Genomic DNA, 135,085 nt, shown 5'->3' with positions numbered 1-135,085 from the left:
ATGCACACAGACGTGTACATTGACAGGCACATAGACCCACGCACGCACACGCATGCATCCCTTGCCTGCTTCTTGGGAGCCCCCATCTTTCCTCACCTGGGACACAGGGGTGCGCCCACATTCCCTGGATCCCAGCCCCAGCACTGATCAAATCTGGGTTAGTTTTTCCAGCAGGCACCAGTTCCCCAGGAGCTGCCCTGGATCTGGAGGACTCCAGGGAGTCAATAGAGAGGGCCGTCCCCATCCCCGTCCCCATCTCCGTCGTCGTCCTCGTAGGGCCCAGACTCCTCTCCAGGACTGGGCTCCCTGAGCCCACCTGCACCGCTCAGCCCCTCCACCGGGCGCCTCTTTCCGACCTTCTGCAGGGGAAGAGGGCCCAGGGCTCCAGGAGGGGTCAGGACTCTGTGTTTGCTTGCCCTAGGGCTGAGAGCATACACTACCTGGAACAACGGTCAGCAGCTCTGGGAACAGCACAGGCAATGGGAAGACCTGGAGTAACCCTGAAGGCTTCTGGGAGGAGGCACCCACGGGGGCAAGTGCCAGGTGGGGCAGGGCCTGAGGGGCGTGTGTCTGGGGAGGGGCATGGAGGTACAGGAGGCGGGGACAGAGGGAGGAGGAGGGGCCACCTCCCCACCAGGCTTCAGGTTCCAAGGTAAAGCCAGCCTCTCAGCCTTACACCCAGAGTGGATCCAGGAAGCAGCTGGATGGGGGCTGGCCTGCCCAGTACTCACCCCAGGCGTCCAGTGTGCCCGCCCTGTGGCCATCCTTGCTTCCTCCCCAGACAGACTCCCCACCCAGGCGGGAGGCAGGGGGTGGACAGAGATGGGGCTAGTCCTCCAGCAGCCCTGGGCAGTGTGTGCTGGCCACACGCCCCACGTTCTTGTCTGTCGCCCTCCACTAGATCCACCAGGCACCCGCCTGTGTTGACCTCAGCTGCTGGAGGGGAGGGCCCCACCGGCCCGTGTGTGGAGTAGCCGGGAGCACATGGCCCCTGGCCGGCCTGCCCAGCCTTGTGCCCTGGCTAGGGGTCTGCAGGATGGACTGGGGTCACCAAGCCTGGTCCCCACTGCTGGGACGTAGGCTGAGGGGGTGGGCAAGGTGTTCAGGGCAGACACCGGCAGGGTTTCAGGGCACCCTGGCATGGGAAGCAGGAGGAGCTGGATGCCAACCAGTTTGAGGTTCCAGACATCCCCCTCCCCCAGGGCCTGTGCCTACTTCTGGCCTGGCCCAACGGCCTTCTGGCTTGATGCTTACCACTGTTCAGGGCCTGATTCACCCCCAGGCACTGGCAGGGATGGGGGCTCATGGCTTGGGTTTAGCTCGGAGACCCCCAGGCAGTGCTGCTCTGCTGGATCATAGCCACAGGAGGTCCCACCAAATGCTCTTAGGGAGGGCGTGAGGGCTCCTGGGCTGTGGCTGGGCCCCCCACAGCTGGACTTGGGTTTGGGGCCAGGTCCCAGATGCCCTGGAGCCCTCTCGGCCCTTCAGAGGGTTCTGGAAAAGCACAGTGGAGACCGTTCTGCTTTCTGTCTTCTTTTCTGTTTTCTCTATCACGTCTTCATTCTTAGCCCACGGAGGGAGGCTGCACAGATGCAATCTGTTCCATTCATTCAGCAAATACTTCTCAGCCAGCCCTGGGAGGTGCACACTGCGCGCCAGCAACAGTCTGGTTCCCACGGAGGGACTTTCTGGGGAGGCAGGAGCTCCTTTCCTCAGGCAAAGATTTTTCATTCCTCCAGTTTCTCCGGCAGCCTCGGCACTCACCGGGCTATTGACCCTCGAATCAGACCTGGGTCCTCAAGACCTCTTGCAGGCACCACCTCCTCCAGGGAGCCCTCCTAGGATCACCCCTTCTTTCGTGCTTGATGTCTCCACCAGGCACCATCCTTAGGAGGCAAGAGTGCTGGGTCAGGCTCCATTCAGTTCTTCACTCTCCCTGCCCCAACCTCTGCCCTCGGACCCATGCTCCAGGGCTCAGCAGGCCCCCGGGCTCAGCAGGAAGAGCTGTGGTGTAATTGGAGCTTGGTTTTCTGGGGGCCGTTGTCCTGGCCTGTGGTGTGGGTGTGACCTTGCCTCTTTCTTTATTTTTTGTAGAGACGGGGTCTCTCTACGTTGCCCAGGCTGGTCTTGGGCTCCTGGCTTCAAGCGATCCTCCTGCCTTGGCCTCCCGAAGTGTTGGGATTATAGGCATGAGCCTCCACGCCCAGCCTGCGACCTTGTCCCTTAAGCTGGCTGTATCAGCCCTGGGTGAGCAGGGAGCAGACCCCGAGGGGCCTGCAGGCTTCCTTCCTACGGATGGACCACGGGTGGCTCTACAGCCATCCTGCCTGGGCCCCTTGAGATCTGCCAAGCTGCCGTCACCCATCACTGCCCCTCTGCCTGCTTTCTCAACCTCACTTCTCACAGGAGCCAGGCAGCAAGAGACACAGATGCCCTGAGAGAAGGTCATCTCTGCAGTCACACTTTCCCCACCACCCCCACCACGGCCAGGCTCTCTGTGCCCAGGCCCCCTGTCCCAGCAGGATGGCACTTGGACCCCTGAGGCATTACTAGGGGATTAAGCAGGGGCTCCTTGCAGGGACCCCAAGGCAGCTGCAGGGATGACCACCACTACTCCCCCTCCACTTCTCATGCATCCTCAGCCAGGGTTTGACTCCTCTGTTGTGAGCTCAGGCATCACGATTGCCTGAGTCAGGCCAATGCCAGGCCAAAGTGGCTGATCCTGGGGTTCTGTTAGCTGAAAGGCAGCCTCCTTTCCTGCCTGGGGATGGAGGAGGGGACAGGGGAGTCACTTGGAGCTGCAGGGAGAGACCTCAGGAAGATACTCCCTGCCTGAGGTTGAAGCGCACACAGGGTAAGACGAGATGGAGGGAGCAGCTGTACTTGAGCCAGGATGCAGCTGTGCCTGAAACTCACTGCCCTGGACTTCGTGGGCACCGGAAACAGCACATGCTCCTTGTCCTGAGTTGGGCTCTGTCACTTTCAACCAAACTGTAGCAACTAATACCTGGCTCTCCCGTCCTCTCTGTCCTTCCCGCCACCGAAGCCTTGGGCCCAATTCTATCTGCTCTGCAAAAGCAGGTAAACCAGACTCAACTTTTTATTCCAAGTCGGTGGCCTCCGACGCCATTCTTGTCACACCCAGGCCCTGAGCTCGTCAGGATGCACCCGGAGCTGGCTCAGAATGTCACGGGGGAAAAAAAGGCATGGAACAAAAAAAGAAAAATTTACATTCCCAAATTCAAATGAGCTCCTGCAGACAGAGAGAAAGCAAATATGGGTTCCTTGGAAGAGGCAGCACAGCGCTGGCCCCAGACCCCCGCAGGTGCCTTGGCTGTAACCAGCAGGACAATTGTCCTGCACTGGCCCTGGCGGCCCTGCGCCTCACCCCCATATTACTCACCAGCAGCTGTGTCCCCATGCAGCAGAGACAGAGCACTGCAGGGACAGCACCTGGGCACACCACCGGCTCCAAAGAGAAAGGTCTTTTCTGGGCACCAGAGATGCTGGTGGCAGAGCTGCTCTTCCGATGGCACAGGGTGATGGGACAGCATCCTGCTGTCCGCTGCTGTGACACCAGCATGGCCACCAGCCCAGAGCTCCTCTCCTCCCAGTCCCTGACTGCCCATTTGACCAGTCTCATCTCTTGAACATCCACTTGGCAGCTCAACCTCGACACCCTCAACAGGGCACCTCTTCGTCCCCCAAACCTCTCCCTCTGGTTCATTGTCAGCACTGCCTTTGAGGCGTTTGAGCTCAAATCATGGAGTTGGGCTGGGCCCCTCGCCTCCTCTGCCCTCTCATGCCAACCTCACCTGCCAACCCATGTCAGAATCTGCCCAGGTCTGCCTGCCCCCCACTGCCACCACCACCATCGCCTCCCCTCTGGTCTCTCTGCCCTCATCCACCTAGAGACCACTCTCCAGTGCAGTCAGGGGATCCCGTAAAAGTGTTCCCCAGGCCCTCCTGGAGCACCTGTCCAAGAAAACACCAGCATCCTTGCAGCAGCTCAAGGCGCTACAAGACCTGCCCCTGGAATGCATTTCCCATGCCCCTGCCTGAGCTCCAGCCGCATGAGCTTCCTCTTTGTCCCTGGAACACGAACGTGGTCCACCCCTTGCCCTTCACTCCCGCTGTTCCCCTTCCTGGAACTCTGCTCCCTCCAATATCCACCTCCCTCTCTTCCCACTTTGCTCATGTGTCTCCTCAGTGGAAGCTCCCTGACCATCCTTTCAAAATTGGAACCTGGGCTGTGTCAAGGTGGGTCCTCCAGGAAGCAGATGCTGAGACAGCTCGGGAGGTAGAGGGATGTGTTGGGGTGAGGCCTGTGAAGGATCGGGGGTCAGGGCACAGGGGCAGCTGAACTGGGGCCCCACCTGGCATGCATTCCCTCCCTCCTGCACTCTCCCACCTCGGCTGTGGCCACTGCTGGTCCTGGAGGCTCACGCTCCTTCCCTGCACCCTGGCCACTGGACTTTCTCAGGCTGGGGTGGCCGCACTTGTCCATGCACAGAAACGATCGGGCCAAGGGGTGCCATGGCGCCCAAGAGGGCCCTAAGTCTCACACTCAGCCCCTCCCACCCCTCCTCTTCTGAAAACAGTAGCCCCACCTCCTCCTGCTGATCAGGGTCACTCACCCTGACAGAAAGGTGGCTCCTTGTCTTGTCTGCTGGAGCTCAGGAGCTCAAAATGCCTGGGAGCCATCCACAACTGTATCCCCAGTGAGCAGGTCCATCCCCAGTGAGCCATCCCCAGTGTGTCCCCAGTGAGCAGGTCCATCACCAGTGAGCCATCCCCAGTGTGTCCCCAGTGTCCCTCAGAGATGAGAAGCTTGAGCCCTGCAGAGCCCAGAGTTTGGAAAGCACGGATTCCCCTGATGGATGCCAGGCGGGCCCCTCCTGCTCCTTCCCTGATCCTGAAGGTCTATAGTCTTCTTGTTGGCAGACGTGGCGCCATGGAAAGGTCTCTGCTCTGTCATCCTTGTCTGCAGGGCAGCACCAGCCTCAAAGGTGAGTGTCCCAGGCTGGTGTGCCTCCGGAGGCTGCTCCTGGGTGGTGTGGCAGGCCAGACCCTGGTGGGCCCATGGCCAGGGGGGCCATGCCGGCTCCGACTTCATGGGAAGAGGATCCCCTGGCCAGATGCCACACTGTAGGAGTCTCTGCCTGTGGATCTGGAGTCCATAGGCCCCTGGATTACAGTGTAGGCTCAACAGGCAAGAGAGGCCGACCGACACCCAGAGCAGGTCTGTGGCCCATGAGGACTGGGGAAGAGGACCCATGGAGCCAGCTCGCCAGCAGCTATTGCTGTCCTCAGAGAGTGTCCCCTACTTGGGGCTGGGTATTGAACACTTGTTGGCGGTCAGACATTCAGAGGCAGCAGCAGCAGATGGGCCTTGGGAGGTGGGGGTCGGTGCCCTTGGGCCCACGCGTAGCCTCCAGGGTGGCCACTGCACTCAATGGGGCCTCACTGCACTCACTCACCTTGAACATCCCAGTTCGAGGGTGGCCAATAACAGCGGCTTGCTAATGTCATGTCTTCAGGGCGGCTGGCCTCTGGTGGGTGTTTGCTTGTGATACGAAACCAACAAGCTAGGCCCATAGTCACTTGGCCATCCACATGGCTCTGACCCAGAGCTCCTGTCTCCATCTCTAGTCCTCTTTCTCCCCTGCCCGGACCAGCCTGCCGGGACATTGGCCTCTACCCGTGAATCCAGGGATGGTCTCCCCTGGCCACTTTCTTTTTTCATCACAAGGTACACAACATAGCCACTCCCTGGGACAGAGCCTCCCAGGGCTAGACAGGCTACACAGGGACCAGCCCCATGCACTCTGCATTGTCGTGGCCGCATCAGGCTCCAGGCCAGAGGACACTGGCCTCCTGTTTGGGCAAGGACATGGGCCTCTCGCATGGCTGCTGGTCACCCTCGTGCGCTTGCTGACCTCAGGTTGGGCTGGACATGTGGCCATGGAGGGGGTAGGCCTGTGTGACCTCGGGCAGGGGGCTCACCAGTGCTACAGGGTGGCAAGTCCTGCCCAACTTTATGGCCTTGCAGGGGCTGGTGAGGTCAGGTACCAAGCACTCCCACCGAGTCTGGTCGATAGGGGGCGTTCACGGCTGCCAGCCCCGGTCATTATCAGACCTCGGGGCCAAGCCAGGCCCTCTCCTCTCCAGGCAGCCTCCATTTACAGCAGCTCAGAGAAGTTTGGTAACTCACCCGGGGTCACACAGCTGGGTCCCCACTGACGGGAGTTGAACCCCGGGGCCTCCTTCTGACTTCCCGCGAGGGTGCCCTGAGGTGACCGACAGGCATGTGATGGATATGTGTCACCACTGTGGTGAGGGGCTGCAGAAATGGGTCCCCTGGCCGATGCCATGCTGTGTGGGATTCCCCGCCTGTGGGTCCAGATTCCATGGCCCCTGGGTCTTGGTGCAAGCTCCGCGGGGGTTTCAGAACAGCTGTGGGGCAGGTGTGGGCTGAGCTGTTCCCCCTGAGGCTGTGTGGCAGACAAAACACCATGAAAGCCCCTTCTGTCTGGGTCGTCTGGCCCAGGCCGGCACTGCCCAGGCTCTCCAGGGCTAGTCAGTTCACGGGGAAGCCTGGGCAGCTGTGGATGACAGGGGAGGAGGGGTGGGGAGGGAGACTGACTGGGCCAGCCTCCAGACCCCTTCATCCTTGGTTGTTTGGGGCTCCAATTTATATTCCCCATTCCAAGATGGGGACACTGAGGCTTCAGCCAGTGAGGGAGAGAGCCAGGGCCCCCTCTTAACCCCCACCCAATGCCATCTCCTGCAGCCTCAGTGGGTACTTGTGGAGGAGAAGGGCTTGGGGAGGAGTTCACTTAACAAGAAGTTGCTGGTTTGGGTGGGGACAGTGAGTCAAGGGCTGCAGCGGGGCTGGGTGGCAACTCTGGTGGCCCCACAGCCCCTTGCTGCCCGGTTCCATGAATTTTTCCCCTTGAAAACTTTTCCCTGGTCCAGGCACAGCCCCTCCTCACTGGGTGAGTTAGGGTGGGGTGCAGGGAACCTGGGGGAGCCAGTATGAGGAGTAGGGCTTGCAGGTGGAGTGGGATGAGTACAATCGGGTAGTCAGAGAGGGAAGCCGAACCCCTCCCGTCAGAGCAGACTCCTAGAAGCCATGGCATAGTGGGCTGGCTGGGGCCCCTGGTCTGGGGCTCCTCTCTGCAGTCAGCCCTGAGGTGGCAACAGAGGAATCCCAGCCCCTCTCTCCCCAAAGTTTGTGAAGCACCACTTGGGGTGAGGGGAAGGAGTAGGTCCCCACAGGATGGGGAAGCTGCTATAAGTAGGGGAGTGACGGTGCATGTCAGTGCCTGGGGTCCCCCCGCAGCCCCTCCCCCAGACACGCGCACTCTGCCCTCTTTGAGGCACCAGGGATGCCTTCAGCTGGCAACAGAGCAGAGTTGCTGCTTCCCTCTCCTGGGGCGCAGCTCCCTCCCTGCCTGCTGTCTGATGTGTGTCTCACTGTTGGTGGGTCCCCAGCCTGGCTCTGGAGGCTGCTTCCCTGGCCTGTGGGTGTCTGTGTATCTGAGTGTGGGCATGTCTGTCTGTCTGCCCTGAGTGTTTCAGGCGGAATCTGTCCTTGACCCGGTGTATCTGAGCGCATGTGTCTGGTAGTGGGGGCGCTCCCTCCTGCCACCTCTCCTCTCCTCCCCCATCCCTCCCCTCAGGCGCTGACACAGCCACCACCTGCGCCCTGAGCGCAGTGACCTCGTCTGTCCGCTGCAGTGGCGACTGCCCCGCTGTCCACGGGGGTCCGTGGCTGGGCTCCAAGCGGCTTGCTGCTCCCTCCTCAGCCTGAGGCCGCCGGAACCCGGGCTAGACGCGCTCCTCTCCGGCTGGGTCCGCCCGGCGCCTCATTTTCCCTTATGTAACTCCACATCTGCCTGCGCCTTGCAGGTCACTCTGGACCCTGCACTGGGCCCTGTCCACAGGGAGGCTGGCACCCAGGGTCCGTGCAAACGGGAGGTGGAGCGGACCCCTGGTCTGGGCACCGGCTTTCCAAGACCCCCTCCTCCCCATCCCTTCTCCTCCAGACGTTCCTTCCCGGGGAGACCCACATTCCCAAAACATGCACCGAGGAAATGCCCCGCAGGGCAAGTTCCCCGGAGCGCGGGTGCAGGCGTTTCCCCCACCCCCACCCCGGGTCCCCACAGGCGCCAGGGCTCCCCATGATGACTGGGTAGGGGTCCCCAGGGCCGAGGGCACGGGAAAGGCCGAGCAACTCAGACCACGGCTCCGAGTGCGCGGGCTGGCTGACCGCAGGCGAGCCCCCAGACCCGGTCAAGTCCCGGCCGGGCTCCCAGCCAGCTGCGGTGAGCGCAGGGGCTGGGCTCCAGCCTGCCTGGCGGGCACGCGGCGCTGTCCGTGGTGCTGCCGGCGCCGGGCGGGGCGGGGGCGGGGCGGGGGCGGGGCGAGGGCGGCAGCCAATGGCGGGGGTGCTGCGCGGGGCGCGCGGGGCGGTGGGCTGGGCGCGGGGCGCACTCGGCTGCGCGTTGCGCTCCGGGTGCACGGTCGCGCCGGCAGCGGCTCAGGCTCCGGCTCCTCTCCCGCTGCAGCAGCAGCGCTGCTGGCCCCACTGGGCTCGGATCCGGCCCCGGCCCCCTCGGCACCGCTCGCCCTGGCCCCGGCCCCAGCCCCCCGGACCATGCGCTGGGCGCCCACCGGGGAACCCCACCCGGCCAAGGGCCCGCAAAGACGAGGCTCCCGGGCCGGGGACCCTCCGGCCTCCCAGCTCTCCGCTGGCGCCCTGCCCCGCGTCCCGGAGCCGCGTGAGCCTGCGGGGCCATGGAGCGCGCGCCGCCCGACGGGCCGCTGAACGCTTCGGGGGCGCTGGCGGGCGAGGCGGCGGCGGCGGGCGGGGCGCGCGGCTTCTCGGCAGCCTGGACCGCGGTGCTGGCCGCGCTCATGGCGCTGCTCATCGTGGCCACGGTGCTGGGCAACGCGCTGGTCATGCTCGCCTTCGTGGCCGACTCGAGCCTCCGCACTCAGAACAACTTCTTCCTGCTCAACCTCGCCATCTCCGACTTCCTCGTGGGTAAATCCCCAGCCCCCGGCCGCCGTGGGACCCAGGGGCGCCCAGCGTGGCCGGGCCAGCGGGGACTGGAGCACGGACCTGGGTGGCTCCCGCAGGCACACGCCCCACCAGGGGACCCGGCCTGGGAAGGGGGCGTCCGGAGCCCATGGTGTGGGGGGCACAGGCGAAGTTCCTTGCCACTCAGGCCTCGGGACAAGGGCTAGAGAGAGGTGTCCCCGGGAAGGGACACGGGCACTGGGCGAGGCGCAAGGCGCAAAGGCAGCGGGTGCAGCCCTGGTTCCTGCGCTATAGCCAAACAAAGGCTGCTACGGACTTAGGACGCGCGGAGGGCGCAGTGGGGCGGTTTAGAGAAGATCTGGGGGAGGGGACATGGAAGGGGGATTTTTAGAGCTGTGTTGGGGGAGGGGACCGTGGGGAAGGTGGGGGTTGGGGGAGACGCTGGAAGGAGCGCGCTCTCACGTGTCCAGGCTCTGCTGCCGGCTGGGGGGGCGGGGCACGCGGAGGGGGCTGGAGTGCCAGACACCTGTTGGGGCTGCGAGGTGCGTCTCCCAGACTCTCCAAGCCTGCTTGGCAGTAGTAGTAGCGGCTGGCGGCTGCAACCAAGTGCCCTTTCAGCCGGGGGAAAGGCTTTCTTGTTGTCTAAGCTGAGAGGGAGGGCTGTCCAACGCCAGGGTAGGGGCTGGAGTCCAGCGGGGGGAGGGGAGAAGGAAATTGTCTTCTTTCCTCCTTTGAGGGCTGGGAGGGCTGGACAGAAATCCAGGGAGTCCGACTCCAGGCTCTTGGGGTCTTGTGGTGGCCAGAGTTCCCCATGCCTGGATCGTCTCTCCTGCTCCCAGGCCCAGGGGACACCGGTGGTGCTGGGAGCTATGTGGGGGTGAAGGCTGGTGGCAGGGCAGAGTTTGTGGCTGACACCAGGTGGAGGGGGCGGTAAGATGAGGATGGCTGGTCCCAGAAAAGCAGCCTAGGTTCCGCGGTGTCTGTGCTTAGGTCGGTCTGCCTCCCGTCCCCTGGCTGCATGGTCCCACTGTGGCCCTACTCCCCACAGGCGCCTTCTGCATCCCACTGTATCCGCACAGGTGCCTTCTGCATCCCACTGTATGTGCCCTATGTGTTGACGGGCCGCTGGACCTTCGGTCGGGGCCTCTGCAAGCTGTGGCTGGTGGTGGACTACCTGCTGTGCACCTCCTCCGCCTTCAACATCGTGCTCATCAGCTACGACCGCTTCCTGTCGGTCACCCGAGCCGTGAGTCCCAGGCTGCGGAGCCCCTGCTCACTCCTGCAGGGACAGTCGGGACGCCCATGGGAGGCATCGGGGTGGGGACGGCCGCTTCTGAGTTGTGGGCAGAAGTGGGCTTGGTCCCACTGATTTTGCTGCTGACACATGAGCCACTCGATGGCCAGCTGCCCACTCTGGGCCATGGATGCAGCCAGACTGTCCTGGCCCAGGCAGGAGGCAGGGAATCCGGATGCAGATGTTCCTGAAGGCAGGGCTGTCACTGCAGCCCCCGCCCTGGGGCAGGTCCGCAGTCCCCAGAGTTAAGGGAGGATCTGGGGCCAGAGGCCCTGGGTGACATCCCTCACACATGCGTGTGCAAGCGTGCACACACACACAGGCCCTGGGAAGGCAAGCGGCAGATCCTGACTCCACAGATTTCCCTTTGTGGGAGCAGCCACCTGGGTCAGGGACTCTGCCCCACCCGGGCTCCTGCCTCAGGGCCATGCAGCCCATGGAGCCGCTGCTGAAGTCACTCCTTCCCCTTCTCATCTCCTTGGCAGCTCACCTCCACAGGGCTTTATGGGGGCCTCTGCAGGACTGAGGGCAGGCTGTTTCGTTCTAGCCTAGAAAGGCCAAGAGACAGGGTGCAAAGAGCATGGGTTTGGGGTCCTCTTGAGCCCATCCCCCTGTGGTCTCTCCCTCCTTTCCTGGAGCCACCAGGCATGGGGCACAAGGAGAGCTGCCACGAACGGTAAAGCGACCAAGCAGAGAGCCTGGCATGGGGGTGCTCTGCCCACCTCTCATTACAATAGCTGTGAATATTGCTCCCGCTCTCACCAAGGTAAACGCCATCAGGCTTGTGGGGGAGGTTGGCAGGGGCTCTCAGGTCCTCCTCCTCCAGCTGTCCTACCTAGGACCCCTCAGTGGGATCCCTTGGCCCTCCCGCCCCCTGCCCCCACCAGCTGATTGCTCTCTGCCCTGGGGAGGGCCCTGCCGTCCCTCCCTGTTCTTCCCCAGAGGCCCTGATGTCGACCTGGGATGCTTTGTTCTGTGGCAGGGCGGGGGATGTCTCCCAGCAGTGGGCCAGCTTGTGGCTTCATTCCTGCACTTCCAGCTCCCAGGGGTGCAAGCACCTGCACGGGAGTGGGGCTGGACCTCCCACCCCAACCTCTGGAGATGGCTCAGGCCTTTGCAGGATCAGGATGCATCATGTCAGAAACAGCTGTGTGCGCGCGTGGTCTGGGGCCTATGCTGAGTCTGGTCCCAGGGGTGCAGGGGCCAAGGACAGGACCCCCAGGGAGCTCACAGCTGGTAGGGGGTGGTTCTGGGTTGGTCCCAGGGAGCTTCTGAGGCTCTCACTGAGTGTGGCAGGGACCCCGGTGGGGAGGGAGGGGACAGGGCACTAGCCTGGGACCCCGGTGGGGAGGGTTCGGGGAAGGGAGGGGAAAGAGGGAGGGAGGGAGGACAGGAGGGGAAGGGAGGAGCATCCTGCTGAGGGAATGGCCCACACAGGGTCCCACAGGCTGCAGGGGCACACCCAGTCCAATATTCCTTCCGCCCCGCCCCTGACCAGCCTGCCTGTCTGTAGGTCTCATACCGGGCCCAGCAGGGCAACACGCGGCGAGCGGTGCGGAAGATGCTGCTGGTGTGGGTGCTGGCCTTCCTGCTGTACGGGCCGGCCATCCTGAGCTGGGAGTACCTGTCCGGGGGCAGTTCCATCCCCGAGGGCCACTGCTACGCTGAGTTCTTCTACAACTGGTACTTCCTCATCACGGCCTCCACCCTGGAGTTCTTCACGCCCTTCCTCAGCGTCACCTTCTTTAATCTCAGCATCTACCTGAACATCCAGAGGCGCACCCGCCTCCGGCTGGATGGGGCTCGAGAGGCAGGTGGCCCCGAGCCCCCGCCTGAGGCCCAGCCCTCGCCACCCCCACCGCCTGGCTGCTGGGGCTGCTGGCAGAAGGGGCATGGGGAGGCCATGCCGCTGCATCGGTACGGGGTGGGTGAGGCGGCCACGGCCGCTGAGGCTGGGGAGGCAGCCCTCGGGGGTGGCGGTGGGGGCGGCTCCGCGGCCTCACCCACCTCCAGCTCTGGCAGCTCCTCGAGGGGCACTGAGAGGCCGCGCTCACTCAAGAGGGGCTCCAAGCCGTCGGCATCCTCGGCCTCGCTGGAGAAGCGCATGAAGATGGTCTCCCAGAGCTTCACCCAGCGCTTCCGGCTGTCTCGAGACAGGAAAGTGGCCAAGTCGCTGGCCGTCATCGTGAGCATCTTCGGGCTCTGCTGGGCCCCGTACACGCTGCTGATGATCATCCGGGCCGCCTGCCATGGCCACTGCGTCCCTGACTACTGGTACGAAACATCCTTCTGGCTCCTGTGGGCCAACTCGGCAGTCAACCCTGTCCTCTACCCGCTGTGCCATCACAGCTTCCGCCGAGCCTTCACCAAGCTGCTCTGCCCCCAGAAGCTCAAAATCCAGCCCCACAGCTCCCTGGAGCAGTGCTGGAAGTGAGCGGCCTGCCAGAGCCTCCCTCAGCCACGCCCCTCTCAGCCCAGGTCTCCTGGGCAGCTGGCCCCGCTGCCCCCCACCTGGCTCGTTCCCCCAGGGGTGAGCCCCGCCGTGTCTGTGGCCCTCTCTTAATGCCACGGCAGCCTCTCTTAGGCCACCCGCCCCGCTATGGAAGCACCTTCCTGGATTGGCCAGAGGGCCCCTCACTGGCTGGACTGGAGGCTGGGTGGCCGGCCCTGCCCCCAACACTCTGGCTCCACCGGGAGGGACAGTCTGGAGGTCTCAGACATGCTGCCCACCCCCCGCCGGTGTCCACCCTTCACAGTTACTGGTGTTCTTCCCAAAGCAAGCGCCTGGGTGTGCTCCAGGCCTCCTGCCCTAGCAGTTTGCTCTGCACGTGCACACACCTGCACACACCTGCACACCCCTGCACACTGTCCCTCTCCCCGGACAAGCCCAGGACACTGCCTTTGCTGCCTTCTGTCTCCTGCATAAGCCTCGGGCCTGGCCCTTTCACCTGTCTTCCCACCAACTCTCTCTGCCCCCAAAAGTGTCAAGGGGCCCTAGGAACCTCGAAGCTGTTCTCTGCTTTTCCATTCTGGGTGTTTTCAGAAAGATGAAGAAGAAAACATGTCTGTGAACTTGATGTTCCTGGGATGTTTAATCAAGAGAGACAAAATTGCTGAGGAGCTCAGGGCTGGATTGGCAGGTGTGGGCTCCCACGCCCTCCTCCCTCTGCTAAGGCTTCCGGCTGAGCTGTGCCAGCTGCTTCTGCCCACCCCGCCTTTGGGCTCATGCTGGCCCTGGCGGCCAAGCCTGCCCTGGCCACTCTGTTTGCTCGGCCAGGACCTCTGGGGGTTGTTGGGAGGAGGGGGCCTGGCCGGGCCTGAGGGTCCCAAGGCATGCAGGGGTGGTCCAGAGGAGGTGCCCAGGCAGGGGCCGCTTCGCCATGTCCTGTGCACCCGTGCCACGCGCTCTGCATGCTCCTCTGCCTGTGCCTGCTGCGCTGCCCTGCAAACTGTGAGGTCACAATAAAGTGTATTTTTTTATTGGTGCTGATTCCTGAGGACTTTGTGGGGTGATCAGAGCCTTCATGCTTTGAGGAGAGACTCCAGGGAGATAAGAAACCACTGAGAGACATGCGTGAGGCTGAGGTCTCTGTGTTTTCTTCTAAGTGTGGGGGGCTGCAGTGGGGATGAAAGACCAGCCTGCTACACCAGGGTATAATCCCAACAAGGACTTCATATGCCCTACTGCCAGACCCCTGCACTTCTCAAGACCTGGCTGGCGGGTGAGGAGATGCAGCCCACGCCCTGCTCAGGAGGGGCCTGCTCTGGTGCTGAACACACAGACATGCAGCCCCTGCCCTGTGCAGCCTTCCTGCCCCCAGGACAGGTGCCTCATCTTTCTTGGTCAGGAGCAGGGTTGCACCCCAGCAAGACTCGGAGCCCAGGGAGGATCATGGCCATGCCCAACGTGTACAGGGGCTGGGTGGCAGAGGGACTGCAGTGACCAGAGGGGAGGGTCTGGGCCTGCCCGCTGGAGCTAGGCTGGAGGGGTTGCTAGAAGGGATAAGCCCCAGAGCGGAGGCATCTTTGGGAGAGGAGCTGTCCTGGGCAAAGGCCTGGAGGTGGTACTGAAGGTACAGGATGGGGACACTTGGGGGAAGACGGAGGGAGGGAATGTGGTGCCCTCGGCTGCGGCTTGTGAGCCTCAATCCCGAAGGCAGCTGCACCTGCTCCACGGGCCCCAGGAGAGGGAGGCAGACACCGGACCACACCAGGTACTCAGAGGCCACTTGGAAACCAGAAAAGCCCAACCTAGGTGAGATGCAAACTGCGTGGGCCAGGAACCACCTTCCCCAACATCCCTCCCCCAGCTCCAGCCTCCAGGGCCCTGACATCTGTGAGCCCACTGTATTTCCAATAGTGCAGCCTGGCTGGGCGTGCTTCCACTCACATTGTTCCTTCCTACCGCAGGGAGAGAATCTTGCCATTTTCTGGCTACTCTCACAGCCGGTGCTGGGGGTGGGGTGGGGGGTCCACCTGGGCAGGGAGACCTGCATCTCCCCCTCAAAGCACTGCTTCCCAGCCACTCCAGTTCTCAGTACTGCAGAGGGGAAACTAACAGCAAAATGCCTCACCTCCAGACTTTTTCTCATGCCCCGAAGCTGGAAGCAGACCTGCACTTTTGTTTTCCAAACTCCCTGGAAACTTCCCCCAGAATCTGAACCTCCACAACCCCTCCTCCCCCGCCCCACTCTCCTTCCCCCTATCCCCGCTCTCCTTACCCCCATCTCCGCTCTCCTTCCCCTCCTCCCACTCTCCTCCCCCCCCCCCGCCGTCCCCGCTCTCCTCCCCACCATCCCCGCTCTCCTCCCCCCATCCCCCCTCTCTTCCCCCCATCCCTGCTCTCCTTCTCCCACCATCCCCACTCTCTTTCCCGCTCACGGACCTCTGACTCTGCCTCCCAGACACCAAAGTGATCCCTCTGAGCAGGCTCCTCTTCCTGGGCAGAAGCCGCACAAGACCCCTCTTAGTGACAGAGGGAGAGACAAGACTGGGGACACCTGGGCCTTCCTTCATAATTCTTGTCCCAGCCCGTGTGCACCTCTGCCCCGGGACTGGGCACAGTCCCAAGTGGAGCTGGAACCATGATGGCAGATGTCACTTTCAGAGTGGGGTGCCCCTCCTGCCTCTGGGAGGCCCTGAGGCTCCTCCAGCAGACTGGCCGTTGGCCTCCCCTGCGGGACCCCACCACCCAGCCTGGCCCCGCAGGGGGTGTTGGTCCCATAGACGAGAGCTGTCTGGGAAAGGACAAAAAACCATTCTCTGCAATGATGGGCGCTTCTGTGCCGACAGCCCAGCAGAGCCCTGGCTGCCCCTCCACCCGGCCCTGCTAAATGGCTACAAATTGGAGGATAAAAGCACAGGCTTTCAAGCAATTTTGCCTTCAATCTCTGGAAACTGCTGCTCCCTGGAGCTCCTGTGCGGGATGGAGGAGGAGACAAGAAAGACACTGAGTCTATTGGGCCCGAGTTCTGCAACAAACAAACACACAGGGGGCCTCTCTCCGTGAGTGAGCATCTGGGAGGGGTACAGAGCCTGCTGGCCCCGAGCTGGAGCTGCCACCTGGGTGTCTGCCCACCCAGGCCACTGCTGTTTACTGAGCACCTACTGTATGCCAGGCATGGTGTTGGGGAGTGGGCTGCACAGGGCAAGCACACACGTGGTCCCTGAGCTTCTGTGAACTGGACCAACAGCCAGCCTTGGTCCCCGAGGAACAGGGCGTGCTGGGGACACAGGGGGATGCCCTGGTGCATGTGGGCGGCCTAGCCACCTAGCGGGGACACCCTTGGCCCATCTGTTGCAGAAGACAGGGCTGCAGCCAGGCCCTGAGTGGTCCTCAGGAAATAGGGGCTCAGGCCAGCAGGGTCTCCCCAGCCCAGGCCCTCAGAGGCTGCCACTGGCTGTGTGTCTGGCCACCTCACCTGCCTCGTGCTGGCTCTGGGGTGTCCCTGGGACAGGTTCTGGGCACATGCTGGGTTAGGATCCTTCCCAGCTTGGGATGAAGCCCCTGAGCTCTCAGGGTGCCCAGCAGGCAACCCCACTTCCGTCCTGTAGGAAAGTCCCAGTTACTGGTGAGCCAGCGCCACGGCAAGGGAGAACGGGGGCCCCAGGCAAGGCTTCTGGAGCCCTGACCTGGGGGACACATGGCTGCCTGGCCCTGTTTCTCTGGGCCCCTAGCCCAACCAGTGCTTATAGCTGGGCCTGGAGGTGTGAAGAGCCTTTCGTCCAACATTTACTGGCACTCCCTTGGGTGCCAGGTCCAGGTGGGGAACCCTATGCCCTTGAAGCCACCTTGGGAGGCACAGATGCTCTTCGTTCTACAGATGTGAGCACCAGGGTTTGGGGGGCTGGTGACACCTCTGTCCCACGCCACACTTGGCAGTCAGGGGTGCAGCCAGGACTGGACGCCAGGTGTGACTCTGAAGCCCATGCTCTTTTGGCTCCATCACGCTGTCCCTGAGTGCCTGCTGTGTTCTGGGCACCACGGTGTGGCAGGTGTAAGCAGCTCCCCTGCTCCCGTGGACTGTGCCCTCTTGGGGGACACGGTTTGTGGTTGCTGGTGGGGGTACCCCCGGGATGGAGAGCAGAGTGGGGCATCCAGGAAGCCTCTGTGGGCCTCAGAACCGTACCTCAGCTCTGCCGATCTTCACAGGAAGCATCCATGGAGTGCCACTGGGGTCCCTCCATTGTGCCGGGCAGAAGACCCCACTCAGCCGAGCTGGGGCAGGTATTGGGGGAAAGAAAAGGGAGAAGCAAGGGGTAGGCTGTGGAGCCCGAGGTCCCAGTTGCCCGTCAGGCAGAAAGCGTGTCTGGAGGGGAAATTGAGGCCTGGAGGACGGGGACTGCCCCAGCCCACCCAGCAGGTCTGCATTAAAGCTGGGACTAGAATCCAGACTTCCTGGGAGGATGCCAGCCCTGTCCCTTCCCATCCCTGTCCATCTAAGAGGCCAGGCCGGGGCTCCCTGGGCCTCAGCTTTTTCCCCTGCGGAATGGTTGGCCATGCTCGGGGGCGGATGGGGCAGCGGTTGCTGAGTAGCCTCCGCCTGGCCCTCCGAATCCAGTTGGCACCACTGTCCCTGCCTGGCTGCAGCTCAGCAGGCCCCTCGCCCTCGCGGGCAGGAAGCGGCTCTGGCGCCCGCTGCAGGCCTCCCCATCATTACCGAAAATTGCTCCATTGTTGGTGATGCACACACCTGCGCGCAGTGGATAGTGCCGTGCTAACGTCATTAAGCGTTGGGCCTCTTGGCGGGCAGGGCTGGAGGTGGCCGGCTGGAGGAGGCTGGGGGAGGTCGCCAAGGTCCCTGGAGGGTCACCTTCTCCCCACCCCCCCTCTCCTTCCTTTCTCACGGGCTGGAAATGAGCACGGGGTCTGGAGTCGGCTGAACTGGAAGGTCGGTCTGACTGGGGCCACTTCTCAGTGGTGTGACCTCAGACAGGTCCCTCAGCCCCTGTGGACCAAACAGCCCCCCACCCCCACCCCATTGAAGTCTGGTAAGGATGGAGGGATGTCTTGCTCCCAATGCCCTCAGGGGCCAAAGCCCTCCCTGGACCTGATGGCACATCCAGGGTCTTCGGATCCTAGAACAGGAGGCAGGGTCAAGGATCAAGCTCCAGAGGGGCCTCAGTTTCCCTTTGAGGGCACACAGGGGTCCGCTGCAGGGTAGAAGCCCAGCAGGGCTGGAGCAGGGAGGGGCAGGGCCAAGGTTCAGGGGTCCCTTTCTGGCGTCCGCCTGGGAGGAATCATCTTGCTGCCAGGCACATGTGACGCGCTCAGACCATAGTAACAAGAACGGCTCCCGGCCCACAGCACTACCGCTCTGAGCCCTTTCCTCAGCTAAACCCATCTCGTTGGTTGACTGGCCTGGTTAACATCATGCAGATAACCTGGGACCATTTTCCCAACCCCTCAGCTCTCAGGGATGCCTCAGGCACCTGCTCAGGAGATGCAGTTTTCCCTGGGGGAACCACCGCCCCCCCCCCCCCTACTCTGGTGGGCTCGGTAGGGCCAACTCCACCGCTGGGCTCCAGGGTTCATGTGAGTCTCAGGCATGGCTCAGCACCATTACCACAATGGGTCTGGGGTGACACACATCACATCCCCAGCCCCGCCAGTGGGTGGCAGTCCTGGGACTCTGGCTGGGAACCTGGGAAGGAGGTGCCCTCTCCAGCTGGAACAGCCACCCTGGCTGCCTTCAAGGCTACCCTCGCCGAGGCTGCCTGGTGGAGGGAGCCTGCTTGGAGCAGACAACACAGAGGAAAACCAAGCTGAGAGCTGGGGCAGGCGGATTCCCCATGCTGTCGTCTGAGCACCTGGATCCAGCCCTGCCTGAAGCTAGCCCTGGGGCTTAATGTTTTACAAGTTACTAAGTCCACCTTCTTTCCTAAAGCCCATACAAGACGCGTTTTTATAGTTGGAGTGGGAAAAATCCTGCCGGGTGAGACTCTGTCCAGGTTGGCATCCTGGTGAGACTCTGTCCAGGCTGGCATCCTCTATCTCATGGGAGAACAGGTCACTCCTACCCACGAGAGGTCTGTGGCTCTGATTAATGAAAAGTGGGGAAGTTAGATTATTTTTTGATAGATACTAACGTGTTGTTTGTTATGGTCGCCAGCAGGAAAGGCATCTTCCAACACAGCAGGCTCTGGAGAGAGAAGGGCGCCATCCTTTCTGTCCACAAGAGGCATCCACGAGAGGTCTCACCTAGGTGGCCTGCCTTGAGAGGCCCCAGCAGGGAGACCCTTCGGCCCCTGCCCACAGCCCCTCCAGACCACTCCCTCAGGGGCTGGAAGAAGGCAGGGGAGGCTTCAGGGAAGGGTGTACCTTGTTCCCCCAAACCCCTGGCCATCCTCTCCCCCAGGTGTCCCCATCTCCCGGCACTGCCCCCTCGGCAGGCACCACTAAGGAAAATCAATGTCAAAGCCACTCTCCCTGTCACCACCTCCTCCTCGCTTGGGTCACCACCTCCTTTCCTTATGGTCACCAGATAAGATGCGGGACCCTGAACTTCACTGTCAGGACGAATAATGTTTCAGTACGCACCTCCCATGCAGTGCACTCTTCATTGTAAATCCCAAATTCCACTCCAGCAGCGTGGGCTGTGCCTGCCTGAGCAAACCTGCCCACTCCCTTTTCTCTCCCTCCAAGGCCCTCCCTCCACTGACAGGGACACTGCGGGCGGGGTGGGGCGCTCAGTTTGTTTTTTTTTTTTGAGACGGAATCTCGCTCTGTCGCCCAGGCTGGAATGCAGTGGCACAATTTCAGCTCACTGCAAGCTCCGCCTCCCGGGTTCACGCCATCCTCCTGCCTCAGCCTCCCGAATAGCTGGGACTACAGGTGACCCACCACGCCCGGCTAATTTTTTTGTATTTTTAGTAGAGACGGGGTTTCACCGTGTTAGCCAGGATGGTCTCGATCTCCTGACCTTGTGATCCGCCCGCCTCGGCCTCCCAAAGTGCAGGGATTACAGGCGTGAGCCACCGCGCCCGGCCGGGGCACTCAGTTTTAAGGAGCCACGAAGTTCTTTGGCAAGGAAGAGAAAGCACCAGGACTGGGGTTGGGTGGGGAACTGAGGGAGTGGCTTCCTGGGACCTGGACCCTGGGGCCCGGTAGGGGGTGGCAGGCTGGGCATTGGGGGCGTGGCTTGCCCAGCACACGGTGGGTGGGGGGCCTAGCCACCAGACCCATGAGGCTCTGTTCCACCCTTGGCTGGGGATCCCAGGTGACACCCAGGGCCCCTGTAAGCCCAGAGTATCCTGAACAGGGAAGGTGCCCATCTGTGCCCAGGCAGGGTGAAGGGAGCCTGCTCCAAGCCCAGGAGGGGAAGGCATGGCCTTGGCTCATTCACTGGGTCTTGTTATCTCCACTGGACTGAGAAGGGAACACGGTAGAGGGAGTGAGACACTTGGTCCCCACCCTGAACACCCAGCCGGGCCACGGCCAGGCCTGTCCCCTGGAGGCCATGGCAGAACGATTTCCTGGCTCTGGGGAACATCATGGATCCACTGGGACCTACTGATTTTTTGCGAAGAAGCCATTTTTTTTTCTAAGGAACCAGACGATTACAAGAAAGAAAAAACGATCAGGTAGCCCTGTCTCTCCCGAGCCCTGTGTCCAGCACCCACTCCTGGGGAGGGGTGGTGGTTCCCACGCAGGCCTGCCTCGCCCCTCACAGGTTCATCAGGTCATTAAGGCCACATCCAGGGACTCCGCCTCTGTCTTGCCTGTGTGGCTACCCCCACGTCACATGCAGGAGCCTAGGGTCCTCTCTGACTGGCTCCTTTCAGAAGTGGAGACCCTGGCCTGGGGGTGGGGCTGTCCTGGCGGTAAGAATATGAACTATTTGAATAGCAGGCAAGGTTGGGCCTGCTGTGTGCCCTCCGCATGGCCTCTGCCTGGTGGTGCTGCTGGAGATGTCCCCAGATCCAGGACCCTCGGCAGTGGCAAAGCCCAAGAGGGATGTTTCCTGCAGAAGCCTAATGCCAACGGGTGTGCAGACTGCGGAAAAGTTTGCTTTTGTGTTCAGCTGACCTCACGCTGCCTTCTTCCAGCACAGACCGAGCAAGAGCACCAGGGGGGCAGTCCCAGGAGGGCTGGGGAGGATGCAGCCCAAACATTCCACGGAGCCTCCAGGGGCTCGCCAGAGGGCAGTGGGCTCCCGACGTCTTGACTTTCCTCTTTCGGGTTGTCGTAGATTCCAGGCCGTTGGATGCAACACTACAGAGACCCCATGTGCCCTTTATCGGCTTCCCCCACAGGGGAGCTTGGGTGAGCCACCCTCCAAGACCACAGCACACGCGCCATAGCCGCATGCGGGCTCCCGCTCTCCTGAGACCACAGCACACACGCCATAGCCGCATGCGGGCTCCCGCTCCCCTGCACTCGTGCGTGCTGTGTATGTTTCGTTTTATGTCATTTTTTTTTTTTTTTGAGACGGAGTCTCGCTCTATCGCCCAGGCTGGAGTGCAGTGGCCGGATCTCAGCTCACTGCAAGCTCCGCCTCCCGGGTTCACGCCATTCTCCTGCCTCAGCCTCTGGAGTAGCTGGGACTACAGGCGCCCGCCACCTTGCCCGGCTAGTTTTTTGTATTTTATAGTAGAGACGGAGTTTCGCCATGTTAGCCAGGATGGTCTCGATCTCCAGACCTCGTGATCCACCCGTCTCAGCCTCCCAAAGTGCTGGGATGACAGGCTTGAGCCACCGCGCCCGGCCTTATGTCATATTTTTTATCGTGGTGATAAACATGAAGTTGACCACTTGAGCTACCTGAAGTGTGTGGTTCAGTGGCTCTCCCCCTGCCGCGTGCCCATCACCACTCTCCACCTCCAGAGCTGGTCATCCTCCCAGCCTCAAACACTAAGCCAATAGGATTCTTTCCCATGTGCAGACTCGTGGCCCCACCACCACACACAGTCGGAGGACTCTGGCGCGGCCCTTTTCTGTCCATGGCTACCTCCACCCTGCCACCCTCCTCAGCCCCTGAGGACCACCAATCCATTCTCCTCGTTGTTGTTTCTGGAACACTCTGTAGAGGGAACCATCATGTGTGACCTCCCAGCACTGGCTCTCCCTGGCCTGACACCTGCGGTCCCCAGGCGGATGCCATGCTTGCAGAGCTGCCCCCGCCCCCGCCAAGTGCTGCTGCACCCCACGGCTCTGCCGCCTTTTTAGTGGCACCAGGACAGGTTCCTGGCCCGTGCGTTCACTGACGAGAAACTCCAGTTGCCTCAGCATGTCTGCCCTTCAGGGCTCCCTACTGGGGCCAGCGCCAACCTGGGCACTGGGCACAAACAAGTTCTCTGTTCTCCAGGAGCTCAGGACGGGCGGGAGGGTGGGGGATGGTGGCTAACACGAATAGCGTGGAAAGTGCGCATACAGAGGGTGGTGGGCCCAGCTGTGCAGAGCGGGTGTGGCTGCCTTTGGCTTTTTGATTAGAGGACATTTCACGGGATGTCTGGGCAGGGAACAGGGTCACAGGGATCAGCAACACTGGGGAGCAGCCTCAGCGTGGCCGAGACACAGGAAGGGCGGGTGGGGCTAGTGCTGTGGGCACCAGGGACTCCCAGTGAGGGGCCTGGCTCCGTGGCACAGCCACGTGGGAAGACTGAGGGGCCCGGGCACCAAGTAGGGGAGCCGTTAGCAGGCCACTGCCATTGTCCAGGGCAGGGGTGGAGGTGACAGGCATGGCGGGACCTGGGGTGGAGCCGAGGGCAGAGCCGCCGCACTGGCGAGGTGAGGAGGCCGAGGCCCTGCGGGAGACTGAACTCAGGATAGCATGTGCGCCGGGAAACACACACGACAGCAAGATGGAAAGGGGGGCCGGGCATGGAGGCTCACACCTGCAATCCCAGCACTGTGGGAGGCCGAGGCGGGCGAATCATCTGAGCTCAGGAGCTCGAGACCAGCCTGGCCAACATGGTGAAACCCTGTCTCTACTAAAAATACAAAAACTAGCCGGGTGTGGTGCTACGTGCCTGTAATCCCAGCTACTCAGGAGGCTGAGGCAGGAGAATTGCTTGAACCTGGGAGGTGGAGGTTGCAGTGAGTCAAAATTGCGTCACTGCACTCCAGCCTGTGTGACAGAGCAAGACTCTGCACCCCACCCACTGCCGTCAAAAAAAAAAGATGGAAAGGGACGTGGCTTGGGATCGAGCAACGTGCCCCCCATCCACATCCACAGAACCTCAGAATATCACTATTGGAAATGGGGTCTGTGCAGATGTAACTGAAGATCTCAAGATGGGGCCATCCTGGGTTTAGAGAGGCCCAGATCCCACAACTGGGTCCAGAAGATAAGAGGACACATACGGGGTGAAGTTACGTGAAGATGGGGCAGGGGCGGGAGCCTTGCCACTGCCAGCCAAGGACGGGGCAGGAACAACCTCCCTGGCCTTGAGAGGCCACACGTCCCACGTGCAGAATCCACTTAGGGTTTTTGTTTTGTTTTTTGTTTTTGAGACAGGGTCTCACTCTGTCGCCCAAGCTGGAGTGCAGTGGTGTGATCTTGGCTCGTGATCAGGGGTTCAAGCGATTCTCCTGCCTCAGCCTCCTGGGCAGCTGGGACTAAAGGTGTGGACCACCATCCCCAGCTAATTTCTATATGTTTTTTAGTAGAGATGGGTCCCACCATGTTGGCCAGGCTGGTCCCAAACTCCTGACCCCAGGTGATCACCCGCCTCGGCCTCCCACAGTGCTAGATGACAGGCGTAAGAAGTTGGCCCCATGCCCGGCCAACTTCTGTTAAGTCCCCTGGTTTGTGGCACTTGGTCCCAGCAGCCCCAGGAGACTGATAAGGAATAGATGAAACTTTATCTTCAAATGGATACACTACGTTTTCCCACAGTGCTGCCACGGAACCGGCTTCTACAGGGGATGCTCGGGGCAAACTCCTCCTTGCCCATGTCCAAGTGGAGGGTGGCAGGGCCCCAGGGCATCCAGACCCCACCCGGACAGCTGCAGGAGAACTGCTTGAACCCATGAGTCGCAGGTTGCAGTGAGTGGAGATCACGCCACTGCACTCCAGCCTGGGTGACAGAGTGAGACTCCCATCTCTCTCTTTCTCTCTCTCTCACATACACACACACACACACACACACAATTTCAGGCCGGGCGCAGTGGCTCACGCCTGTAATCCCAGCACTTTGGGAGGCCAACGTGGGTGGATCACCTGAGGTCAGGAGTTCGACACTAGCCTGGCCAACATGGTAAAGCCTCGTCTCTACTAAAAATACAAAAATTAGCTGGGTGTGGTCGTGCAGGCCTGTAATCCCACCTACTTGGGAGGCTGAGGCAGGAGAATCGCTTGAACCCAGGAGGCAGAGGTTGCAGTAAGCCGAGATCACGCCACTGCACTCCAGCCTGGGCAACAGAGTGAGGCTCTGTCTTAAAAATAATAATAGTTAGGTCGGGCGCTATGGCTCAAGCCTGTAATCCCAGCACTTTGGGAGGCCAAGAAGGGTGGATCACGAGGTCAGGAGATCGAGACCATCCTGGCTAACCCGGTGAAACCCTGTCTCTACTAAAAAATACAACAAACTAGCCGGGCGAGGTAGTGGGCGCCTGTAGTCCCAGATACTCGGGAGGCGGAGGCAGGAGAATGGCGTAAACCCGGGAGGCGGAGCTTGCAGTGAGCTGAGATCCGGCCACTGCACTCCAGCCTGAGTGACAGAGCGAGACTCCGTCTCAAAAAAAAAAAAAATAATACTAGTTTCAAACTAGGAGCAGCCTAAAGGCTCCTCGTGCTAACACCATCCTCTGTGCCCTGCCAGCACTTACTGACGCTATCTCTGGGTCAGGTGTTCTGAGGCTGCTGGGAATACACAAAGACCCTGTGTCCCAGGCAGCCCACACATGCTGACGGTGGGGGGTTGACCTTCACCCGCAGTCCCTTCTGTAACTAAGGACCGCACTGTCGGCCGCCTCAGGCATGGCTACTAAAGACCTGCACAGACGGCCACATAGTGTACACTCCAACTACAGGATCTGTCTGGAAGGCAGGTCCCTGTGGACAGAAGGTAGATGGGTGGGTGCCCGGAGGAGGGGGAAGAGGGGGTTGATGCTTACGGGGACTGGGTCGGTTTTTGGGGTGATTAAAATGTTCTGGAAATAGCAGTGACAGTTGCACAACCTTCTAAACATATGAACCACCACTGAATTATAGAAAGCGGTGAATTTTATGGTATATGAATCATATATCCCATTTGAAAAGCAGAGTGGCAAAAATTTGTTTCTAGGCAGGAAGCTCCTGGGGAAGCCAAGTGTAGCTTTACCATACCCAGGGAGAACAGCGTTGGAGAGAAAGCTGTCAGCTTCTAGAACGCGACGGCAAAAGCTGTGTGTGGGGCAGGGAGAAGTCTTGGGGCTTTCTGCAGCAAGGAAAGTTCTGGGCAACCTTCGTGGCGGTGACTCCCCCTCTGGAGCCTCAGCTTCAGCAAGGACAAGGGCTTGTCCCCAGAGCACCCAGAGTCAGGCCTAGATCAAGGTTTCAACCCACAGGGAGGCTGGGCTAGGGGCTCCGTGCAGAGGTTGAGCCACGAGGCATTTTGAGCAACCCCCTGCAAGAGCATAAAGATGAAAGCCAGGGATAATTAACGCTCTCAGGCCTGGGTTGACTCCACAAAATCCTTTGTGGTGGCCTGAAAGAAAAAGCAAATAGATGCAAAACCCATCTCTGGTTTCTAGGATAGAAGGACCTTTGAAATTATAAGACATTAAAATAAAGCTTCAGGTAAAAGGACTGTCATGTTCTAGCTGCAGATTTGATGTGAGATCAAAACGGAATTGCTCTTCTTGAAAGCCCAGGCGCTGGCCTACTGTGCAAGGTGCGCCCCACCCCAGCGTGCAGAGAAGCGGCCCAGGACCGTGGCTAATCTCACCTGAGGCTGCTGTCCCTCCTCGAAGGGCTGAGGGTCCCCCTCTGATCATCCTTCTCTGCTTTTTTGTCCTCTCCACTTTGTTGTTGTTGTTTTTTTTGAGACGGAGTCTCGCTCTGTCACCCAGGCTGGAGTGCAGTGGCGCGATCTCGGCTCACTGCAAGCTCCACCTCCTGGGTTCACGCCATTCTCCTGCCTCAGCCTCCCGAGTAGCTGGGAATACAGGCGCCGCCACCATGGCCGGCTAATTTTTTGTATTTTTAGTAGAGACGGGGTTTCACCGTGTTAGCCGGGATGGTCTCGATCTCCTGACCTCATGATCCATCCGCCTCGGCCTCCCAAAGTGCTGGGATTACAGGCGTGAGTCACTGCGCCCAGGATGCTCTGTTTTTTTCTCTTTTTTTTTTGAGACAGGGTCTCGCTGTGTCACCCAGGCTGGGGTGCAGTGGTGCAGTGGTGCAATCACAGCTCACTGCAGCCTCGACCTTGCAGGCTCACGCGATCCTCCCACGTCAGCCTCTGGAGTGTCCTCTCCACTTTCTTTCTTAGGGGTCCCTCAGGGACATGTCAGAGGTCAGAGACTACTTGGGGGGCGTCTATGGGACAGGCAGGCTGCCAGCAGCTGAGCTGTCCTTGCCCTGTGGCCCCTCTGCAGTCAGGGAGACACCTGGCATGGGCCTGGCTCGGATGCATCAATACCTGACCGCAAAGACTTAGACCATGGACAGAAAAGGTGATGCGGCGGCCTCGAGGGGCAAACGCAAGGCCCCCTTAGCTCCCGTCCCACCGAGGGATGCCCATCGTCTCCCTTCGGCTTGGCAACTGCCTGGTGCAGCACAAGGATTCTCTTTAAATCCCCAGCAAACAGAGCCGAGTGGAAATTCTGCCCCACATTTCTAGGCACATATCTCCTTCCACTCCTCACTACACCCTGCTCAGGCCACGGCTGCCTTCCGGGAATAACGCTGACAGTTCCATGGCCCACACCCCCTTTAGTTAACTTGCTGTGCACACGGCAGCCCAGCCAGAAACACACAGCCAGGTCGGATATTGGGTGCATTCAGTCGTGAAGCCTGAGGCTTCCTGGCTCCCACCGAGCGCAGTGCAGCGTTCTGAAGGACAGGAAGAAGCTGGCCTCACTGCTCTTCTCAGACGGCTGATGGAGAAAAGCACACAGCTGCCTGCGCTGCTCTGCCTGGACTTGCGTCCTCGGCCCCACCCCTTGGGCAAGAGTGAGCCTCGCTGAGTGAGACACTGGTGCCTGGGCTTGCTGTACCGTAGGGCTGCTGGACAACGGGCCAGACCCAACCCCAATGTGGATCCAGAGGTCTCTCTCCGTAGCAAGCCATGGAAGCATGATGGGCATTGTGCTGAGAACCGGGGTCTGCACCTCTGAGCTGGGGCTCTGACCGTGCGGTTCTGCTGAGCTCACCCAAGAGTCCATGCATGCACGGCGGAGACCCGAGTCAGCGGCAGGGCTACCCCGTCACGGGCAACCCAACCCCTCATTAGGGGTGTTAATCAGCACAAACGAGCCCACTGGCTAATCAGTCGGCACACGCTGACAGACGCAGGCAATACGGAGAGCAGGCGGGCTGGGGGCACAGAATGCTCCCCCACCTGAGGGCATCCCAGGCCAGCAGGCGGGGCCCCGGAGACCCAGAAGCACCACAATTCCCGTGTGTCCACGAGGCACTTTCTTTATGCATTCAAAGCCACCGCGTTCACACCCAGGTTTGCTCAGACGGAGGCCCAGAGGCGACCCCGCTCTGGCGCGGCTACCACCTGAGCGGCTGGCGGCCCTGGCCCAGCTCGGCCTCCACGTAGGCGTCATGCAGCACCTTCAGGTACAGCAGCAGCTGTTCCAGGTTTTCGCCAGTCAGCGCTGACAGCGCAATGACCTCCCGTCCCAAGTGATCCCGGAGCTGGGACAGATTGGCTCGGGCTTCAGGGAGGTCAATCTTATTTGCGATGATTGCGTGGGGCCTCTCAGACAGGCCTTCTTCATACATCTCCAGTTCATATTTTAAATCGTCAACTTGAGTCCACGGCTCACGCTGAGAAAGATCCACCACGAACAGGAGAAAGCGGCAGCGCTCGATGTGCCTGAGGAAGGCGGACCCCAGACCCCTGTTCTGGTGGGCGCCTCGTATGATGCCAGGGATGTCGGCCACTGCAGGGAAGACAGGGGCACACGAGGTGACCACTCGGCCCAGCCAGCACCAAGAGTGCCTTCCATCTCGAGTCTGGGAGGGAAGGCCTGGAGCCCACTGCGGAGGCTGGATTTCCTGAGTTCTAACACTTTCCTTTCAAGGACCACCTTGAACTGAAGCCATCTGATTTAGCACCTGGGTGATTCATTGGGCCAACTGACACCGGAGGAATTCAGGGCTTGGAGACGTTTGGGAGACTGGCATGGCGATGGGTCCATCTAGTAGGGAACATTTAATACCTTCTCTTTCTGCTTCAAATAGGATTCAAAAAAGAGGAAAATGGCTGCCTGTACTCTACTAATAATCTGATTACTGACAGAAATTATTGTAGAGTACTCTGCAGATAAAAAGTGCCGTCCAAATAACCTTACCAGCAGGCTACTATTTTTAATGGGTACATCGTCTTCTGGGAAAAAGGTTTATTCTCTCAAACGGCACAAGGAAAGCTTTTAAGTCACATGTGTGATGCTGCTGAGCTTCCGCAGATGCAAGACGGGCACAGACAGAGTGGGAAGAAATACTGTCCTCAGGGCTGGAACTCCTTTCTTTTTTTTTTGAGACGGAGTCTGGCTCTGTCGCCCAGGCTGGAGTGCAGTGGCGTGATCTCAGCTCACTGCAAGCTCCGCCTCCCGGGTTCACGCCATTCTCCTGCCTCAGCCTCCTAAGTAGCTGGGACTACAGGTGCCCGCCACCACGCCAGGCTAGTTTTTTGTATTTTTAGTAGAATATTTTTAGTAGAGACGAGGTTTCACCGTGTTAGCCAGGATGGTCTCGATCTCCTGACCTCGTGATCCACCCACCTTGGCCTCCCAAAGTGCTGGGATTACAGGCGTGAGCCACCGCGCCCGGTCAGCAATGCTACACTTTAAACAGAAAGCTAAATTTAAGAGTTACATCATTATTTTTCTGAATTATGTCATTTAAATGTAACCTTTGGGAGAATTCTGCAAGTTCTACCTGCTATTTGTTGGTGGCCTTCATAGTGGACGGTCCCGACGTGGGGCTTCAGGGTGGTGAACGGGTAGGAGGCCACGGCAGGTCTGGCGTTTGAAATGGCCCGGAGCAGTGAGGACTTCCCGGCATTGGGAAATCCCACCTGGGGGAAAGAGGGAAGTCAGCAGTGTACGGGTGGGAAAAAGGTGAGCCGCACAGCTGTTCTCTTCTAGGCCACTGGCAAATCCCCACCGAGAACAGTGGATTTTCTAGAGTTCGGTGTGTGCAGATGCTGTTGGCAGCGGGGACACCTACCATCCCGGCGTGGGCCACCGTCTTGAGCTCCAGGTGGAGAAGGCGCTGCTGTCCTGGCTGTCCAGGGGTACAGGTCACAGGGGCACGGTTGTCATTGGCCAGGAAGAAGTGGTTGCCTTTCCCTCCTGCCCCGCCCCGTGCGGCGATGTACTCGTCTCCCACGCAAGACAAGTCGGCCACGACTCTGCCTCCCTCCTTCACCAGCGTGCCCACGGGGACCTGGGAAACAGCAGGCACTCATCAGCTGAGCTCTATGAGCAGTGAGGACAGGTGGCCTTAACCCATTCCTGAAGCAAGTGCTAAGGAAAGAAGAGCGGACTGTGCCGGTGGCTGCCGGCCCCACTCACCTCTGCTAACAGCTCTGGAGTACAAGGAAAAGGTCCCAGAGCTCCAGAGGTTTCAAGGGGCTGGGTACACACCCTTCTGACTGCACAAAGTGCTTTTTCAAATAGTGTTTCTAAAACATTAGGGTGAACTGAAGCAACCGGAAAACAGCTAATCTAAGAGAAGAGTGAACTCAGTTCACAAAGGAGATGCAGGCCCGCTGGGTGCCAGTGGCCTCCCTCAGTCAGAGGGCGACTCGTGGGGCCAGAGGCAGAGGAAGTGTGCATGCCAGGGCCCCCTCTTGGTAAGAGAATCACTTCCTGAGTGTTTCACTAGACACGCACGTGGTGCGACCCTGCTACTAATGCCTGTCTGGGGTTCTTCGAGGGGCGGGGCTGCTTTTCCGCTGTCTGCCAGCCTCTGTTTCCACTGTGCTGCTTCCTGGCTGTGGGTGTCAAGTCACAGGGGCCCCGTGGGTCACACAGTGGCCCCCAGGAGCCGGATGGTCCAGAACAACAGGGACAGGGCCAGCTCTGGCAGTCTCGGCTCACCTGGACGTAGAGGACGGCGCCACTGCGCCCGAAGCAGTTTTTACTGCCGCCGTCTTCTCCACTGAAACCCTGGTACCGCGACAGGACTGACGACAGGGACTTGACTTGCTGGTCAACTAAAGCGAGAACAAGAATCTCAGTCCCTTTGTGTTACGGCAACCACGGCCTATTGCTGACGTCTCTGGGTCCAGTTTAAGAACCTTAAAAATATGTATGGAAGCGAGGAGTGAGGCTGCAGCAGAAGTTACAGAACCAGCAGTGTCATTTTTTAAAAGTGAAATTCTTATTTTCCTTCAAAAAGTGCTATCATTTCTGAAAATGTTTAAATTTCTCATTTTTTAAAGTAGTTATATTCTATGATTTTGTTGTGAACGCTTCGTTCCCAGCTTGCTCTGCGTCTGTGCTGAGTGAGTGTGAATAAAACCAGCAGCTGGCAGCAACACTGAGACCCCCACACAGGCCTCGTGCTTTCACGCGACCGGCACGTCAGGTTCCCTGACAGGAAACTCTGGGCTCCTGAAATTAAAAAACAAAACAAGGCCGGGCGCGGTGGTTCACGCCTGTAATCCCAGCACTTTGGGAGGCCGAGACGGGTGGATCACGAGGTCAGGAGATCGAGACCATCCTGACTAACACGGTGAAACCCCGTCTCTACTAAAAATACAAAAACTAGCCGGGCGTGGTGGCGGCGCCTGTAGTCCCAGCTACTCGGGAGGCTGAGGCAGGAGAATGGCGTAAACCCGGGAGGCGGAGCTTGCATTGAGTGGAGATCACACCACTGCACTCCAGCCTGGGCGACAGAGCAAGATTCCGTCTCAAAAAAAAAAAACAAACAGAAAAACACACGTTCAAAGTTGCTTTTTCTTTTTTTTTTTTTAGACAGAGTCTTGCTCTATCGGCCAGGCAGGAGTGCAGTGGCATGATCTTGGCTCACTGCAACATCCGTCTCCCAGGCTCAAGCAATTCTCCTGCCTCAGCCTCCTGAGCAGCTGGGATTACAGGTGCCCGCCACCACACCCAGCTAATTTGTTTTTTTGTATTTTTAGTAGAGACGGGGTTTCACCATGTTGGCCAGATTGGTCTCGAACTCCTGACCTCAGGCGATACCTCCACCTCGGCCTCCCAAAGTGCTGGGATTACAGCTATGAGCCACCGTGTCTGGCTGAATATCCATATAATTTATAAAAATGATATCCATACATCAGGGGTTTTTTTGTTTATTTTTTTGAGACAGGGTCTTCCTCTGTTGGCCAGGCTGGAGTGCCGTGGCATAATCAGAGCTCACTGTAGCCTCGACCTCCTAGGCTCAAGCCATCCTCCTGCTTCAGCCCCGAGTAGCTGGGACTATCAGTGTGTGCCACCACATCTGGTTATTATTATTATTTTTTAAGAGACAGGGTCTCACTATGTTGCCCAGCCTGGTCTCAAACGCCTAGGCTCAAGTGATCCCCCACCTTGGCCTCTCAAAGTGCTGGGATTACAGGCATAAGCCACTGTGCCTAACTGGGTTTTAAAATTTTTTACTTTTTTTTTTAGACAGGCTCTGTCACCCATGCTGGAATGCAGTGGTGTGATCACGACTCACTGCAGCCTTGAACTTCTAGGTTCCAGTAATCCTCCTGAGTAGCTGGGACCACAGGTGGACGCTATCACGTCTGGCTAATTTTTTCAAAAATTTTTTGTAGATCCACAAACCTTGAGACCAAAAAAAAAAAAAAAGACACGGTCTTGCTATATTGTCCAGGCTGGCCTTGAACTTACAGGCTCAAGTGATCCTCCTGCCTCAGCCTCTCCCTAGACCAGCCCGCACTGCCCCAGGGCACCTGCCTCTCAGAATGACGTGTCCGCCGTTGCCTCCGTCCCCTCCATCAGGGCCTCCAAACTCCTTGCGGGGCTCACTGTGGAAGCAGCTTGCCCCGGCGCCTCCGTTTCCTCCACAGACAAGCACTTTCCGACAGTCCACAAAATACCTTTTCTACAGAGAGCACAAGTATCCCACGTCATCTCAACACTCCGAGGTCCTTTCACGAGACCATACATCCATTTGAGATGTGCCTCTTCCATTTACGACAGCCTATTACAATTACAGGTTAATGACACTAATCCTGCTAATTGCTTCTAAAATCCAAAGAAAAAAAACAGTTCCCACAAGTCAGTAGCATTTGTAGACCAAGGTAAACCCACAATGCAGATGTAAGTATTCTGTGTGAACCTACACTTCAAAAATTCAGCATTTCTTATTCTGGGTGAGACTGATTTAAAACCAACAACAACAAAAATCAGCATTTTTAACCTAAAAAACCCACATCTTGTTTAGGAAATATTCCTTAAATAATGTGTTTTTCCATTAAAAAACAAAACAAAACAAAAAACCATTCCTGCAATCATAGATCTTTATTCTTAGAAAGTTCCAGTTTCCCAGGATGCGATAGGGAAACAGGGAGTTAGAGTCGTTCCTGGACAATTACCAGGCTTTCGACTCAGAAGAAAGAGTATTTTCTGGGGCCTGATGAAAACAGGGCTCATTTAAAAAATGTAGTGATGCAAACTGAGCCCCTTGCTGGAGGAAAAGTTTTTTGTTTTTTTTTTTTGGCAGAGTCTCGCTCTGTCGCCCAGGCTGGAGTGCAGTGGCGTGATCTCTCACTGCAAGCTCCGCCTCCTGGGTTCACGCCATTCTCCCACCTCAGGCTCCTGAGTAGCTGGGACTACAGGCGACTGCCACCACACCCGGCTAACTTTTTGTATTTTTAGTAGAGATGGGGTTTCATCATGTTAGCCAGGGGGGTCTCGATCTCCTGACTTCGTGATCCACCCGCCTCGGCCTCCCAAAGTGCTGGGATTACAGGCGTGAGCCACCGCGCCCGGCCGGGAAAGCTGTTCTTTAGGTCACTAAGGTAGGTACAATCTGGATAAAGAGAACCAACTAGGTTACTGTTCAACACACAACAGCTCCTACCACAAGAGGGTCAGCTCCTGTGGCCCAGGGTGCCGCAACCTCACCACACCCTAGGGAGGACGCCTGGCTTCTGCCCACGTGCACAGACAGATGCGCCCTGGCTCTGACACCACCCAGGGCTGCTGCCTCTGCACTCCCATCTAATACTCCTTAAATGCAGCTTTTTTTTTTTCTTTCAAAAGAAAATACACAAACATTTTAAGATTCTTTGGCACCACCATGTGGAAAAACCATGAACTGCTATTTCCAAATCTCAATGTGTAACGCCGTCATGTGCCAACGCAAGCAGAACCCACCAGTCAGGGAAGAAAGCCCCACTGGTGAGCACTACACGGAGGACAAAACCTCGACTCACTTTCTCTCCTGGGGATGAGACAAGGCTGTGCAGACATTCAGCTATTTGAGCACACATCCCACCAAAGCAGCTTTTCCACTGGAAGTGCCGTTTGTCCCAGGAATGCTTATCTGAAGCCCCTCCATTCAGGAGGAAATGAAGGGAGTCATCAAGGTGCATTTTCTTGAATTTATTAGAGATAATTCATGTTTTAAATAGGAGGTTTTGGTAAACAGAACAAGAAAAACTTGTAAGGCTTAAAGAACCATAAAATAGAGGGTCTATTGCCCCGACTTGTTTTATTTTTATTTATTTATTTATTTAAAAAAATTTTTTTTTTTTTAGTAGAGACAGGGTTTCACCATGTTGGCCAGGCTGGTCTCGAACTCCTGACCTCAAGTGATCCGCCTGCCTCAGCCTCCCAAAGTGCTGGGATAACAGGCATGAGCCACCACACCCAGCCCCCACATTTGTTTTAAGAAATAGCCACACATATTAAAGGATATATGTAACATACATGTAAGATACACAGGCTCATGGTAAAATGAGCACCCTGTATCACAGCTTTCCAAACACCCAGCGCCTCTCCCAGCCTGCTGGGATCTGCTGAGTGTGGGATTTCGCACACAGGCCTGCGTTTCACCCCATTATTTTCAAGAAGCTCCACGTGCCCCATCCCTAAGATCACAGAGATGAGATCAAGAGGAGGACCCAAAACCACACCCTGTGCCTTCTGAGGAGGAGACAGGCAAGCTGCTCTAACTCTAGAAGTCTCACCAGCTTTTTCTCAGAGAGCGGCTTCTTCCCCGGGAGTTCCCGATGCTTGGCGTGGTCCGCGTGGCCGACCGAGAGTAGCCTGGGAGAAGCCTGCTGTGGTAGTCGCCGGCTGGGCTTGAGGCCGGCCCATGTGGACAAAGCCCAATGCCCCACGTCCTCAAACACGGTCCTCAATCTTGCTGAGAAAAGCCTTGCAGCTGTCATGGCCCCTACAGAAGTAAGACTGGCAAAATGAGATACTTGGTTTAATCCTGGGCATGAAACAGAAACGGAAGAGGAGGGTCTCATGCAGCAGGTCTCCATGCATGTTTCTCAAACAAACCAGTAAACTGATGGATCTGACTCTCCTGGCCACTCACCCTCTCGGCCTTCAGTCACGTCTCGTCCTCTGACCCGTCAGCCTATCCGTGACTTGGGAGCAGGATTTCTGTACAAAGGATTTAAAACATTAAATCTTCCACAACACTGGACATATCCTCTTATGGAATAGCAAGTATCCACTCAACGAAAATATTAAAAAGGAAATCTGAAGTGCAAGTCAAAATTTCTTGAAAAACACCCATTTATTCAAATGTTATCAAGTGTGTTATCTTGTGTAATTTTCAAGTTGTTATATTGGAACACAAGAATATTAAACATGGAGCATAGCGGCTAAGCACCCAGGCTCTGGAAAGCAACTCTAAGGGAAGGCCACGCACCTGTGTGGCCTCAGCCTCCTCACTTGTAAGGACAGGGCTGGGTGAGGACGGGCTGAGCTGATCCACATGGCTGCACAACAGCAGCCCTGGCTGTGGCACTGATAGAATGAGAAGCATACACTTGGCCTCTGCTCCTGGCTCCTGACACACAGCTCTCAGAACACTGGTAATTTCCTGAGTGACAGCGGTGATAGGGGTGCCTGGCACAGAGCTCCTAAAACCCTTGGACGTCCTGGGTGACAGGACAGTCTTCTGTTCTAATGAGGCACCTCTTGGTGGGCTCCTGGATGGCCTTGGGAGGGGGCTGGTCATCATAAAGACCAAGCCATGATGAGAAGCCTGGGCCTTTCAGCCCCACCCCACCATCCAAAAAGGGGAGAGGGGCTGGAGGCTGAGTTCATAATTGATCATGTCTCCATGACGAGGCCTCCATGGAAATCCTTGAACGAGTGGCTTGGGAAAGCTTTCAGTTTGGTGAACTCATCCCTGTGCTGTGAGGGCAGCCACAGAACTCCCTGGGTACAAAGGCTCCTGTGCTCAGGACCCTCTGGGCCTCGCCCGTGCCCCTCCTCACCCAGCTGCCCACCTGTGCCCGCTGTGGCATCCTTTATAGTAAACTGGCAATGCAAACCAAGTGCCTTCCTGAGTTCTGTGAGCCACTCCCGCAAATCATCAAACCTGAAGGGGTCATAGGAACCCCCAATGTGTAGCAAGATGGACAGAAGTGTGGGTACCCCAGGGACCCACTACTTGCGGTCAACATCTGAAGTGGGGGGCAGGTTGGTGTGACTGAGCCCCTAACCCCGGGGTCCGTGATCACCACGGCAGGGTCAGAGTGAACTGAATCACAGGATGACTGGCTGGTGTCTGCAGAGGACTGGCCAATTGTTGGTGTGGAAAACCCACACATTTGGTGCCTGATGTGTGGTGTGGGTGGAAAAACCCCTGGGGTGACAGGGTCGGCACAGCTGCAGACTCTAAGTGCCAGCTACTGTCACTCTCAAAGCCTCATTTAAGCCGTCACTCACTCACTCCACCGCTCATGACAGCCAGCTACCTTGCAGGTGCCAAGGGCACAGTGAGGAAGTCACTGACCCTGCCCTCCAGGAGAGGACAGTCCCTCCCTTCACCATGAGCACAAATGCCCTCCTGCTTTCAGAGCTCCCCATTCTTCAGCAGGTCACACAGGAGGGACCTTACAAGGCGTTCCCCGTCCTGACTACGAGAGGTGTGTACTGAAGGGGATGGCTGAAAACTCAACACGAGGCCAGCGCGGGAGCACAACGAGGGGACACCGCCCGCCTCCTCCCTTGCAGTGCCTCGGACGCCTCCCTCTCCTGGGCCTCACTCCTCCAAAAAGGTGCCACCTCCTTTGGGGGGTCACTACCTCTGCGGAGTCCTTGGCCATTCTGCTTTAATTCTGAGGCACTCACAGAAAACCTGGAAGAAGAGCACAAAGAACTTCCTCCTGAATCACTTGAGTCAGTCGCCGACTGGACTTCCCTACACCCAGAACATTCCATGTGTGTTTCCCACAGACAATGGTGTCCCCTCCAGAACCAGGGTGCCATGGAGACTGGCCATGACCAACAGCCCCTCCCCATACCCTCCCACGTGGGCCCCAGTCCCAGCAGCGCCGCTCCCCTCAGGAGAGTCTACGTCCCAATCCCGGCTTCCTCAGCCTCTCCTGACTCCCAGGCCGGCCCTGACACAGGAGGCGGCAGGCCAGCTGTAAGCAGGACGTCCTCGTTCCCAGTTCAGCACTCTGGGCTCATTCTAATTTTCTCTTGTGGTCCTGGTAACTCCATTCTCCGACTGTAAGAAACTGAGCCTCCATGCTCTTTAAGATACTTATGGAGCTGCTCTACCCCTACTGGGACCTGCCCACAGTTCCACCTCCCCGCCTGCTCCCAGAGCTCCCCATTCTTCGACGCGTCTCTGTTCCCCGACTGGCTGAGTTCCCATGCTGGCCCACCTGTCCATGGGACACCCTCCCCTTGATATCCTTCCTGTAAATATATTTTAAAGGACCGCTGATTTTGAGATGGTTTTAGATTTGTGGACAAGTGCAAAGGCAGCCCCACGGACTTCCTCCCAGTGTCCCCCACAGCCGCGCCTGTGTGGCCTCCACTGGTGCACTGCTACTAACTGAGCTCCAGGTGAGGCTCAGGGCTCAGCAGTTTCCCAAGAGTGTCCTTCTGTTCCAGGGTCCAGGCCAGGATCCACCCTGCTTTTAACCATTATGTAGGGATATTTTTAAGTGCTTGAAGAAAAGAGGCATCGATGCATTCTATATGCAGGGAAAATATCTTTCAGAAAGGAAGGTGCAATAAAGATTCTCAGATGGCAGAAAACGAACACAGTTTGTCACTAATATACCTGCTGTATGAGGAACGCTCAAGAAAGTTCCTCGGGTTGAAGGAAAATGATACCAGAGGGAAGCCTGGATCTTGAGGAGGGAAGGGAGAGCAACAGAAATGGTAAATATAAAATGCTATCGTTTTCCTCTTAGGAGTTCTTAAATATGTAAGACTGTAGACAAAAAAATATTGTGTAGTGGGCTTCCAACACGCATAGAGGTAATACACATGAAAGGCAACAGAAAGGTCAGGAGGGGATTCAAGAGACCCAGACGACTGCAAGGTCCCCACGTTTCTGTGAGGGGCACAGTATGAACTCTGAGCAGACAGTGAAGGCTAAGAGGTGCGCAGACTGGAACCTCCAGGGCAATGCCTAAGACACAACACAAAGACACAGATCCGAGAAGCCAACAGATAAATGAAATGCTCAGAACGTGCCCAACAATTCAGAAGAAAAAGAACAAACAACAAAAAACAGAGGGGACAAACAGGAAAGCAATAATAAAAGTGCATCTAAATCTAACCATATACATCATTTTATTAAATGTTCATGTGTACAAATTCTAATTAAAAGGCAGAGGCTGACAAAGTAGAAAAAAAAGAGCCAGCTGGGCACAGCGGTTCCTGGCTGTAATCCCAGAACTGTGGGAGGCCAAGGCGGGAAGAACTCTTGAAGTCATGAGTTCGAGACCAGCCTGGGCAAAATAGCAAGACCTCTGTCTCTACTGAAGGAATCAGCTGGGCATGGTGGCGCACCCCTGTAGACCTAGCTCCTTGGGAGGCTGAGGCGGGAGGATCACTTGAGCCCAAGAATTCAAAGCTGCTGTGAGCTGTGAATACACCACCACACTCCAGCCTGAGCAATAATAAGAGAACGAGACCCTTTTTTTTTTTTTTCTCACTCTGTCACCCAAGCTGGAGTGCAGTGACGTAATCACAGCTCATTACAGCCTTGACTTCCTGTACTAAAGAGATCCTCCTGCCTCAGCCTCCCGAGTAGCTGGGGCTACAGGTAAGTGCCACTGTGCCTAACTTCTAAAATTTTTTTGCAGAGACGGGGTCTCCCAGTTACCCAGCCTGGTCTCAAGCGATCCTCCTGTCTTGGCCTCCCAAAGTGCTGAGATTACAAGCATGAGATTACAAGCACCACACCTGGCCTGAGACCCTATGTCTAAAAATAGAAAAACAGTAAAGATACAAAATCTGAACAATACTATCAAAATATTTATCTAGTTGACATTTATATAACAGTACATCCAACAACTGTAAAATATACACTATTTTCAGGTACAGGTGGAATATTCACCAAAACTGACCATAAGATGTGTCACAAAGAAGTCTCAATACATTTAAGAGAAATCATATACAGTCAGCCCTCCGTATTTGTGGAGTCAACAAACCTCAGATCAAAAATATCCGGAAAACAAACAAAACAGTAACAATACAATTTTTTTACATTTAAAAAATAAAGTATAACAGCTATTTACATAGCATTTACATTGTATTGTACTATAAATAATCTAGAGATTATTTAAAGTATACAGAAAGGCTGGGTGCAGTGGCTCATACCTGTAATCCCAGCAGTTTGGGAGGCCCAAGGCGGGAGGATAACTTGGATAACTTGAGGCCAGGAATTCGAGAACAGCCTGGGCAAAATAGTGAGACCTTGTGTCCACCAAAAAAAAAAAAAAAAAAAAAAAGAAAATTAGCTCATTAGCTGGACATGGTGGTGCATGCCTATAATACCAGCTACTTAGGAGGCTAAGTGGGAGGGTCACTTAAGCCCGAGAGTTGGAGGCTGCAGTGAACTGTGATTACACCACTGCAGTCCAGCATGGGTGACAGAGCTCCTGTGGCTTTGGAGGGGGTGGGAAGTATATGAATGCCAACCATAGGGAATATTCTCAGAATTAAATTGGAAGTCAATAGCTAGAAAATATCTAGGAAACCTGCAAATTAAACAAGCTTCTTCTAAATAATCCACAGGTCAGAGAAGAAATCAAAAGAGAAACCGGAAAATGTTTTGAACTGAATGATAATGAAAATGCAAAATACCAGAATTTTCTTTTTTTTTTGAGACAGAGTCTCGCTCTGTCACCCAGGCTTGAGTGCAGTGCCGCAATCTCAGCTCACTGCAAGTTCCGCCTCCCAGGTTCACGCCATTCTCCTGCCTCAGCCTCCCGAGTAGCTGGGCCTGCAGGCGCCCGCCACCACGAAATACCAGAATTTAAGAGATGCAGCTAAAGCAATGTTTAGAAGGAAACTTACAGTTCTAATGGTTACCTTGGTAAAGCAGAAAGATCTAAAATCAGTGACCTAAGGCTCCAAATCAAGAAACCAGAAAGAACAAAGTAAGCATGGAGTAGAAGGAGGAGAATCATACAAAGCAGAAAAAAACAAAGAGACAACAATAAGACGTAACGGAAAAAACAGACTCACTGAAAAGACAAGCTAACACACCTCTAGCCAGCCTGATCCAGAAAATGAGAGAGCACGAATCTCCACTGTCAGGAATGTTCAACGAGGGTCTCAGCACACACCTTACAGACAGCAGAAGGGCAAGAGAATGCTAGAAACAACCTTACGCCAGCAAATTCAGGAACAAATTCAACTTACATGAAATGGACACATTTCTTGAACAAGGCAACTTATTAAAGAAACACAAGAATAAATCTAAAACAGCCCTGTATCTACTCAAGAAGTTAAATTTGTTATAAAAGAACACTCCTCAAAGGAAAACTCTAGCTCGGCTTGTTTTCCTGGTAAATTCCATGTAACATTCCAGGAAGAAACAATGCCAACCTTACACAAGCTTTTTTGGAAAACAGAGGAAGTCAGATCACTATCCAACTCATCCTATGAGGCTAGTACCAAAAACTGACACTGTGAAAAAATAAAATTATAGACCACACCCCTCATGAACATAGATGCAAATAACTCTTAACAAAATATCACCCCATTGAATCCAGCAGTTCAGAAAGGATCACACATCAAGACCTAGTAGTGGTCATCTCAACACAAGGCCACATCAAGCAGTCAAAACTCAGCCCAGGCACTTCTCTGTATCAACAGGTGGTACCACCGTCTCAATACCCACTCATGAGGAGGAAAACAAAACATCTCAGCAAACTGGGAACAGACGGGAACATCTTCGCCCTGATAAGGGCGCTACGTGGGGCCTATAGCTAATCACACTTAATGAAGAAAGACTGAACGGTTACCTCCCACGATGGAGAAAAAGGGCCCCCACATGCACCATTCCTATGCAACAATGTCCTTTCACACACTGAAATAAAGGGAAAAAAAAAGAAAGGAAAAAAGGAAGAAATAAAACTGTCCCTGTTTACAGAAGAGAGGACAGAGTTCCATAGAGAATCCCAGGGAAGGCCGGGCGCCGTGGCTCACGCCTGTAATCCCAGCACTTTGGGAGGCCGAGGTGGGCAGATCATTTGAGATCAGGAGTTCGAGACCAGCCTAGCCAACATGGTGAAACCCCATCTCTACCAAAAATATAAAAATTAGCCGGGTGTGATGGCGGGCGCCTGTAGTCCTGGCTACTCGGTAGGCTGAGACATGAGAATCGCTTGAACCTGGGAGGCGGAGGTTGCACTGAGCTGAGATCACGTCACTGCACTCCAGCCTGGGTAACAGAGCGAGACTCCATCTCAAAAAAAAAAAAAAAAAAAAAAAAAAGCCCCAGGAAGTCTACAAGAAGGCAATAAGGTAACTGAGCAAGATGGCAGGTTATCAGGCTAATATAAAAAAATCAATTGTATCTTTTTTTTTTTTTTTTTTTAGACGGAGTCTCGCTCTGTCACCCAGGCTGGAGTGCAGTGGCCGGATCTCAGCTCACTGCAAGCTCCGCCTCCCGGGTTCACGCCATTCTCCTGCCTCAGCCTCCCGGGTAGCTGGGACTACAGGCGCCGCCACCTCGCCTGGCTAGTTTTTGTAGTTTTTAGTAGAGACGGGGTTTCACCGTGTTAGCCAGGATGGTCTCGATCTCCTGTCCTCGTGATTCACCCGTCTCGGCCTCCCAAAGTGCTGGGATTACAGGCTTGAGCCACCGCGCCTGGCATCAATTGTATTCTTAAATACCAGCTGCAAACAACTGTCAATTAAAATTAAGAAAAAAACCCCATTTATGGCAGTGCCAAATACAAAAAGTACCTGAAAATAATTTAACAATAAACCTTCAAGACCTCTACCTCACTACTTGCAAAATACTGTTCTAAGTATTTTTCAGGGATTAACTCATTCAGTCCTTGTAAAACTGTGAAGTCTTTCATCATCTTCATTTTAAAGTTGCGGAAACTGAGGCAGACAGGTGAAAAGACTTAACCCAGAGCTATCAGATGGGAAGGGTCAGGGGTGGGGCATAAAAACAGGCCCGGGAAAAACGACTCGGGCTCATCAACACAAGCACAGTCACAGCTCAGCCTGCTGGAACGTTACACCATCCAGCCCGGATATTCTGGAAACCAGACTTCCTGACGCCGGTGACACGGAACCTGAAGATCAACCGCAGAGAAGGCTGCAAAGCCAACCAGAGACCTGAACTCAGACTCTTGCCTAATTTGCTTCCTCCTGTTTGCCCTTTCAATTTCTCTTTGGAGGTCCGCTGAGTGCTGTGGCTCTCCCTTGCTGGATGAACAAATTCCACTGTTTCACGCCGCTCTTTGGTGTCTTTATCTTCCTTCCAACAAGGCTGTCCTTGACCTGTCCAGTACAGTCCCCACTGGCCAAAGTGGCCATTTGGCTAAAATTAACTAAAATGTAAAAACTCAGTCCCTCAGGCAACATCTAAGTGCTCATGGTCACATTGCGAGTGGGTACCATATGGGACAGCACAGATTAGAACACTGCCCTCATCACAGAAAGTTTTTTTGAGACAGGAGTCTCACTCTGTCACCCAGGTTGGAGTGCAATGGCATGATCTCACCTCACTGCAACCTTCGCCTCCTGGGTTCAAGCAATTTTCGTGCCTCAGCCTCCCAAGAAGCTGGGATTACAGGCACCCATCACCACGCCCAGCTAATTTGTGTGTGTGTGTGTGTGTGTGTGTATATATATATATATATTTTTTTTTTTTTTGGAGACGGAGTCTCGCTCTGTCACCCAGGCTGGAGTACAGTGGTGTGATCTCTGATCACTGCAACCTCCCCCGCCCGGGTTCAAGGGATTCTCCTGCATCAACCTCCGGAGTAGGTGGGATTACAGCCAGCCATGTGCCACCACGCCTGGCAAATTTTTGTGTTTTTAGTAGAGACAGGGTTTCACCATGTTGGCCAGGCTGGTCTTGAACTCCTGATCTCGTGATCCGCCCACCTCGGCCTCCCAAAGTGCTGGGATTACAGGCGTGAGCCACCGCGCCTGGCATTTTTTTTTTTTTGAGGCAGAGTTTCACTCTTGTAGCCCAGGTTGGAGAGCAATGGTGGGATCTCGGTTCACTGTAACCTCCGTCTCGTGGGTTCAAGTGATCCACCCGCCTCAGCCTCCCGAGTATCCACCCCCACGCACCTACCACCACACCCAGCTCATTTTGTATTTTTAACAGAGGCAGGGTTTCACCATGTTGGCCAGGCTGGTCTCGAACTCCCGACCTCAGGTGATCCACCTGCCTCGGCCTCCCAAAGTGCTGGGATCACAGGCGTGAGCCACCATGCCCGACCAATATATCCACTTTGAAATGTATTCCTAACAATAATACCCTGTGAGGGGTAATACTGCATGCCGAGCTATCTTCCACTTGCTTTTCCAGACCAGCTTTCCACCCTGCCCTGTGCTGTGTGTCAGGAGCCTGAGCCTGCCCCTTAGGAAAACCTACTGGGACCTGGCTGTCTACCAGAGACCGGAGGCAGGAGCAGGAGGCTGGGACACAGACCTCCTTGCCCACTCCGATTGAGGCTTACACCTCCAGTCCAAGAAGCCCTCCCCAGTGCCTCTTCCCTCTCCTGGTACTGCTGTCTTCTCTGATCTTTCGGCGTCCAGGAGTAGAAGCTCCACTGACACAGTTCCAGGATAAAGGACCAACCGCCATTTTTAACCTATACTCTCTTTGCAAACGGTCCCTTTATAAACCCTCCTCAAATCCTCCTGTGAGCATGAACACGATTTTTTTTTTTTTTTTTTTTTTAATGTATTTGAGAAAGAGTCTCGCGCTGTTGCCTAGGCTGGAGCATAGTGGTGCAGTCTCGGCTCACTGCAACCTCCACCTCCCAGGTTCAAGCGATTCTCCTGCCTCGGTTTCCCAAGTTGCTGGGATTACAGGTGCCTGCCACCACGCCCGGCTACTTTTTTGTATTTTTAGTAGATATGGGGTTTCACCATGTTGGCCAGGCTGGTCTTGAACTCCTGACCTCATGATCTGCTCGACTCGGCCTCCCAAAGTTCTGGGATTACAGGTGTGAGCCACCGCACTCAGCAGAAACCTGATTCTTGACTTTACATTTTTTATGCCCATCTAAAGCAGCGGAGGCTGAGACTCAGAGAGGTTAAATCACTTGCCCAAAGTCACACAGTATCCTCTGGCCTCCCTGGCATGTTGCTGACACCCGCATTTTACCACAGGAATCTTCCCACTGAGGTTCGCGTACACATAGACTTCCCAAGGGACTAAGGCCAGGCTAATTTCAAAGGAATCCATTTTCTCAAGTTTTGCTACGTTCTCTCTGCTAAAACAGAACTGTCTGAGGACGAACTTGCGTTTAAAACAATATGAGTTATCCTTTCCTATTTTTTTAAAATGGGTCCACCCCTTTACAAAAGAAAGGTATTTCTCCAGCGACATTGCCCAACAACTCCTCTGATTCCCATCTACAGGTCTGCGCGAACGCCATTCCTCGGTCTCTACAGCTATGAGAACGTAAACGGGAACAGACGGATAACTGGCGCTCACAGGGCAAAAGCCACACACGGAGAGTGAACTATCTGGCAATGCGTCTCCTCGAGGAGCGTTTACAATACAAAACTTTATTTTTATCATCCAAATGTGCATATATTTATGTTGTTTTGTGCAACTGTACACTACCAATCATCACTTTAAAATTCCAGAAGAAAATGTTTAATACTTAGAGCCCTAAGTATTAGGCAAATACTTAGGCAAATTCCTAAACAACTTGACTCGGAACTCACACGCGGCACCCATTCCTGTGACAGAACCACGCGGGTGGCTGACAAGACTTCCGACCCCCAAACGCGGCTCTGCGGAGAGTGGGGCAAGACTGGGGAGCAAGGCGCCGCTCCCCACCGCGGTTCGCAGCCCGGCAGCCCTCCAGGCCTCTCAGCTCCTAGGCCGGGGCCTCTCCCGCTCCCAGCGTCCCCGGTACCCGGCGGCCAAACCCGAGGCCCCTCCTCGCACCCGGGCCGCGACCACCCCCGGGGACCAAGCTCCCCACTCCCGCACTCACCGGCTCCGGAGAGCACGTCACTTCCGGGGCGTCGCAAGCGGCCGACCACTTCCGGGGCCTCTCGGCTTGGGCAGCCCCAAGGCTCGCCTAGTGCGCAGGTGCAGAAAACACGCCGGCGGAACCGAGAAGGGACCTTGTCCCTAGGAGCGGGAGCAGGAGGAACAGCGGGAAGGCTGCGGAGATCTCAGCTGCACCCGCGCTTTTCGCCGGCGCCCTCGCTGCCCGAACACAAGGACAGCCGCCTCGCCCGTTCCACCTGGTGCCCAGGGATCCCCAGCTCCTCCAACCCCTCCGGCGTTTGCGGAGCCTCCCAGGTCTGATGAGGACACCGCCCTTGCCAGAGGAGGCTACTGGGCAACGCAGAGCAGGCAGTGGGGACCGCAGGGAAGCCCCGGGACGCCGTCCACACCGCCCTACCCCTGGCTCCGCCTTCCCGCCGCGGGGAATGCGGCGCGGACGCACGGGGACTGCCCAGGAGCCGAGGTGACAATCTACCGGGTCTTGGTAGTATTTGCAAAACAAATCACACCAAAATCCCATTAACTTCATGAAAACCCACTTTATAGGATGATTTTTGAAGAACCAGTTTATTAAGAGATTACACCAAAAGCATGAACAATTTATACGTCAATATCCAGCTGAAAAAAAAATTAACCGATAAGGATGTTTTTTAAATGTACTGTACTCACAAATAACAAGACAAATTTGACCTGTTCAATAAATAGAAATGAAGTGGCTAAAAATTTTTAAATGGAAAACAGTCTTCTTTGTACAGTTTTGAAGGGATGCCCCCTATTCAAGCCTATACGTAGAAAAACTCTGACAAAATCAGAGGCTCACTTAAGACTCCAACCTTATGAGTGTATTAAGGTTTCTTTTCAGATCTTAGGAGATCTTGCCCACCTTAATCCCATTCATAAAGACTCTTGGCATGAGTTCTGATGGACTGTTGTAATATGCTAAGTACTGCTGATTCAGCAACAAACCCTCATGGGTGATGAGCTTTTGCATACCAATATGAATTTGTCAGCCCTTCTGGAAATTGTGGTCATCATTTTTCAAATTCACAATTTGCTGGATGTCAGGGAACAAGAAGAATGAGCGTCAATTTTCACATCTTCCTTTGCTTCTCCACTGGCCTTCCATAGAAGTAGTCAGAAAAAAACAAAGCACCATCAACCACACTTCACAAACAATTCATGTTAGCCTAAGCTTTTCTCAACATTCATAGGACAGAAGATAGAATAAGTTAATGAGAAGGAATTGCTGGCATCACTTTCCATCACAATATTACATAAAAATGGACAACACATTAAATAAACATTCTGTTATTCATCATTAAATATATTAACACCAAAAATCATGTATAAATTAGGAAATAAATGTACAAACTATTTTGCAAAGTGCTTTTTAAAATATATACACAACATTCAAGATATTCTTAATGTAAGACATTTCAGATTGAAGTTTTGGGATAAGTGTCCTTTTCTTCCAGAAAGTATTATTAATACAGCACTTAAAAAAACACACAAACACACATAAAAGGCATATTCCCAGATTGGCAAGGAATAAAAATAAACTATTTTCACAGTTATCTAAAATGTTTAACATTTTCAGTGGGACATTTTAGTCCCCGATTGAGTTTGCAAATTAGTTCTATGAAAATCGACAGGAAAAGAACAAAATCAAGGGAGATGACTCCCTAACTGAAACTGCTAATACTTTTGTCAATTAGCAATTAAGGACTCTCATTTCAGTAATTTAATATGAACATATACATTTATTTTTAAGCCCTTACCAGTGTTAAGGGTTTTAAAAACCCTTACGCCTACAAAATAAACACTTCTATCCCCATTTGTGTGTGATATCTGTCTCGTAGAGGAGGGGAGAATGTCCTAGAACAGGACTGGTATTCAACACAGGCAAGTCCTTTAATCTGTGCTTCAGTTCTTCATCTCTAACATGGGAACTGTTACTCCAGATTTCCTCACAGGGGCTGTCAGAATTAATTCAGGCAAAAACACGTAAGTGACTTGTAAATTCTAAAGCAACTCTGGATAATTACTTTTAACTGTGTGTGTGTGTGTTTTGAGACAGAGTTTCACTCTTGTTGTCCAGGCTGGAGTGCAATGGTGCAATCTCGGCTCACTGCAACCTCCACCTGCCGGGTTCAAGCCATTTCTGCTGCCTCAGGTTCCCGAGTAACTGGGATTACAGGCATGCGCCACCATGCCTGGCTAATTTTGTATTTTTAGTAGGGACGGGGTTTCTCCATGTTGGTCAGGCTGGTCTTGAACTCCCAACCTCAGGTGATCTGCCTGCTTCAGCCTCTCAAAGTGCTGGGATTACAGGTGTGAGCCACTGTGCCCGGCCAAGAATTTTAACTTTTAAAACAAAACATCAATTGAAGAGAAATATCATTATTAGTAGGCCTCATATATCAAGCATTGCCTATCTTTTGTATTTTCTTGGTAGTTCTTGGAAATTCATCAGCATTTATCCAAAGATTTTTTTTAAAGGATTAATGGCAAATATGAATATTATTATTCCACGTAAAGGTTGATCAAAAGTCCATGCTACTTATTAATGGAAATGTGGGATTTTTTTTCCTTTGACCATACTTTTGCAAGTGTGCTGTCTTTAATGTTCACACAGAATTTAAATGGGATTTAATGTCCTAGAAATGTAAAAATTACTCAAGTTTCTCTATATAAAACCGTTACTTTTCATTAGAAAGAACACAGTAATGTTAGTGGATGTGACTTTCAGACATCCCTAAAAGAAAAGAAATGCTTGCTTGGAGATCTGAGCAAGTAGGTCCTGGAAGAAATAATATAAAATAAACAACTTGCCAACTGTTTGGAAAATTTGATTTGAATATTTTATATTACCTATCAACTTAGAATTGGGCATATTAACTATTCCAATCCCAGAAATGACCATCAGCTAAACAAGGGTCAAAGCCAGAGTCATCTCTGAGGGCCCAGCTCCCAGAGAGCTGCCTCTCTTTCCTTCAGCAATACCGCTGGCCCGGGGTTAGGCAATTTGTCCACGGCCCTTAGGGATCCATATTTGTTTGGAATACAGTCATTGATCCCTGTTTACTTTTTAATTCAAAAATATGTACCTTTTTGGATAAACGGAATTGGCGAGAGACAGGCAATGAGCAAGCTCTGGAAGTGGCCATCTGTGGCCTCTGCTGTGGGAGATGCGCATCCTTTTCGTTATGTGACAGAAACTGACCCAGCACACAGAAGATGCCCTCCCACCCACCCCATCGAGGCACAGGAAGAGGCTGCCCTCCAGGGGCTGTATGTGTGTCCAGCTGTGGTGTAGCCAGTTAAAGTTGACAACCCACACGGCAACACCGTATGAGGAGGGAAACGAGACCTAAGGTCTGTTGACGGGAACAGGGGGACTGTGGTGTCCTCAAGATCTGTCCCGTCCCTGGGTACAGAATGCTCTGAGGACAAAATGACCCCCAAAGCTAGCTAGAAACATTGAGAAGGGGGCAGGGGGACAAAAAAAGGATACCTCTCCATGTACCGACATACAATACTATACACAGCACCAAAAGTATCACACCACCAAGCGCTGTCTTGCGCCAGGGGTGCGCGCTCGGCGTCATACCCAGCATGAAATGAGCACGCTTCACATGCAGACGTGGCACTGGGCGAAAGGGTAACCAACATGTCACAATTGAGCAGAGCTGCCGCCAGCCCCTCCGGCCCCCGGATGAACACGCCACCACAAGGGCTCCAGCCAGAACGCGTGTCCCTTACTGCTGGTAATTTCCATACTGGCCCTAAAAGAGATCAAGACACAGATTACACCCCTAGAGTCACGAGTAAAAGGAAGACAGACGTCCACCCCAGCCAGGACAGGGGGTAGGAGGGACAATGGCAAGCAAACAACCTCTGCCCACATCTCAGGCGGGCAGCGAACGGCTTTCCAGAAGCCACCGGCCAAGCCTGGGGCTAACAATGTAGAGAGGGCCAAAGGTTCATTCGTTTAGTCACACTGGCATCGCTGCGGCTGGGCCTGTGCCAGGCCTGGCATCAGAGCCTTACCCTGGGCCTGCTATGCAGGAAAGCTCTCCTCCAAGTTGGCCCCCTGGGAGCTGATGCAAACACCATCTGTCCCCCAGCCCGCTAAAGTAAGAAAATGGGAGCGGGGACGACCAGGGTAATGCGTTTCAATCTATAAAAAAATCTGAAGACCCAGCCTGGGCAACATGGCCAGAATCCATCTCTACAAAAATCCAAAACTTAGCCGGGTGTGGTGGCGTGTGCCAACAGTCCCAGCTATTGAAGGGTGAGGTGGGAGGATGGCTTGAGCCCAGGAGGTCAAGGCTGCAGTGAGCCATGGTTATGCCACTGCACTCTAGTCTGGGTGAGACCCTATTTCCAAAAAAAAAAAATCTGAATTTGGAGGCTGAGGTAGGAGGACTGCTTGAGCCCAGGAGTTTGAGACCAGCCTGGGCAGCACAGCAAGACACCATCTCTACAAAAAAATGGAAAAAAGTAGCCTCAGCCAGGCACAGTAGCTCATGCCTGCAATCCCAGCACTTTGGGAGGCCAAGGTGGGCAGATTACTTGAGGTCAGGAGTTCAAGACAAGCCTGGCCAACACAGTGAAACCCCGTCTCTACTAAAAATACAAAAAAAAAAAAAAAAAAATAGCCAAGTGGTAGTGGCATGTGCCTGTAATCCCAGCTACTTAGGAGGCTGAGGCAGGAGAATCACTCGAACCTGAGAGGTGGAGGATGCAGTGAACTGAGATCATGCCACTGTGTTTCAGCCTGGCGACAGAGTGAGACCCTGTCTTAAAAAAAAAAAAGGCCAGGCATGGTGGCTCATACCTGTAATCCCAGCACTTTGGGAGGCTGAGGTGGGAGGATCACCTGAGGTCAGGAGCTCGAGACCAGCCTGGCCAACATGGCAAAACCCCGTCTCTACTAAAAATACAAAAATTAGCTGGGTGTGGTGGCGCGTGCTTGTAATCCCAGCTACTCAGGAGGCTGAGGCAGGAGAATCGCTAGAACCCGGGAGGCGGAGGCTGCAGTGAGCAAGATCGCGCCACTGCACTCCAGCCTGGACAACAGAGCAAGACCCCGTCTCACACAACAACAACAACAGATGAAAACAAAAAACAGCATGAAGAAAGAACTAGACAGCCCGTGCCCCAGAAGGCCACAAGACAGAGAATTCCTTGAGCAGCGAAACGGAGCATTGGATCTGTGGTAAAAGCCGCTCGGGTGACTGCCACAGAGGAAGACAACGGATCATCGCATGCCTAAGTCTCCCTGTGCCCCCAGCTAGTTAATGATCACATTTCCTGAGTGCCCGCAGCAAGGAAGTCGGGGAGGGAGGAAAGCTGTTCCGGCCTGACCAAGAATCCAGTCCACATAACGTTCCTGGTGAACACAGCCTGTCACATTTTCATTCCCAGAGCCGCCTGTGATGATCCTAGTTAGCAGGAGTCCGTTCTGATGTCTTTCTTCCCCTGCACCATTGGGTAAGACGGAAAGCCTCAAATCCAGAGCTGCTCAGCTGACGGCATGGCAGCCCTCGAGCCCTGTAAAACCACAGGCAGCCCCAACGCCTCAGCACTTCAGTGTTTTTTTTTTTTTTTTGAGACGGGAGTTTCGCTCTTGTTGCCCAGGCTGGAGTGCAATGGCGCGATCTTGTCTCCGTCCGCTCCCGCCCACCTCGGCTTCCCAAAATGCTGTGATTATAGGCGTGAGCCACCGCGCCTGGCCACCTCAGCACTTTTTTAAGTGTAGCCCAGTGGTTCTCAAATGGAGACAATTTTGCCCTGGGGGGATCTGGCAATGTCTGGAGCCATTTTAAATTGTCAGACTGGGCATCGTGGGTGGAGGCCAGGGGTGCTGCAAACATATCATGTGCACAACGGCCCCTAGGAGATGCCCAACGCTGGCAGTGCTGTGCCAAAACGCCATAGCCAGTTACACTTGATTCTGACTAAAGACTATGTTATGTTAATATTTTGCAGTTAGATGGACACATTTCCCCCTAAATGTGAAATTCTCTATCTTCTCCATTGCTCTGTGTCTTTTTCTTTTCTTTGTTTTGAGATGGAGTCTCACTCTGTCACCCAGGCTGGAGTGCAGTGGCACAATCTCAGCTCACCTCTGCCTTCCTGGTTCAAGCGATTCTCCCACCTCAGCTTCCCGAGTAGCTGGGCTTACAGGCACCCTGCTAATTTTTGTATTTTTAGCAGGGATGGGGTTTTACCATGCTGGCCAGGCTGGTCTCGAACTCCTGACTGCAGGTGATCTACCAGCCTCAGCTTCCCAAAGTGCTGGGATTACAGGTGTAAGCCACTGTACCTGGCCTTTCTTTTTCATTTTTGTAAGACAAAGTCTTGCTGTCTATAGTCCAGGCTGGAGTGTAATGGTGCAATCATGGCTCACTACAGCCTCGACCTCCTGGGCTCAAGGGATCCTCCTGCCTCAGCTTTCCAAGTAGCTGGGATTACAGGTATGCACTACCATGCCCGACTACTTTTTTTATTTTCTGTAGAGACAGGTCTCGCTATGTTGCCCAGGCTGGTCTAAAACTCCTGGGCTCTAGCAATCCTCCTGCCTTGGCCTCCCAAAGTGCTGGAATTACAGGTATGGGCCAGCACAACCGGTCACGGTCCTTTCATAGGTAGGCATAAAGTTATATGTCCTCTGGTTCAGTCTTATAATTAAAAAGTTAGGACATTTACTTATTTCACAAAATCCAAATAAGTTATTTTCAGGACTGTATGAAGGAGGTATAGTGTCTCATCAGAATCATTAATTCTAATTTGGATGCAGACTGCTGTCCTTCCAGACCCCAGCATGACGCTCCTGTGCAAACCTAGAGGGCCAAGCTGGGGCTTGCTCCCCGCTGACTGGCGTCCAGCACACATTGGGGAGAGGTGGCCCCTGGCATCGGCTGCAGTGGCCTCACGGTGTCCTGAGAGCACACCAGGAGGACTCCTAACGTCTGTGTAAATGCCTCATCGGCGTGCCCTTCCCAGGCATGACCTTCTGAGTGCTGTGCCCTGGCAGGGGGCCTGTGTTACATGATCTTTAGGCTTCTCTACATCTACCTGGTGACCCTTTGCCCTCCTGAGGGAGGAGGATGAGCAGCATTTAAAAAATAGTATTCGGCCTCTTACCTACCCAATTCCCTGAGAAAAACAACCTTGATCGACATAGTGCTTTGAAATTTCACTGGCAGTGTCAAGTGTCCCTAACACCTCTGGCCAGCTCAGAGTCACCAACACAGAGCCACTTCCTGCTAAGGACTCTCTCAAAGGAGGCTCCAAAAAATGTCCAAGACCATTCTCCTTCGTATGCCCTGTGCTCCAGCCACTGAGCCTCCTTCGGGCTGCCTTCACTGGGACAAACCTCCCGGTGCCTCGGGACCTTGGCACGCCCTCTTCGTGTGCCTGGCTCATTCTCCTCTAGGAGGCCCTTGCTCCTGCAGTGCTCCCGCCACACAGACCCTGTCCTCCTCCAGGGGCCCCATCCCGCTCAGAGGGAAGGCGATGCCTGCTTTATGGAGGCCCCCACGCCCACCTGTCCCTGTCACCTCCTGCCAAGCCGGCCTCCTCACTGTCCCAAGAGCTCCTGCTCTTCCATCTTCCAAACTGCTCTTTCCTCAGCTCCTTCAAAGCCCTGCTCGCTGTTTCTGGGCAGAAAGGGCCTCCCCCTCCTGGGCTGAGCCTGGGGCTGCCAGCCACTCCCCGCTGTGTCTTCATCCTGGAATTGTCCACAGGGGCCAAATGTAGCCGCCTGTGGCCCCACCTGGAAGGCGGGCTCCACTCAGGGCCCCCCGCTCTGATCTCAGCACGGTCTGGCCTGTGGGACAACCTTATGTCTCCGTAGCGAGACATAAGCTCTGAAAGCGCAGGGTTCGTGGCGCGGCCACACACCAAGCACCCAGCAGAGACCGGACATGTGCTCAGTACGCGACAAAACATTGGCAGAGTGAACGAATGTGAGAACCAGGCATGCAGATCTAACGGTGAGGTGAGGGTATGAAAAGCCAGCTGGATGGCTGAGGTGAGCGTATACACAGAGGGAATTCTGAAAAACCTTACAGGCTCAGAGACTTAACATTCTGGAAGGAACCCTGGAAGCCAGTTAGTTCCAGCTCATTATTCCTCATGGCCATAAGAGAAATCTTCATTGTGTCTCGACAGGCGCGGTGGATGGGCACATCTGGAAACATCCAGAAAGCTTGCCTGTTCATAGCCGTAGGGCCGCTGCTGCTGGGCAGACGGCGCTGTCTGCGGTGCTCGGTAGCTTCCGTACTGCTGGCCTTGGCCTTGCTGGTAGCTGGGGTACTGTGACGGGGCTCCCTGGGCAGGCCCTGAGAAAACACCAGGAACTGTGAGGCCAGCCAAAACGGGCGCATCTTTATTTTTTATCTTAACTTAAAAATTTTTTAAAAACTTCTTCCTCTTTTCCTTAAAAAATTCCTGTCTCAATGCATCAGCCTTTTGTCAGTCTCCGGAACACCTGGCACCTGCACGTCCTCCTCGTTAACTCTGTACAGCGAGAGCACCACACAACGGACTCACCAGCCCTCCAGTCCTGTGAGGTCCCAGGACTGTGCCCCAGGCCCCCCACCAGCATGGGGAGGGCTGATGGGCTCTCTCCATCTCCCCCGAGCTGCTGCTATCTGAGGGCAGGAGAGCCCTCCGGAACCCACTGGCGCCAGTCACACTGGCTGCTGTAACTTGGAACTTAACTATCCCAGGAGCTGCTGAACACCTGCAGGCAGGTGAGACAGAGGCATCGTCTCTAGGAAGCCTAAGTCAAAGGCTCCAGAAAGAACTGATAGAGGCCCCCCCCTTTTTTTTAAAGACAAGGTCACACTCTGTCACCCAGGCGAGGCTGGAGTGCAGTGGCGTGATCTTGGCTCACTGCAACCTCCACCTCCCAGGCTCAAGCGATTCTCCTGCTTCAGCCTCCCAAGTAGCTGAGACCACAGGAGTGTGCCACCATGCCCAGCTAATTTTTGTACTTTTTGTAGAGATGATCTCACTATGTCACCCAGGCTGGTCTCGAATTCCTGGGCTCAAGCAATCCTCCTGCCTCAGCCTCCCAAAGTGCTGGGATTACAGACATGAGCCACCACACTGAGCCTCAAGTAATATATTTTTTATTTTTATTTTTTGAGGAGTCGTCTCACTCTGTTACCTGGGCCGAAGCGCAGTAGTGTGATCTTGGTTCACTGCGACCTCTACCTCCTGGTTCAAGCAATTCTCCTGTTTCATCTCCTGAGTAGCTGGGACTACAGGCCCCCACCACCATGCCCAGCTAATTTTTGTATTTTTAGTAGAGACGAGGTTTCACCATATTGGTCAGGCTGGTCTTGAACTCCTGACCTCAGGTCATCCAACCACCTCGGCTTCCCAAAGCGCTGGGATTACAGGCGTGAGCCACTGCGCCTGGCCTCTTCAAGTAATTTTTATACGATTTAATTAGCAATGGCTGTAAAGGGCTGAACAAGCAGAGCAGAATCAGGCACAAGCCTCATAAGAAACCATGTGTGTGTAGCTCATCCTGAGAACTGAGATTTTGCTCCAACAAAAGACCTGGGGCAGCCCAGAACTTATTTGTCAGAAGTTTCCTGGGTGATTCTAAGCTGCAGTGAAGGCTGAGACCCACAGGCTTTGACCTGCTCTGTCAAAGAGGTCGAAGCTGGGCATGAGGCATGCAGATGGCGGACAGACGGGACACTGGCTCCCGTCACAGGCCACGTGGGCAATGAATTTATGTTTAAGTTAAAATAAGATGTTTCAGGTCTACATGCATGTATGTTTCCAACTTTTCTGGAAACCTAAAGGTATCCAAAATAAGTTTATTACACTTTTGCCTGCACACCAGGGTCACTGTGCATATACCCATGTGCAGCAGGGGTGGGCGCTGGGGGGCCCCGAGGAACGTGCTCCCCTCTTACCGTAGCCCTGCTGCTGCCCGGGGTAGCTCTGCTGGCTGGGGTACTGCTGCTGGGAGTAGGTCTGCTGCTGTGCGGCACCCTGCTGGTACCCAGCCTGCTGCTGGCTGTACTGGGAGTTTCCTGGAGGGAGGAGGAGACACGGAAATGACTTTCCACCTGGGCTAAGGGGGCTCATTCTGTGGCCCACTCACGACACGTAACTTCGGAATCCCAAAACCAAATCCATTGCTTCGGCACGTTTATTTTTTCACAACGTTTCAAATACTATATTACACCTTCTCCATTTTTTTTTTTTTTTTTTTGAGACGGAGTCTTGCTCTGTCACCCAGGCTGGAGTGCGGTGGTGCGATCCCAGCTCACTGCAAGCTCCGCCTCCCGGGTTTCCGCCATTCTCCTACCTCAGCCTCCCGAGTAGCTGCGACTGCAGGCGCCGCCACCTCGCCCAGCTAATTTTTTTGTATTTTTAGTAGAGACGGGGTTTCACCGTGTTAGCCAGGATGGTCTCGATCTCCTGACCTCGTGATCCGCTCACCTCGGCCTCCCAAAGTGCTGGGATTACAGACGTGAGCCACTGCGCCCGGCCCACTTTTCTTATCTTATAGAAATACACATGGAAAGCTAAGAAACAAAACGGCTAATACGATGACTAAGACAGAGATGAATGCCAGCGCCGCAGGTCAAACTGCTCCCCAGAGAGATGCTGAAGTCCTAACTCCAAGGACCTGTGAACAGGACCTTATTTGGACATAGGGTCTTTGCACATACAATTTTTTTTCTTTTTTTTTCAGAGACAGGGCCTCCTTCTGGCACCCAGGCTGGAGTGCAGTGGTGCAATCAGAGCTCACTGCAGCCTCCATCTCCCTGGCTCAAGTGTTCCGCTCACTTCAGTCTCCCAAATAGCTAGGACTACAGTGTGTGCCAGTGTGCCCAGATAACCTTTTTTTTTTTTGAGACAGAGTCTCACTGGGTCGCCTAGGCTGGAGTGCAGTGGTGCGATCTCGGCTCAGTGCAAGTTCTGCCTCCGGGGTTCGCACCATTCTCCTGCCTCAGGCTCCTGAGTAGCTGAGACTACAGGCCCCCACCACCACACCCACAACACCTAGCCACAACGCCAGGCTAATTTTTTGTATTTTTAGTAGAGATGGGGTTTCACTGTGTTAGCCAGGATGGTCTCAATCTCCTGACCTTGTGATCCCCTCGCCTCAGCCTCCCAAAGTGCTGGGATCACAGGCATAAATCACCATGCTCCATGCAAAGAATTCATTTTTCTACTTCACTTTTCTGGTTGGAAATAACTTTCCTTTTTTAGAAGCTATAAAATTTAAGTATTTTAAAACTGCAATCTAGTATTTTTTTAAATAACAGCTTTATTGAGATAATGCACATTGGAATGGCTTAAAAACCTATCGGTAATTCAATCTGTAGTTAGATGGGATGACAAAACTAACACATGCTCTTACTCCAGGCTGAACTCCTCCTAAGGCGAGAGCTTTAGAAAAACTTACTTGAGCCTTTCCAGTTATTCTCTATCCAGGAAATATCTTGAGTCCTGAACTTCCACGCCTTCCTCAAAATCCAGGGACAGTTCCAGTAACAGCCAGCAAACGAGCTGCCACCATCGCGGGAGAAGGCTTAAGGCCACCGTCCTTTATCCTGCCCCCATGGAAGCCGTCTGAGACATGGTGGTGGGTTTTCAAGGGTGTCAGAGTCAGCCTGCATATTCTCATGTTTTATAGTCCACTTTATTCTTTACATAATAAAGGAGCCAGTTTTCGGCTGGGTGTGGTGGCTCACGCCTGTAATCCCAGCACTTTGGGAGGCCGAGGCGGGTGGATCACAAGGTCAGGAGATCGAGACCATCCTGGCTAACACGGTGAAACCCCGTCTCTACTAAAAATACAAAAAATTAGCCAGGCGTGGTGGCGGGCGCCTGTAGTCCCAGCTACTTGGGAGGCTGAAGCAGGAGAATGGTGTGAACCCAGGAGGAGGAGGTTGCAGTGAGTGGAGATCGAGCCACTGCACTCCTGGGCGATAGAGACTCCATCTCATAAATAAATATAAATAAATAAATAAAGGAGTCAGTTTGTAGGACACAGGCCAGCTTTGCCCTGGCACACAGCAGGTATGCAACAGCAGTGTGAGTACCAGCTCAGAACACCCAGCCCCAGCACACAGGGACCAGGGGGCTCTCACACCCCAGTGGGTACTCAAGTGATCTAGTGTGAACTGGCAGCAGCCGCCCTATCCCCTAAGAAAGGGGGCTGCTGAGATAACTCCACAGGGAAAGGGGGCACAACTTCTGTAGAAAAGGCCTTCGCTGTTTTCAGACGTGTTTCATGCAGGGCTGGCGGGGAGCCCAGGCAACGGGGTGGGCAGATGGGGGGCCTTCCATAACCAGCAAGTACTCCAGGGTTCTTTCTTTTCTTTTCGAGACGGAGTCTAGCTCTGTCACCCAGGCTGGAGTGCAGTGGAGCGATCTCGGCTCAATGCAAGCTCCACCTCCAGGGTTCATGCCATTCTCCTGCCTCAGTCTCCCGAGTAGGTGGGACTACAGGCGCCCACTACCACGCCTGGCTAATTTTTTGTATTTTTAGTAGAGACGGGGTTTCACCGTGTTAGTCAGGATGGTCTCCATCTCCTGACCTCGTGATCCACCCGCCTCGGCCTCCCAAAGTGCTGGGATTACAGGCGTGAGCCAACGCACCCGGCTCTTTTCTTTCTCTATTCTAAGAACCCTCTGGCATTCTGCAAGGTGCCCGTGAGAAGGTGCCGGGCAGCATGGCGCATCTGTGAAACAAGAGGCCAGAGCACACCCTCTGTTTGCTCAGAAGGAGCAATCGGCCACGAGGAACAAGTGAACGACGCTCAAAGCCGTGTCACCTAAAAACACAGTGATCCACACGAGGATGCAGCCAAGGAGGGCCGAGCGCTGCCTGGGGAAGATGTGTCCCGCAGGCCCCGGTCACACCACCCTGTCGTCCACTCCTGGGACACGCTGGTCACCACCTGGCGAGAGCCTGAGAAATGCACACGACACGCCAGCCATGCTTGGGACTCCAGGAGGCGTGGATGGTGTGGACAGCCCTGAAGTGAGGTCCTTTCAGTTTCTGTGACAGCCAATGATGTTCCTTTTTTGAGATGGAGTCTCGCTCTGCTGCCCTAGGCTAGAGTGCAGTTGCATCATTTTGGCTCATTGCAACCTCTGCCTCCTGGGTTCAAGTGATTCTCATCCCTCAGCCTCACAAGTAGCTGGAATTACAGACATGTGCCACCATGCCCCGCTAATTTTTGTATTTTTGGTAGAGACGGGGTTTCACCATGTTGGCCATGCTGGTCTCGAACTCCTGACCTCAAGTGATCCACCCACCTCAGCCTCCCAAAGCACTGAGATGATAGGCCCGAGCCACTGTGCCCGGCCCCAGTGATGTTTAATTTAACTTCTGAAGCTGCCAATACATCTACATGATTCAAAGGTAAACAGATACAGACCCATACCTTCAAGAGGTTCTGGGAAGGTGGCCACTTCCACCCCTGCTCTGGACTGCCTGAGCCCTAACCCCATCTCCTACCCATAAGCATTTCTGTTGGCTGTGTTGGTGTTTGCCCATTGGCTGATGGTGTGAGTGTGTGTGTGTGCAAAGGTACAGTCTCATCTTGCCTGCATTTTCACAGAGGCACATCCCACACACCCAGCTCCATACCTGGCTTTTGCAGCTCATGGGCGGTCTCTCCTAGCGGCAATGACGCCCAGATGCCAGGTCGCGAGGGGCTGGGCTCTGTCCAGTCTGCGCCACTGCAAACCTCACTGTGATACAAGTGTGGAACTCGCACCCCTCACCTGGTCCCTCCCCCACCGAGCACCACATCCCGACGCTCCTGCCCAGCACGAGTGACCCCATGGCCTCCGCTGTCCCCTCCTGGTTTGGTCGGCTCCACTCTGGTCCCCTCCTATTACTAGTGCCCTGCACATGAGCACGCTCTTGTTTTATCAGATTCTGCAAGCTCCTAACTGATGCCATCACCAGAACAATTCCAGCACCAGCCTGTCCCACTCATCCTGCTGTGGGATGACTCAAAGTTGGAAAATTCTTTTTATTGGGTTGCCAAGGCTGGAGCGCAGTGGTGTGATCATAGTTAACTGCAGCCTCGACCTCCCGGGCTCAAGCTATGCTCCTGCCTCAGACTCCCAAGTAGCTGGGACAACAGGCGCATGCTACCACACCTGGCTAATGTTTTTGATTTTTAGTAGAGAGGGGGTCTTACTATGTTGCCTAGGCTGGTCTCAACCTCTCAGGCCCACGTGATCCTCTGCCCTGGCCCCTACAATGCTGGGATCACACATGGGAGCCACCGCACCCGGCCTGATGCTGGGATCACAGGTGGGAGCCACTGTACCCAGCCTGGAAAGTTCTTTATGGTGCCTTTGACCCATTCCTCCTAACGTCTCCCCCAGCCTCTCCACTGCACCATGGGCCACACCTGTGTTTGAAGGTGGCTATGACATGTCCACCAGTCTCTTCAAAGCAAAGCAGCCCCAGGCCTCTCACCCCTGCAAGACTTCACAGTACCACCTGCTGTATGGTAAAGTGTCACCTACACATGTGTACTCCTCGTGTCAGAGTCTAATCAACAAGCAGATGGAATAAAATGCTTCTAAATCAAGGAGGAAACCACGCCGTCTGTCTTCCTGTTCTTAAGAGGTTACTAAGCTTTTTAGCAAATTTCCCATCAATGATGGAAAGCAAGAGTATGTAACCCACGACAAGCTACAGAAGTACGTATCAGCCAGGCACGACAGTGCACAGCTGGAGCCCCCCACTGTAGGAGGATGAGATGGCACTTGAGCCCAGGAGTTCAAAACCAGCCTGGGCAACATGGCGAGACCTTATCTCTACAAAAAAAAAAAAAAAAAAAAAAAAAAAGCCAGGCCTGGTGGTGCATGCCTGTAGTCCCAGCAATTCGAGAGGCTGAAGCAGGAGGATCACTTGAGCCTGGGATTTCAAGGCTGCAGCGTGCCATGATCATGCTACTGCACTCCAGCTTAGGTGACAAGGCAAGACCCTGTCTCTTTAAAAAAAAAAAAAAAAAGCTACATCAGACATTAAAAGGCTGAGCAGCACATCCTATGTTTGTTTTTGGGATAAAGTGTGTCAGCCTTGGGCAGATGCATGTGGACGCCTCGCCATGGACAAGGCTGAACCCTGTGCCCCAGCTGGAAGGGACAGGGCCAGGCCCATGATGGCAGAGATCCTGCCGGCTCCCAGGGCTTATGGAGGCACCACTGCAGCCAATATGCCAGAAGATAGCCTCTTGGCATTTTTTTTTTTGAGAAAGGGTCTGGCTCGGTCACCCAGGCTGCAGTGCTATGGCACAATCTCAACTCACTGCAACCTCTGCCTCTTTCAAGCAATTCTCCCACCTCAGCCTCCTGAGTAGCTGGGATTACAGGTACCCGCCACGACACCCGGCTAACTTTTTATTTTTTTTTTTCAGGAGAGACAGGGTTTTGCCATGTTGCCCATGCTGGCCTCAAACTCCTGAGCTCAAGCAATCTTCCTGCATTGGCCTCCCAAAGTGCTGGGATTACAGGCATAAGTCACCATGCCTGGCCATTTCTTTATTTATTTTTATTTTTATTTTTTTTGAGACAGAGTTTCACTCTTGTTGCCCAGGCTGGAGTGCAGTGGTGTGATCTCGACTCACTGCAACCTACACCTCCTGGGTTTAAGTGATTCTTCTGCCTCAGCCTCCCGAGCAGCTGGGATTACAGGCACATGCTACCGTGTCCAACTAATTTTTGTATTTTTAGTAGAGACAAGGGGTTTCACCGTGTTGGCCAAGCTGGTATCAAACTCCTGACCTCAGGTGATCCGCCCACCTCGGCGTCCCAAAGTACTGGGATTACAGGTGTGAGCCAATGCACCCAGCCAATTTTTTTTTTTTTCGGTGACAGTGTCTTGTTCTGTCGTGAGGCTGGAATGCAGTGGCGTGATCTCGGCTCACTGCAACCTCCGCCTCCCGGGTTTAAGCGATTCTCCCACCTCTGCCTGAGTAACCGGGACCACAGGCATGCACCATCACACGGCCAGCTAATATTTGTATTTTTTAGTAGAGATGGGGTTTTGCCATGTTGGTCAGGCTGGTCTCAAATTCCTGGCCTCAAGTGATCCACCTGCCTTGGCCTCCTGAAGTGCTGGGATTACAGGTATGAGTCACTGCATCCAGGCTTTCTTCTTTTAAACTTTCATTACGTATTCATGTACTTCTTGTTTCCCCCAGGTTTATGAAGGTGTAACTGACATTTAAATATAGGCATTCGTAGCGTACACAGTGATGTTTCTATATGTGCCTACACTTGTGTGCTTTATTTCTTCACAGCAGGCTGAAATGTGTAAGCTCAGAAGCAAAACTTTTATACATCTAATTCTTTAAGAAGTAACCCAAACAAGGAAATCTGTAGCTGTTTAGAGCCCGTCTGCTTTGTGTACCTGGTGAGGCCTCACTGACACTGTTACCTCTTGATAAATCGCAGCCCTGCAGTGGGAAGGCCTCAGCCACTGCTGCCTGCCGGTCAGTGTCAGCAGCCACGAGGCACCTCACCCCAGGCACTGCAGGCCCACCTTCCCTCCCAGACGAGGTTGTGCAATCCCGCAGGCGATCATCGACTCTTCTCTGGGGGCCACCTTTATCCCGGGGTGAGGTTGGAACTGGCTGTGTGTACCTCTTCCCAACTCCACATTCCGGGACGTTCTATTGGGGTTTCAGGGCAGCCAGGGTGGAGGCACAGACACCACAGAAAGGGGCAAGTCCACCCGACACACAGCCCCCAGCGCAGCACTGCCCAGGACCGCCACGAAGGGCAGCAAGCCCCAAGCCACAGGTGTGTATTTCCTGGCCTGCAGGTGTCTGAAGAAACGCAAGGCCACACCCAACGCAGCCACTGCTGGCCTCTGGCTGAGGAAGCCCTGAGAGTGGCTCGCAGGCCCCAAGCTCCCTGGCCGGATCCAATAACAGAGTCTGTGCCCTCAACCCCAGCATGGCCGGCTGAATCCTTTCCTGTCTCACGAACACACACATAAGGCAAGCGGGGCTCCCGACACAGCCTGAATCTCCAGTTCCCGAACACACTGTCTCCCATCCCATGCACTGCGCTGGGATTTAAGGGACTCACTGAAGGCAAGCACTGCGTGCTCCTAAGGGTGCGTGTGGCGCTTACACTCGAGCCCAGCACGCGGCTGTTCTCCTTACCTCCCTCGTAGTAGTGCTGTGCGGACTCCTCGAATGACCGGTCGTAGCTCTGCTCTGTGTAGGATGACTGCTGGTAGGTATAATCACCGTGGCCTGTGTGAAACGGAGACGGCGACTGTCAGCAGAAGCTGCGCACTGGACAGGTCCCGGAGGAAGCAACTGAGACCCAGGCTGGGGAGATGCTTTTGGGCCAGGGAGGCACCCAGAGCCAGCAGGACCCGTGTCCCCCCAGACCATGCCCCAATCTCCTAAGCCTCGGCCTCCTCACTGAAACGCAGACATCAATGCCTCCTTCTTGGGGCGACTGTGAAGCTACCTGGGGATTTATGCAGAGGATCAGTGCTCTCAGTGCCCACCACACGGCCACGCTAGTGACCCGACCGCCTTCTCCTCCCCGCTGCTAGCTCCTGGGAGGACACGGGCAGGGGTGTCCAACCCTCACCGAGGCCTTCGTTGCAAGGTGGCTTGCCCTGCTGCCACCTGCCCACCTGCCTGTGCACCTGCCCCTTGCTGGCTGAGGCCAGCTCCCTGCCTGGATGCCTCCCAGGGATCAACCAAGCCTTTAAGACCACTTTATTTTATTGTTCTTTTCACTTTAGAGACAGGGTCTTGCTCTGTCACCAAGGCCGGAGTGCAGTGGTGCAATCATGGCTCAATGCAGCTTCTGCCTCCTGGGCTGAAGTGATCCTCCTGCCTCAGCCTCCCGAAGTGCCAGAATGACAGGTGTGAACCGCTGTGCTCAGCCAAGCCACTTTCAGTATCCCCTCCACAAGCCCTGGGGCTATGGAAAGACTGAAAGGTGAGGAAGGTAAAATGCAGAGATGAGAAGGGGCAGGAGGGGGTGCTGCAGGTGGAGCCGTCACCTTCAGGGCATTCTCTGGGAAGCTGGGAGGCTTCTTCTTGAACATTTCCACCTATCTACAGCTGGGGGCTGCAATTTTCCACCTCCAACTCCCACATCCTTTCAGGAAGAAGAGGCGAGGCCGCGTGGAGGCGAGTGCAGTGGTGTGTGCCTCAGCTTCTCTCTGCAGAGGCCAGGCACCACTGCCAGTCCAGCTCACCCTGTCCCCTGCCTCACCTCGTTCCTGCAGGGCATCTGGCTGCTCTGCCTGTAGCCCAGGCCTGAGCTAGAGCGACTGGGGACGCACTGCAGTGGCCACACCCTCCTTGCCCTCCCTTGCCCCTGCAGCTGCTCTGCTGTCCTGGGCGGGGTCAGGCCACCGCCAGTGCTCACCGTCGGGGTAGTACTGCTGGCCCATGGGCTCTGCGGCGCCCTGGCTGTGGCTGTACTGCTCGCCATAGTACTCCTCCTGGCCCAGGTACTGCTGGGAAGAGCCTGCAGGGAAACCACATTCAGCATCAGTACGGGCCGCACCCTCCTCCCTTGGAGGACCTCCTCGCTTGCTGGGGAAGCCAAGGCCTCGCTAAGTGGCCTCACTCACCCCAGGAGAACACCCCACGCTGTCACCGTATCCAACTTATTTTTTGTATTTTTAGGAGAGACAAGGTTTCACCATGTGGCCAGGTTGGTCTCGAACACCTGGCCTCAGGTGATCTGCCCACCTCGGCCTCTCAAAGTGCTGGGACTACAGGCATGAGCCCAGCCTGTGACACTCTTAATGACAACTGCCGCCCCTGCCCCCAACCCTGACTCCTCGGGGACAGGAGACCCTCCGCGGGCCATACCCCAGCCCTCACCCCCAGTGTCCCCACCAAGGCCCCAAGCCTTACTCCCCCAGGCTCCCTGCAGACAAGCACACACAGCTGGCACTTCACCACCTGGGGCGGTCAGCTGTGCCTGAGACCTGGCCTGGCCAGGCGTTACCTTGCTGGGAGGGCCGGTAGGGCGCCATAGGCCGCTGCCCCATCATGCTGCTCCCCTGGCTGCCCTGCCCCATCATGGCGATGGACGACTGGCCCTGGTAGTGCTGGCTGCCGCCCTGAGCCGAGCTGTAGTGCGACGTGGCCGCCTGCTGCTGCATCATGGAGACTGCACGACAGGACAGAGGCCCCACATCACCCCGGGAAGCCTCCCTCCCTCCCTCCCACACCCAACTACCTCCTGCACCCGGGCAGGTTCCTCGTTGTTTTCCTGTGCTCCGCACGAGAACATCACCCTCCCCTGAAAGGCCTGCACTGACGCTCTGTATGCTTAGACCCGCTGCTCACACTGACTATTTGAAAATGTGCCGACGTGCAGAAAACAGGGAGAGCCCCTGGGCAGGAAGATCCAGTGGCTTCCACAGCCAACCACCACCTTTCCACCTCTCCTCGGACACACAGCTCCCGTGACAATCCCACTTGCGCCGTGGCTCGAGTCCTATTCTCCCTGGTCCCTCGAGCTGGCCTCAGGGGTCACACTGTCCCCTCCTTAGCACCGGTGCAACCTCGCGGCCCTTCACGTTGGCCTGTCGAACACGTCCCCTGCTCAGAAGCCCCTAGCGAAGCCCCGTCCAACAGAAATGACACGAGCCACACTTTTTAAAGTTTCTAGTAACCACATCAAAAAAGTAAAAACAAACAGGTGAAATCCATTTTAATCATGCATTTTATTTGAGTCAGTATGTCCAAAACAAACGCTTAATATTCAGTTATTGTGAGAAAATCCTAAGGAGGTCCTCGGCACCCTTTTTTGGCACTAAGCTTCTGAAGTCCATGTGTCTCCAACACTCAAGAAACTCAACTAGGACCGACGCCCACGAAACGCGACCGGGGCCGATGCTCGTGGAACGCGACGGGGACCTGCTGCTTCTCAACTGCCCAACACCACACGTGGCCACCATGGCGGATGGCCCCACTCTCGGGCTCCTGCTGCCCTGCAGAAAGGCTGGGGCCTCTGGCCCAGCGCTTCCGGCCCCTTGTCTTCTCCACTGAGGTGCCTCTAGCCAGGCTGTTCCCTCCCTGGGGAACAGCTCTACCCCCGCCCCCCGAGAGCCCAGGGCTCTGTCCAGACCCAAGGCCGGCGGCCCCCACTCCCTGAAGCATTCCCTGAGACTCCATGGGAAACACCCCCACCCCTCGCAAAACTGGGGGACAGGAGGGGTTGGCTGTGCACCCACTGGTGCCCATCCCTCCGGAAGCTCTCAGAGGCTGCAGCCAGCCCTGATCCACGGGCCCCTCTCCCCCAGCACCCAGCAAGAGGGCAGCTCCCCGGGGACCACATATCCAACATGCATGTGCCAAGGGTCTTGGAGGCAGGCCCAGGCCCCCCGGGGTTGCAAAGGCAGAGGCGGTACCTGGGTTGGACTGCATGTTGATGTTGGTCCGAGACACGTAGTTGCCGATGGTGCCTTGCCCCTGCATGGGGACGCCCTGTGAGGCGGGCCCCGCGTGGCTGTAGCCGGGCCCCGAGATGCTCATGGAGGTGGTGGGCAGCGTGTTAGGCGCCGTCTGCTGCATGGACACGTGGCTCGGCCCTGGCAGGGGGAGCAGGGAGTGGTGTCAGGTGCTGGGGAGCCAGGTCACCACTTCTGAAGGTGAAGACGCCCCAATTTCCCTTCAAATGATTTTGGGAAGAGATTCTATCAACATCACTATTAATGATTAAATGACTAAAAAAGAAATAAGTGGTCGGGTGCAGTGGCTCATGCCTGTAATCCCAGCACTCTGGCAGGCTGAGGTGGGTGGATCACCTGAGGTCAAGAGTTCGAAACCAGCCTGGACAACATGGTGAAAGCCCGTCTCTACTAAAAATACAAAAAAAATTAGCCAGGTGTGGTGGCAGGTGCCTATAATCCCAGCTACTCGGGAGGCTGAGGCAGGAGAATGCTTTAACCCAGGAGGCGAAGGTTGCAGAGAGCCAAGATCACGCCCATTGCACTCTAGCCTGGCCGACTAGAGCGAGACTCTGTCTCAAAACAAAAAAAAAAAAAAAGAAAGGAAAGAAGCAAACATGTTAACAAAGTACAGGATGCACCGTTTGTTTGTTGTTATTTTGTTATTTTCTGAGACAGGGTCCGGCTCTGTCACCCAGGCTGCAGGGCAGTGGCATGAACATGGCTCACTTCAGCCTCACCCTCCCAAGCTCAAGTGACCCTCCCTCCTCAGCCTCCCAAGTATTAAGCAGTTTGGACCACGAGTGGGCACCATCACACCCAGCTAATATTTTTATTTTTTATAGAGACGAGGTTTTGCCATATTGCCCACGCTGGTCTAAAACTCCTGGCCTCAAGCAATCTGCTGGTTTAGGCCTTACAAAGGGTTGGGATTAAAGGTCTGAGCCACCATGCCCAGCCTGTTATATTACTATTAATAGTCTCCAAATGTTACTCATGCTTCTTAATTCAAAGACAGGAGCATTCCATTCTTATTACACAATCTACCTGGAACCCAGCAACTTGCATTTGAAATGAACGGAATATGACAGTGTCAGAAAGAGCAGGCGATCTGGAGCAAGGGCTCATCCCAGCCGCATGGCAAGCTTGCTGCGGCCCTGAGCCTGGGCGATGGCAGCTGACCTGTGGCTACCCCAGGAAGAGTGGGTCCCCATGCCCAGCCCTGTGACGGGTGGGGTGCCCCACCATGGCAGCTGCCTGCCCAAGGGCTGCCTTGGTGGCCTTGTGACCAGGAATGCCCTCCCCGCCCACTGCACTCACCGTTGCCAATCTGGCCCTGCAGGAGGGAGGAGGGTGGCAGGCCTGTGCTGATGGCGTCACTCAGGCTGCCCTGGGAGTGCAGGCCCTGGCTGGAGCCACTCTGAGTCAGGGCTCCAGGGCCCAGGTTCATGTTCTGCGTGGGCGGCTGCAGGCAACAGGAAGTTTTCAGGGAAAACGGTTAATTCACGGAGAGCGACCTCCACAAGCCAGGCCAGGGATGAGAGGGCGCCTGAGATTTGCTGCCACATGTCATGGCCACCTGGTCCATGTTCGTAATCAACAGCCATCGTCACAGCCAGGTGACCGCAGAGCACCAGGCCCAGATGGAGATGGCACAGTGAGCGTCTGGGTGAGCGTTCGGAACTCTACTGAGTATCGAGTTCATCCACACATGCCTGGGTTTGAAAAGCTGGACCTCCTTCTCCTGGGACAGCAGGGAACCCTTTCCCCTGTCCACCCCAGGCGCTGTTCTTCTCGGGCGCAGCTGGCCGGCACCTCTGTGCTCCCCGTCCACGACCCCCCCAAGCTGAGGGCCTTGGCACAGGCGGGATCCCTCTCCTGTTTCCCATGCTCCTGCTGCGAGTGCCCCTTCCCCTCACTCACTCCCCCCACCCCATGCGCACCTGGGATCACACCACACAGAAGGGAGTGTGAAGTGACCCTCAGCACTCTCCCAGATCAAGGTCGAACAGTAGCTCTGGAGGTGTGCGCACACACGCTGTCTACAGCTGGCCAAAAAAAGGAAATTTCCACCAGGACCTGCGGGTGTCTGCACGGTGAAGAACTGCAATGTGACAGGTCAATGGAGGTGGGTTTAACATTTTTACTCATGAAACACATCCTGGCATTTACGTCATCACTTGCCGAGGACTAAGGGTCACTAGGAGATACGGCACTCCCGGCGACAATTTAATTTTGGAAAAACGCATTTTAAAAAATCAAACAAAATAAAATATTTGAACTATCATGGGGAGAATTTACTGTGCTGGGCATGTTTTCTTTTAAGTTCTGTTTTCACCCACAGCAGCGCATGTGCATGGTTCACAACTGCTCAAAGCACCCGGAGAGGTTCCAGGGAGATGCAGGGCACCCACCCCATCTCTCCCCACCCCCGACCCGAGAGCCGCGGCCATTCCTACAGTGGTTCTTCCGGGGCTTCCCTCCCTTCAATACATCAAGAGGCTGAACCACAGTTCCAACCCGGCCACCTCAGATGCTGTCGTTACCCTCAGTTTGTCAGGAAGGGTTGGTCACCACCGCCCACACTCCCATTTCTGGTGACTCTAGTGGTATTTTTGGTTTCTCTGAGTCATCTTTGTTACCTGAGGTGACATGCCCACAACTCCCGATTTTAGGCAGTGTCGGAGCCCTTGCTGGGGAAAGGGGCCACCCTCAGCGGGTACTCACGGGGAGCAGTGTCGGAGCCCTTGCTGGGTAAAGGGGCCACCCTCAGCGGGTACTCACGGGGAGCAGTGTCGGAGCCCTTGCTGGGGAAAGGGGCCACCCTCAGCGGGTACTCACGGGGAGCAGTGTCGGAGCCCTTGCTGGGGAAGGGGCCACCCTCAGCGGGTACTCACGGCGGGAAGCAGGGACTGCATGTTCTGGTTGGAGTCTGCGATCGTGGCCAGGTATACCAGGTTCCGGTGCAGGATTTGCTGGTACCTGCAGGAGAGGGGGCATGCATGAGGCAGGAGGACGGGGCATGCATGAGGCAGGAGAGGGGGCATGCATGAGGCAGGAGGATGGGACCACGGAGTCCCCAAGTGGATCCAAGGCAGAAGTGAAGTGTGAACAACACAGTCTGACAACCAGCCAAACCCCATGAGGACACGGACCCCAGAGGACACCCAGGGACATGCCAGCTGGTTGCCCAGCTGGACACAGGCAGGTGGCAGGGCGCTGGGGTCTAGGTGGGGACGGCAGGGCAGCCTCTATCCCAAACCCTGAGCAGGCTCCCATCCCATGCCAAAAACTATGCAAAGACTCTAAGGCAGCAGCTACATGGGAGCCGGCACTGGTCTGTTCAGAGAATGGAAATGGGAGCGGCCACGAGGAGGCAGGGCCTGAAGGTGACAGAGGGACAGAGCTCTTGGGGCCTGAAGGTGACAGAGGGACAGAGCTCTTGCACAGCTGAACCAGGCAGTGGGCGGACTCCATAGAGCCAGCGGCCCTGAGAAAGTCCTGGAAAGAAATGGGGAAGCACAGTTCTGCCAGGGAAGGCCCCTCGTACACCTCGCAGCAGTGGGGCCCCCGTCCCCTCACCCCACTCACACCCAGGGGTGTCTGAGGCCATTCACCTACTTCCCACCTCCAGGTCAGTCTGATGGCCACTTGGATGGCCACTTGGAGGGTAGCAGACTGGCCATGCACCCCTCCTCTGTGTCAGGCCCTAGGGTCACAGGGTCACAGGAGGTCCCACCTGGAGGAGGTGCTGTCTCCTGGCTCACTGGCTGTTGGCTGCAGAGCTGCCCACAGAGGCTGGCCCAGGCCTCCCCACACTGCTCTTTCCTCCCGCCTCCCTTGGAACTACCCCAGTTCTGGCAGCAACGCTTCGCAGCTGTGCTGGGGACTCTTGGGACATATCTGGCCGCCGCACTGGGGGGCTCTCGGGACATATCTGGCCTCCATGCTTAGAGTCTGCATGACCCCCCAAAGTGTTCCCGTGGATGGCGGGCGGGCACTCACTGCGTGCACTCGGCTGTCTTGCCCTTGCTCTGGTACTCCAGGATGCACTGGATCAGGTGGTGGTTCTCGTCCAGCATCTGCGGAGAGAGCGTGAGCAGGCGCTGCCGACGCGGGGCTGCCGCTGGCCCTCGGGCAGAACCACCACCGCTACGCATCTAGTTTTCATATAGGTCGAGTGGCCCTTACGAAACGTGTCACATTTCCGATTTTTCCAGATTTGGAGATATCTGTTTTAGATCCACCGGTTTGGCATCCCTAATCTGAAAATCTGAAATCCAAAATGCTCCGATGAGCATTTCCTTTGAGCCTCATGTTGGCACTCAAAAAGTTCTAGATTTTGGAGCACTTCAAATTTCCAGATTTGGGATGCTACACCCGTTCTGTGCATGAAGCTGTCGTTACATGCATGGCCTCAGCCACCACAGACCAAACACTCACACATCCCTGTGCTAAGGACTTCACCCGTAAGCGGCAGGGCCATCTCAGCCCACAGATGAAAACATGGAGGCTCTGTGTCTCTAGCAGCCCCCACCCTGAAGGACCCTCCAGCTTCCAGGGCCCTTGACGGCAGAGCATCTGTGCAGCAAGGGTCAGCCAAGTCGACAGCAAGGATGTCAGGACCCCGTGGGCACCCCACAAGAGGCCCTGGAGCCCCCAGCTGGAGGGGACAGCCTCAAATCACAACCACACAGGGTGGGACACAGGCAGCTGCCCCCTCGGGATCAGCAGGGGTCCAGGGCACTCCTAGGTGGGTGGCATCAAGACTTCCTGCAGGGGCTGCCACCAACCGGGGTGCGGGAGGGAAGGAAAGGGTCTGGGAGGGGCAGGGACAGCACCAAGGATAGAAGAAACCACACACAACACAGGCCGGCGGGGGGGGCAGGAAAGGTGGGTGACACTGCGGAACCGGGCATGACCTGGATCTGGGGCTGGCGACCCGCAGCCCTCACCCCTGGGGTGCTGAAATGCAGCAGAACAGCAGGATGGGCCACAGGCCACACAGGGAAGGCCGGTCCTGTCTTGAACCTTCTGTATCTCACACATAAAGTGTGTGTGTACAGACAGGGTCATGACTCCAAACCCAGATTAAACCAGTCTCAAGTGAACAGCCAGATGTGGGCCTCCCAGAGCTGGGCCGGGGTCTCTGTGCAGGCACCACGTGCTCCTAGAACCGGCAAAATGGAGGCTTCTGGTTCAGGGACAGCCAGGCACACACTCCGCCAAGCACGCTCCACGTTCAAGATGGGCACTGCCAGGAACCTGTCAGATGCAGGGGCTCAGCCTGTGACCTGGTGACCCGTGTGCCTGGCTGCACCTGAGCAGCAGGGGGCTGGGCCCACAGATGCCCCAGGTTTCCTTCCCAAAGGGCCTCCTGAACGTGCTCGTGTGGCCCCAGGGGGGTACTGGAGCACTCCCAAATCAAGCGGTCCAAGGCCTTGTGTCCACACACCTGCACGTGCTCAGGATGTGCTGAGTCTGGTGGTTGGTAGAAGTGGGGAGGGGTGGGTGGCAGCAGAGGAATAGGGACTGGGGCCAGGCGGCATCCTGCAGACACCACACAGGATGCCCACGGGCCATGGGGAGCAGGCACAAAAGAGCCGGCTCTTCCAAGGTGTCCACCTGGGGGCAGCACTGGGTGGTCCATGGAGACCCAACAGGAGGTGAAAGAGGAGGGAGGGGGCGTGGGAGGAGACTGAAAAGAACGGATACCCGCCCTGTGACCGGCCGCCTCCACCTGCAGGGAAGCACAGGACTGAGCCCACCACACCTGCTGCTTTCCATAAAAAGGCCTTTGCTCAGAGGCTAGCACCCCAAGAAAAAGCCGTGCCTTTTCGCTCCACCACAGCGTGCTGGGTCATCTCAGCCCTATGAGGCTGCTCTCAGCAGGAGCTCAACAGGCCCTGGAGCAGGGGACCCCTAGGGCAAGGGGAGGAGGAGCTCACCTGCCTGCCTGGGGACCTGGGGCCACCCAGCTGTGCCTCCACCCTGCAACGTGGCCCCTTTAACTGCAGGCTGACCTTCGGGCCCAAACCCATCCACAGGCAGAGACTCCGGAGTCCAGGGCGGAGAGAGCCCAGCCAGGCCACCTAGCAGAGCAGAGCCCGGACCCACAGCCCCAGCTAAGTGACTGCCCTCGACTCAGCTTCCTCCTCCGCCCGTCTCCACAACTTCAGGGTTGGTTTATCCTGCTCTATTTTTTCCTTAAGTTATACCTTCCCCCTTTCCACTCTTTACCACTTTTCTCCCTGCTGGGGACAAGGTGCCCTGCACTCAGCTGAGCCCAATGGGGCCGAGGAGCCATCCTGAGATGGGGGTGCCGCCAGGGGGCGCTGCGGGCCAGGCTTACCTGTGAGCAGGTGAGGGTGAGCCCACCTGCCAGGCGCTGGCATTCCAGATGGCTCTGCCTCTAGATGAATTGAAGCAAGGGGACAACTATGGGCTTTCTTGCTTTCCCTTTCAGTGCTTCCCCTTCTCGACTCCTAACCCCCAGGCAGAAATTGTCTCCAGAGACACGAACTAGACACGGCATTTCAGCATCACTCCCAGCACGGGGCTGGGATGGCGCAAGCCGCCGACTTCATTAAACAGAGCCCTGCGGTTGTGCACTGGCCAGGGCAGTGCTGCGGAGTTTATGCACGCACAACAAAACACAGTACTGGTGTGCGTTTTTAAAAAACCAGATACAGGCCGGGCGCGGTGGCTCAAGCCTGTAATCCCAGCACTTTGGGAGGCCGAGACGGGCGGATCACGAGGTCAGGAGATCGAGACCATCCTGGCTAACACGGTGAAACCCCGTCTCTACTAAAAAATACAGAAAACTAGCCGGGCGAGGTGGCGGGCGCCTGTAGTCCCAGCTACTCGGGAGGCTGAGGCAGGAGAATGGCGTGAACCCGGGAGGCGGAGCTTGCAGTGAGCTGAGATCCAGCCACTGCACTCCAGCCTGGGCGACAGAGCGAAACTCCGTCTCAAAAAAAAACAAAAACAACAACAACAACAACAACAACAAAAAACCAGATACAGAGAACTTTCTCACGTATGTTACACACATACCTATTTCAAAAAGGGCAGGACAGGTGGAACGAAAGGTGGCAGACTGGACGCCCCAAGCCCCAGGCCCCGGCCGGCAACTGAGGATGGAACAGGTACAGCCTTCTACGGACAGAAAGGGGAGGGCACAAGACGGCAGCCACGAGAATTTGAAGCTGAAGAGCACATGGACGAGTGACAACCAAATCAGTGCCCCCAGGGCGCCTGGCCTGAGCCACACTGTGCTGCGAAGCCCCACAAGGCTCAGGAATGTTAAGATTCCCGCACCTTTCAGGGTCGCCCAGGATCTGCCAGTAGGAGATGGGACTGGATGAGGGGGGCGCCTCTAGCAAAGTGATCAGCCTGGAGGAAAGACACTTGGCACTGAAGGGAATGTGCACCTCAGAGCGAACCACAGACCGAACACACGCCTGCCTGAGCACAGCAGGCGGCGCTCCGGCCTCCAATCCCCAGAAGCCACAACAGTGCCAAAGACAAAGGCCAAAACCAGCCACAGAAGCCAAAATCCAGAGACGAAGGTTACGCAAGACGGAACCTTTTTTTCTATTTGCTTTTCTTCTGAGACAGGGTCTTGATCTGTCACCCAGGCTGGAATACAGTGGCGTGATCTTGGCTCCCTGCAACCTCCACCTCCCAGGCTCAAGTGATCCTCCTACCTCAGCCTCCCGAGTAGCTGAGAATACAGGTGTGTGCCACCATGCCTGGCTAAATGCTTTTTTTTTTTTTTGGTAGAGACAGGGTCTCCCTGTGTTGCCCAGGCTGGTCTCGAACTCCTAGGTTCAAGTGATCCGCCCGCCTCGGCCTCCCCAAGTGCTCATTACAGACATGAACCATCGCGTCTGGCCTGAAATTTTTTTTTAAAAATCCAACAAAACCTATTATTAATATCCTCACGAAGACAGCTGGTGCAGTGATGCAGGTTACTGGAGCCTCAAAAAAGACGATGCTGGTTAGAAACAACAGAGGGAAGCGCTCTGGAGGTGAAAACCTGTTAGCCACAACACAACTCAACAGAGGAGCAGAACATGAAGTTGAAGAGGAGTCCCGGAAAGCAGGACGGATCGACCAAGGAGAAAACAAAGGTCACGAAGAGAGGAGTGGACCAGCGCGGCCCTCCAGGAGCCGCAGAGATAGGAGCAGCGAGGAAATCACCCCCAAATCCTTCAATCAGAGCTGAAGGACGCATTTCCCCGTCGGAAGGGCTCTCAGGTGACCAGTCTGCCAAAAAGACCAGGGACAAAGCAAGATCCTAAACATGACAGGAGAGAAAACCAGGTTCCACGTGAAGGACAGTGAATTCCGACGGCATGGAGCCTCCTACGTGGGCCCGCAGTGGGTGACGATCCCAAGGAGACTTCCGGAGGAGCTGTGCTCCATACCAAGGGACACCCTCTGAGGGGCAATGACCCAGTCCCAACGGAGACCTCGGGGCGGGGGGGGCGATGGCCTGGCCTGAGGGAGGCTCTGGAGGAGAGATGAACTCACCACGGAGGCTTCTAGAAGGGCTATGGTCTGATCCTGAGGGAGACTTCTGCACAGAGATTGTCAGCCGAAACCCCAACCAGGAGTGAAGGGAGAATGGATGCACTTTCAGACCCGTAAGTTAGGAAAACGTACCCTGTACCCAAACCAAAGGCACTCGATGACTGGCTGGCATTCTTCGAAAACTGCCAGTCATCAAAGATAACGAAGATGGATGAGTGGTTCTCAACCAGGAGAGACTCAACAGACATGGTCCCGGGGTCCTTCCAATAATCCTGAATGATGTTCTACAAAGGCCATTACCGGGACAACGGGGAAGTCAGAGTGAGTCGGAGCAGACGGCCGCGCTGCTGTCACATCAGCTCCCCCATTTCAATCTCTGTACAGTATTATGTCCTTGTTGGCCGCAAAGTCACGCTCAAGTATTTGGGAGTAAAGGGGCACCAAGTCTACAACTCATTCTCAAATTGTCAGGGCAAAAATAACGTGTCCACAGAAGAGGGGAGGGGACAGCAAATGAGGCGGCGTTAACATGCGGGCAGTCAGATGAGGGGAGTGTGGGAATTCTGTTTAAAGGGGCACATCCCAAACACCTGTTCTCAGGAGGCCATAACATGATGCGCCTCCCTCCCCAAACCAAGGGAGCAAATCCCAGGAGAAGATCCAAGACCCAACCCAAGAGAAGCCAAAGGAATTTGGCCAATGGTGGGAGGCCCATGGAGAGCAGCCCCGAGACTGAAACCCAGAAGAATACCTGAGCGAAGGAGGAGAGACACTAGTGACAAGTGATCAAAAAGAAAAACAATCAACAACTCCAGGGAAAACAAAAGCCAGGTAGGAAAAGCAGTCACACGATCCTGTGTGGTTCAGCAGTGAGCAAGGTGTCTATCGTCACCCCGTCAACAGCAGAGGCAGATCCAACTCGAGAAAGCCACTCTGACGGGTATGAGTGGGAAGCGCAGGTGTGCAGCAGGGAGGGCAGACATTACCTGGTGACCCGTTCTCCCTGGTCACCAGGTAAGGTCAGCAGCCCTAAACCTGTTCCAAAGTGGCCACCTGGTTTGGCCTTGAGAAGGGCAAGAGGGCGCTTCTGGGAGGCGGGAGGCATTACTCCCGAGGTTACTCACACCTGATCTGGTGTGGCCGTGTCCCCACCCAAATCTCATCTTGAACTGTAGCTCCCACGAGCCCCACGCGTCGTGGGAGGAAACCGGTGGGAAGTAATTGGATGGATGGAGCCGCTTCCCCATGCCGTTCTCGTGATGGTGAGTGAGTTCTCACGAGATCTGCTGGTTTTACAAGCGCCTGGCATTTCCCCCGCTTGCGCTTCTCCTTCCTGCCGTCTTGTGAAGAAGGTGCCTCGCTTCCCCTTCTGCCGTGATTCTGAGTTTCCTGAGGCCTCCCCAGCCCTGCGGAACTGTGAGTTAATTAAGCCTCTTTCCTTCATAAATTAGCCAGTCTCAGGTTTTCTTCATAGCCGTGTGAGACAACAGCGAACACACGCCCACGGCACGTCTTGACTCCTCATGTGCCTGCGTGGCTTTGCGGAGCACAAAATCCAAAGCAAAAGACCCCGACAGGAGGGAAACATGCTGACAGACGGCTGCGGCCCCCGCTCCGGAGCTTGTCCATCTCTAGTTTCTTACATGTCTGTGTTTATGAAAATCTCTAAGACAAGCATTTACTCACGGTATCATCTGCAAAATGACCTTAAAGAGACCTGAAGTGAGTCTGGGGTTGCCAGGGCTGGTGACGGGCCCACCTGAGTCTCCTCCACCTGGCTGTACCTCTAACACTAGGCTGAACAAAGAAGCCATGCACATGGCCCGGCGCGTTACACGTTTTCTGCATTTACTGCTGTCTTCCGCAGACACTGCTTCCCAGCTTCCTGATGTGCACTTGTGTGTTTTTCTGCATCGTGAGACACAGTTCTCCCCACCCTTTCCAGAGAAGCTGAGTTTCTACAAGTTCAGGAGTAAACCTGTGTCAGACGTTTCCGGCAAAGCACTGCAGCTGGTAGCCTGAGGCCTCCTGAGGTGCTTGAGACAGAGATGAGGTGGCAACTCCATCTGGAGGAGCTAGAGGCTGGCATCGGGGGCCGCAGTAAGGAGGGGTGGTGAGACCCCATCTTTCAGCATGCTTCATCGACGTGCCCATCCTAGGCCTGGGTGAGTGGAGGTGACAGTGAGGAGGTGCGACCCGCTCTTCTTACGGTGGAGTAGGCGTGGGTGGCCGGTCAGGTGGAGACCAACGTGGGTGAGCATCTGCTCAAGGCCATGAGGCAGCGGAGCCCCAGGCTTCTGGGGTTGACCTCCAGCTGGGCTGGAGGCTGGGCAGGAGCACATGGGTGAGGTGGGGGAAGGGCGGCCCGATGGAGGAAACAGGCGTGTGCAAAGGCCATGGGGCGTGTCCAGGAACGGAGGCCAGCTCTGAGGAGCTGGAGAAGAGGGGAACGGGGACTGCTGGGGGACAGGAGTCCTGTGCCCATTGCAGGGGTTACTTTCTCAACTGAAGCCTGTGCTCACTGCAAAGGCTGGCTGGACCAAGATCCCAACGCGGCTGGGTACATCCATCACCCAATGTGCAACAAACCTCCCTGAGCCGCGTGATCGAAACATGATTTCTTAATTCTCATGATTCTGGGCCAGCTGGGAGGATCTTCTGCTAGGCTTGGCTGGGCTCGCCGCTGGGGCAGCTGGGACACCCGGGCCTCCCACTCCCTCTCGGCGTTGTCACCCCTGTGGTCTCAGGCTCTGAGGGAAGGCCCCAACGTGTCTCTGTTGGTCAGGCTGGCTGACGCCCAGGGCCAAGCCCAGCACCCACAGGGAGACGAACCCAAGGGGCCCAGAAGCTGCGGCCATGGCGATGGACCATGCAGGTGAGCAGAGAAACCAGATTCGGCAGGCAGGGACTGACGGGGGATACAGGGTGTGGCTTGGAGGACCCAAGGCACAGCCTGGCATCAAGGATGGGGCCTGGGACTGCTGAAGCCCCGCTGTGGGGTCCTGACTGGGTAGGTGAGGGAGTGAGGATGAGAACTGGGGATGGAGAGCAACTGGGGTCCCAGAGCCCACAGAGAGTAGGTGAAGGGCTGGGGCTGCCAGGCAAAAACCTGTGTGAGGGGCTCTCAGCAGAACCGTCTCTCCCCAGTGACGAACCTGTGTGGGGCCCTGGAAGCTGGACACAGAGGAGGCCTGGGGCTCTGAGGCTCACTGCCCACACTGGGCAGAAACACCTCCAGTGTCCTCGTGGTTGTCCTTTCTAATTACAAAGACTTTTGGAACCTTTTTAATTTTCTAGGAGGAACCCTTGGCTCCTCCCACCCAGAGGCCAGCTCTGCTCCTTCTGGAAGCGTCTCGCATGGAGTCCATGCACTCCCCTCCCGACTCTGCACACACCTGATAACGTTCCGCTCTGCTGTTCCAGAGTTCCCTTTCCTCTCAAATATCTTGGAGACTGTCCTCTGTTAGCACAGAGACCCCACTTGTCCCTTGAGCCCAGGAGGACGAGGCTGCATGAACTGTGATCATGTCAGTGCACCTCAGCCTAGGCAAAGGAGCAAGAGGCTGTCTTAAAAAACAAAACAAAAAAAAAAAACCCTCAATGTTTCCTACACTCCAGAGAATTCCACAACATGGACACAACGTGGTACTCAGTCTCCTTGAACAGACATTGAAACTGTTCCGTCTTCTGCCACTACACACAGGGCTGCCACGCACTCCCCACGCATGGCGTGGACACAGACACAGGATCAACTCCTAGGAGTCATCAAGGTGTGAGAGGGACCAGCCTGGCCAACCGGATTGCTGGTTGAGCATCAGCAGGTGGCTAAGCCAGCAATGGCACCTGTGCTAGCACCTGCCACTCCTGTTCTCGGGGCAGACATCGCTGACCCATCAGCTCTCCTTCCCTGAGCCCAGCCTGAGCTGCTCCGTCCCTGCCCCCAAGGTCAGCAAGCCGACACTACAGACTCCACTGATGGAAGCCAATGGGACCCTCTGAACATTCCCCCAACTGTGGAACATGTGAAGTCGGTCTGTGGGCTTCAGAAGAGCCCCCAAATTTACACGTGCAGTCTCCTTGGGGGGAGCTGGCTGCTGCCTCATGGCCCTGCCACTGTGTGTTTGACATGCGTGTGCAATTTCAAAGACTCTAAGAACACGAGAAGACATGCTTAACACACACAACAGCAGCCGCATCTGCACACGCCTTGGCAATCACTTTCAGTCTCATGGTGCTCTGGGGCGTCTCACAGCACAGCACAACAACATCACTTTGCTCCTGACAGTTCCCAAGCTGAAGACGTGCTTACTGCACTAGCGACATGTGATGTCTGTGTGCATCTCATCCATGTGCTGACACTGCCTTTTCTTTTTGACACGACCCTGGACTTGCGATGGTTTCCTGCAGTATGGAATGGAGTCCTTACCTCCCTTTCCGAATGCCACGGATAAATTCCGGCCGTTCCTTGCTGGTTGTGTGCCTGATCAAAGGCTAAAGCTGACCAATTACAAGGCTGCCAGGCACTGCCTTACCCATACACACAGGCTAGGAGGGAGGCCACAGCCCTGTCCTCTTGCTAAAGACAAGGAAACTGGGCCACAGAAAGGTGAAGCACACATCACCATCAGCGGGATAAGAATGTGAGCCCAGGAAGTCCGGCCTGCCCCACCCTGCCCTCCCGCAGTTCCACGGCCCCCATCCTCATCCTGGTAACACCAAGGACCTGCCTGCTTCCCACACCTATTTCCAATTGGAGGAGGATATAACTAGGCCACTTCCGTCCCCATTGTGCACAGCAACTGTGGTGGCCAATTAGACTCGGACCAGCATCACAGGAGCCTCCTTCCCACAATCGTCCATGGCACCTTCTCCCAACCTTTTGGATTCCTCTTGTGATCACACGGCAGGGAGGCAGTGGAGGTGCCTGCCTGGACCAGAGGAGAAGACCTGCGCTTCCTCTTCCCAGGCCCCACAGGCCTTACGGGCCATCAGTGCCGGCCCGCTAACTGCTCAGCACCCAGGGCCTGTTTATTCCTGCATCCCCCGTATCACGCCACAGGGCGTGACCCCTGCATCCACTGGGGGCGGGCGTGGCTCTTCCACCATCTGCAGCCTGGGGATTCCAGGAAATCTGTCCTCAGACTCCAAGCACACAGGGGCAGGTGCCCGAGCTCCAACCCACTGGCCTGGGGCACAGACCGTGCAAAGGCCAGGAGCCTCAAGAACATCCGGGACCACTGGCTAGCGAGCGCCACCTGGGCAAGACCTGGGCTGCCTTCGGCTGCTGCCTCCAGACTCCACACCCAGCGACTGGATGGCAGACAGGGACTCTGGAGACCATCAGCCTTAGAAAGGTCAGGGGTAAAGGGCAGTGGGCAGGCACTGTCTTTATCCAAATGCTTCCTCACCCTCCCGGCTGAACGGGACTGGGAAGAGCACCTTCAGGAGCGCCCAGCAAGAGGGTGTATGGCCAGGCTTTACAGACAGAGGGGACAGAGGCCAGGCTGCGGCTGCTCCCTCCGGGACAATGCCTTTCTCCTGCCTGCCTTGCCCACAGCGCTCAGGCTCAAGGGCCTTGCAGAGCACCACCCTCACCTGACCTAAGACAGCAAGGAGGCCAAGCAAGGCCTGTGGCTGCGGGGTCCCTCCCCGGGGCTGAGCCCAGGCTCCAGAATGAGGGGACCCCACCCCTCATCCCTGGGGATATAAAGACAGGCCCCCGTGCTCCCCTTCTCAGGTGGGGGGAGCCTCTGATAGCAGGAAGAATGCTGTCAATCAGCCACATGCAAGGGAGGCTTGGCATCCCTAAGCCATTCAGTCACAGGACAGCTCTCACCTTACAAAGACTCCTAGCCAAGTTAGCTTGCGTTCCTTCAGACAGCAAGTTCCAGGTCTGAGGGAGCACACAAGGTGCCCACTGTCTGCTGGGTGTGCACCCCATCCTCCACAGCTCATCCCCACCCAGAAGTGTGCCCCTTGCCCATGCCCCACCCCCGCACCTGGGTACCAAGGGCATGGGATAGGGCTGGTCCAGGTTCAACCATTCCCTGGCTCTCATACCCTGGGCATGGCACCAACCCACTCCACAAAGGTCTTGTCTTCCCACACCAAACCCACTCAGCAGGCAAACCCAGGGGCCCACCTCCTCCCAGCTCTGTCCCATTCCCTCAGAGCTTTTCCCCAACCCCGCCCTGCAACAGGCACTGGGGATCCAGACACCCAGCAGACCGGCAGACACCACTGCTATTATCCGGCCAAGGAAACCAATGAGAAAACCAATACTAACAGAAACAGTAACACATTTATTGACCAATTACTGTATGCCAAGCAGCAAGGCGGCAACCCAGGGGTCAAGTCTGGCCACATGGTCGGTGGTGACCACTGCAGCCCCAGCCCCAACAGCAGTGTAAGAAGCACACACTGGACAGTAGGACATTACAGTTTCCAGCTGGTGGCCAGAGAACAGCCAGCCAGGCCCAGGGGCCACTGTGGTGACATGGCCCAGCCCCACCACAGGGTTCCCCAGCACAGTCATGTCCCTTGTGGTGCTTGCCACAGAGTGGTTCTGACCATCTCACCCATGCACTGCTGCCTGGTCACCACCAGCTACCCTCCCCACATCAGCCCAGCACTCCCTGCCCTTCCACTTTGGGTGCCCCAATACTTGCTCCATGCAGGCCAGGTATGGGACCCTCTGTGGCTCTCCGCCTCTGCCTCACGGCTCCTTCTCTGGGATAGCCCTCACCACAAATGCACTCTTGTGGGCTGAACTGTGCCCGGACCCCTGGTCTCTGCGCATGGGAGGTACTGGAAACAGGCTATTTGAAAATGAAATAAAGATGGGGTCTGGCTGGACTAACGTAGGCCCTAAAACCAATAAAACAGTCCTTATAAAAACTGGGAAATTGAGGCCAGGCACGATGGCTCACGTCTGTAATCCCAGCACTTTGGGAGGCCAAGGGGGGTGGGGGTGGGGGCAGATCACCTGAGGTCGGGAGTTCAAGACCAGCCTGGCCAACATGGAGAAACCCCATCTGTACTAAAAACACAAAATTAGCTGGATGTGGTGGCAGGCGTCTGTAATCCCAGCTATCAGGAGGCTGAGGCAGGAGAACTGTTTGAACATGGGCGGGTGGGGGGCGGAGGTTATGAGCCCGAGATGGTGCCATTGCACTCTAGCCTGGGCAACAAGAGTGAAACTCCATCTCAAAAAAAAAAAAAAAAAAGAAAAAAAAAGATGATGATGAAAGCAGAGACTGGCTGGATATACCTACAAGCTACAGAACACCAAGGGCTGCCCACAGCCATCAGAAGCCAAGAGAAGAGCAGGAAACTGACCCCTGGACTTGGGACTTCTGGCCTCCAAAACTGTGAGGGAATAGATTTCTGTCGTTTGAAGCCACCTGGGTTGTGGTAATGTGTCAAGGAAGTCACAGGACACTAACACATCTGCTTATTTCAAAACACTTCCACTGATGGAACCAGAGTCACAGATGCACCGGCACGTGCTCAGCACTAACTGTGCTCAGACACAAGGAGAGGCTGGGGATCAGCAAAGAATTCATCAGTCACATGCTGAACTCAGGAGCTCAAGCAAGTGCTACATGGGCCACATGATGGCTGAGGGAGCATGAGACAGGGAACATTTGAGTGAGGCTTTGAAGGTTGAGTAGAAGTTGGCCTGAAAGATCCCCACCCACACACAATGTTGTTAAGGACAAGTTGTATTCTTCCTTCCCCTTCACTACCAAGCAGGTTTCAGAGGGGTTCCTGGCTTCTCTTAATGCTCTCGGCATGAGACTACTAGCACACACTGTGGACACAGCACACCTTTTAGGCGTAGAACACGCACCTCTCACACCTTTCTCAGCCTTCTCACACCTCCCAGTAAAAGATCCCTGGGTAAATATATTCACTGTCAAAACACCAAGCCCAACACGCAGCCTGCTGGCCCTACCAGGCCAAGTCAGCAGCCTAAACTAAAGATCCATTTCCAATGGTCAGCAAGCTGAGTTTCTGCCCTGGGACACACAGTCCACAGGTGCATTTCTTCTTTTCTGATCTGATGTTTGGGACAGCACCTCAATATACACTTTTACCTGGAGAATTTGGGGAACTTCAATGGAAATGTGTGCGCAGTGCAAATAACGGGACGAACGTTGAAGACAAAGGTAACTTCAGGAACAATGACTGCTAAGGTCCAAAAAACCAGAGTGCCAGGAGATGCTCCGGGTTCCAACATTTGCCTCTGAGCCTAGAGCTTGACCTCCGCCTGGCCAAATGTTCCCAGATTAAGGGGTACCAACACAGCAGACCCTGGAGCCACAGTATGGGTTCAACACCTGGCTGTGCCACTTACCAGCAAGGCACTCAGCCCCCCAGGCTTCAGCGTCCACTTACCAGCAAGGCACAGCCTCCCCAGACCTCAGCCTCCTTAGCCATTAAATGGGATGCCAGTAGCTTCTATGAAGAATTGGATGAACTAAAATTTATAAAACCCCTAGAATAGTGTCTGGGATACAGTAAGCACACATAAGAGTTTACTACATAAATTAAAACGCCACACTTGTAAATCTGTGTTTCTGCTATTCTCAATCTGTCCTGTTCAGAGTTGGCCAAGGTTCTCATTTGTTAAGACCATCAAATTTCTAAAACTAGCAACAGCAAGGGTAGTCTCAAAATAGGCGATAGATTTAGGACAACTTCCACAGGAGACTGGTATGTCATCAAGGAATAAGAGCCACAGTCAAGGTCAAGGTGAACCCCCTTAGGGAGACAAGCGCTCCTGGGAACCTAGGAGTACCACTGTTTCTCCCTGCAATCCCACCAGGGTGAAGACGGAGTCGGAGTTGAGGAAAAAACCAGTGCCACTCCAAAAGATGTTGCGACAACTGAAACGGGAATGGCTAATGCTGATTTTCTTCCGAATTTGTTTTCTACAGAAAAACAGCAGAAAATGCAAAGTCTCAATTTCAAAACTTAGGGCTTTGGATAACGGTGTCCCAAACCCCTGTAAACGCTGTCTCTTGAAAACCACAAGGCCGAACTTACGGAGCTAGAGGAAAGGTTGTGGAGCGAATCCATCAAGTTTGTTAGGCGAGGCGGCGGGGGAGGGTGTCACGCTGAAACGCCGCATGGCCGCGAGGATACCGGCGGGCGGTGCGCTCCCTACGGGGCCGGGCTGTCTAACGATGCCCCCCAAATAGGCATTAGGACGCGTCCCTCTGTGCCTCCATCGTCCGCACCTCGCTCCAGCGGCAGAAGGGGCAGCCCCGGCCGCGGGCCCCGCCATCTCCGTGCGCCCGGAGGCCGGCCCGCGCCCCTCTCCACACGCCAAGCTGAGCGCAGAAAGCGAGTGTCGCCCGCCGCCCGCCTTCGCCACCGAGGCTGGCTGCGGAGCGCGACGAGCCCTCGCCGCGGCTCCGGCCCCGAGGGGTCCCCGTGCGCCCGGCACGGCCCAGGACGGTTCCCAGCGCGCGCCGCGGACTCGGAGGACAGCGCGCTCCGGGGCCGGCACCCTCCAGCGTCCGCCCGGCCCCCAGCGCCCCGTGCCCCGGCCCGAGGGACCCGCCGCCCCAACAAAGTTGGCGCAGGCTCTCCGGGGAGCGCCCCCCACACGGCCCGGTGCCCGCTGGCGCGCAGGCGTGGGACGCGGGGACGGATACCGGGCCGCCGTCGGGGTTCACGGCCGCCCGGCTGCGCCCCGGCTTTGTTCGCGCCCTGCGCCCGCCAGCTGCCCGCGCCCCGGCCCCGCGAGCGCCAGCCCTCAGCCCCGCCGCCCGGCGCCACCGCCCCGGCCCGGCCCACCTTCTGGATGGTTTGCTGCGTGACCTCCCCTTTGCCTCTTGGCCGGGCGGACGCGAAGGCCACGGACATGGTGGCTGCGCGGGACTCAGCCCGTGGTCATCGGGGTGGATACTCCGGCTGCGCTCGGCGGCCCGAGGCGCTCATTATCCGCAGTAGCGGCGGGGGGCAGGGGGCGGGAGGGCGGGGGGCGCCGCGTCGTGGGCTCGTCCGCCCCGTCGCCGTCGCCGAGCCTCCGGGCCCGCGGCGCCGCCGCTCCGCCCTGCAGAAGGGTCTGCGGCCCACTGCCGAACGGTGGCCCCCGGCGGCCCCCTCGCACCCAGCGCCCGGCCCTCCGCCGGAGCACCGCCTCCCACCCCCGGCCACCGGTGGTTCGGCCTGGCCCCGCCCCGGCGCGCGTCCGCACGTCCGCCCGACGCCGCCTGACGCCGCCTGTCGCCGGCAGCGCAGGTCACGGCGCCGAGGGCGGGGCGCGGGCGCAGTGGCGCCGGGAGTCGCGGGTGCGCGCGGGCCGTGAGTGTGCGCTTTTGAGAGTCGCGGCGGAAGGAGCCCGGTCGCCGCCCCGCCGGCATGAGCTACGACCGCGCCATCACCGTCTTTTCGCCCGACGGCCATCTCTTCCAAGTGGAATACGCACAGGAGGCCGTCAAGAAGGGCTCGACCGCGGTGAGGCGCCGGGGCCTGCGCGGGGCCGGGGACGCGGGCGGAAGTGGGGCTGGGGAGCCGAGAGAGGGTCAGGGCCTGGCGCGGAGCTGTGGGCGCGCGCGGGGCAGCGGCGTGGGCAGCGGCGTGGGCAGCGCGGGCCCCGTTGCCGGTCTCCACGAGTGTCTGCAGAGGCGGCATTTGGCGTGAGCCGCGAGCGCCCGTTCTCCCCACCCGGAGCCTCGCTTGGGGCCCAGCCTCGCGTGGGGCACCGGGCACGGGGGACCGTGGCGACGCCATCTTGGGCACCCCTGGCCCCGGCTGGGCGCGTGGGTCGCATCGCCGACCCGGTTTGCAGAGGCCGGGCGAGGGCCGCTGCAGGCCGCGGGGGATCGACTGTGCGCTCGCTGGGGGCTGTTCACGCAGCCGGGTGGCTGGGGAGAGAACTGCTCAGTCCCCCGTTACAGGGACCCCCACCCGCCCCAGGGCAACACTTGTTCTCTAGGCCCAGATGGGCTTCGGGAACAAAGCGGCTCGCTGGTCTGGCCGGTGGCGGGCGCCTCCCGGATCTCCGCACCCTGCCGGAAGGAGCCTTCCCGGGGCCGGGCTGCAGCCGCCCGGGTCAGGACTGGTCTGAACACGGCCGTTTCAGTTTTGACGAGGGCTCCGGTACATTGACCTTAGTGACATTGTTTGAAACTTAAATTCGTAACATCAAGACGTGTCAGTTTTATTGGTCAGCCTGAGAGATCGTTATTCTTTTATCACCTGGTATTCAGAAGTTTGAGCAGGCAGAGAAAGCAGCACACACGGTTCTGTACATTTTGAATTGTTTTCATTTTCTGAATCTTTGTTTTGAAATGAAGGCCCAGTTATTCATCAGGTGATCTAAGTCAGCTTAAAGAGCACTAGGAGTCGGCTGACCCCTGCCTTCGACCCCAATACTGCCACCTCCGCCAGTTGGCTGCACCTGGCTTTAACAAATCCATGTAGCTTCTCTGGGCCTCGAGTCAGTTGAAGGTCAAGTGAGTCAGTACCTGAGAAAGCTCCCGGAAAACCCAAACACTTGAGACCAGAACTTCTCAGCCAGGGATGGTTTTGTGCCCACAGGGGCCACTGGCAGTGTGTGGCTACTTTTCTAGTGGTCCAAGACCTCGCAGAGGTGCTCCTGGCATTTAGAGGGTAGAGGCCAGGGACGCTGCTCAATATCCCACCCGTGCTCAGGGCGGCAGGAACAGTGAGATCAGCCTGCCCAGGTGCTCACAGTGCTGAGCAGGAGAAGCCCCGGCTCTAAACCAGGAGCCGCTGTTTATCCCAATGATGGTTCCCTTTGTTTCTGGCTTGATTCGGGGTTGACTGTCAGTGATTGTCGGTGCTTTTAGTAACAGCTACATCCTTCTCTGGTATCAGCCATAAACAATTTGGGATTAACAGTTGACACCTTGTCCACTGGCAGCAAATCAGGCCTCTTCCCACGGCTGTCACATGAGTATGTCACAGTGCAGGAAACAGTGCATTGTGGCTCAATATAATTTCACTACTACAGAAACACTGCCTTCAGAACACCAGACTCGAGTGTGAAAGTCTCAGGCTTCCAGGCTTTGCATGGGACTGTTTGATTCATTGGGTTGAAAGGAAACACATGCCGATTATATAATGGTATATAATGGTTACTAGCTATGCTATAACTAAAACTACATCTCAGCATTTGAAAGGCACAGGTTGGGCACCTAGGTGAGCACGCCTGGGCTAGCTCTACCAGCAGTAGATGAATGCCCCTGGGTTTGCAGGACGTGGTGCCAACCACAGTGACGGACAAGTGGAGGAGAAAGGGGTGTGGCTGAACACACTTTCCAATGGGAGCTGCTACCCAGAGTACGTATCCCCCAGGACCGAGGTTCAAATCTGCTCCTAGTGCTCACTGCCTGGCAGTAGAACCATGTGTCACTTTTTTTGGGAGGATGGGGTGGGGTGAGGGGACAGGGTCTTGCTGTCTCTGTCTCCCAGCCGTCATGGCTCACTGCAGCCTCCACCTTCCAGCCTCCAGAGTAGCTGGGACTGCAGGCTTGAGCCACCATGCCTGGCTATTTTTTGTACTTTTTTTAGAGACAGGGTTTTGCCATGTTGTCCATGCTGGTCTCGAACTCTTGAACTCAAGTCATCCACCCACCTCAGCCTCCAAAAGTGCTGGAATTACAGGCATGAGCCACTGCACCCAGCACTCGTATCACTTTCTTATGTGGTTCGTGGATCTTAATTAAAGGTTGGTGTTCGAGGAAGAGACATTGTTGTTCTTGGTGTGGAGAAGAAGTCAGTGGCCAAACTGCAGGATGAAAGAACAGTACGGAAGATCTGTGCTTTGGATGACAATGTCTGCATGGCCTTTGCAGGTACGAGTCGGTGGGGAGCGCTGTCTTACTCTCTAGAGTCTCAGCGAAGAACAGGGCTTTGGAGATTAACTTGGTGTGTGGGCTATTGTGAGCCATATAAACTGAGTAAATGAAAATCATTTAAAAGAAATGAATTTGGACTTTTAAGTTGGCCAGTTTCTTTGGTGGCCTCTCTGCCATAGCGGGTGAAAGAGAAATGGCTAAATGGATGAAAACACTTCTGGCTGCTGTGCAGTTTGACCTCCACTGTTATTTTTCTGTATCAGTCAGTTACAATCTAGAGAAAGGCTGGACTTTCTAGAGCTAACTGCATCTGTGGCATGGAGAGGACAGAACCACGTCCTGCCATCCCCAGCAGTAACAAGGACCGCATTGGTGGATGCAGGCCATGCCTCGGCACGTTCTCAGCGCTGTTTTGGTCTTGCTCATTTCTCCTCTCAGCAGATCCAATCTAGGAAGATCTCAATTTATGTAATGAAATTAGGGATTAACTCAATTTCTTTTCTTTTTTTTTTGAGGCGGAGTCTCACTCTGTCGCCCAGACTGGAGTGCAGTGGCCAGATCTCAGCTCACTGCAAGCTCCGCCTCCCGGGTTTACGCCATTCTCCTGCCTCAGCCTCCCGAGTAGCTGGGACTACAGGCGCCCGCCACCTCGCCCGGCTAGTTTTTGTATTTTTAGTAGAGACGGGGTTTCACCATGTTAGCCAGGATGTTCTTGATCTCCTGACCTCGTGATCCGCCCGTCTCGGCCTCCCAAAGTGCTGGGATTACAGGCTTGAGCCACCGCGCCCGGCCTACTCAATTTCTAAGATTCCCTAGAGGACTCAGGTACCGTGTTTTAAGTATGGTCCGAGGCACACAATTCTTCATATACAGACAGTCCCTGACTTGGTATGGTTCGATCTACAATGTTTTTAAAAATCCAGATTCTGCACAACAGCCAACATTTTTTTATTTACAATGGGTTTATGGGGTAGTCAATGCATTTTCAGCTGGGTATTTTCGACTTACGATGAGCTTAGTGGGATACCACCCCACTGCACGTCGAGAAGCATCTGTACCCAATTTCTTAGAAGTTCCCAGGGGCTGACAGGTTCCACTGCCAGTCACTTAGAATAGCCTTGCTGCTGGTTTGGGGGTCTGTGGAAGGTTAAATGCTGCATCATCGTGTCCGTCCCCCAGCCTGTAGTTTGTGCTGTCTCTCTAGCAGCAGCCTCTCTGCTCTCCTTGCAGGCCTCACCGCCGATGCAAGGATAGTCATCAACAGAGCCCGGGTGGAGTGCCAGAGCCACCGGCTGACTGTGGAGGACCCGGTCACCGTGGAGTACATCACCCGCTACATCGCCAGCCTGAAGCAGGTGGGTGCCTGCCTGATCGCATGCTCACTTCTGGCAGCAGGGCAGTCACTGCTCCGCCAAGGAGGGTCGTCCTGCTGTGTCACTTCATGTGGATTTGCATGTCACTTCAGGTGAATCAGAACACTGATTTATTCCATGATCCTGATCTTGACTTGCACAAGTGTAACTTGACCTAGCTCACCAATTTGAGTAACACCGTTCTGTTCTCAGTTCCTGGGATATTCCGAATTCCTGTGTCTAGAGGGAAATGATAGCTTTTGTCTTGCCGTTCTGAGTTACCAGTCACCAAGCAGTTGAAAGGGGCTAGAAGCCACCCTATGAGGAAATGCCATTAACGTGTAAGCAGAATACATGTCTACCTGTCAAAGTAATTTCCAGTAACCTGAGTTGTGCTCCATGGTACAATTCTGGTGCTAGGTGAGTCTTTCTGGGATGAAGATGCAGAAAAGGATGTTGAAAGCTATTGGCTAATATATCATTTGAACTGCTAGTAACCTGAGAGGGGGCATAGGCATGATTTAAAATGTTCATACTTTCACCAAGTACGGTTCTTTCCTCACGTGCAGTTTCTTAGTTGGATGGTACTGACTTGCTTCTTTTCTTGCTAGCGTTATACGCAGAGCAATGGGCGCAGGCCGTTTGGCATCTCTGCTCTCATTGTGGGTTTCGACTTCGATGGCACTCCTAGGCTCTATCAGACTGACCCATCGGGCACATACCATGCCTGGAAGGTGAGTTCGTGATAAAACAAAGGGGCTTCGGACGATCTTGCCAGAAACAGGCCCTGAGTGGGGGAGGTCCTGGGCTTCCTGCTGTAGAAACAGGCTCTGAGGAGGGGAGGTCCTGGGTTTCCTGCTGTAGAAACAGGCTCTGGGGGTGGGAGGTCCTGGGCTTCCTGCTGTAGGCCTGTGTCAGTGAATGAGTCAGTTTAAGTTCACCTAGTCCTATGAGAGCGAGATGATTAAACATTGCTGTTTGGAAGAAAATCAAAGGGCAGCAAGCTGTAAGGACAGACCACATAAATTAAAATCCTCAGGTGGGTGCGGTGGCTCACGCCTGTAATCTCAGCACTTTGGGAGGCTGAGGCAGGTGGATCACCTGAGGTCAGGTGTTCGAGACCAGCGTGGCCAACATGGCAGAACCCTGTCTCCACTAAAAATACAAAAGAAATTAGCTGGGCATGGTGGCACATGCCTGTAATCCTGGCTACTCAGGAGACTGAGGCAGGAAAATTGCTTGAACCCCGAGGAAGAGGTTGCAGTGAGCGGAGATCACACCACTACACTCCAGCCTGGGCAACAAGAGCAAAACTCCATCTCAAAAAAAAAAAAAAAAAAAAGAAAAATCTCCCATTGCCTCTTGATAATGGAATAAAAGGTATAATCCCATTCTTGGTAAGAATTAGCACCAATTCTAAAGAGCTCTTTGCAAAAAGAAGCCACAGGCAGGGCCTGTGTCCAGGGCTGCTGTCCAGCACTCCAGCTTGCCTCCTGCCACTGCCACTGACTGGGCGGCCCATGTCGGGCAGCCGTGTTCCAGGGCTGGCCCTGGGTTGTCATGCCCTATGCCACGTGACAACATACATGTCTGTTTTAGGCCAATGCCATAGGCCGGGGTGCCAAGTCAGTACGCGAGTTCCTGGAGAAGAACTATACTGATGAAGCCATTGAAACAGATGATTTGACCATTAAGCTGGTGATCAAGGCGCTCCTGGAAGTAAGTTTGCCTTTGGAATCCAGGCAAGGTGGTGAAGATACCACGTTTTGGTGGTGACTGGTAGGTAGATGGGACAGCAAGGAAGGTGGCAAGGATCCAACAGGAATGCCTAATGACTGTTATGTGCCAGGCACTGCTCTGGTCTATGGTGTATCCTAACTGCTGTGTTCCTTGAAATAGCCACGCAAGGTGTTATCATTAGTGCCTTTATCCAGCTGGGGCAGCTGAGGGTTGTGCAGGGGCACACAGCATGAGAACCAGAGGCAGGATGTGAACCCAGCTGTTCAGCTGTGGAATCTGTTCTCCTTATGCCATCACTAGGCCTTCCAGAGGCTTGAACTGTTGCTCAAGTCGGGATTAGAGAACTGAAGATATGGTTGGGCTTTGTCAAGACCTTGAAGTGCTAGCAGGTGAAACCAGAGAGGGACTAGCTGGAAGGCCAGGCTGGAGTGTAGGCATCAGGATTCCTGGTGGTGACTGCTATGTCAAGGGGAGGGCCTCGAGCACAGCTGCTGTGCAATAGAGAGGAGTCCCAGTGCTGGGAGAAAGGAGGGTGTGCAGGCATCCCAAGTAGACTTCACAAATGCATTTAGGACAAAGACACAGGTTTTGGGGGCTGGGACCTCCATTCCTGGGACTGTGCTGGGTTTGGGTACACACCTACTTAAGGTACTCCTGAGAGCTGTTTTTGTCTTGAATAGGGAAAGGTGGCTAATGCTCCTGTCTTCTATCCCTTCAAGGTGGTTCAGTCAGGTGGCAAAAACATTGAACTTGCTGTCATGAGGCGAGATCAACCCCTCAAGGTAATCACCAAGTTTGTCTGCTTTCTTCACCTGTGAGTTTTCTCCATGATCAGGGCAGTACCAGTCCAGAAGGAAACCTCATGGGGTCGTTCTGTGGTTTTCCCATCAGGAAAATGTTTTTCTGAGGCTCCCATACGTCAAAGAGAAGATCCCCCATCGTCCTGTGATTAGAGGGTCCCCACGTGTTCTCTGGGCGTGCTGAGCAGCTGCCAGTCAGATCTGCTGCTGCTTAATACTTGTCTAGGTCAGGCCAGCATCCTCTTGTTTTCCTTGAGGTCCCTCTCCAAAGAGGCTGTATGAGCAGCAGTGCCAAAGCCTGGCTACCCTCCCCAGGAGAGGGCGCTGGTTCCTTGGCACCTTGTTTGGCTTAGGTAACCATGAAGTTTTTTTTGGTAGATTTTAAATCCTGAAGAAATTGAGAAGTATGTTGCTGAAATTGAAAAAGAAAAAGAAGAAAACGAAAAGAAGAAACAAAAGAAAGCATCATGATGAATAAAATGTCTTTGCTTGTAATTTTTAAATTCAAATCAATCATGGATGAGTCTCAATGATGTGTAGGCCTTTCCATTCCATGTATTCACACTGAGTGTCCTACAATAAACTTCCGTATTTTTTAACCTTTTCTCTTTTAAGGGAATGTGTGTCTTTAGGTGCAATCATGGTATTCCTCTCATCTCCCACCCTTATTTTTCAACCCTGAGCCGCCGTAAGTTTGAGCTTTCCTTTCTGTTCCTTGTGGCTAAGACAGCAGGCCAGCGTGAGACAGATTCCTCCCTTGGGAAATCAGCTGCTGCCCTGGGTGCTGCAGAGAAACCTGGCCTTCAGCAGACCCGTTTCTCTGTTGTAGACACAGAATGACTTCCATTTGCTTTTAGACCTTGATTCTAGTCCCCTAATGAATGTATAATGTCAAGGACACACAGGTAACCCTGGGTTAATTCTGCAGAGCAGCAGCTTTGTTCAAAGCAGCTTTCCGTGTCTGACTTTCTTAGACCACATCTTGATGTCTGCTCCCTACTTTCTGTTGAAGACTGTTCTGGCTAGTCTCTGCCCTTTCCTGCATTTTGGCTTCTAGTCCAGCAGCAGTTGAAGGCTTTTCTGTCCTCGGGTCACCCCTTTTCTCCCATGCTACCACTTGTTCTGGTCCTTGGTTTTGGGCACATACCTTCTAAAAAGGAGTAAAGGGGCCCAGATACATTTTGAGCTCAGCATAAAATGTACAATTGTCAAAACAATTAACATTTTAACAGCAAGGTCAGGTGGTACGCGATGACCTGACTACCTTGAGATTCTCTGGGAGGCAATACCTGTTTCACCAAGATATCTAGCTGGGTGAGGACTGTGGCCACCAGTATCTGGCACACATAACAGAAGATTTATTTTTCTGTTGGTCAAGGATATCCATTACCCCCACCCAGTGGCCACAGGCAGGTACTGAAAGGAGAACTCATGCAGCTGATGTGTCTCCTCATCCTCTGAGGACCACTTTTAAGGTCACCTGGAAACCCATTAGACTGAAACAGGATGCTCTGAGCCTAGAACCAGCCATATCTTTGTTTTTCTGCATGGGTCCAGGGTGCAGCTCGCTCATGGCTGTGTAACCTGCTCTACGGTGCCTGAGAACATGAACGTTCCTGAGCTGGGGAGCTTGGAGGCAGCAGGAAGGTGGCAAAAGGGCCACTGCTTGATACAGGCTAACGCTATCTGTGAACTGGGTTTTTAAAGGGACTTTGTATCCACTTTCTGAGAGCAGAGCCATTCATCCCAGAAGGGTGGCCCGGCCCACAGGGAGAAGCCAGGTCTGCTGGCTGCACTTCACCCGACCAATTGGGTCAGCTGCCTTGTTCCATCACCTGATGGGGCCGGGCCCAAGTCTCCCCAAATTCCACCAGCCTAAGTATGCTCCAGACCTGGACATGATGCAGAGGTGACTTGGGCAGCAGAGTCAACAGGATTCTTAGAGCATCAGAAAAGAAAATTTTAAAGGTTTGCATGTTTATTTATAATTACAATTTACATTACTCCAACAGAGGAGCCCCCTTGCTATGTTCTAATTCTTAGCCATTAAGTCCTACAAAAATAAACCCAAGCTTTTACAGTAACTTAATCAATACAGAACTAAAGCCTTTATAGCTATCAGAGGGGTTTAGTTACCAAGGTGCTTATTTTTGACAAAATGCCCTGTCACTCAGAGGACGCATGCGTATACTAAAGTTCTGACCCATCGACTCATGCAACAAATGTAGACCCCGCCCTCCCTCCACCCACCATTAAAACAAACACAAAACAAGGATGTACAACCGAGGGGAAATATGCTCTTGGTCAACTGACCTTGCAGAAGACTGGCTCGTTTCCAAGTGGATGAGAACACCAGTGTGTGGCCAGAGTCCAGCCATGACTGACCGGCCCAGGTCAGAGGCTGGCAGGGACCACAGAAGGGCCAAGGCGCTGCCGGGGCTCATCCCAGGCTCCAACCCCGACCTGGAAGCTTGTGGACACCAGGCTCTGTGCAGCAGCTCCATGGCTGGCGTCCAGGGCCCCTGGCCACTACTCCCAAATGTGTCTAGTCCACCCACCCCTGGCCAGCCCCAACCTTGACATCACTGTGGATGCCATCAGGGTGGTCTGGTTCACTTATACAACATGATCCATGGGACAACCCCTTCCATGCCCTCCACCCACCCACCCCCAACACACACACCACCCTATGCTGGCCCTGACTCCTGAGACCCCACCCTTGGCGGTGGGGGTGCCAGGCCAGCAGCACCAGGGGTCAGCTGAGTTACAGAGATGCAATTGGCTGCCACACTTGCCAAATGAGATTTGGTTCCACTTTTAAAAGTCAAAGCTGTCATTAAAAAAAAAAATCACAAAGTAAGGATTCAGCTTTCACTATAGAAACCTCTTTGCAAAATACCAAAACCTTAGAATTAGGCTATGCGCAACTAAAAAGGAAACATAGGTAAAGAGACCTCAAAGAGGTTACCCATGAATACTTCCCCAAAACAAGTGGTTCTAACTCAGACCATGTCCAAGTTCAGTTAAGTCCAAAACATAAGTAGCAGTATGGGACTCTTCCAAACTCCACAAACAAAGTGACCACTTCTCCCTGTAAGTGCAGCGTTTTCTTCGCGTCCTGACACAGCGTCATTTCTGCGCCACTTCAGTAGGAGCCTGCAAGAGATGACAGGAAGTCAAGCAGCTGCTGGGATAAGCTGGCACTGTTGCCCCTGCTGGCAAGCAGGAGCCACTCAGCCTCCCTCCTGCCGAGTCAGGCTGGCTTCCCCCATTTCCTCTCACAGCCCACTCTGAGAATCCTACTTGTACAATAGACTGGGGACAGGGAGGCAGCTAGTGGCAGGAGGCCTAGTCCCTCCAGGGCCCACCTGGCTGTCCCGAGGTCCTGGGGTGGGGTCGGCACCAGGCACCCCATGTGGGACGCTCTGCCCAGACCCTAAGCTGCCCACAAGTCCACTGGAACCTTGTTAAAAACGAAGCCTCTGATTCACTTAGGGCCAGCTTGGGCCAAGACACTGGCTTTGGAGCAAGGTCTCGCTCGCTGGCCTCACTTGGGTGGTGAGCCCCCGGCCCACGCGACTCCCGCATCACCTCACCTCCGGTACCTGCAGTCTCACTCGGAGGATGCTGGGGCCTGGGGCCTGCCCCCACAGATGCGGGTTTCAGCTGGTCAAGAGCCCCCTGGTGACTCATAGGTTCGAGGCCCTCGGTTTGGCTTTGACACCTCTGGGCCTCTCTCCTTCCTCGGAAGCGGAGCCTACTCCCCACCTTCCTAAGCTCTCCAGGTGTGCCTGACCCTGCACCCTCCCACCAAAGCATTCAGAAGGCCCATCCACTCACCTTTGGCTGCACCCTCACACCCTGCCAGTCCCGGCCCTGTGGGAAGTGGGGTTGCGACGGGTGGTCCCATTGCCCCTGCCTCCTCGGAATCCACCCCGAGAACTGCGGCCACGAAGAAACCTCCCTGACACCCCAAAGGTCTCCGTGTTGAGCTTCCTCTCTTCAGCCCACGTCGTACGCCTGGAGCTAAACCACAGAAGAAATACTGATTGTAGCAGGCGCTGACTCCCAGGCTTCTGGCCAGGCCTCGTCCTCAGAGCAGCCCAGGGAAGAAGGGAACAGACTCACCAGGGCCACTGTATCCAGGGAAGGGGCAGCCCCGTCAGCACTGGGCCCCAGCTCTGGCACTGCAGGTGCTCCCTGCCCCACTTCCAACGAGGACTATCCCCACAGTGGGCAGGGGCTCAGGATCCATCTCTACCATCTCCGTCACCACAGGCAAGCAATGATACTACTTGGCTACCAAGCCAACCCCTGTTGCTTGCTGGGCACAGAGAGGAACCCCGGGGAGGCCCAGGAGACCCGAGACCGGAGCATGAAGTGGACCCTCCTCGACAAGGAGGGGGCTAGGCTAGATGGAACAAGGTCCCTGGAATGTGACACTTCTGCTCTGGGGTTGGGAAGACAGGGATACAGCATGGACACTCATGCCACCCAAACAAGCCGCTAGTGGGAGACTATTTCCCACATCCAACTGTGCGCCCAACACTCCCACCCAGCACTCCCACCAACGCAGACAGCAGCTCCAGGGCAGCACACCCACCCTGAGCTCCCCTTCAGCCGGAAACCTGCTGTGCCCACAGACTTCCGTGTTCAAAGCAGCAGCAACTCCACCCATCAGCTGCCCAGGCCAAAAGACTTAGGAGTCATTCTGGACTCTTGTTGGCCAATTCTGTTAGCGCCACCATCAAGATACATTTAGACTCTACCCCTTCCCTCTGTCACCACCGCCTGGTTCCAAGCCACGTGTGCTGCAGCACTGGCCCCCTAACTGGCCAGTCAGCAGCTACACTTGCCCACCATCCAACCACTCTCACCAAGGACGCCATAAAACATCAGACCGCACCATGCGCTTCAGCACAAAACCCTCTGATAGCTTCCCATGGCACTTGGAACAAAAGCCAAAGTCACTTCCATGCCCTACAAAACCCTACAGGAACCCATCCCCCAGACTCGGCCTGTCTGGAAGCACTTCCCGCACTCATCTGTGCAACCTGCTCCATCTGTGAGACCTGATCATCCATTTCCCATCGAGTCCACAGCTCCATCCCATTGCCCTCACTGCCTGGCCTTCCACCACAGGCTGTTCTATTTTCCGCTGCAGAACATGAGCCTGAGGAGGTGGGGCTTTCCAGCCTGCCTTCCGAGGCCACCTCAACGCCCCGCGGCATGTCTGCCGCTCAATCTGCAGGACTAATGGGCCCAAATCTCCAAGCCAGGCCCACACCGTAGGTTGCTTCGCGGGACTTCCGACCAGCTGTTAGGTGTGAAAAATAAAACACACCACATGGTCCCTGGCCTCAAGCCATGAAGTGAAGGAAGGCCAGGGTGAGCACGCTCTAGCCATACCTCAGGCTGCAAAGCAAGGTACCCAGGCTGCCAGGCCAGCGGGACCAGCAAGCAGAGCACAGTGAGGTATGCTGAATGTGGACACGGGTCTGCCAGGGAGGGCAGTGCAGCCCAGCCTTTGTGGAGACAGGGCAGCAAAGCCAAGATGGCTCTCGGGCTTGACCTCAGCCAACTCCTCAGGTCAGGATCACCAAGAAGCTTCCCACACGTAACCTGCTGGGACTCCTGCGCTCATCACGCAGAAATGCAAGCAGGACCCTAGAACAGCTACCCTGAGCCTCAGAGTCCAGCTCTGCCTTCAGGTTGAGAGCCCTCGTCCTGTCCTTTCTAGATTGGAGGACTGTCCTCCTGTCATTCATTCAGCCTCTCACCTGGTCTTGAGTTCAGAAGAGATGTTGTCAAAGAACGACTTGGATTTGTCATAGTAGCAATTGGGCCCCAGAAGGTCTTCCTCGGCAGGCGCTTCAGCGCTCTGGGTCACCACAGCCAGGTCCTTCTCATCCCCCTTCTCAGCCTTGTCATCTACAAAGAGAAGCAGAACACGTGGAGGTGCAGGAAGGGCAGAGCGCATAGCCTTCTAACAGGGTGGTCCCTCCAGGCTCACTTGGGAGCCACCCTCAGGCTGAGACATCAACTATGCCTTGTGCAAAGCAGAGATCTCTTCTTCTACCTTCTAAGCACAGGTCTCGTTCTGCCATCTGGGCCGTGCAGTCTGCACCTTATCCCACCTATTTTCACACCTCCCGGCATCTCATTTCATTAATTCCTCACTGCCGGTCACCACCCGCCTGGCTTCCCCAGTTCCTCCAGGCATCTCTTCCTTTCTCTTGAGACAGTCTTGCTCTGTCGCCCAGGCTGGAGTGCAGTGGCACAATCTCGGCTCACTCCCACTGCAACCTCCACCTCCTGGGTTCAAATGATTTCCTGTCTCAGTCTCCTGAGTAGCTGGGATTACAGGTACCCACCACCATGCCTAGCTAATTTTTGGATTTTTAGTAGAGATGGGGTTTCGTCGTGTTGGCCAGGCTGGTGTTGAACTCCTGACCTCAGGTGATCCACCCACCTCAGCCTCCCAAAGTTCTGAGATTACAGGCATGATCCACCACACCCAGCCAGGCATCTACTCCTAACACTCTCTAGGGGTACCCCTGTGCAGAGGATAATTTTCACATAATGAGCCAAACCTTTAAAATTCAGTTTCTTCTTAAATTCTTTGTCAAGCTCCTCTCGGTTGAACTGGGCATTTGCACTCTCGAAATCAAAGTCACCCTCAAATTTGATTGTGTTTTCCTTGACGTTAGTTGGACGGTTTTGCCCTCTGGAGCGATTCCTTGTTCGCCTGTTTCCTGTGAGGACAAAGGACAGCCCTGGCTGAAGATCACCAACCTGGTGATCTCAAACACCTCACAAGGAGTTTCCAGGCACACCCCCAAGGCCACAGAGGGGACAAAGCACACAAGCAGCGACATCACACCAGCACCCTGGAAACCATCACCCAGAGAAGCAGGCAGGAGGGCAAGCAGAGCAGCTCAGCTGATCACTCATGGTCCCCAGAAATCAAGTGGCAACAAGGGTTACCTGAGCGCCTCCTCTGAGGTCTTCTGTTCTCATCATTCACCTGCCCTTGAGTTTGCACAGCTGCTGGCTGGACTACATCTAAGGCGCAAAAGGGAAGAGTAAGGCAAAGCTCCTACAGAAGCTGGAAGCCAGAACCCGAAAGCAGGCCCCACCACCACGGGGCACATGGCCAGGGTGGCACCGCAGGAGGCTGCTACACAGGCCTGCCCTGCAAAAGCACATGGGGCTTAGGATGGGGAAGTAGTATTTTTTTAAATAAAAATAAAACAAAATAGCCCAGGAAGTAGTGTGCCACTTCTAGAACATCAAGCAAACTCCAGGAAAAGATGTGTTCAAGTACCACTGGTTGTCTTGCTGCTCGGCTGGGCCTGACGACCGTTGAGTTGCGTCCCTGTGGTGCCCTTGCCAGGTAACAGCTTTTTAGCATTCAGGTTGTCAGCAGAACCAGTCTGGACAGCCTGCTCCACCATGGGGCTCTTGCCGACTGGGATGGATGGAAAACCAGCTCCTGAATTGAGGAGGGGAGGAGGGTTTAAAAACAGAGAGAAAAGAAGCAAGCCTTACACCTCCAGGCATTTCTCTTCAGCTGGCATGTCAGGAAGGAAAGGAGGACAACTGCCTAGAGGTTCTACTAAATCCAATCAAATCACCCCCAGACTGGGCCGTTCCCTCTGAGGCTAGCCCAGACAGCAAAAGGCGGCCAAGTCACTGGGCAGCACCAAGGCCAGTTCATCTTTGGACTCCCCAACCCCAAAGCCCCGAGCTCCCCAAGTTAGGGAACCTCAAGGAGAGGAAAAACACCGTGCCTACAAACAGGCACCTCCCCAGCAGTGCAGAAACAGCTTTCTTAAAATCACACAAGCTCCAATCCCAAAGGGGCTCGCAGCCCCAAGAGCCTAATGCATTCAGGATCTGAGAATTTGTTTCATTCTGGTCCATACTGGAGAAGAACCAGCCCAGCCTGGGATTTTCTAGAAAATGCAGTGATCAAATTCTGAAGTTAAATTCTAGAACACTGTCATTTCCACTTAAGACACAATAAAACTAAAAAGTATGGAGGAGGAGCTGACTTGTGAGACAGTAGCAGCCTACACTTCTCTCAAGGGCAAAGGCTCATCATGAAGACACGAAGGGCTCCTAGGTAGTCTTTGGCAAGGAGCTGTGCCTACGAAACCGCAGTCTGAGGCCCATGCATAGGGGATGAACCCTCAGAAACTAGGTCCTCTGAACCAAGAAGAAAAAGGGAAGCACCACCCACCTCTCTCCATCTCCTCCCTTTCCAAAGTTGCAGGACCTGTGGGGACTCTAAACAGGACAATGTGGGACTGGGTGTAAGTGAATGGAGATCTGAAACAGAAAAGGCGCCCTAACCATGGGGTAATTATTATTAGAGCAACAGCCCAACACACATGAAGACTGGGCATCTCATCTTACTGTTTTTTTTTTTTTTTTAAATTTTTTTTTTGAGGCAGAGTCTCGCTCTGTCACCCAGGCTGGAGTGCAGTGGCCGGATCTCAGCTCACTGCAAGCTCCGCCTCCCGGGTTCCCGCCATTCTCCTGCCTCAGCCTCCCGAGTAGCTGGGACTACAGGCGCCCGCCACCTCGCCCGGCTAGTTTTTTGTATTTTTAGTAGAGACGGGCTTTCACCGTGTTCGCCAGGATGGTCTCGATCTCCTGACCTCGTGATCCACCCGTCTCGGCCTCCCAAAGTGCTGGGATTACAGGCTTGAGCCACCGCGCCCGGCCTCATCTTACTGTTTTTATGGAATAGAAACAACAACAAAAATTCACTGTAGAAAAATTCCTTGTAATCGGATCAAGAGAAGCTCTCAAAGGGCAGGTTGCAAAGGCTCCGCATAGAGGTCTGGCAAGTGTCCTCTGGCAGGAATGCACCCGGGCTGCTTTCTCACTGATTGTCTCACGCAGCATGTCCGGGAGACGAGCACAGCATTGCCTGCTTCCTGATCATACTGTGACTGCAGAGACATGGATATGGGGCTTGTCTGCTTTTTACACAACCAACTAGTTCAAACAAAGTCTTGCCCTATGAGCAGGTTTAGGTAACTGATCCTAAGAGCAATAGAAGTATCTGTGTCATTTTTAAGTGGGGAAAAAAAATGACTACTTGACTACTCTCTAACTCAGATACACTGAGTGCATGCAGGATTCGGAAAGCAGCACCTGCAGAATGACAGACTGACAGCAGCTGTGTGCCATAAGGAAAGCCCAGGCATCATCCTGGACCAGGGCCGGGTAATGGTGATGGTTCAGCTTGTCAGGGTGCTACGTGTAACACAAACATATGAAAGATCGTCAATGTGAATTTTAGAACTTCAGGGGAAATGAGTAGAATGTGAGGAAAGGTCTAGAAACCCCAGGTGCCGCTGCCACCACAGCACAGACACAGGTGGTGTATACCAGCACTGGCCAACTGGCCATCAGGCTGATACTGTCCACCTGGCCAAACAGTTGGCAACTGTCACCCAAGCCCCTAATTTTGAATCCCCTAAACGAGTGACCTATGCACCACACAGATCAAAGAGCAGCACGGGCATGTGAGGTGCTTTGGGGAGTCCCCCCTGCAGCACTCTAGAACACATTTAGGACCCAGCAAAAACCCCAGGGAAATGACTTTCTGTGAACAGTGAAGTTTCCTGTATGTGGTCGTCATGGTACAGGTCAACAGAGAACCTGGACCCAGGGAGAGAGAACAAACTACTATGCTGATTCTTTGTAATCCCTTCTTTAACACTGAGAGTTCACAAATCAGGACTATGTGCTGAAGCAAACAAGCAGCTCAGTGGCTGCATGGGCTTGGCAAATGATCTGCTACAGCTACTGTCATTCTGTCTGCTGCTTTACCCCTCGCTCTCAGAATGGTTTGCAAGACAGCATGCAGTTCTCCCAAACTGCTGTTACCCTTGGCAGTGAGCTGCTGTGGCTCTGAGGACAAGTCAAGCTCTGAAACGGGCTGTGGAGATGGAGAAGAGCTAGGGCTGGAAGCAGCGGCTGAGGCTGGAGGGCTTACCAACTTCTCTAAAGGAAGATAAAGGAGAAAGAGCAAAAAGAAAGCACACAAATAAGTCAGGATACACTTGTCTTGTGTCTAGCAAGCTTGGAAAGAGCCAAGCAACCTCTTGTAGGACTCTGTCATACAAACATATTTTAGGAACATAGAGAGCTGGACTGGGAAGGCCACCTGTCACACTAGGAACAGCAACCAAGACAAGCATGATTTGTAGCAGCAAGTGGCCTACAGACCTCACTTAGGGTTCCCTGTCTCACTACTTCATGCTGGATTCTGAGCAAGGGCAGTGGATCACCTGCCAGTTCTATACTCTGAGCCCATCTGCAAAGCTAGGTCCAGGTAAAGGACAAGGTGGGATCTCTCTCTACATATGGAGAATAGAATCATACTCTGGGGTTGTTCAATCTCGGTTGAAACCATTTTTGAGCGAGGCACTTACAGTAGAACAAGGGACATGATGGGTGGGTTTATATTTCACTTCTATGTTTACAGGTTTATAAATATGCAAATAGCTAGACCTCATCTGTAACACTACATATATATCAGCTATTTCTTCTTTGAAGCAGATACACCAGGACTTCCACCTATTTATTTTTAGAGACAGAGTCTCGCTGTGTCACTCAGGCTAGAGTGCAGTGGTGCAATCTCGGCTCACTGCAACATCCGCCTCCCAGGTTTAAGCTATTCTCATGCCTCAACCTTCTAAGTAGCTGGGATTACAGGTGTGTCCCACCACACCCAGCTAATTTTTGTATTTCTAGTAGAGACAGGATGTCCCCATGTTGGCCAGGCTGGTCTCGAACTCCTGACCTCGTGATCCACCCGCCTTGGCCTCCCAAAGTGCTGGAATTCCATGCGTGAGCCACCATGCCTGGCCCAGGACTTCCACCTAGATCCACCCTGACTCTTTGAAGGAATCTTGATTTGATTCTTCTGTTCCAACACTCAGGCCGCTGCCTCTTTTCCTCTCAGTTGAGTAGTTACTAAATGCTCTCACAAGCTGAAGTTGCACTGGGTAATTTACTAAGTGTGCAATAAAACAGTCTACAAGCTGAGCGTGACAAGAATGCATGTCCCCACTCTCAGGCTCCATCGCTCCACTCAGTGACAGTTACACGCAAGGGTAGTTTACCAGACAGAAACAGGTCACTCACCTAGACCCAGGGAGGCGGCATACTGCTGGCTGAGCAGGGAGCTGGCCGCCAGCGGGCCGTAGGGCGCCATCCCTCGGAAAGGGCTGTAAGGCACATGCGGCTGGAAGGGCGAGGCGGAGGCAGAACCCAAGGAAGACTGAACAATGAGACATCGGGTGAGAACAGCGAAGGCCATCCCATCACCCCACACGCCTGCATCAGGGTGCTTGTGCTTGTTCAGCTGGGAAACAAGCACTGTCCCATCAGCCTGCATCCTTGAGATGCTGGAGGAGCCCTTGGGGTACCAGTTTCCAGTATGGTGAGAGCTGCCTTTTCCACAGCATTTCAGTTCCAGTTCCACCTGTCCATGTAATCATGCAATTCTTTTTTCTTTTTTTTTTTTGAGACGGAGTCTCGCTCTGTCGCCCAGGCTGGAGTGCAGTGGCCGGATCTCAGCTCACTGCAAGCTCCGCCTCCCGGGTTCACGCCATTCTCCTGCCGCAGCCTCCCGAGTAGCTGGGACTACAGGCGCCCGCCACCTTGCCCGGCTAGTTTCTTGTATTTTTTAGTAGAGACGGGGTTTCACCGTGTTAGCCAGGATGGTCTCGATTTCCTGACCTCGTGATCCGCCTGTCTCGGCCTCCCAAAGTGCTGGGATTACAGGCTTGAGCCACTGCGCCTGGCTTTTTTTTTTTTTTTTTTTTTTTTGAGACATTGCATTGCTCTGTTGCCTGGGCTGGAGTGCAACAGCGCGATCTCAGCTCACTGCCTCCCAGATTCAAGCAATTTTCCCTGCCTCAGCCTCCCGAGTACCTGAGATTACAGATGCCCACCACCACACCCAGCTAATTTTTATACTTTTAGTAGAGATGGGGTTTTGCCACATTGGCCAGGCTGGTCTTGAACACTTGACCTCAGATGATCTATCCTCCTCAGCCTCCCAAAGTGCTGAGATTACAGGCTTCTTGTCCATGTAATTATAACCCAAATTTCTCCTAACTCAAAGCCATCGGATGGCTCACCACTGCTGCCAAAGCCTGCCCCATGTGATCCCACCTTCCAGGACGGGTGCTCGGCACGGAACCTGGTGCAGTCTGAACCCCAGAGGAGACAGTGAATATTTAAATTTAGAAGTGAAGAAAATATTAATCTGGGCTCCCTGGTGTGAGCATGGGCAAAATAAGCCATAACCCAATAAGCAGTCACGTGGCATCAGACTTGCAAATCTGGTGTCGTACAACAGCAGCATGTAACATCTGGGCATAACCCAAGGGCAAGCCCTGCAGTCCCTGCAGGTATGTTACCCCACTCACAGCAGCTGCTCAGGGCTCAGACTTCTCCAACCAGAAACTAAGGGCAAACGCTATGCCCCAAACATCACAGGTCCAGGAGCATCCACTCACACTACACTACACACGCACGTGCGCACGCCCAGCTCCCCAGGTCTCCTTCCTTAAGAGCCATGAGACACAGCACACACCACCTACTGTGTGTGCTATAAGAATCAACACCTTCCGTGAGAACAGCAATGGCCTAGACAAAAACTAAGCCACTTTTCATTAAAAGGATATTCCTCAGGCCGGGTGCGTTGGCTTATGCCTGTAATCCTAGCACTCTGGGAGGCCAAGGCGGGCAGATCATGAAGTCAAGAGATTGAGACCATCCTGACCAACATGGTGAAACTCTGTGTCTACTAAAAATACAAAAATTAGCTGGGCGTGGTGGTGCGTGCCTGTAGTCCCAGCTACTAGGGAAGCTGAGGCAGGAGAATCACTTGAACCCAGGAAGCAGAGGGTGCAATGAGCCGAGATCACGCCACTGCACTGCAGCCTGGCAACACAGCGAGACTCCGTCTCAAAGGAAAAAAAAAAAAAGAGGTTATTCCTCATATTGAGCATTCTGACAAAACATGCCACCAAGCTCCAAATGGAAACCAGCATCTCTTAGAGTGTGCACAGAGGGACAGTGGCACACTTACCTGAACAATGGCGGGATCCTGCGGGAGTGTGTGCTGAGCTTTCGGAGGTTCACACACAGTGATATCTTTGATGTCACTTCCCCGGAAAATGATGTACTCATAAATCTCCTCTCTGGGGGGTGCAGGCCTATCTGTGGGACGGTCTTCAGTGCCAAAGGACCTCACTTACGAGTGGAGAAAGAGAAACGTTATTGTTGTCCTCAGCCAGTTCAATCAACCCTGACACCACTGCTCCCAAGTCTTCCAGAAGACGGCGGCACTTGCTCAGAGCCACAACACAGCACTCCAGGTCCACATTTCAACAACTACTTAACACCCCAGTTTTCTGTGGACAGTGCTGATAACGCACCAATTGGTGAAGCTCCAGACAACAGACAGTTCTAGATCAGAAAGATGACAAGGAACAATGTCACAGACTGTCTCATGTGCGAACGCACCAACGTACAGAGCTCTCAGCAAAACAAGGCTTGCTTTGCAAGGCCTCCCTGTTCACGTGTGACTCTGTAGATCAAACAGCCAGCTGGCTGCTTTATGCCCAAAGCCTCACCACACATTGCACCTGAGGAGGCAGTTTTCTCACAAAGGAACCTAGATGAGTGCTCCCCTTACCCTTTTAGCCATAGCAAACCTTGGAACAGCTGTAACAGAAAACAAAGGGAGACAGGGTCCCAAGATTGTGGACCTCTGACCCCGGCTTCCACATCTATAAGGAATTCTGAGCCTACTAACCCCTAACCAGCAGGCTTCCAGAGCCCTACCAAATCTCTTTTTAGCAAGCTTCTGGGGCAGAGCTGGGTGGGACAGCAGCCTCTAACTCGTAAGAGCACAACTCCTAACTCCTGGGCCTACTGTGGGCTGTCTCTCTAACTGGGCTCTCCTGTAGTAAGTGTAGTGAGGTCCCATGGCTGCAAGTGAGTGCACAGCCCTGGCATGCTCAACGAGCTCCTGGAGCCACGCAGGAGACACTCCCTGTTTGGAATGAGGGATTCTTCTACACATGGGGCTCCTGTGACCTAAGAAGCGTTTCAGACGCGTCTAGACACTTCAAGAACCCCTGGGAGCCTAGCACCAGATCCAGCACACGTGGGCTTAGGCAGACATGGCTCCACCGGCACTTTTCTCTGAGAGGCAGGGGAAGTGCACTCCCCATCCTCTCTGGGTGATGAAGACAAAGAAACTCTGGACCACCTGCTGTCTCAACAACCTCAGAGATTCGGATTCTAGAGAAGAGCCCCTTTCCTGCAAGTCTCCCAGCGGCAACAGCGGGTTATCAGCGCCCACAGGCGGCTGTCACCAAAAGGTAAGCCCCACAGTGTGAGCGTCAGGATAGAGCAGGAGAACCGTTTACACAGGGGCATCTGGCTGCCAAACGGATGCTTCTGCCTTGGCAGGAGGCTGCATTAGGATGCGGTATTTGTTCAGGATCAAGGCCCCAGCTGTCTAATAGGTTCCAGAAAGGCTTGCAGGATTCGCGTGTTGTGACCCCGCCCCCAGCCTTCGGGAGAGGCCGGGACACTGGCCCCGCCGCCCGACCTCGAGGCTCCCCCGCAGGAATCTCCCCAGGCTGGCGGGGAGGAGGGCCGCAGACGGCAGCCGCCCTGCCCCTCGGAGCTGGCACCTGCAGAGGTGGGCTGGGCGGCCGAGGGGGCGGCGCCGCCGGGGCCGGGCCCGCCCCTCACCAAACACCGCCCGGCGCCCGCGCACAATAACGTCGCCCCTGGAGCCTAGGGAGACCTTTGTGCGGCCGGCTGCTCTGGGGGAGGGCGGCGCGCGGGAGGGGGCGCCCCGGGGGCGTCCGGGGTGAAGGCGCGGGCAGGAGATCTCGGCCCGGGGTGCCCCGGGTGGGTTCCGGGCGGGGTCTGGGCGCCAGGCTCCGGGGTGGTACGGGAGTCTCAACGCCGGGCTTGGGGGCGCCCCGGGGCGGGGAGGGCGGCGCGGGCCGGGGCTGTTGGCGGACGGGGGTCGGCGGGCTCCGCGGGCTCAGGCGGTTGGGGCCGGCGAGGGCGGGCGGCGGCCGCTACCTTTGGCAAGCGCCACGGTGGAGTTGTCGGTGTCGATGGTGTAGAGAATGCCCTCGTAGCGGATCTGCGCCTTGGAGATGAGGCTGATCTTGCTGCCCAGATACGGGGTGCCTGAGGAGCCGCTCATGGCGGCGGCCGGGGTGCGTCGGGCCGCGGGGGGGGACGAGCGCCGGGCCGCGGCCCGCTCCGTAGCCGCGCGGTGGCCTGGCCGTCCGTTCCTGCGCTCCTCCGCCGGCCGCCGCCTCCGCCTGGGCGCCTAGTCGCCGCCGCCCGAGGGGCCTGCGCGGGCGCCGAGGGAACGAAGGAGGGGCGCGCGGCCGGAGCTCTGAGAGGAGGGCGGGGGAGGAGGGGCCGCCGCAGCCACATCCGGGGCCTCGCGCCGCCACGCACCGCCCCCTCACGCTCGCCGCCCATTGGTTCGCCGCGCCCGCCGTCCTTTAAATATGGCCGTGCCGCCAGCTGGGGGACGGGCCCGCGCGCCGCGCCTGCGCAGCAAGGTGTCGCTGGCCGGGGGCGGGTCTCCCCGGCGCTCCGCCCCTCCTCGGCCAGCTCCCGGCGGGCCCCTGGCGGAGCTGGGAGCACGAGACTCGGCGGGCGGGGTGAGGGGTGGGAAGCGGCCCGGGCGGAGCGCGCGTGCGCGTGGGTGGGCGGCTGAGGTTTGCACGCTCCGTGGACTGGGTCGGGGAGGAGCGCCAGGCCCCTCCCCCGCGCGTGCCGGCCCGGGCCGGGACTCGGCGCCTCGAACACTGGGGTTTTGTCCCCTTGGCTTCAGTTTCTCTTCCTACAGAAGTGGGGTCCGGAAGACTCCCCTATTTTGCGCCAGATGGGCCTCTAGCTCTCACCCTCGTGGGGGACCGGGGAGGCGGAGGCACTGGGCGCTGGGTGTTCCCGGGGAGCCCCAGGACTACCCGCCCCGGTGCCCAGGTGCCAGCGGGGGGCGGCCGCGGCGCCAGCTCCCGGGAAGGCGGCGCTTCCGGCGTGGCAGCCTCCAAATATAACATGCTGAGCACACTTTCTCTTTTAATCCTGCCCCTCCTCCCAAAGCCGGCCGCAGCTTTCCATTTCCCTTAAAATAAATTATGAGTGGCTACCGGGGGCCTCGGAGGCCTCCGCTCGTCCCCGGGGCTGCGGCCCGGAGGCCTTGCCCACCTCCCCGGTCGTGGAGGAAGCTCGGCCGCCCTCAGTCGCTTGGCCGCGGGCCCTCCCCGCGTGTACTCTGCGTGATTAGTGACCGAGGGCGCGCGGTGTGTGCTTTTTCTTTGCCACCGTCTTGACTGTGAATATCATCACATCAGGGACCAATATTGGGACCCGGAAAAAAAAAATAGTGGGTGGTGACTATAAAAATGAAATAGGCTGGGCGCAGTGGCTCACGCCTGTAGTCCCGGCACTTTGGGAGGCGGAGGTGGGAGGATCACTGGAGGTCAGGAGTTCAAGTCCAGCCTGAGCAACATGGTGAAACCCTGTCTCTACTCTAAAAATACAAAAAAATTAGCCGGGCGTGGTGACAGGCACGTGCAATCCCCAGCTACTCGGGAGTCTGAGGCAGGAGAATCACTTGAGTCTGAGAGGTGGAGATTGCAGTGAGCAGAGATCTCACCACTGCATTTCAGCCTGGGCGACAGAGTGAGACCCTGTCTCAAGAAAAATAATAATAAATAAAAATGAAATCGAATAAGAAAATATCAGAAGGCGTGGTGGGTGGCTCATGCCTGTAATCTCAGCACTTTGGGAGGCCGAGGTGGGAGGATCACCGGAGGTGAGGAGTTAGAGATCAGCCTGAGCAACATATGGAGACCACATCTCTACAAAAAACCTTTTAAAAAGTAAGGCGACACAGGGGCACATATTTGTAGTTCCAGCTCCTGGGGAGGTGGAGGCAGAGGCGGGAGGATCGCTTGAGCCCAGGAGTTGGAGGCTACAATGGGCTGTGGTCGGACTGCTGCACTCAGGGGTGGCAGCAAGACCTTATTTCTAAAGGAAAAAAGAAAATAACAGTATCGGCCGGGCGCGGTGGCTCAAGCCTGTAATCCCAGCACTTTGGGAGGCCGAGATGGGCGGATCACGAGGTCAGGAGATCGAGACCACCCTGGCTAACATGGTGAAACCCCGTCTCTACTAAAAAAAAAAAAAATACAAAAAACTAGCCGGGCGAGGTGGCGGGCGCCTATAGTCCCAGCTACTCGGGAGGCTGAGGCAGGAGAATGGCGTAAACCCGGGAGGCGGAGCTTGCAGTGAGCTGAGATCCGGCCACTGCACTCCAGCCTGGGTGACAGAGCGAGACTCCGTCTCAAAAAAACAAGAAAATAACAGTATCTTACATGGTGAAAGTATTATTTTGTGAAATATTTATTTCACCTGTTTGTATAACTGTGGCCTTAGTAAGGACCTAAAATATATTTCCGACTATGCTGAGATCTTACCTGCCCTGCAGGATAGGTGCTGTGACTCCCCATTTGACAGAAGGGGAAACAGAGGCCCAGCACGGGGAGTCACACACAGGGAAGTTGCAGTCTGGCCTGGTGGCATCCTCCACAGGCTTGGGGCTGCATCACACTGTCTCTTTTTCTCTTCACAAAGGTGAAGCCAGCCTGCTCCCACCAGAGCCCAGCAATGGCCAGTAAGAGAACAGTGATGGGTTTAAGGAAGAGGACACAGGAAGCAGAAGAGAAGAGGGAAAATTCAGTTTCATCTGCCAAGATTGACCTATACATTCCAGAATTGCTTCTTGGCTCCTGGAACATCGTGTGCAGGAAGAGAACAGAGACAGCAAAGCCATGGAGTCAGCCCAGCTGAGGGAAGATAGGTCTCCAGCAACTGGGTCGCCTGGCCCTGGGAAGCGCCACCCGGGGTAGACAGGTCTCCAGTGACTGGGACATCTGGGAAGAGAGGTCTCCAGCGACCGGGGCATCTGGCCCTGGGAAGCACGACCCGGACTCTGCTTCTCAACATAGCACAGCCTTCCTCACTTGGACATACCGGGTGCACCTGTCAGGAGGAGGTGCCAACCAGGTCTCCTGAGTGACCTGGCCTGGTGATCTCCTGTGGAGTCAAAGTCCTTCTATCCCCCCACCCCACCCCACTTTCCAAGTAAGGAAATCCAAGGTCATAGATCCTATACTTCATGCCTCCTAGTTTCTGAGCCACAAGCTTCTGGCTGTGTTGGGGCTGGGGTGCATGCTTCACTAGCAGGAGCTAGTTCTACCCTGAAAGACGAGCTGGCTTCTGAGCCTCAGGACTGAAAGCAGGGAGGGTGCAGTTCCCAGAGGCCTCCAAGTGCCCGCCCAGCCCATGGGTGTGCAGCTGGTGGCTCCCTGAGAACATCAGCCACCCTGCAAATGCCCAGGAAGGCAGAGGCTAAAAATACACGTAGTGCCCAGGTCCAGGAATGCAGGCCCCGCCGTTCATTCCTTGGTGTCCTGCCCAAAGTGGAGGGCACTTGGGAGAGGTCTGATAAGGCAAGCAGTTGTGCCAGGCCTAAGTCGACCTGGACATTCACTGGCATGGCTTGTTTTCCAGGCTGGGGCACGTGTATCCAATTCCTCCACTATAAGCAGCTCTTTACTGTGCACAGGTCTGAACAGCCCACCCACCTGGTTATCACCAGGCTTTAGACCAGTGAGCCCAAGGATCTAGAGGAACAAGCTGGGGCTTCTGGGAAACCCTGGGCCAGCTGGACTACCTGCCTCAGTTTCTCTGTTTGCCTGCCCATCTCACTGGTGTACTTGAGGACCCCAGAAGATCATGCCTGTGAGGGTAACCAGGGGCTACTCTGGAGGAACATGTAGGAACTGGGTGTGCAGAGGGCACTGGGAGGGCCATAGGGGCAGCTGGAGAGGTTTGTGCTGCAGCCACAAGCCACTCATTGCATTCTCGCTCTGTGTATGTAGGAGCTTGCCGCGGTCCCCAGTGACAGGTGGGAAGACACGGAGGCAGGACCCTGCTCTACGTTGCATCACCCGTCTAGCTGGGGTGGCACAGGCCAGCATCCTGCAGCAGGTAAGGGTGCCCCCCCACAGAAAACCATCATGTGACTCTAATGTCTTCCTGAGCAGGAATGACTGGCACAGCCATTGGTCTCCCAGGTGTCATTGCTCAGCAGGAGCCACACGAAACAGCTGAGTTAATTCTGAGGGGTTAACAATGGGTGGTCCACAGATAAAATAAGTCAGTGGTCTGAAGTGTGGTCGAGTGCTGGTGAGACACGACTCAACCGTCCCCCTCCCCTCATTCAGGATCTGGCACGGGAGAGGGGACTGGGGAAGCCCTGCAGGCCTCAGGCCTTCCTCAGGCCCCCTCCCCTGAGGAAGACCCTCTAACCGCACAGGTGCAACAGCGGCAGCCGGGAGGGAGCTGAGGAGGGCACAGGTGCACCGGGTGAGGAGGCTCAGCGCCAGCTTTGCTAGGAGGCCTTCCAGGCAGGGAATGGGACAGTGAGGCCCAGGGAGGGTGTTCGGGGCACAGGGAACCACAGGGGTGGTTGGACAGTAAGGTGAAGAGGGAGGGTTGAGTCGATCTTGCACAATCAGAAATTCTCTTGGAGGTCTGACCTGCTCTCTTTGAATCCAGTTAAAATCCATTTCCTCCTGCATGGGGCTCTGCAGGGCTGTTTTCCCAGGAGGCTGGACGAGCACCAGTGGGTTGAAGTTCAGGCATCCTCAGACCCTCTTCCCTCTTCCAATCCGTCTCCCCCTCCTGCCTCCTGTCCCCTTTCCACCTCCCTTTCTCCCCTTCCCACCCCAACAGCCGAGTTTCCCGGCGTGATGAACCGTGTGTGATGGGAAGTTCCTTGGAAAATAAAAGAGGAGCGTGTTAAACTCCAGCACCTAGTGGGCACCCTCGGCCCAACTTCCAGGTGCAGCTGAAGGGACAGCCGGACGGAGCTGATGAGAACCTGGGCAGACCCAGACACCAGCTTTCAAAATGTCAGATTCTGATAGGGCCAGCCCTGGCACTGCCACCTCAGAATGCAGGACAAAATGCTGAGAGATCCTGGTGGAACAGAAGACGGCCGTCAGCGGGAGGCCAGTAGCTTTTCTCTCCCGGTGACTGTGAGGGGCCCCTGGGCTTTAGGGGCTCAGGAATGGCTGGAGTGTGTGGCGAACACAGAGCATTCGCCAGCCCTGTGTTCTACTTGGATAGAAAGTAAATGATGAAAGGCCTCTTCTAAGTCAATCCACCACTGTCTTACTAAGTGTCCACCAGTCCAGTCCCACTGTTCTGTGCCAGACCTGGTGCCCAAGCCGGCCACGCATTTCCTCCCCGAACCCCTCCACAGCCCTCCGGATATGGTGCTGCACCTTCCAAGAGGAGGAAACCAGGCACTTAGCCTGGGCTAGGTGACAGCCAGCATCATACGGCCAGCACATGACAGGGCTGGGATTCTTGACTGAGTCTGCCGGCTGCTAACCCTGGGTGCTCAATGTCCGCGCCTCCCCACTGGTGGTCCTCTGTGCTCAGCCTTCAGGTTGGGGGTGGCGGGGGTAGTGAACGGCAGGAGGGGACAAAGCCCAGACGTGATTTCTGCACTTGGAGCTCATGCTCTGCCGATGTCCAGATGGAGACCAACCTGAGGCTGGCGCTGGGCATGAGGGAAGGAAGCAGCTTCTTCTTCAAGGGTCTCTCCTCTTAACATTGTATCCTCTCTTGACTCCATGCAAAGGATGCCGGGTGCGTCCTAGAGAGTTGCCATGGTTACTCAAGAGGCCTACGGGCGCGTCCCAGCCAGGCTGGGCACTTGTCTTTACGCCTGCCTGATGCCGCACGAGCGCCTGCTGGGCAGAGCCACAGCCCGAGAATGAGGTCATGTAAATAAAGGAGCGGTGCAGATGTCGGGAGAGGTGTGCCAGGCCTTCCAAAGCCTGTCCTCACCTGGCAGCGCCGCCGGGGACCCTCGTCCGTGCACCAAGACATCCTCGCTGTCAGATGGAAAGCATTCTGCCAGGGCACGTGGTTATTTTTACTCGCGTTCAGTTCCGACTTGTTAACACCGTAATCCTTTCCTTATGTCGCTGCCTTCACCACCCTGAGCGCACAGGCTGGATTGAGGCTCTGTGTGGCAAGAAATTATGTGCATCGGAAGCCGACAGGCACCCACACAGGCCCACCGAGGCAGACCCTGGCGGTGAAGCCCATAACTGGGTATGTGGCAGTGTGTGCAGCAGAAGGGATAAAGCATGGACCAGGTGAGAAGAAGGCGTGCCAGTGCAGGGTTGCCCCAGGCTTTTCCAATAGGTACCAGGAGCTGGATGGGGAGGATGGCGCCTGAGACATTTCTGGTGGCTCATCTCGTTGATACAGGCAGTCGCGGATGGACACGAATATGTGTTTGTCTTTCCCAAGCACCAGAACATGGAAACCCCATTAGCCCTGGGAGCCTGGTTGAATTCGGGGCAGAGCGTGTTTACAAATGGCCTTCCCCACACACCGTGGAACCTCGCAATCTGGCCCTTCTGTGTTGGGTTGAACCGGAACTCATGCCTTATTTATTTACGTGTCTAACAGCTTTATTAAGGTTCTTTATTTATTACATTCTGTAATATTCACCCATTTGAAGTGTACGGTTCCGGCTGGGCATGGTGACTCATGCCTGTAATGCCAGCACTTTGGGAAGCCAAGGCAGGCAGATCATTTGAGGTCAGGAGTTTGAGACCAGTCTGACCAACGTGGTGAAAACTCCTCTCTACTAAAAATACAAAAAAAAAAAAAAAAAAAATTAGCTGGGCATGGTGGCGCATGCCTGTAGTCCCAGCTACTAAGGAGGCTGAGGGAGGAGAATCGCTTGAACCTGGGAGGCGGAGGTTGTAGTGAGCTGAGATCGCACCACTGTGCTCTAACTGGGGGAAAGAGCAAGACTCCGTCTCAAAAAAAAAAAAAAAAGTGTACAGTTCACTGATGTTTAGTATACCCATAGAGTTGTGCAGCCATCACCCCTAATTCGAGAATATTTTCTGCACCCCAAAATGAAACCCCAGGCTGGGCGTGGTGGCTGACACCTATAATCCTAGCCCTTTGGGAGGCTGAGGCAGGTGGATCACTTGAGGTCAGGAGTTCAAGACCAGCCTGGCCAATATGGTGAAACCTCATTTCTATTAAAAATACAAAAATTAGCTGGGCATGGTGGCATGCACCTGTAATCCCAGGTACTTGGGAGACTAAGGCAGGAGAATCGCTTGAACCCGGGAGGCGGAGGTTGTAAAAAAAAAAAAAAGAAAGAAAAAAAAAGAAACCTTATGCCCATTAACAGTCTTTCTCCATCCTTTTTCCTCTAGTCCCAGGCACCCACTGGTGTCCTTTTTGTCCTGGTGGATTTGCCTTTTCTGGGCATTTCCCGTACTTGGAGTCATACAGTAGACGGCCTTCTATGCCCAGCCCCTTCACATAGCGCGTCTCTTGGTTTCATGGTGCACCCGTTAGGGCTAAATGCAGTGTCACCGTGTGATGCTGCATATCTGTCACCAGCTGATGAACATGTGGCTTGTTTCCACTTTTGAGCAGTTACATATCATGCTGCTATGAACATTTGTGCATGTTTTCATGTGGACATATGTTTTCATTTCTCCTGGGTGCATACCCAGGAGTACAGTTGTAGAGTTATGTAGTGATTCTTATTTGTTTATCTATTTATTTTTCAGATGGAGTTTCACTCTTGTTGCCCAGGCTGGAGTGCAATGGTGCGATCTTGGCTCACCACAACCTCCGCCTCCTGGGTTCAAGTGATTCTCCTGCCTCAGTCTCCCGAGTAGCTGGGATTACAGGCACGTGCCACCATGCCTGGCTAATTTTGTATTTTTGGTAGAGATGGGGTTTCTCCATGTTGGTCAGGCTAGTCTTGAACTCCCAATCTCAGATGATCCACACGCCTCGGCCTCCCAAAGTGCTGGGATTAGGTGTGAGCCACCGTGCACGCGTGCATGTGGTGGTTCTTTGTTTGACAGTGTGAAAAGCTGCCAAATTGTTTGCCAAAGTGGTTGCACCACTTCCTGTTCCCAGGAGCCATGTGTGAAGCAGAAGCCTCACTTTTAAGATACTGGTTGTGGCTGGGAAAGGATGTTGGTGTCTCCATGGGGCTGCTCCTCCGCCCGGGGATGAAGGCATCTCCCTGCTCAGATGAGTGCCTCAGAACCAAGGGTCCACTCTGCCTGACGGCAGCTGCCTCAGGCACAAATGAGCAGGGCGGATAGAGGCTTCTTTCATATGGGCCGGGGTCGGCAGCCCCCTCCTGGGAAGAACAACGCAGAGATGGCGACACATGCAGCCTCCGCTTTGCCAGCCAGCCAGCCATATAAGTTCATGAGAATAGCAGCCATGCACCCTGAAACCCCCAGATCTCACCACTCCAAATCCTCAGTCTTCTTGGTACCATCCCTCCCCTGATGCTTGTCAGACCAGGCATTCTAATTTCTGAATAGTACGCCCCACATCCCCAAAACCTTGAAGTGAATGCACCAAGAAATTGAAAATAACAGCAGACAAAATTCCTAATAGTTGAGTGTGTGCTGGGCATTGTGCTGAGCAGTTTGTGTGTGTGATGTTCAAAGCAACACTGTGGACCAGGTTTAGTGAGTGTCCCCATTTTATAGCCAGGGAACTGAGGACCAGGGCAGTTAGAGAACATGCCCACTGTCCCAGCAGAGCCCTAATACAAACCCAGGTTGATGAACCCATGGTCTTAGGCAAGGTGTTACACATCCTACTCAGGTATTTGCTGAGTGAATAAATGAACCCTGTCTGACTTTCCTGCCTGTCATCAATAAAGGCCAAGTGAAGTCAGGTGCGGTGGCTTACGCCTATAATCTCAGTGCTTTGGGAGGCCAAGGCAGGAGGATCACTTCAGGCCAGGAGTTTGAGACCAGCCTGGACAACATGGTAAGACCCTGTCTCTACTAAAAATAAAATTAGCTGGGCATGGTGGCATGTGCCTGTAGTCCCAGCTATTCAGCACGCTGAGGTGGAAGGATCACTTGAACCCAGGAATTCAAGGTTACAGTGAGCTGTGATCTTGCCACTGTACTCTAGCCTGGGTGACAGAGCAAGATCCTCTCTCTAAAATAAATACATTAATACATAAATAAATAAAAATAAAGGCTGGGTCAGGCATGGTGGCTCATGTCTGTAATCCCAGCACCTTGGGAAGCTGAGGTGGGCAGATCACTTGAGCCCAGGAGTTCAATATTGGCCTGGGCAACATGGTGAAACCTCATCTCTACAACATATACAAAAATTAGCCAGGTGTGGTGGCACTTACCTGTAGTCACAGCTCAGGACTGAGGTGGGCAGATCGCTTGAGACTGGGAGATGGAGGTTACAGTGAGCCGAGATTGCGCCACTGTATGCTAGCCTGGGCGACAGAATGAGACCCTGTCTCAAAAAAATTAAAAACTTTAAAAAGAAAGGCCAGGTGAGAGGGCTGTGGGCTGGTTTCTCCAGGAAGGAGACGCCGAAGAGCTGGAACTGAGGGTGCAAAAGTTAATGGGAGGGTAACACCCATGAGAGGAAACCTGGGGAAAGCGGATTAGGCTGGAGCTGTTGGTCTAGATGTGGACCTGACACAGCACCTGCTGAGCCGAGGGGGAGCTTGGCGCGTTGGGAGGAAAGAGTGTCCAGTACAGGAGCTCTGACGGGGCAGAGGTGGCTGGTCCTGGTACTACTGCCTGACTCAGTCACTGGCTGTGGACACCCCAGCAGGTGCCACCTCAGCAAAATCAGAGGCAAACCCTCAAGGCTCTAACAGCTGCAGGCAGGAAACTGGGGAACAGGCAGGTAACCCCTGGAGAAGGAGCTGGGCAGCAAGTCTCTTTCTTAAAAAAAAAAATCATTTATTTCTGTATTTATTTTTGATACAGAGTCTCCACTCTTTGCCCAGGGTGGAGTGCAGTGGCGTGATTTCAGCTCCTGGGTTCAAGTGATTCTTATGCCTCAGCCTCCCAAGTAACTGGGACTACAGGTATGCATCACCATACCGGGTTAATTTTTGTGTTTTTAGTAGATACGGGTTTCATCATGTTGGCCGGGCTGGTCTCGAACTCCTGGCCTCAAGTGGTCCACCTGCCTTGGCTTCCCAGAGTGCCAGGATTAGAGGCGTGAGCCATCGCACCTGGCCTCTTTCTTTTCTCTTTTTTTTGTTTTTGTTTTTGAGACGGAGTCTCACTCTATTGCCCAGGCTGTAGTGCAGTGGCTCGATCTCGGCTCACTGCAACCTTCGCCTCCTGAGTTCAAGCAATTCTGCTGCCTCAGCCTCCTGAGTAGCTGGGATTACAGCTGTGTGCCACCACGCCCGGCTAATTTTTGTATTTTTAGTAGAGATGGGGTTTCACCATGTTGGTCAGGCTGGTCTCAAACTCCTGACCTCGTGATCCACCTGTCTCAGTCTCCCAAAGTACTGGGATTACAGGCGTGAGCCACTTTTCTTTTCTTTCTTTTTCTTTTTTTTTTTTTTGATTTAGACAGAGGTTTGCTGTGTCACCCGGTCTTGAATGCAGTGGTGTGATCATGACTCACTGAAGCCTTGACTTCTCAGGCTCAAGCAATTCTCCTGCCTCAGCCTCCTGAGTAGCTGGGACTACAGGCATGTGCTACCATGCCCGGTTAATTGTTTTCCTTTTTTTTTTTCTTCCCCCAAGTTTTTGTAGAGACGAGTCTCCCTCTGTTACCTCAGCTTGTCTTGAATCCTCGGGCTCAAGCTATCTTCCTTCCTCAGCCTCCCAAATCACTGGGATTACAGACATGAGCCCTGCATTCCTAGTCCTTTTCTGAAGGGAGATCTGAGTGGTACATTTCTGTGCTGTCCACCCCTCGTGTCCCAGGGCCTTTGTCCCATGCCTGGGCAGGAGCTGCTCCTCCGGGGTCTAGCCCCCTTCAGGAGGGAAGATAGAGCAGGGAGGTGGGCAGATGAGCCCCCACTGCTGTGACCGAGCTGGGGCCCCACCTGGCATGCGTTCCCTCCCTCCTGCACCCTCCCACCTCAGCTGTGGCCACTGCAGGTCCTGGAGGTTCATGCTCCTTCCCTGAGTCCCAGCCACTGGACTTTCTCGGGCTGAGGTGGCCGCGCTTGTCCATGCACAGAAACAACCGGGCCAGGGGGTGCCATGATGCCCAAAAGGGCCCTGAGCACCCTTGGAATCCAGTGACACGAGTGTCCCCCAGTCATGGCAGCATGCGCTGACAGCCTTGCAGTCCCCTGGGGGTGTGGCCTCTTCCCTCCATTGTCAGCCCAGTGTGTCACCGGCTGGGCTATGGTCTGGTTTGGGGTCTGGTGGCCCAGAGAGGATTCAGGACAGCTCTCAGAGAGGAGGAGCCTGTTGTCTTGTTGGGGAGAGAATTCTACACTACAGGATTCTGGGGAACAGCGGGCTCTGGATGGGGAAGGGGGCATCGGAGGGGTCAAATGCTACAAACTCCTCAGCACGTTCTGCACATTCAGTCTCTACCCCCAGCAGGGTGTCCCAGGGCTCCCGACCAGGGCTCCTGACAGCCTAAGCTGTGACTCCACTGGCTGCTGAGCCATCTCTGTGTTCAGCCACTGTGCTGTGAAATCTGGACTTGAACTGGAGCTGGTTCTGCACCCCTGCTGCCTGCCTGCCCTGAGGGCTTCTTGGAAGCCAACACGCGTGCCAGCTCTCACACTTAGTCTTCAGTTGTTTGTTAATTGCCCTCAGCTTGTCATTATCCACCTCTAAGTCAATGCGACTTAGTTAACAACCCTCTAATTCCATTATCCTTCCCCTCGCCACACATTTTAAGAACCCAAATCAGCTTGGGTTGTGGCACAGGGCTGGCCACGGTCTCTACACCCTCTCATTCTCCCAGGTTTTTGCAGGGAGAGCATGAACAGCTGGGCCGGCCAGGCTGGCTGTGCCTCTCGAACCAGGGAGAGTCCTGGTCACTGACCAGGTGGAGTGCAGTCCTGTCCACAAACCTGTCTTGCTGCCTGCAGAAATAGCTGTCTCTGCCCCACCACCTTGCTCAACAGTGACTTGGATCACTGGAGAAGAACATGACCTGGCTTGAAATGGTCATCTGGAGGCTGCCAGCTTACTCCACCCCGGCAGCAGGGTGTAGTCCTTCCTTGGATGGGGATCCAGGTGGCACCTTTCTGCCTCTGCCATGGGGAGGATGCTGGTATTCATCGTAATCCATGCCCTCAGCAATGTCCTCGTGTGCCATTTCGTGAGGAGTCATGCATACCCTTTGGGAAGCTGCCATAGTCCTTGCGTTTGAAATCAGCGTCCACCCCATGCCCCGGTTGGACTGGACATGGGGCTCCCGCGGCATGGGTGTGCTGCCTGGCCATCTCCTTTGTCACCACGGATCGGAAGAGATGGTCACCTGGCCAGGGGAACCAGTCCCTAGGCTGGGCCAGCTAGTTCTGTCCTGGGGATCTGCATTTGGGGCACGAAGGAGGGTGCTGAGACTGATGATGGCGGGTCTTCTCCCGGGAAGGGCACACGAGGCTGGGCTGGAGTCAGGGCCCCGAGCGGCGCCTCTTATGGGGCTGCCGAGGAGCCGGGAGCAGTGAAGAGAGGCAGGCAGTGGGGCCAACATGCCCAGGTGCAGCTCCAGGGGAGGTGGAGGGGGTCCTCCCCGCCTCCCCTTTTCTGAGCCTGAGTCTCAGTCTGTTGCCCAGGCTGGAGTGCAGAGTGCAGTGGCGTGATCACAGCTCACTGCAACCTCAACTTCCCAGACTCAAGCAATCTTTCCACCTCAGCCTTCTGAGTAGCTGGGACTATACAAGCACACACCACCACATCCAGCTTTTTTTGCTTTTTTGAGCGAGAGAGGTGGGGTCTCACTGTTTTCCTGGGCTCCAGGGATCCTCCCACCCTCACCTCACCAAGTGCTGGGGTTACAGGCATGAGCTGCCTGGTCTCATTTCATTGAAAAAAAATTTTTATGCATGCATAGTAGTTGTATATATTCATGGGGTACATAAGGTGCTTTGGCACAGGCATGTAGCATCTAAATAATCACATCAGGGTAAATGAGGTTTCCGTCATCTCAAGCATTTATCATTTTTCTGTGTTACAAACATTCCAATTATACTATTTTAGTTATTTTTTATTTTTTTTGAGACGGAGTCTCACCCTGTCGCCCAGGCTGGAGTGCAGCAACACGATCTCGGCTCACTGCAACCTCCGCCTCCCAGGTTCAAGTGATTCTTCTCCCTCAGCCTCCCGAGTAGCCGGAACCACAGGCATGTGCTACCACGCCTGGCTAATTTTTGTAGTTTTTAGTAGAGATGGGATTTCACCATGTTGACCAGGCTAATCTTGAACTCCTGACCTTGTGATCCATCTGCCTCAGCCTCCCAAAGTGCCAGGATTACAGACGTGAGCCACTGCGCCTGGCTGGTTATTTTTTAATGTATGATAAATTATTGTTGACTGTAGTCACTCTGTTGTGCTATCAAATATTAGATCTGGCCAGGCATGGTGGCTTACTCCTGTAATCCCAGCACTTTGGGAGGCCGTGGCAGGCAGATCACTCGAGGCCAGGAGTTCAACACCAGCCTGGCCAACATGGTGAAATCTGTCTCTACTAAAAATACAAAAATTAGCTGGGCGTGGTGGCCAGTGCCTGTAATCCCAGCTACTCAAGAGGCTGAGGCAGGAGAAACATTTGAACCCAAGAGGTGGAGGTTGCAGCGAGCCAAGACTATACCATCACACTCCAGACTGGGCAACAGAGCAAGACTCCATCTCAAAACAAAAAACAAAAACTAGATCTTACTCATTCTATCTATTTATATTTTTGTATCCATGAATCATCCCCACTCCCCAACAGCTCCCCCCACCCCCACCCCCACCCCCACCCCCACCCCCACCCCCACGCCCGTATTTCATTTCTGATGTCAGTTTCTGGAGCCCATTGTGTGTGCAGCTCTTGGCCTTTGGCAGCCTTCATGGCAGGTGAGGCACTCACGACAGATCCCCCCAATGGAGCTGGCATGAGGGGCTGTCTGTTCTGGGGCCAAATACCCTCCTGACCCCTAAACACCCACAGCAAGAAGGGCCATCTTTCACTTCCGGTTTGCCGTTCTTCCTTGTCCCAGCCCTAGGAATTCTACAGCAGCCCTGCCCCTGTTGTAAACTTCAGTCCCCAAGAGATATGAAAACTGTCTGAGACGCTGGGGGAAGGGCAGAATTCACGGTGGAATTCACTCCTCCCCCATGCCCAGGATGGACAAAATCACTGTGATTGGCTCAGATGTGGTCATGTGATCCCAGCCTGGCCAATGGGAGGATGGCCTGGGACTTTTGCTGCCCTGCAGGGATGGAGCTTCCCCCCTCCCCACCTCCACCTTCTTTGGGCTGCCTGAATGGCAGCTGCAAGCCTGGAGCTGCTGGGAGTAGGTTGTGGGGGATGTTGCCCCAAAGTGGACAGAGACAGACCTCCAGAGGCAATTTGGAGGCTAAATCCACCTGTGCCCTTGTTGCATTCTTCAGACATGAGTCAATAAGGGCCTCTTTTTCTTTGAGATAAGTCTTGCTCTGTCATCCAGGCTGGAGTGTAGTGATACAATCACAGCTGACTGCAGCCTCGACCTCCTGGGCTCAAGGAATCCTCCTACCTCAGTCTCATGAGTAACTACGACCACAGACATGTGCACCATGCCAGCCACCATGCCTGGCTAGATGGGATCTCACTATGTTGCCAACCCCTGGCCTCAGGTGATCCTCCTGTCTCAGTCTCCTGAAGTGCTGGGATTATAGATATGAACAATCCACCCAACCATCTTGTTGTTGTTGTTGAGACAGAGTATTGCTCGATCATAGTTCACTGCAACCTTGATCTCCTGGGCTCAAGCAATCCTCCTGCCTCAGCCTCCTGAGTAGCTGGGACTACAGGTGCGTGCCATGGCACCTGGATTTTTTTTTTTTTAATAGAGATAGGGTCTTGCTGTATTTCCCAGATTAGTCTTGAACTCCTGGGCTCAAGTGATCCTCCATCCTCAGCATTACATGCACAAACCACTGCACTGGACCTAATGTCATCTGTTGAAGAGCAAACGTTTTTTAATTTGATGATCTCCAACTTATCTATTTTTTCTTTTGTTGCTTGTGTTTGATGTCATATCTAAAAACCCATTGCCTAATCCAAGGTCTATGCCTATTTTCTTCTAAGAGTTTTACAGTTTTTGCCCTTACATTTAGGTCTTTGATTAACATATTAGACCATTCCTACATTGCTTTACAGGAATACCTGAGACCGTAATTTATAAGAAAATAAGTTTAATTGGCTCACAGTTCTGTAGGTTTTAAAGGAAGCATAGCAGCATCTGCTTCTGGGGACACCCCAGGAAGCTTCCAATCATGATGGAAGGAGAAAGGGGAGCAAGCACATCACATGGAGAGAATAGGAGCAGAGGGAAGGAGGGAGGGGGGAGGACGTGTCACACACTTTTAAATGACCAGCTCTCACAAGAACTCACTGTCACAAACACAGTACCCAGCCATGAGGGACCAATTAGGAGGTGTTTGGGACCCATGACCCAAACACTTCCCACCAGGCTTCCCTCCAACACTGGACATTACAATTCAACATGAGATTTGAGCAGGGACAAATATCCAAACTGTATCATTCAGCCCCGACCGCTCCCAAATCTCATGTCCTTCTCACATCGCAAAATACAAACATGCTTTCCCTTATACTTCCTCGAAGTGTTAATTCACTACAGCTTTTTTTTTTTTTTTTTTTTTTTTTTTTTTTTTTACTGAGATAGAGTCTCATATTGTCACCCAGGCTGGAGTGCAATGGCGCGATCTCAGCTCACTGTAGGCTCCACCTCCTGGGTTCACGCCATTCTCCTGCCTCAGCCTCCCAAGTAGCTGGGAGTACAGATGCCTGGCTAATTTTTTGTATTTTTAGTAGAAATGGGGTTTCACCATGTTAGCCAGGATGGTCTTGATCTCCTGACCTCGTGATCCACCTACCTCGGCTTCCCAAAGTGCTGGGATTACAGGCGTGAGCCACCGTGCCCGGCCTCAGTCAGTCACTTCTTGAATGCTTTGCTGCTTAGAAACTTCTTCCAGCAGATACTCTAAATCATCACTATGAAGTTCAAACTACCATGGATCCCTGGGGCATGAACAGAATACAGCCAAGTTTTTTGGTAAGGCGTAACAATGGTGACCTTTGCTCCAGTTCTCAATAAGTTCCTCATTTCCTTCTCAGACCTTGGCAGCCTGGACTTCATTGTTCTTATCATTATCAACATTTTGGTCACAACCATTTAACTTGTTTCTAAGAGGTTTCAAAGCTTCCTTCATCTTCCTGTCTTCTTCTGAGCCCTCCAAACTCTACCAACCTCTGTCTGTTACCCAGTTCCAAAGTTACTTCCACATTTTCGGGTATCTTTATAACAGTGTCCCACTCCTTGGCAACAATTTTCTGTATTAGGCTGTTCTTGCATTACTATAAAGAAATACCTGAGACTGGCTGGGCACTGTGGCCCACGCCTGCAATCCCAGCACTTTGGGAGGCCAAGGCAGGTGGATCACGAGGTCAGGAGATTGAGATCATCCTGGCTAACATGGTGAAACCCTGTCTCTACTAAAAATACAAAAAATTAGCCAGGCGTGGTGGCAGGTGCCTGTAGTCCCAGCTACTTGGGAGGCTGAGGCAGGAGAATGGCATGAACCCAGGAGGTGGAGCTTGCAGTGAGCTGAGATTGCACCACTACACTCCCCGCTGGGCGATAGAGCGAGACTCTGTATCAAAAAGAAAAAAAAAAAAAAGAAATACCTGAGACTGTGTGATTTTTTTTTTTTTTTTTTGAGACAGAGTCTTGCCCTGTCACCCAGGCTGGAGTGCAGTGGCACACCAGACTGGAGCACCAAGCCATAAGAGATCCACCCCCATGACCCAAACACCTCCCATGAGGCCCCACCTCCAATGCTGGGGTTTACAATACAACATGAGATTTGGACAGGTACAAATATACAAGCTATATCAATGAGTTTTGTGTTAATTTTTGTATATAGCATGAGGTAGTATCCAACTTCATTCTTACGCATGTTGATATTCAGTTTTCTCGGCACCATTTGTTGAAAAGACTGTTTCAAGCAAGTTCCCATTGAATGTGCCTGGTACCCCTGTCAAAAACGAGTTGCCCATAAATGTGAGAGTTTCCTTGTGGTCTCTGTGTTCTATTCCATTGATGTACATGTCTATCCTTGTTCTAGCACCACATTGTCCTGATTACTGTAGCTTTGTAGTGAGTTCTGATATTGGAAAGTATGAGTTCTCTAATTTTGTTCTTCTTTTTCAAGATTGCTTTGTTTATTCTGGATTACTTGCCTTTCTGTATGAATTTAAGGACAGTTTGTCAATTTCTGCAAAGAAGGTAATTGGGAATTTGATAGGGATTGTGTTGAATCTGCCATACCAGTGGCATCAGGGAAATGCAAATAAAAACCAATTTGGGCAGTAATGTCATCTTAAAAATATTCAGGCTTCTAATCCATGAACATAGGATGTTTTTCCATTTCTTCAGGTCTTTAAAAAATTTTTTCAACAATGTACTGTAGTCTTCAGAGTATGCGTTTTGCACTTATTTTGTTAAGTTCACTCCTAAGTATTATGGAATTTTTCTCGTCGTCTCACTTTTGGTTTGCTGGTTGCTGCTGTATAGAAACACAATTGATTTTCATATCTTGATCTTATACCCTGCAGCCCTGTTGTACTCATTTGTTAGCTCTAATAGTTACTATTTATTTATTTATTTTGGGACAGGGTCTGGCTCTGTTACCCAGGCTGGAGTGCAGTAGTGTGATCACAGTTCACTGCAACCTTGAGCTCCTAGGCTCAGGTGATTCTCCTATCTCAGCCTCCCAAGTAGCTGGGACTATAGGAATGTGCTACCATGCCTGGGTAATTTTTTATTTTTATTTTTTATAGAGCCGGTGTCTTGCTATGTTGCCCAGGATAGTTTTGAACTCCTAGGCTCAAGCAATCCTCACACCTCAACCTCCCAAAGTGCTAGTTCTAATATTTTTTCAGTGGCTTCCTTAGGATTTTCTATGTAAAAGGTTATGTCATCTGCAAATAGAGATGACTTTACTTCTTCCTTTTCTTTTCTTTCTTTTTGAAATGGAGTTTCACTCTTGGTGTCTTGTTGCCCAGGCTGGAGTGCAGTGGCGTGATCTTGGCTCACTGCAACCTCTGCCTCCAGGGTTCAAGTGATTCTCCTGCCTCAGCCTCCTGAGTAGCTGGGATTACAGGCATGCACCACCATGCCCGGCTAATTTTGTATTTTTAGTAAAGATGAGGTTTCTCCATGTTGGTCAGGCTGGTCTCGAACTCCTGACCTTGGGTGATCTGCCCGCCTCGGTCTCCCAAAGTGCTGGGATTACAGGCGTGAGCACTGTGCCCAGCCTACTTCTTCCTTTTCAATATAGATGGCTTTATTGTGTCTTCTTGCTTAATTGCCAAGTCCCTCTCTTTTTATAGATGGGGCTGAGAGAAGAAAAGTGACTTTCTGGGTTGCTCAGTTGGGGACTGGCAGTTGGGACTGATGTGCCATTGAGTAGAGGCAACTGCTGCCTCCCTGGCCATTCCTTCCCCACCTAGGTTATTGCCTCTTGCTCCTGGGCCTCTCACTGGGGTCCTGGAACTCAGCACAACAGCACATGTAAGGCCTTGTGTGGCTATGGGGATGGGGAGGGCCCAGCATCCTCCAGCGTTTCCAGGAAAGCCTGTAAGGATCCTGTCTCCCCATAGCAGGACTCCCTGGAGTCTTCCTGACCTTGATGGCCTCCTGTGGTGAGAGGCTGGCTCTTACGAGCACATGGCAGGCTAGGTCTTCATCAGCTTTACAGGCACGAGCTACCGCACCTCACCAAGACTGCATCATTTATAAGGAAAGAAGTTTAATTGACTCATGGTTCTGCAGGCTTTACAGGAAGCATAGTGGCATCTGCTTCTTGGGAGGCCTCAGGACGTTTCCAGTCATAGTGACAAAAGAAGTGGGAGGAGACACATCGCACGTGAGAACGGGAGCAAGGCTGGTATGCAACATACTTTTAAATGACCAGATTTCATCAGATGGCAAAACCAGGTGCCCCCCCAGATGCCACTCCACAGGATGGAGCTCCCTGGAGTGCTGGTTACTTCTGTGCCCGAGTCAGTGGGCTGTCTCTCCTGGAAGCCAAATCAGGGTAAGAAGTTGACTTGACCCTGATCCCAGGCAGGTAGGGACCGGCAGGTGCATGGGGCAGCCTGATGCACTCTCCCCTCAGGGCATCCAATGGCAGTAGAGTCCAGCCAGGCACCCGCCTGCCTTCCCAGGAGTCCCTCTTCTGGGGCTCTGTAGATACCCCTCACTCTGGGAGGTACATGATGAGGGAAACCAGGCTGGGGTTGCCCTCATGGAGCATCCAGTTGAGAGAGGGAAGGAGAGGTAAACCAGATACTCACCTGGCTGACTAGTGATGGGCAGCCAAGCAAGCACATAGAAGACAAGGAGAGGGTGCATGAGGCCTGACCCTACAGGGACCCCAAGGAAGTGACAGCTGAGCCCCAAATTGAAGAATGCATGGAGGTTAATGAGGCAAAGACAGGAAACTGCATGGCAAAGGTCCTGTGGCACAAGGAAAGATGGCACCTCTGGGGAGCTAGAAGGAGACCAGAGTGGCTGGAGGGGCAGGGATGCAGGTGGCGTAGGGTGAGATAAGGCTGGGAGGGTTAAAGTGGGGGCACGGGTATGCGTGGGCCAAGGAGAGACTGGGCAAGAGGCAATGGGGAGCTTCAAAGGGTTTGAGTGAGGCCCCTTATGTCTGAAGACCAGGCAGGGACATCTCTGCAGAATGCATCCCAGAGCAGGCCCAGTCCCCAAGAAGAGCTCAAGCAGAACACTTTGTCTTTTTTTCTTTTTTCTTTTTTTTTTCTGAGACAGGATCTCATTCTGTAGCCTAGGCTGGAGTGTAGGGGTGTGGTCACGGCTCATTGCAGCATCGACCTCCTGGGCTCAAGCAATCCTCCTGCCTCAGTCATCTGAGTAGCTGAGACTGCAGACATGTGCAACCATGCCCAACTGATTTATTTATTTTTTTGAGATGGAGGTTCACTTTTGTCGCCCAGGCTGGAGTGCAATGGTGCGATGTCGGCTCTCTGCAACCTCCACCTCCCGGGTTCAAGTCATTCTCCTGCCTCAAACTGCCATGTAGCTGGAATTACAGGCGCCCACCACCATGCCCCGCTGATGTTTTTATTTTTGTAGAGACGGGGTCTCACTATGTTGCCCAGGCTGGTCTTGAACTCCTCGGCCTCCCAAAGTGCTGAGATTACAGGTGTGAGCCACCACGCCTGGCCTCGTTATCTTAATGATTAGAACATTGCCAAGTCCACAGAGGCTCAAACATGGCTGGTTTATCACTCTGGTAGTGAGTCTGTGGTTCAAAAGCAGCATTAGCCTCTTGAATTATTTATAAGCTAAATGTGGAAACATGAAGAATTTAAATAACAGTGTAAGGTTATTTGTAATTATGTCCAGAAATAAAGGTTACAGGCAAGAACTTCTAGAGAACAAAGAGAAAGAGAAAAGTAATGTGAGAGAGATATTTGGATAAAGGTCTTTTGGGGGTGTAAAAGACAAAAACCCAGTCCTAAGAAAATAGGGTTGAACTGATGTTCAGCTACACACGCATCTATCCATGCATCCAGTCACGCATCTACTCATTTGTCCATGAATTCGCTTATCCTTCTATTCATGCATGTATCCATCTATCCACCTACCCACCTATCTGTTCATTCACCCATCCATCTGCCCGTCTATCCATCCATCCATCCATGCATCCATCCATCCATCCATCCATTTCTATTATTAATTCATATATTTATGCTTTGTGTTGGGTCTGGAAACACAATGAAAAGCTGAACACAGCAGGGCTCTCCCTCGCGGAGCCAGCAGAGATCAACTGCGGCCGGTGGCAGACACCAACGTACACCCAAGCGTGTGCTTAAGACGGGGTAAGGCTTCTTGCTGGGCAGGTGCAGGCTGCAGGGAGGTGGGAGGAGCAGGATGGGGGCGCTGCTCCCTCTAGGAAGATGAGAAGACCTCCCAAGGAAGGAGCGGATGTGATCCCAGCAGATGCAGACCCTCCCCACACTGGCCTGTCCACTCCTCCTCCTCCTCCATCTGGGGCCTTTGCTCAGCCCATGGTCCTGTCTGGAAAGCCACCTCCCCTCTACCTGGCTGATTTCTGCCCGTACTCCCACCTCTTCCAGGAAGCACTCCCTGATTGGTATCCGCAGTGACCTGAGTTTCTCAGAAATGCTAAGAACATTCACTGTTTGGACGAGGGAAGCAATATTTTTTTTTCCTTCACATGCACTGGATGACTTCACTGTGTTTACTGTCTTTGGTTTTGTTCTGAAGTGGTTGTAAAAGTTGGGCCAGTAATCATTCCTCGGTTACTGTTTGTGCGCCTGGCTGAGTCCAAGTCCTTACAGGCAGCCCCTCCTGCCTCCCATGAATCTCCCACTCCCCCACTCCCGCCTCCCCCAACACCTAACTCTTCCTTCTTTCCCGAGGGCCCCCTCCCACCTCCCTCTCCTTTTTCCTACCTCCCCCATCTCCCTCCTCCCCTTCCCATTCCCCCCATCTCTTGTCTCCTTCCTTCCAGACGGCTCCTCCCCTGGCCCCCTGGGCTCCCTTCCCTTCTGCTGAGTCCTCTCCTGGGAACTTCAGCTTTCCCCTGTCTTCAGAGCCATCCCTAGTAGCCCCCCGGTATCCTGCAATTTTCCCACTCTAAATCCCCCTCCTGTAACCCCCTATCCCCGGCAAGCTCACCTCCCCTTTTCTGCAAACTCCACAGAGGAACCACCCCCGTGATCACTGCTGTTCTGCCACAAGCTGATGCTGTTGTGGTCAAGGTCACCCATGACCTCCTAGAGATTAAGTCCCTTAAGCTGTCCTCTGGGGTGGGGAGGGGCAGCTCGGCCGCAGTCCCCCCTTCTACTGCTGCCGGGCTCCCCAACATCCCCTGGTTTCCTCTCTCTGCTGGCCCCACTTCTGGTCTCCCTTGGGTTCCTCCTGGAGCTCAGCGCCCAGTCCTTGCCTGGCCATGTACATCCTCACTGCGTGGGGGCTTCTCCCTGAGCTGCAGCCCCCACGGCTCCCGGACCGCTGGTTCCCATCCACCCGGGGCTGCGCGCAAAGGACTGCTGTTCTGATGCCAGGAATGCAGACCTGTCTCCACCTGCCCCAGTGGCATTGGTCCCTACCACCAGTGCTCAGGCAAAGGCCCTGGAGCTCTCCACGACCCCCTGTCTTTCCTTCACAGCCGGGCCAGGAAATCTCAATGCTCTGACTTTCTACACCTATGCAGAATCCAATAACACCTAACCTGCAGCCACCCGGGCCCTGCCGCGGTCCCCTTGCTTGTGTTACAGGAGGAGCCTCTGCCTGGCCCTCCTCGGCCCTGGCCCCTCACCTGGTGCACACAAGGCCGGGGGGATCCCTTCTGAAGCGTGGAGAGGCCTGGGGATCTGGCCAACCGCCCACCTCCCTGCTCCTCACCCTTGAGGTGCCACTCGGGTCCCCCTGCTGTCCCCTGAGGCCACTCCTGCCTTGGTGCCCTCTCATCTACTGCCCCTGCCTGGAGACTGTTCCTCCAGATCCCGCGTGGCTGGGCCTTAGCCTTCTCTGCTCTGACTTCACGTTGGAGAGGCCACCCAGCACAAACGGCCAGCAGCTCCTCCCTGCCACCCTGAGTCCACCCTGCACTCAACCCATCTTTGTCTCATGTTCTTTCTGGCTCCCTGGCTGGCGTGCCCACCCCATGAGGGTGGCATGTGTCCCCAGCCCCCACAGCAGTCACGGAGGGACACCAGCCCAGGCCTGAGGAGTGAAGGGCTCCGAGGCTGCCCCTGTACAGTGGAGGGGAAGGGGCCTAGAGTTGCCCACGGTCACACTAACTCCCTAGGCCCAGGGGTCATAGACTCACTAGTAGGGATGGCGGTTATGCTGGGGAGCAGGCAGATTTGAGGGGCACAGGCCCTATCCTAGGGGTTGGGGCAGTTGTCACCCCAGGCCATTTTTTAAAAATTAGAAGTAAATTTTAATTTTACGGATAAATACATTGACACTCAGGAAAATGAAGTGGCTTGTCAAGAAGCCCTGGCTCTAAACAGACAGACAGTGCTGCTTTGTGGGAACTCGGCTCCAGAGCTGTTTTTTCTTTTCTTAAGACGGAGTCTCACTCTTGTCGCCCAGGCTGAGTGTAGTGGTGCGATCTCAGCTCACTGCAACCACCGCCTCCTGGGTTCAAGTGATTCTCCTGACTCAGCCTCCCGAGTAGTTGGGACTACAGGCATGCACCGCCATGCCCAGCTAATTTTTCGTATTTTTAATGGAGACAGGGTTTTACTGTGTTGGCCAGGCTGATCTCGAACTCCTGACCTCAGGTGATCCACCTGCCTTGGCCTCCCAAAATGCTGGGATTATAGGTGTGAGCTACCGCTTCTGGCTTTCCTGTTTTTTAAGCTGAAAAAAAAAAAATGTGCCTGGTTTATTGAGGCAGGACATTCATTTTGCAAACTGTTTCTGAACCCCACACCGCATTTTATAAAATACGAACATTACAATGAACGAACATTACAATGCAGATTCATATGAATTTGGGAAAGGTTTTAATGTATGAGATTACATTCATCAGCCTCTTCATGACTTCTAGCCTCATACAGCACATTACTCGCTTTGGCTTCTCATGCAAAGAGCAAATGATGTGTTTCAATTATCCTTCATTTTGGGAAACCTGAGGGAAAAGATTTGGGAGCACAAGCACCTTTTGTTGTAGAGCAGGAGGTCTCAATTTCGGGGGCTGTGAGAATCATCTGAACAATCTTTGCAGAATATGCAGGCGGCTGGGTCCCACTGACACCTGCTGGCAGAGCTCCTCAGAGAGGCTGAGGCACACCTGTGTGTACACCTGTGCAGGTGCAGGCACATATGCAAGTCTGTGCATGTGAACATCTGCTTTACTGTTTAACATTAAATGTTTTTAGGCTGGGTGCTATGGCTCACACCTGTAATCCCAGCACTTTCGGAGGCTGAGGCGGGCAGATCACCAGGTCAGGAGATCGAGACCATCCTGGCTAACATGGTGAGACCCCCGTCTCTACTAAAAATACAAAAAATTAGCCAAGCGCGATGGCAGGTGCCTGTAGTCCCAGCTACTCGGGAGGCTGAGGCAGGAGAATGGTGTGAACCTGGGAGGAAGAGGTTGCAGTGAGCCAAGATCATGCCACTGCATTCCAGCCTGGGTGACAGAGCAAGACTCCATCTCAAAATAAATAAATAAATAATAAATAAATGTTTTTAAAATTAAAGGAGTGCAGGCTGGGTGCGGTGGCTCACACCTGTAATTCCAGAACTTTGGGAGGCTGAGGTGGGTGGATCACTTGAGGTCAGGAGTTCAAGACCAGCCTGGGCAACATGGTGAAACCCCGTCTCTACTAAAAATACAAAAATTTACCGGGCATAGTGGCAGCCACCTGTAATCCCAGTTACTCAGGAGGTTGAAACAGGAGGATCACTTGAACCTGGGAGGTGGAGGTTGCAGTGAGCCGAGATCGTGCCATTGTACTCCAGCCCAGGTGACAAGAGCGAAACTCCGTCTCAAAAAAAAAAAAAAAAAAAATTAAAAGAGTACATATATCAGTGTGTGTATAAAAGAATGTATATATCACACATGCAACTAAAGAAAAATAAGAAGAAAGTGCACACCCATGGACCCAACACACCACCCAAGAGGTAGAATAGAACCAACACTCTGAGCCTCAGGAAGCTTTCTCGATGGCGCCCCCTAGTGAGAGCCTTCATTTAGCTCGCCTGCCTTGGTCTCTCATATGGCAGCTCTATGGGCTGCCATAACCAAGTGCCATAGACTGGGTGGCTTGTAAACAACAGGAATTGACTTCTTACAGTTTTGGAGGCTGGAAGTTTGAGATCTGGGTGCCAGCACAGTTGGGTTCTTGTGGGCACCCTCTTCCAGCTTGTACCCTTCTCCGCTTCTCAGTGTCCCCTCACATGGTAGAGAGCAGAGAGGCTCGCTCTCTGGAGACTCTCAAAGGGCGCTAGTCCCTCTTGGCGTCAGCTGATAATGATCACCTCTCAAAGGCCCCACCTCCAGATACCATCACACTGGAGATCAGACTTCAACATAGGAATTGTGGGGACACACAAACATTCCATCCCAACCTCCCCAGATTTATCTATTCTTCCCATGCAAAATACATTCCTTCCATCCCAACAGCTTTGCATGCCTTAGGCTTGCTGCAGGTTCTACTCTAAGGTGTGAGGTCCAAGTCTCATCTAAATATCGTCTCAATCAGACACAGGTGAGACTCAGGGAACAATTCATACAAGGCAAAACTCCCCTCCAGCTGCAAGGCCTTTTAACCAAACAAGTGATGTGCTTCCAAAATACAAGGATGGGGGCTGGGCCTGGTGGCTCACACCTGTAATCCCAGCACTTTGGGAGGCCAAGGTGGGCAGATCACTTGAGGTCAGGATTTTGAGACCAGCCTGGGCAACATGGTGGAACCCCGTCTCTACTAAAAATACAAAAATTAGCTGGGCATAGTGGCGGGTGCCTATAATCCCAGCTACTAGGGAGGCTGAGGCGGGATAGTTGCTTGAACCCAGGAGGTAGAAGTTGCAGTGAGCCAAGATCATGCCACTGCACTTCAGCCTGGGCGACAGAGCAAGACTCTGTCTCAAGAGCAAACAAACAAAAATGGTGGGACAGGCATAAGATGGACATTCCTATCCCAAAAGGGAGACATAGGGAAGAAGGAAGCCATGGATCCAAGCAAGTTGAAACCTAGACTTGGAAAACTCCAAAGAAAACTCCAAGGAAAACGCCAAGCCAGAATAGTCCTCTTCGGCGCTGTGCTCCTCCTGCCGGGTGCACTGAGGCGGTAACCCCACCCATGCAGTTCTGCCAGGCAGAGGTTCCACCCCCAGGGCTCTGCTGGTCAGGGGCAGGTGCCCATGGCTTTGGGCAAAGGTCATCTGGTTTGCTGAAAGTGAGGTGATGGCCCCCTTTTGAAATCAGGGAGGCAGCCCTGATGAGCTCAGATTCACCTTTGGGGTCTTTCTTCCACTGTCTTGAAGAATGGAGCACGTTTGCATAGAGCAGCTCTGTGGTCCCCACCCGTAAAATCCAAGAAGTCCAATTCCTTCATTCCTTCATTCCTTCATTCCTTCATTCCTATCTCCTTTCCCTTCAGTTTAAGCTGCAGCGTTCCCACTGGGTGGCTGAGAGAGTCCGAGGTTCACATGCACACAAATCTCCTTTTCCACTGGTTGATGACCACACCCTTAGTCTTCTTGTCAAATATTCTTTCTCATTTGTTGCAATACTGATGGATAGGCTGACCATTTTCCACATCTGTTTTTTTTTTTTTTTTTTTTTGAGACAGAGTCTCGCTCTGCTGCCCAGGCTGGAGTACAGTGGTGCAATCTCAGCTCACTGCAAGCTCCGCCTCCCGGGTTCATGCCCTTCTCTGGCCTCAGCCTCCCGAGTAGCTGGGACTACAGGCACCTGCCACCACGCCTGGCTAATTTTTTTTTTTTTTAGACGGAGTTTCGCTCTGTCGCCCAGGCTGGAGTGCAGTGGCCGGATCTCAGCTCACTACAAGCTCCGCCTCCGGGTTTACGCCATTCTCCTGCCTCAGCCTCCGCAGTAGCTGGGACTACAGGCGCCCGCCACCTCGCCCGGCTAGATTTTTGTATTTTTTTAGTAGAGACGGGGTTTCACCGTGTTAGCCAGGATGGTCTCGATCTCCTGACCTCGTGATCCGCCCATCTCGGCCTCCCAAAGTGCTGGGATTACAGGCTTGAGCCACCGCGCCCGGCCCTAATTTTTTGTATTTTTAGTAGAGACGGGGTTTCACTGTGTTAGCCAGGATGGTCTCAATCTCCTGACCTTGTGATCCACCCGCCTCGGCCTCCCGAAGTGCTGGGATTACAGGTGTGAGCCACCGCGCCCGGCCCATTTTCCACATCTTTAAGTTCTAGTTCCTTTTTGCTTAGTAATTCCCTCATCAGTCATTTCTCTTTTCTTACATTTTGCTGTAACAGTCAGGAGGAACCCAGCCAGTCCTTTCACACTGCTTAGCAATCCTCTCAACTCAAACCGCATTTCATCACTGACAAGTTCTCTACCTTTCCCGTAACACTAGAACATGAGCACGATTCAGCCACCTTCTCTGTCTCTTTATAATAAGGATCATTTTTTCTCCATCGTCCAGTAACATGTTCCTCATTTCCATCTGAGACCTCATGAGAATGACCCGACTGCCCACATTTCTCCCAACAATCTGGTCATTGATTGCATATTCGCTAAGTAGACAGAGGCTTTCTTTTTTTTTTTTTTTGAGGCGGAGTCTCGCTCTGTCGCCCGGACTGGAGTGCAGTGGCCGGATCTCAGCTCACTGCAAGCTCCGCCTCCCGGGTTCACGCCATTCTCCTGCCTCAGCCTCCCGAGTAGCTGGGACTACAGGCGCCCGCCACCTCGCCCGGCTAGTTTTTGTATTTTTAGTAGAGACGGGGTTTCACCGTGTTAGCCAGGATGGTCTCGATCTCCTGACCTCATGATCCGCCCGTCTCGGCCTCCCAAAGTGCTGGGATGACAGGCGTGAGCCACCGCGCCCGGCCGTAGACAGAGGCTTTCTTTCTGGCCTCCTCTTTCTTTTCTGAGCCCTCACCAGAACCACCATTAAAATCCTTTCATGACAATCTCGGTTTCTTCAAGCATGCACTTCACAACTCTTCCAGCCTCTACCCCGTTACCCAGTTCCAAGGCTGCTTCTGCGTTTTTAGGTGTCTGTTACAGTGGCACCCCACTTCTTGGTACCACCTTCTGTGTTAATCAGGGTTTTCCAGCGAAATGGTGCCAATAGGAGGTATATACATATACAATCATGTGTCACTTAATGATGGGGCTATGTCCTGAGAAATGTGTCGTTAGGCAACTTTGTCCTTCTGCAAACATGGAGTGTGCTTACACAAACCTACACGGTAGAACCTACTACCCGCATAGGCCGTATGGTAGAGCCTATTGCTCCTAGCCTATCCACCTGCACAGCCAGCATGCTGCTGCACTGAGCACTCCAGGCACGTGCTGCGGCTCAAATGCTTGTCCCCTCCAAACCCCCACAGAAGCTCGATCCCCCGGTGGTAATATTGAGTGATGTGGCCTTTAAAAGGGGATTGTGTCATGGGGGCTTTGCCCTCAGAATGGATTAATTCATTCATGAATTAGTTAATGAGTTAGTGGATTACTGAGTGATCACAGGAATGGGACTGGTGGCTTAGCAATAAGAAAAGACCTGAGCCAGGTGCGGTGGCTCACACCTGTAATCCCAGCACTTTGGGAGGCCGAGGTGGGCGGATCACGAGGTCAGGAGATTGAGACCATCCTGGCTAACACGGTGAAACCCCGTCTCTACTAAAAATACAAAAAATTAGCCAGGTGTGGTGGTGGGTGCCTGTAGTCCCAGCTACTCGACAGGCAGAAGCAGGAGAATGGCGTGAATCTGGGAGACAGAGCTTGCAGTGAGCCGAGATCACGCCGCTGCACTCCAGCCTGGGCAACAGAGTGAGACTCCGTCTCAAAAAAAAAAAAAAAAAAAAAAAAGAAAAGACCTGAGCTAGCAGGCTCAGCCCCTTCACCATATAATGCTGGCACCACCTCAGGACTTCGCAGGTTCCCCACCAGCAAGAGGGCCCTCACCAGATGCATCCCCTCCACGTAGAACTTCCAACCTCCAGAACTGTAAGAAATAAATTTATTTTCTTTATAAACCAGTTTCAGCTGGGCACAGTGGCTCACGCTTGTAATCCCAGCACTTTGGGAGGCCAAGGTGGGCGGATCACAAGGTCAGGGGTTCGAGACCAGCCTGGCCAACACAGTGAAACCCTCATCTGTACTAAAAATACAAAAATTAGATGGGCATGGTGGTGGGTGCCTGTAATCCCAGCTATTCGGGAGGCTGAAGCAGGAGAATTGCTTGAACCTGGGAGGCAGAGGTTGCAGTGAGCTGAGATTGTGCCACTGCACTCCAGCCTGGGCGACGGAGCTAAACTCTATCACAAAAAAGAAAAAAAATTACCAAGTTTCAGGTATTCTGTTATAAGCAGCAGAAAATGGACTAAGACAGCAATATATATTTCTGTATTTAGACATATCTAAACAGAAAAGTTAAAGCTGGCTGGACATGATGGCTCATGCCTGTAATCTCAGCATTTGGGAGGCCAAGGGGGTGGATCACCTGAGGTCAGGAGTTCAAGACCAGCCTGGCCAACATGGTGAAACCCTGTCTCTACTAAAAATGCAAAAATTAGCCAGGCGTGGTGGTGCACACCTGTAATCCCAGCTACTCAGGAGGCTGAGGAGGGAGAATCACTTGAAACAAGGAGGTGGAGGTTGCAGTGAGCCGTGATCATGCTATTGTGCTCCAGTCTGCGCAACAGAGCAAGGCTCCGTCTCAAAAAAAAAAGAAAAAAGAAGAAAAAAAAAAAGAAAAGTTAAAGTAAATATGTGGTACAAAGATTAAAAGGACACCTGTGTAGGGCACTGACCATGGATAGA

General features: G+C 54.5%; 5 protein-coding genes and 1 long non-coding RNA gene across 30 annotated transcripts; 3 read left to right on the top strand and 3 right to left on the bottom strand.

The window, feature by feature from the left end:
- The first annotated feature begins 8,454 nt into the window (after positions 1–8,454).
- HRH3 (histamine receptor H3) lies at positions 8,455–13,823 on the top strand. Its single transcript, XM_033186976.1, has 3 exons — positions 8,455–9,052; positions 10,129–10,295; positions 11,857–13,823. Exons 1-3 carry the CDS (start codon positions 8,803–8,805, stop codon positions 12,775–12,777), a joined length of 1,338 nt encoding a protein of 445 aa, XP_033042867.1. The 5' UTR covers positions 8,455–8,802; the 3' UTR covers positions 12,778–13,823.
- An 11,171-nt stretch (positions 13,824–24,994) lies between these two features.
- On the bottom strand, positions 24,995–44,651 carry MTG2 (mitochondrial ribosome associated GTPase 2). Of its 8 annotated transcripts, XM_033186960.1 has the most exons (10): positions 38,743–38,793; positions 37,193–37,262; positions 34,475–34,542; positions 34,116–34,338; positions 33,360–33,521; positions 31,876–32,023; positions 30,049–30,164; positions 29,174–29,392; positions 28,883–29,021; positions 24,995–27,885 (listed from the first exon to the last, which is right to left on the bottom strand). In XM_033186960.1, exons 4-10 carry the CDS (start codon positions 34,317–34,319, stop codon positions 27,491–27,493), a joined length of 1,383 nt encoding a protein of 460 aa, XP_033042851.1. In that variant the 5' UTR covers positions 34,320–34,338; positions 34,475–34,542; positions 37,193–37,262; positions 38,743–38,793; the 3' UTR covers positions 24,995–27,490. The 8 variants fall into 8 exon arrangements, with proteins under 8 accessions (XP_033042851.1, XP_033042850.1, XP_033042852.1 ...); XM_033186959.1 differs by lacking the exons at positions 37,193–37,262; positions 38,743–38,793 and adding an exon at positions 44,580–44,615; XM_033186961.1 differs by lacking the exons at positions 37,193–37,262; positions 38,743–38,793 and adding an exon at positions 44,580–44,595 and having other exon boundaries at positions 34,116–34,324.
- Positions 44,652–45,147: 496 nt separating this feature from the next.
- On the bottom strand, positions 45,148–83,790 carry SS18L1 (SS18L1 subunit of BAF chromatin remodeling complex). Of its 8 annotated transcripts, none has more exons than XM_033186972.1 (12): positions 83,415–83,790; positions 69,075–69,255; positions 67,967–68,051; positions 66,390–66,534; positions 65,031–65,210; positions 63,620–63,784; positions 63,029–63,130; positions 61,795–61,887; positions 54,547–54,666; positions 52,823–52,950; positions 48,210–48,384; positions 45,148–47,399 (listed from the first exon to the last, which is right to left on the bottom strand). In XM_033186972.1, exons 2-11 carry the CDS (start codon positions 69,227–69,229, stop codon positions 48,358–48,360), a joined length of 1,200 nt encoding a protein of 399 aa, XP_033042863.1. In that variant the 5' UTR covers positions 69,230–69,255; positions 83,415–83,790; the 3' UTR covers positions 45,148–47,399; positions 48,210–48,357. The 8 variants fall into 8 exon arrangements, with proteins under 8 accessions (XP_033042863.1, XP_033042864.1, XP_033042860.1 ...); XM_033186973.1 differs by having other exon boundaries at positions 69,075–69,151; XM_033186969.1 differs by lacking the exon at positions 52,823–52,950.
- A 42-nt stretch (positions 83,791–83,832) lies between these two features.
- PSMA7 (proteasome 20S subunit alpha 7) lies at positions 83,833–90,942 on the top strand. Its single transcript, XM_033186986.1, has 7 exons — positions 83,833–84,077; positions 86,317–86,443; positions 87,677–87,801; positions 88,410–88,532; positions 89,398–89,517; positions 90,258–90,320; positions 90,717–90,942. Exons 1-7 carry the CDS (start codon positions 83,982–83,984, stop codon positions 90,807–90,809), a joined length of 747 nt encoding a protein of 248 aa, XP_033042877.1. The 5' UTR covers positions 83,833–83,981; the 3' UTR covers positions 90,810–90,942.
- A 1,353-nt stretch (positions 90,943–92,295) lies between these two features.
- LSM14B (LSM family member 14B) lies at positions 92,296–105,852 on the bottom strand. 8 transcript variants are annotated; one of them, XM_033186978.1, is made up of 10 exons: positions 105,486–105,852; positions 103,465–103,628; positions 101,508–101,607; positions 100,245–100,361; positions 97,666–97,833; positions 97,326–97,403; positions 96,932–97,093; positions 96,119–96,269; positions 94,179–94,364; positions 92,296–93,494 (listed from the first exon to the last, which is right to left on the bottom strand). In XM_033186978.1, the coding sequence occupies exons 1-9, from the start codon at positions 105,610–105,612 to the stop codon at positions 94,193–94,195; spliced, it is 1,239 nt and encodes a 412-aa protein (XP_033042869.1). In that variant the 5' UTR covers positions 105,613–105,852; the 3' UTR covers positions 92,296–93,494; positions 94,179–94,192. The 8 variants fall into 8 exon arrangements, with proteins under 8 accessions (XP_033042869.1, XP_033042868.1, XP_033042875.1 ...); XM_033186977.1 differs by having other exon boundaries at positions 101,508–101,643; positions 105,486–105,851; XM_033186984.1 differs by lacking the exon at positions 105,486–105,852 and adding an exon at positions 104,806–105,064 and having other exon boundaries at positions 101,508–101,643.
- On the top strand, positions 105,008–126,893 carry LOC117069035. Of its 4 annotated transcripts, XR_004431355.1 has the most exons (6): positions 105,110–105,305; positions 108,066–109,280; positions 109,376–109,484; positions 124,378–124,642; positions 126,357–126,452; positions 126,711–126,893. It is a non-coding gene; the product is annotated as an uncharacterized LOC117069035 (long non-coding RNA). The 4 variants fall into 4 exon arrangements; XR_004431356.1 differs by lacking the exons at positions 124,378–124,642; positions 126,357–126,452; positions 126,711–126,893 and adding an exon at positions 110,232–112,153 and having other exon boundaries at positions 108,066–108,575; positions 109,060–109,280; XR_004431354.1 differs by lacking the exons at positions 105,110–105,305; positions 124,378–124,642; positions 126,357–126,452; positions 126,711–126,893 and adding exons at positions 105,008–105,090; positions 110,232–112,153.
- The last annotated feature ends 8,192 nt before the right edge of the window (positions 126,894–135,085 follow it).

This window comes from Trachypithecus francoisi, unplaced genomic scaffold, assembly GCF_009764315.1.
Source record: "Trachypithecus francoisi isolate TF-2019V2 unplaced genomic scaffold, Tfra_2.0 Lachesis_group21, whole genome shotgun sequence".
NCBI classification, from domain to species: domain Eukaryota; kingdom Metazoa; phylum Chordata; class Mammalia; order Primates; family Cercopithecidae; genus Trachypithecus; species Trachypithecus francoisi.
This window is presented reverse-complemented; position numbering and strand designations above follow the sequence as displayed.

Coding starts and splice junctions, on each gene's coding strand:
- MTG2 (XM_033186958.1), bottom strand. CDS start 34,418: ATGGAGACCTGCTGCATGAGACCCTCCTCTTCCGTTTCTGTTTCATGC. Junction 33,522..34,115: donor CGCTCTCTGAGAAAAAGCTG/GTGAGACTTCTA, acceptor AATAAATTCAAG/AAAATGCACCTTGATGACTC. Junction 32,024..33,359: donor TCTCATCCCCAGGAGAGAAA/GTGAGTCGAGGT, acceptor TGCTCTCTGTAG/AAAAGGTATTTTGTGGACTG.
- HRH3 (XM_033186976.1), top strand. CDS start 8,803: ATGGAGCGCGCGCCGCCCGACGGGCCGCTGAACGCTTCGGGGGCGCTG. Junction 9,053..10,128: donor CATCTCCGACTTCCTCGTGG/GTAAATCCCCAG, acceptor GTATCCGCACAG/GTGCCTTCTGCATCCCACTG. Junction 10,296..11,856: donor TCCTGTCGGTCACCCGAGCC/GTGAGTCCCAGG, acceptor GCCTGTCTGTAG/GTCTCATACCGGGCCCAGCA.
- SS18L1 (XM_033186967.1), bottom strand. CDS start 69,229: ATGCGTAGCGGTGGTGGTTCTGCCCGAGGGCCAGCGGCAGCCCCGCGT. Junction 66,535..67,966: donor TGCAGTCCCTGCTTCCCGCC/GTGAGTACCCGC, acceptor TGTTGCCTGCAG/CCGCCCACGCAGAACATGAA. Junction 63,785..65,030: donor CAACATGCAGTCCAACCCAG/GTACCGCCTCTG, acceptor CCTGTCGTGCAG/TCTCCATGATGCAGCAGCAG.
- PSMA7 (XM_033186986.1), top strand. CDS start 83,982: ATGAGCTACGACCGCGCCATCACCGTCTTTTCGCCCGACGGCCATCTC. Junction 87,802..88,409: donor ACATCGCCAGCCTGAAGCAG/GTGGGTGCCTGC, acceptor TTTTCTTGCTAG/CGTTATACGCAGAGCAATGG. Junction 89,518..90,257: donor TGATCAAGGCGCTCCTGGAA/GTAAGTTTGCCT, acceptor TATCCCTTCAAG/GTGGTTCAGTCAGGTGGCAA.
- LSM14B (XM_033186977.1), bottom strand. CDS start 105,612: ATGAGCGGCTCCTCAGGCACCCCGTATCTGGGCAGCAAGATCAGCCTC. Junction 97,094..97,325: donor ACCTCAGAGGAGGCGCTCAG/GTAACCCTTGTT, acceptor TTGTCCTCACAG/GAAACAGGCGAACAAGGAAT. Junction 94,365..96,118: donor TCTTCTGAACTCAAGACCAG/GTGAGAGGCTGA, acceptor TCTGTGGTTTAG/CTCCAGGCGTACGACGTGGG.